General features: G+C 40.5%; 2 protein-coding genes and 1 long non-coding RNA gene across 6 annotated transcripts; 2 read left to right on the top strand and 1 right to left on the bottom strand.

The window, feature by feature from the left end:
• Nucleotides 1–10,336: 10,336 nt before the first annotated feature.
• On the top strand, nt 10,337–17,592 carry zpld1a (zona pellucida-like domain containing 1a). The gene is made up of 10 exons (XM_069675733.1): nt 10,337–10,442; nt 10,798–11,018; nt 12,345–12,526; nt 13,377–13,449; nt 13,921–14,018; nt 15,581–15,661; nt 15,764–15,935; nt 16,204–16,306; nt 17,113–17,142; nt 17,420–17,592. Exons 1-10 carry the CDS (start codon nt 10,337–10,339, stop codon nt 17,590–17,592), a joined length of 1,239 nt encoding a protein of 412 aa, XP_069531834.1.
• Nucleotides 17,593–30,625: 13,033 nt separating this feature from the next.
• Nucleotides 30,626–36,909, bottom strand: LOC138603670 (uncharacterized). Of its 4 annotated transcripts, none has more exons than XR_011309249.1 (4): nt 36,826–36,909; nt 34,069–34,212; nt 31,540–31,692; nt 30,626–31,465 (listed from the first exon to the last, which is right to left on the bottom strand). It is a non-coding gene; the product is annotated as an uncharacterized lncRNA (long non-coding RNA). The 4 variants fall into 4 exon arrangements; XR_011309248.1 differs by lacking the exon at nt 36,826–36,909 and adding an exon at nt 34,354–34,495; XR_011309251.1 differs by lacking the exon at nt 36,826–36,909 and adding an exon at nt 34,354–34,495 and having other exon boundaries at nt 31,540–31,695.
• Nucleotides 36,910–39,249: 2,340 nt separating this feature from the next.
• alcama (activated leukocyte cell adhesion molecule a) lies at nt 39,250–120,099 on the top strand. Its single transcript, XM_069677084.1, has 15 exons — nt 39,250–39,615; nt 87,011–87,117; nt 88,160–88,379; nt 96,042–96,106; nt 100,028–100,115; nt 101,366–101,536; nt 108,728–108,852; nt 109,671–109,803; nt 111,680–111,792; nt 113,842–113,965; nt 116,104–116,225; nt 117,232–117,361; nt 118,522–118,548; nt 119,237–119,351; nt 119,720–120,099. The coding sequence occupies exons 1-15, from the start codon at nt 39,558–39,560 to the stop codon at nt 119,802–119,804; spliced, it is 1,683 nt and encodes a 560-aa protein (XP_069533185.1). The 5' UTR covers nt 39,250–39,557; the 3' UTR covers nt 119,805–120,099.
• The last annotated feature ends 19,007 nt before the right edge of the window (nt 120,100–139,106 follow it).

Genomic DNA, 139,106 nt, shown 5'->3' on the forward strand with positions numbered 1-139,106 from the left:
TTGGTACACTGTGTCCCAATCCTCCCCTGAAACATCATCAGTACCAACAGACTGAGATAACCACCTGCGCATCAACATACCTTCATCAAAAAAGAAAGACTGCCCCTTTTTGCACTCACTAGCACTCTGAGAAGCTGCGCTAAGACATTTAGCTAGGGACAGGTCATTCTGCTGAGCAGAAATGAGAGCCTCTCTGGTTAATGGGAGAGGAACTGGGGCTGTGACAGACTCTATCTCGCAACACTGTGACTGGACAGGACCGACAGACTCCTTTTCCGCCTCCAAGGTGCAGTTTAATTGTGTACCTATCGAGGGGGTATTATCCTCTGTCACAACAGAGGCAAACAAGGTGTCAGACAAATCCACATCCTGTGCCGGCTTATGGGCCTGAGCTCTGGCCAACACGCTCACAGTGAAGATATTGGGATGGTTCTGGACTAAGTTGTCATGTTCAGAATCTGAAATTGGAACATTCACAACTTCAGGAACAGGGTAAACTTTGCCACCAGCTATATCATTTCCCATGATTAAGTCCACGCCATCAATGGGGAAACTAGAGCGGACACCCACAGAAAAGAAACCAGAAACTAAGGGAGACTGCACATGAATGCGGTGGAGAGGTGCAGGCACAAAACCCATTTCAATGCCTCTTACCACTGCACTCACATCACAGGCTGACTGTTCACTCAAAAGCATCACACTAGACAAGATAAGAGACTGCGAGCACGCCGTGTCTCGCAACACTGTGACTGGATGCTGATCTTCAGCTTTCCCTGTAAGAGAAACCAGACCATCAAAAATGAACGGTTTGAAACAGTCTTCTGGCTCTTTAAGAACAGGAAGTTGGACACTAGAAGAAATTTTAATTAACCCAACCCCCTTGGGCTGTTTTGAAGCTGACCCTTGTTGCTTACGTTTCCACGCCGCACAGTCAGCAATCAAATGGTCAGACTTATGGCAGAAGAAACAGGGCCGTCTACCCTTAGGACCTGATACAACAAAAGTACGCACTTGTGCATCAGCGTTCTCATAAGAGTCACGGGGAGAGAAGTCACGACTAACAAACACGTTTTTGTGTGTGAGTCTAAACTCGTCAGCGAGCGTAGCGGCCTGCTGCAGAGTGGAAACTTTCTGTTCATTCAAATAAACAGCAAGGCGGTCAGGCACACAGTTCTTGAACTCTTCTATTAACATTAACTCACGCAGTGAATTAGAATCAACAGTTTTACATGCTGCACACCATCTGTCAAAGAGAATACTCTTTTCTCTAGCAAAGTCAGTGTATGTCTGATTTGACAGTTTCTTAAGACCACGGAAACGCTGTCTATATGCCTCTGGCACTAGCTCATAAGCTCGCAGGATAGCACTCTTAACCTTATCATACATCAAACCATCCTCCACTGACAAGCATGCACAGGCCTCTTGAGCCTTACCTGTTAATTTACACTGTAATAGTATAGCCCACACATCTTCAGGCCAATGCAAAGCAGCAGCGATTCGCTCAAATGCACTGAAGTAGGATTCTACCTCGGACTCACGAAAAACAGGAACCAAAGAAATGTGTTTACTCACATCAAAAACAGCAGCAGAACCAGGCGGGGGCGCTGTACTGGCAACAGTACGCATGGAGTCGGCCTGCAACTCTAACTGCCGCAATTTAATAGCAGTTTCTGCTTCCAGCTTTTTAATTTCAAGCTCTTTTATACGAAGCTGAAACTCCTGATCCCGCTCCTCTTTCTCAAACTGAAGACGAGCTAACTTTACCTTGAACCGGGCATCGAGCTTAGAGCCAGGTGTGGACTCTGCTGAGAGTGGAACAAACTGCGGCAACGTTAGTGGCTTTACTTCAGCTCTACCGCTCTGTACAGCAGGAGTCAAACCAACAGGCTGTTCACTCCTGCACACTTCCTCCACTGGAGAATCAGCGCGACCCTCGGCTGAGTACACAGCTGCTAACCCCAGTGTTTCTTCAGATGCAGGTAAACTGACAACGCCTTTATTAATTAAACTATCCAAAAGGACAGCTTTCAACTCTGCTTTAGCAAGAGAGCTGGACACAGAGATATCATAATAATCTGCAATCTCACGCAGGTCACTCTTTTTACATTTATCAAACTGTATCAACGTTGGATTTGAAACAAAAACATTCACATCAAAAGCTGCCATTGTGGAAAAAGATGCAGCACAACAAAAGGTGACCTAGCAAGGCTAAGCAAGATAAACCAAAGCTACCACTAATGGGATCACCTCCACTGGTGACAACACATAAGATTAATGTCAGATGCCACACCAAGCAAACCTTACCACAAACAAACTTCCCCAGAACCTGCCTGATTTAACCTTACCTATCTATCTTCTGGAGCGTGCCGGGCTCGAGGCGACTCACAGGCAACACATCAGCGGCCGAAACCCTGAAACGCCAGTCCCCTTTGGAGATTTAAATCTCCGCCCAGGATTACTCCGAAAATAACAAAGGCAAAATAATAAATGAGTGCCTGTTGGAAAGGCTGATACAGCCCAGCTAGACACTCCCCTTACTTATCTGAGGAAGCTGTTGACACATAGTAAAGATTAGTTAGATTGGCATAAAGACATCAATACTTAAGCGTACCACAAAAAAAACCCTCGACTATATCACCATTTATTTTTTACTATCAAACGCTAATTTATATCCCGGACGAGCCCCCAAATTGTTACGACCCAAAAGATGTTTAAGGAGATGACGGCAGTAACAATAAATTGAAAAACCCAGGTAAAATAACGGATGAAGCGGATTAAGCAAAGTAGGCCAAAGGTTTATTCAGTAATGTAACAAAACAACTTAAAGCGAGTGACAAACTGAAAACTAGTTTCAACACAACACAAAGAGTAGGCTAACTAACAATAAAGAAGAAACTAAATCACTGCAGGCTTCACTGCCACTGCCGGCCTGCTAGGTTCACACGCTGAACTTTACCCCAGCCACACACTGGTCCACACAGGCTTGCTGAGAAGGGAGGAATGAGAGAGAGACCACAGCTCTCTTCTCTTTCATATAGCCTCCTACTCATCAGCAGATTAGCCACACCTGCCACACCTCTACTGCAGAGCAGGAACCTGCAGAGAGAGGGAGAAAACACACACACACGGCACGTAACAATGAGTAACATTTAAGGGTTTATAACAGGGGCATATGAGGAGTGTAAGGTATGGGGTTATCTTTATTTTGATTGTTTTGAGAATGATGTTTTCTGTCATGATGCAAATACATTGGGATCTCAGGTGTTTTCTTTTTTTTCTCGAGTGTTTAGGAACAGAGGACTTAGGCAGGGGAAGGTCCACAGGAAAGTGCGATGGGTCGACCAGCCTCACTTTGGACATTTTCTGATTTTTATTTCTGAGGTTGTCATGAGTTTCTAATTTAGTTCTGGTTTTGTCTTGTAATTCGGTGCTCAGTTATTATTTCTTGTTTTACCTTGTCACTTCGTCAATTTTCATGAGTTCTCATTGTTTAGTTTTGTATTTAGTTTATTCCGTGTTCTTGTCAGTATTAAGTCTTGTTTAGTTAAATATTTCACTTGTGTCTCTTTGGTTTGCTCATTTCGTGTTTTACTTTGTCACCTTGTCTCGCGTGTTGGTCCACTTCCTGCCTTTGTGTTTCCCGCTTGTTTGATTATGTGCCCTGATTGTTTTCCCTTGCCCCTTGATTGTCTCACCTGTTTCTGATTAGCCTAACCTCCTAAGCTTATTTAGTCTCTGTGCTCCCTTGTCTCTGTGTTGGTTCATTGTTTTTGACTGTTAAACCCAAGGCGTGTGTATTATTTTGGATTTTTGATTACCTGGCTCTTTGTGTTTTTGCCTGTTTTTGTTGGATCTTCAGTTGGACTTTTGTTTTATTAAATCATATAAGTCTGCAACTGGGTCCTTTAACCTTCTTGTTTCTACTGAAACCATGACAGAGGTTCCCACATGCATTTGCTTACATTTTGTTCTTGTACAAAGTTTTTAGAACCCTCGTTTTCAATTGGCTTGGAGTACTATATGTGATTGCCTGGGGCAGAGGGACCGTTGGAGAATTTTCCTGTCTGGATTGTTTGATGGATATTACAGGAAAGATGCCTAACAGGTTTTTCGCTCTCACACTCCATAAAAAAAAATAAAAAATTATACTGTATATATTATATTGCTAAAGTTATGCTATAGCAAGCACGGACAGGAGGAATGTTATAAACATTCTGAGTGTGTCATTTTTCACTTTTTCAACCTGATGTACAAGGGGTCCCCACCTAATGTAAACAATATGAGAGAAACATGCACTCACCTCGAAGATATACAAGTGCATGTTGAACGGTGATTTGGGGAGACACTAATTTGGCCGAGGGTGTTCTCCTAGGTACTCTAGAAGCCTGATCGATGCTGATACTTTGTAATAAACCTATTCTAATGCAAACAAGTCGGTTTCAACAGAGGATCTTTCATCACATGCACATCATCGATGTCTTAGAAACAACACTAGTTAGCATATTTGCTCAGTCAGATGACACTACTAACAACGCAACACACAGAAAACTACAACTTTTATCACTCAGGCAGTAAAATTACTAAATTCAGTTGTCGACCCTGTAGATTAAACATTTTCCTTTTCACTTCCAGGAACTATTAATGGTTTTCTAATTTTTGTTTTAGTGGTGGTGTTAATGATGGTTTGGAGTTTTGCATATTCCATTTTCACTTGATGTATTCTTAATTAACTCTTATGTGTTTTAATGTTTTTTGTAACCGAGTCTATGTGTTTGTGTTTTCTAAATGTTTTTTGTCTTACAATAAATTAAAGTTCAAGTTGAACTCCCTACAAGTACTGCTCACAGCCCTAAGGACAGAACAAGAGTTGACGATTTTTCCAAAATAATAAATGTTTTTTTGATTTGCTGGTTCTGTCATTGAGACTGAAGGGGAATGAGAGTTTAAGCTATAATCTGGATATATTATGTTCACTATGTGCAATAATAAGTTTCTATATCAGGCTATATTATGTTCATTACCATGTGCAACAATACTTATCTATATCAGGTTATATTATGTTTATGTGCAATAATACTTTTCTATATCTGGCTATATTATGTTCATTATGTGCAATACGACTTTTCTATATGTGGCTATATTATGTTCACTAAGTGCAATAATACTTTTCTATATCTTGCTATATTATGTTCATTACCATGTGCAATAATACTTTTCTACATCAGGATATATTATGTTTACTATGTGCAATAATACTTCTCTATATCTTGCTATATTGTGTTCATTACCATGTGCAATAATACTTGTCTATATCTGGCTATATCATGTTCATTTTGTGTAATATTACTTTTCTATATTTGGCTATATTGTGTTCACTGTGTGCAATAATACCTTTCTATATTTGGCTATACTATGTACACTATGTACAATAATACTTTTCTATATCTTGCTATATTATGTCCATTACCATGTGCAATAATACTTTTCTATATCTGAGCTGTAGTCCTACACACTCCTCTGAGCTTCCCTGTGAACAATTTCCCAGCCACAATGTTCATGTTATAGAGACTGTGTCTGCCCCCCAACCCAGGCCTTTTATTACAGTTAATTCAAACTTAAATAAAAAAGGAGTAAATCAAAAAAATTTAATAAAAATTAAAACAACAACCGAAGTTATGAAGAAGAATTAAATGTGGTCTGTTAAATATCAGATCCCTGTCATCTAAAGCTCTATTAGTGAACGATCTGATATCAGATTATCATATTGATTTACTCTCTTTAACTGAGACTTGGCTGTGTCAGGAAGAATATGTCAGCTTAAATGAATCCACTCCTCCCAGTCATCTTAATACTCATATTCCTCGAGACACTGGCCGAGGTGGTGGAGTGGCAGCTATTTTCAGTTCTAGTCTTCTAATCAACCCTAGACCAAAACTTAGTTTCAGCTCTTTTGAAAGCCTTGTTCTGAATCTTTCACACCCAGCTTGGAAAACTTTACAGCCTGTTTTATTTGATAAAGCTTATAGTTAGGGCTGGCTCAGGCTTGGACTAGCCCATAGTTATGCTGATATAGGTTTAGACTGCCGGGGGGATCTGACACACCAAGCTCCTCTCTCTCTCTCTCTCTGTCTCTCTCCCACTCTCTCTCTTTCTCCCTCTCTCTCTCTCTCTCTCTGTCATATTAATGCAGCTCATTAACTCTGTATCTTCTGGTCCCATTAACATAACTAACCATATATCTTCCCGGGAGTTCTCGTGCTCCCTTGTCTTGAAGGTTCCTGGGGATCGTTGCTGCAGACCACCTGCTGCTGTGGACCTGCTCGACTGCAACAACTACTAACATCAGCCTTCCCCATAGTATCATTATTGTTGCTGCTAATGCTAATAGTAGACCTGTTGACTTCAACTGTTACAATTACGATTACCTCAGCCTTTATCATTACTCTGCTTCTCTCGCTAATTTATTTATTTATTTATTTAGCTAATCTTCACCCTAGTCTACCACTATTATTGGCATTGTAACCATTGTAAATGTGTCTGTTGTTGTTCATGTTACAAGGACATATGTTGTTGTTGTAACAAGAACATATGTTGTTGTTTCTCTCTTTGCCTGTCTCTATCCTGCATCTCCTTCTATCCCATTTTCGGCCCATCCAGTCGAGGCAGATGGCTGTTCAACATGAGTCTGGTTCTGCTCGAGGTTTCTGCCTGTTAAAAGGAAGTTTTTCCTTGCCAATGTGCCGAATATTGCTAAGTGCTACTCATGGTGATTCATGTTGGACCTCTCTTTAAATAACATAACAAAGAGTCGGTCTAGACCTGCTCTTTTTGTAAAGTGTCTCGAGATAACCTTGGTTATGATTTGGCGCTATACAAATACAATTTGATTGATTGATTGATTGATATCTGTCAATATTATGTTCACTATGTGCAATGATATTTTAATATATCTGGCTATATTGTGTTCATTATGTGCAATAATACTTTTCTATATCTGGCTATATTATGTTCATTACCATGTGCAATAATACTTTTCTATATCTGGCAATATTATGGTCACTATGTGCAATAATACTTTTCTGGCCATATTTATATTTGTGTTCATGTTCATATTTATATAATGCATAATCATATGCAATACTTCTGCCTATTTATGAGTACCATGTGCAGTATCAGGAGCAATATAACCTTTTTCTCAATAAGTCATAATTCATCCAGAAAGTTAATCGATCGCAGATGACGATCTTTATGACAGGTAAAAAAAAGACACATGACAGAATGAATCGCCAGATATACATGCCCCCTCTGTGTCCGTCAGGGAAAAATCTCCCACTGCGAGGGAATGGGCAACTCTGGGTAATGTCAGGGTCAGACGGTCCTGAAATTGTCAGGAAAATGTCAGGAGTGCATGTGTGAAAAAGGCTTCCTCATTTTCTTAATAATTCATAATATTGTGCAATAGAAGTTCTTACTACGTAATATATGTCAATACTACTGTCAATTAAACTGCTACCATTGCTTCCTGCCTACTTCTGTAATTTTGTTTTTCTTTTAGGCACAGTCTTTTTTTGCATTAACCCATACACTTAATATTTTCACTGATATTTCAGTTGTTTTTTTGTTTTTCTCTTATTTGTACAGTATTTTTTGGTGCTATGTGGTACTAGAATTTCCTTCTTGATTAATAAAGTTCTATCTTATCTTATCTAACTTGAATAACAATCTGACAATTTTCTTGCACAACAAAGAATGCATAGTCTTTTTTGTTTGTGCAGTAGTGTTCATGATAACCAGATCTCAGTGGGGATTAGTTCTTAGCTCATAAAGGGTAGACCAACTCCTTAAATGTCTAATGTTATATCTAAGATCCTGGCTGCTACTGATTATTTACAGTTTGTGTTGGCGAGACAACAACGTTAGCCTGTCAGTGTCAGAGAAGGGGATACATCATATAGAAAGGACTACAGGCATACATACATAGACAGACTGAAAAATATTCTCCTTATCACTGTCTCTAAGTGTGCTGTGTTCCTGGTTTACAGAAATCATGGTTTGTTTTGTTGTTGTTAATAAAGTCTCTGTCTGTTGTTGCTGGAAAAATAACGACAGACAGAGGAAAATAGCTGCCAGTTGCTTTGTTCATACAAGGATATAATTGTGTCCTACATGATGGCATACTCAAGTTGTCAAGAAGTCCCTTGTAACCTCCATACATGTCGCGATTCTTTAGCTGACAGAATATATCACTGCTATGAATCCATAGATGTCCTATAACATGAGCATCCAATAACAAACTGCCACTGCAGAGCTATGCGTTCACATGCTATTCAAGAGCTCTTAAGATTAAACCATAAGTATGCCTGAGTGCTCTGTAATGACAATTCCAATCTGTCTGTTTGAGCAGAGTGATGAAAAGTTTCAAAATGGTGTCCTCAGCCTTCATGGCTGCTATGCTTTGTGGATAAAGATGCTCTTCAACTGATAAGACCAACTGGATCAGGAATATGATCAAATGAGCCGTGGATAATTGAAGTGCTGGGGCACTTTAGATGACTATCAGCCTGCAGGGAAGCAATTCACAATCTCCAGTTTCTGACCAAGATTCCCACAATTGCAATTTATCTGGATTAGCAAAGACCTAAGAAATAAGAAGTTGCCATTCCAACTTTCAGTGCTCATTTTCCCGGACAGCTCTTTAGGCGAGTATCAGGGCTGCAAAGAAACAGAAGTGAATGTCTTGAACTAGCTTGCCACTAGTTTTTGTTACCAGCTGCAGTAGGATGTCTGCTGAAGCTTGAAGAACCCACGAACACCAAAGATACTCTTAATGAGGTGAAACAAATAAGGTAAGAGCAGATTTTCAAATTGTTTCTTCAAATGGTCAGAAAAGAGAAACCAAACAAGCGCTCTTTTGTTTTCCATCCGACCAAAGGTGAAAATGTAGCTCAAAACTGCCACTGCTGTGTCCTTTCTCACATTTCCTTTTCACAGGATCCCTGTGTGTCCTCTCTCTGGTTCACTCTGCGGCGAAACCATCGCATGTACTGCGGTGCATATGGAAGCTCGGACATTAAGGTCCAGGTAATCCCTTGAAATTTCATGAACTTTGCTTTCTTTTATATTGCTCTCTCTATATGGTAGGAGCCCTGTGACGAGGAATCAAAGTTTGAGGGATCAGGTACGAGGCCCGGCAGCAGCAGCAGCATGCAGCCCCACCGAGCAGATTGCCTGCTGCTGTGCTGACTGAGGATTCCTGCACACAAAGCATGAAAAGTGTGGATTCCCGGTGCCAAAAGCCTGCGTGGTGGGCTCTGCACTCCCCAACCGGCCCAGGGAGAAAGGAACGGCTCAGTCAGCAAGCCAGGGCCACTGAAGCGATGAAAAGATAATTCTCCCCCCCACTGCCACTGGACCTCATGCAGCGTCAAACCATTTGTGAGCAGTGACACAGCCAGATTGGACCGAAAGGATATGAGTGGGAAACTTCAAAACCTGCTCATGTTTCTGTGAACGTGAAAGGATTTGTATAACACATTCAGATTTGATGGACTTTCCCATGTTCACTCTGGACAGCCCTTTTTTGTTGACATGTTCAAATAATGAATCTCTTATGTGTAGAATCCCTTTTCCCCCCCTGCTCCTGAGTCCTGTTTCTAGTTGCCGGGTAGGGATGCTGTGCGGACCATTCCCTCGCCTGTCCCAAGCTTATGGAGAACCGCTGACTTGCTGGCTTCCAGGAACCAGGGTGAGTAGTTCTACTTTTCATCTGCCCTTTATTTTCCGGCTGTCAGGAATGCCACCATCTGTTGTAAGAACTAAAGACGCTTACAACAAACTTGATGCAATTACTCCTTTAATTTAGTTGTTTCTTCAGGATTGAGACTCTCTATCTTGGTATGGCATCAGTTATGTGATAAGAGGTTGTCATAGGACAATGAGAAGTGTACGAGGAGATAATCCATTATACTTTGAGAAATTACCATACTTATCAGGAATGATTCAGCATCATTTCTTATAACTTTGATGCCAAAGCTACCATAGTCAAAGATAATTCAATTGTTTGCTTTGATTTTGCTTTGAAGGTTAATGAGATATGCTCCTCTAAAGTCACAACTGTGACAAGATAACGGAAATCTTTTGGGAAAATATCACTCTCTGATTTGAACATAAGAACAGCTGAGGGTATTGTTATTATCATTATTATTATTATTATTATAGGATAGATTTTGCTTTCTGCTTCCCCATCGTTAAAGGCCATATTCTCTTAAGTGACAGATGCAGAAACGCTGGCTTTCTTACATTAAGTGCAATTTCTTGTTCTGTTCCAGGTGCTGAAATGGAACATATACTTTTGATTCTTTTAATATTTAGTAGGGCCTTATCAGCTGGAGCTCAATTCAATGGCTACAACTGTGACGGCAACTTTCACAGCCGCTTTCCAGGTGAGCTCCAAACTGACTTGTACTTTTTGTTTGAGACTTACTGGACCTAATATACATGTGAATACCCGATTATAAGAAAAACTTCACCAAACCAACTATGTTTCCCAAAGAGGATTGTTTCATGTAATTTGAGTGGGGAAACATTTAACACAACAGTTTTGTATTATGATCCCAGAACTGTTCTTCATTCCTAAAACATAAAAACTATGATTTATTTAATGTATATAACAAAATACAATGTGAGTTTTTTATGTCTCTGTCCACACGTATGTGTGTGTGTGTGTGTGTGTGTGTGTGTGTGTGTGTGCGCGTGTGTTTGTGCATCCGTGTGTGCTTGTGTGTGTCTGTCTTTCAGCGGAGAGGGATATCAGTGTGTACTGTGGGGTCCAGACAATCACCCTCAAAATCAACTTCTGCCCTGTCCTCTTTTCCGGCTACACCGATACCGACCTGGCTCTCAATGGTCGCCATGGAGATGCTCACTGCCGCGGATTCATCAATAACAACACTTTTCCTACCGTAGTAATCTTTAGTATCAGCCTGGCCACACTGGAATCCTGTGGCAATTCCCTGGTGGTAAGCAGTACACATTTGTACCATTATTATTGCCATTGTAACCATAAGTATTATCTGTTGTTGTTGTTTTTGTTGTAACAAGAACATATAATGTTGTTGTAACAAGAACATATGATGTTGTTGTAACAAGAACATATGTTGTTGTTGTCGTTGTTGTTGTTGCTCTGTCTGCATGTCTCTATCCTGCATCTCAATCTATCTAATTTTTCCGCTCATCCAGTCGAGGCAGATGTTCAACATGAGTCTGGTTCTGCTCGAGGTTTCTGCCTGTTAAAGGAAGTTTTTCTGCCAATGTGCTGAATGTTGCCAGGTGCTACTCATACTGATTCATGTTTGGTCTCTCTCTAGATAACATAACAAAGAGAACTGTCTCTACCTGCTCTTTTTGTAAAGTGTCTCGAGATAACTTTGGTTATGATTTAGCGCTATACCAATAAAATTTGACTGATTGATTGATTGAAATATGCTGGGATCCTCGGGCAGAGGTCTTCTGTGTGTTCCAAATGCCAGACTGAAGACTAAAGGGGACAGAGTGTGCCTTGAGATAACTTTGTGATTTGGCACTATACAAATAAAATTTGAATTTCGTTTGATTGATAATGGAAAGTACATTCAAGTACATTTTTAACAGCACACGGTTGATGATGGAGGTGGGTTTGGTACTTTAATTGTTAAGCAGTTAAAGTTGTATTTAAGTTAATTGAGACATAGCAGATTTGTATCAATACGTATAGCTTTCATGAAAAATCCTTAAGGCAATTAGAAATATAGTTTACTGTTAAGAGTTAAGAATGTAAGGTTTATGAGAGTCTCCTGCTGGAAACTACGTCATAAATGAATCATTGTCTTAGAGGACTGTACCACAATCTTTTTTTAAACATTTTGTATCTTAATGAATTAGATGGTACACAATGAATACAAACTGAAGCTGAACACATTAAAAACAGCAAAAGATCTGACTTGTCTTTTATTTCAGTTTCAGTTCACAGTTTTCATGTTCAGATGTTGACGACTTGTGTTTATTGTGCATGCGATTGAAGTCCAGCCCTTGTTATCTCAGTTAAGAGACTGCTAAGGGATACCTGAGGCTCTGCCAGGATAATGGAGGAAAACAATTGTTTAAACAGTTTACAAGGAGTCTAAAGTGAATGTTTGCTGAGCGGGCATTGTCTGTTTGTGAGTTCCTAGAAGGTTAATTCTCAAAAAAAGAGGGATTAAGTTATATTGAGGTACATTAGCATGCTCAGTGATGTTGCCAACTTTCAGTGTGACAGCAGTAAAAAAAAAAAGCTGATAGGTAAGTGTTACCCAATGATGTTGCTGCAGGTCTCCACAGCTCAAGGACCCAACGCCTATGGGAACCTATCACTGGTGCAGATTGGAAATATTTCAGGGTACATCGACACCCCAGACCCCCCAGCCATCATCAGCTACCTGCCAGGTCTACTGTACAAGTTCAGCTGCAGTTACCCACTGGAATACCTGGTCAACAACACACAGCTGGCTTCGTGAGTCTCAAACACACCATGATTTTCTAGTTAACTTGGTCTGAGTGTGCGCTGCTTTAGAGGGCAAGCAAGCCATAAGTTGAAATAAGTCAGACTAACTATCTGTCAGTGCTAATACATTCCAACATCTTACCCTAGTTTAATATTGTAACAATAACTTCTTAGGCTCACGCACAAACACTTTCACAGAAAAAACAGATAACCAATTCTTTTTCACTCACAACTAAGTGTTGAAAGAATATAGAATATAGAATATAGAATATTAAATATATAGAATATAGTCTACACTGTGCAACACAATCACACTGTTATTTTGCCTCCAAGGATTGACAAAATATTTTTTAAAAGTATAATGCACAACAGCAGCACAAAATGCAGCTTAAAAAAAGTTAGATAAAATCGACAGAGGGTCAGCCAAATGTAAACATTCCCAGCTTTACAAAGGTTTCATGTTTCACACGTTATTGTGTCCACATCATGTACCTAAAACTTGGAAAACAATTCACTGGATATTAAGAGTAAAAATTCAGATCCTATGAATACAGCAAGGCTAAATTCATATGAACACATGATTAAATGCAAAAAGATACTTTGGTTTGGAATATAAAGATGAGGATTATAAAAGGTTGTTTTAGCTCTGCACAGTAGGATTCCGATATGATTCAAAGACACTGTGGATTCAACCATAGTAGCAAAGTGAGATTTAGAACTTCACGTATGATTAAAAGGAGCAGCACGTATGTTCTTCTCTATTGTTATTGGACATTTTAGCAAGTAAAGAAACATCTCTTCTTACATAATTGTCTGCTATTTGAATCATCTTTCAAAATGTTTTTTTTCCTTATGAAAGGTCAGCAGCTGCAATCTCAGTGAAAGACAGCAATGGCACTTTCATCAGCACGTTGAATCTACTGCTTTACAATGTAAGTCTAGTCTTAATATCATCTGTTCATTTCTCCACTTGCAAAGCTGGGACTGTTGAACTGTAGGTAAAGCTCTATGCAAAATCTATCAGGGAAGAACATCAGAAGCTCTGCAGCTAGTTAAGTTCATTTACACCTTACATCTGTCATAGCAATAGTTTCTGGAGTGATGACACACATTGAGACAGGGAAGATAACCAAGAATCAGAAACTCTTTTATGCTGCTCAAGTAGGCTGCAAATTACCTTTAATCCTGTAATTGAAGAAGATTATACTCAGTTTACCTTCAATTCATTTCAAACCCTGTGCTGTATTCCCCTGCCAATTGAACCTAACACTTAATGGGATTCTATTGAAACTAGAGCATAGATACACAGGGACTGCTGAACTGTTGAGACACTGAACAAATCTGTCACAACAAGAAAAGAAATGTTACAAATGTGCTGAAATACTGTTATGGTTTGTGTTCAGGACTCATCATACATTCAGCAGCTGTCCATCCCCATGGCAGGACTGACCCTTAAGACGAGGGTGTTTGCAGCGGTAAAAGCTTCTAACCTGGATAGGAGGTATTTAATCCAAGTAAATCACCAGCCGGGCAAGCTCACTTTACTGCAGGGTGTCTTTTGGACTTTCAACATCATTTGTTGGCTGCCAACTTGTTGGATTATTTTAATAGAAATAATGTGATGTGAAGTACAACTACAATTTAAAGAAAACCACACCCTACTGTTTGAAGCAGAGTTGGGATCTCTGGCAAATCTCTCCCAACTTCCAAAGTGTAAGGAGAGGGGAATTTCTAGAAGGGGCAAAACCCTAGTCTAGTAACACTAGTACTCTAGTAGTATGAGGCAACAACTTTATTACGCCTGATCATGGATATTGAAGTTGTGATGGCCACAAGCAAAACTCTGCTCTAAACTATATAAAACAAGTGTTGGAGGAGTTTTGGACTCATCTATGATTTGGTGATGACAGAAAAAGGACTTATAATAAAGACTTAAAGATATGCAACCTGACTAACACAAAAATGTGTTGAGCTTATGAATTGAGACAAAGTCATGACAATTACAGGATACACTTCATTGTATGTTTTTGCATTATTTGATAAAAAACCCAAACAGGTGACAGGGGGTATAAAAACCTCCTATAACTCTTTTTAGAGATTTCATGAGTTAGTTATCAACCCCCTACTCTATAATGTTGTTAATGTGTGAACCTTTTTGGAAATACATTCTGCTACGTTTCTAATTCCTAATGTTCTCTGAATGAAACAAATGTCTTTCAATGCAAGGATTCTTACGGTGTCCTAAGGCCACAGACATAATTTATTATTTCATTTTGGCTTCAGTCAGATAGACACACTGTCCGCCCTTTGGTTTTGAACAGGGGTCAGACTTGATTTTGGGAAGCCTTTGTAATATGGATATTTGATCTTTCCTGTGGGGCTGATGTTGGGTGAGGGAGGGGCCTTGCTTGTAGGAGGCTGTAAGCTGAAGGATTATACTCATTTGAGGGAGACTTTGGTTTATTTTGCCATCTTATCCTTACCTCCTTAGTCACCAGTAACATATTCACTGCGCTACGTTCCAGCCATGTCTCCAGGAAATGATGTTTATTACATTCGCAACAGCAAATCTGTTTTAAAGGTCTACGTCTCAGAATGTGTTTTTTTAATAACTATAGAAATGTTGTTTATTAACATACAGGAATTGCCAAGTGTCAAACTCTTGATACTGAATGTATCAGCAGAATGTTCCTTGAAAATGTATTTAATTTGTTTCCCTGCAGCAACTAAAGATTGAACTTTGTGTAGGTCAGGGAAAGATGATGTTGGTTAAAGTTCCCCATATATGAGTTAAAAGTTCAGTGTCCTCTGAAATATATTCTCCATTTGCAATTAAATTCGGCCAGAACCAATGAGTAGTATAAGTGTTATTTCTATGAGACATGATATAACGATTGTAATGATGTAATATTCTATCATCCATCTATCTATTGAGAACACAAAGATTATTTTGGTGGCTATCTTCTCATTACCTACCAGGAGAGGTGAGCAATGACTGCCCTTTAGACCTGCAAGAGTCCATTTATGTTGAAGCAGGACTCACTAATTCTTAATGTTAAATAGATGGAACATACTAATGGACTACTGTTATACGACGCCTTCTGGAAACCCAAACGATGACCTCCGCTATGATCTTTTCTTTAGGTAATTCAAATTGCAAAAGAGATCTATGATTTTGTTCAGAAGTGATGGTGCTCTTGCTCTCCTTTGTAACTGTATTTTGAAATTTTTCGCTCCCTGGGCCAGCTGTGAAAAAGACCCCCAGACCACCGTCTTTGAAAATGGGAAGAGCCAAATGGGCCGCTTTGCCTTTGAAGTATTCCGTTTTGTAAAGCACAAGAACCAGAAGATGTCCACCGTCTTCCTGCACTGTGTCACCAAGCTGTGTCGAGCAGATGACTGTCCAATGCTAATGCCTGTAAGACTTGTGGTATTGTTTTGAAGAATATATTTCACATCATCAAAAGACATGTACAGTTTCTGCTATTTTGATATTGAAACATTCATACATCATATTTGAAATTGCAGTATAACACACAAAAAAACAAAATAACAGTTTATAAGATGTAAAGGAATAATTATAAAACATGAAGTTTGTGCTTCTGTAATATCTTTTCATGAGAAAGTGGGATACATGAGGGGGGTTTCATTTTGCCACTATATCTATCCCTGCCATTTTTTTATAGATCTGTGGCAGCAGGAAAAAGAGAGATGTCTCAGAGAGAAAGGAAACAAACGATGCATCTGGAAATGCCGTCCTGACTGCCGGGCCTATCATCACTCGGAGTGGTACAGTTTGTCAACACCTTCTTTTCTGTTTCTCCTCAGAAACCCTCCTCTTCCTGACATCATCCAAACAGCACTGAGCCTTGTTATCTTACGTTAAGTCTGTTGACTTGTTAAAAGCAGCTGTGAGGAACTTTCAAAGGCCTGGTGTCAAAAAGAAGCGCATGTAACACCTTCCTTAATGCTTGTTTCTTTTGTAAAAACAACTGTAAAAATGACTCCTCCACTCTGCATGCCGTAATTTGTCAGAATCTGACCCAGTGACAGCCATGCCAGGCATTAAGAATAATCATATAGAAAAAGCCAATCTTCAATCAATCAATCAATCAACCATTTATATATGTATACAAACATATATAGCACCATATCATAACGAACTTTATCTCAGGACACTTTGAGAGAGAGAGGAGAAAGAGAAGGTCTAGACCGTACTCTTTGTTGTATTATTTGGAGAGAGACCCAACTTAAATTCACCATGAGCAGCACTTTGCATCAGTGACAGGGAAAAACTTCCTTTCAACAGGAAACCTCAAGCAAAACCAGAAACACTGATGAACATTGGTGAATCTTCTTACCTAATGTCCGGTTTGCTCATATAGAGGCATCTGTATTAAATCATAATTGCTTCATTACGAGTGAAAATCTACAGTGAAAACATAGGTGACGCAGATAGACAGATAGCACCTGAAGGTATCTTGTGGACTCATGTACAGTACAAGAAATGAACATGCAATTTTACCGTAAAGTATGCTTTCATACTAATTATAATGTGTGGCTGTTGACCTTTAACACGCACCTTTTTTTTTCAGATGAAACGCCAACCAACAACTCTCAGCTGGGTAAGGCTTCTTGTGCGGTCCATAGTGTTAAAGACACTTGTGCTTCAGTCTTTCAATATGTCTTTTGATATACAAAAAAGTATGAAAATACAATTTTGAAATGGTAAAGCATTAAAATTAAAGGTAAATGTTTAATATACAATTCTACACAAAAACACAAATTGTGAGTGAGTAATGGGTCATCCCCCCATAACATGAGTGTTTTTATTATGATAGATTTTGCTTTCAAGGTGTTTCAAAGCTTGTTGATTGTGTATTTGTGTTTGTGCCGGTCTAGCCCATCTGAAAGCTCCAGTGTCTCAGATGAATACAGTGACCAGCGCACTCATTTCAGGCGTGATCATCTTGGGTGTGATGAGTGTTTGCTTCTTCATCTTCTCCCTCACCCTCCTGAAAGGCAAGAGTGGTCCTGTTAGCGCATCAGGGGCACGCAACCCAGCCTTCAACTGAGCGCCTGAACCAACTGCAGACACTGCAATGCTAATAAAGGGACAGATGTGAAATGTTGTTTGCGAATATAATCATTTTACAGGAGAACAAAAGCTAAATGATGATTTAGAAACAGGTCTGTACAATGTGCATAAGTGTAGAAAAGAAGCAGCACGGTTGATATATTGTTCTCTACTTCATGTTTAATCCATGTGGCAGGCTAAGCTTTAACCTGCATGTGATCATTTGTAATGCAGCTTTAATCTTTATAGAATGGGCTCTGACAAATTTATTCAATACCTCAGCTATACAGCTTTCATTTGCAGGGTATAGGCTACATGGATTACAATACAATAAAACTGAGGCTGAAATATATGAGCACTTCGTTGAAAATGTAACAAAAATAAGGGAAACTCTGTTATGTAACATCAAAAGTTCAAACCTTTAAGTCATTAATGAATCTAACAGCATCAGGCTTGGATGTTGAGCCTAAAGTTTTCTTGACATAAAATCTAACTTTATGTTGATATAATAATTCACTAAAGAATTGATTAATTAATTGTTACATATTAGAGGGGTAGTCCTACAATTAATCACTTGATAGATTTGATCTACATGTATGTGTAGTTCACTCGCTCATGTTAAATCTTTTATGCAATGAGGCAGCAATAAACTTGTTTGTTAAGTTGTGTTTGTATATGTACCAAATATAAGTGTGTATAACTTTACTGAAATGATTTTTAACATACCAGGAGGATCTATCCCTGAAATGTGGAAATTGTGTACAGTTGTGCATATTGCAAATATTGCACGTTGACTTGTGATTTACACTCCCAGTGTCATGTTTCTGAACATACAGAATAAATTTTCTCATCAACTCAACTGGAGTATTTCATTCAACAATAGGTGAAGACCATCAGAGGTTCTTCAGTCAACAAAACAAACACTAATCAAGTAGATCATCCTTAAGGTCCTGTTTAAAACTGTCTCTGTACAGGCAACTATAATCCTGGTCACATTGCTCTTGGTGACGTAAGAGTACAACTTCCTAGTATTTGAGGGTACACCCGTGTCTGAAGTGTAACGGTCCATGCCTTAGCTTTCTCACACTTAGTCGGTATCCCACCCCGAGGTCCGGCCTTCAGTGATAGGGACACCAAGGTACTGTACTTGGCTGTGGCTCAATGGTCAAGTGAGTCATGCTCCAATCAGTAGGTTAGCATCATCAGCAAGATTTCACAGGAGTACAGCAGGGGGCTCAAAACTCAGCTTGGGGAAGCTCTGGTGTCAAGGCTGATTGGAGGAGGTGTGTCTCCCAACCGTCACCATCTGGGGTCTGCCTGTATGGAAGTCAACAATCTACATGCACAGTGAGTTATTTAATTTAGATTCTTGAGCTTTTATGATGAGCCTGGATTAAACTTTGATGTTAAACACTGATCTGTACTCAATGAACAGAAATCTCACAAAACTTTCTTTCTTGCCCAAGTAAGATAGGAGGTGTGGAGGATGCACTGCCCTTGTGTTAATGGAGTTCAGAAATAATCTTCTCAGGGTAAGTCTGATGGTAGTATCCAGAACCAATTAGCTCAGCATTAGTATAACCAGTCTGTGAGCAGTTTAAGTCTTTGCAAAGACTGTAAGAGGTAGACTGTAATAATTACTGATGTTAATTCCATTGGTATAAAGTGCAGGCTACATTTCATTGATAAGCCAATCCTTATTTACCCTGAAGGCCGCATCTTTACAATGATTTAACTCACTTGTTTCATTGGAAAACTCTACATTAACTCCACATTTATCTCTGTGTTTACTTTAATGTTGAAATGGAAACTCTGAGCTCCTTTCTCCTAATCTCTCTTCATCAGTCAGCATCCATACACAATAAATGCAAAGAAGTAACTTTTGATGTTCCCTGGAGTTTTTGTCCTGTTGTCCTGCATTTTCCTGTGGATCTTTGTTGCACACCGCCTAAAGCCATGGACCTACTTGACTCCCACTGCTAACATTTTAGTTTGCATACGTATCGGGTGTGGTGAATAGTTTTTGATTTTATGGGCCTGGGGCATAAGTTCAGCAAAATGGCTCCATAGCACCCCCTAGAAATTTTCCCCATAGAGGTTACTTTCACCTACATGTTTTGGTATGCATATTTACCATGTCAAGACCTACAAAAAAGCCTCTTGCACTCATATCTAAAACCCAACATGAAGTCAGGCATTTTGATTTGATTTGCAAAATAAGACCTTTTGGCGATTTACAGGGTCCATACTTTAGCAAAGTCCTCTTAGGGACTTCATCCGATCCTCTTCAAATTCGGTCAGCGTATTGCCAAGAAATGGAATATTAAAAGTTTTCAAAAACTTGAGTTTTTGCCAAGAGGCCTGGCCTTGGCTGGGGGTTGGATCTTTTTTGGCATTTTGCGAAAACACAGAATCGTTCTAACTCCTTCATTTTATAACAATAGGCAGTAGACAACTGAGCATTGCATTACCTGTCACAGCTGAAGATAAACTGACTTCTCTTTAGGAATCTAGTCACCTCTATAAAAGTTACCAATATAATGCTGTTTTTGTAGATTTTTATAGATGTTACCTCTGGATTGAAGTTTAAAAAATTGCAATAATAAAAAGAACATATAATATTATTTCCCTAAACGTTACACAATGTGACAGAAGTCGTCATGGAGGAACTGTGGAGCAGGACACTGTTGTTTTGGTTAATCTGCTGGAAAGGTCAACAGAGCCACACCCACCTATTATCTTTAACAAGAGAAATTAAGGGTCAAGTTGCTCAGTTTTTCTTCTCACATTTACCTTTAGGTAAACTAAAGCATTCCCGTGTCTGACATTTATTGGGATTAAGGTGGTGAAATGTTAGTACACTGTGACCTAATGTAAAACTTCTTTAAAGATTGATCCATGATGCAAATACTACTACATTTTTAAAAGAATGTTTCTAGCCAACTGTGTCCTTCTGTCTTCAGTCCTTCCTGCCATCTGCCATCAGCTGCCATCATTATTCCACCTAAACTTTACTATAAACCTCCTTACACCAAATTACACCTGTCAGAGTCTGAGTTACTTCTGTCCTAACTGACAGTAGCAGAATGATCCATCTAAAATAGTAGTTTTGGGTGTTTGCTGTTGAGCCTTGATTAGCATGTGGCTACCTGGATTGGCAGAGCAACTACCCAGAGTCCTTGTCTGTTAGAGTTGATTTGGGAGGAATTGCTGTCATTGCAAGCCATGCATGGCACTACCAGAGCTAAGGATTTGTTTGAGCAAGTAGTTTTGGCTATGAACAAATTTGAACTACCATTTGATAAGTGGCCTCCCCACGGACGAAGCACCAGCCATGTTGGCCAGCAAAAGGGATTAACTGCACTGGTCAAAAAAGAAATGAGTCGTCTCAGTCTTGATCCAAGTGATTTGGTTGTATGCCACTGTTTCATACATCAAGAGAGCCTGTGTGCACATTCCCTGAAACTCAACAATAGCCGCTAGTTCAAGGAGCTACTGAGGCCGCTTGAGTCGGATTCCATTTCATTTGTGTTAAAATGGTATCCCACAGGATCAGCACTGGGTCATAGTAAAGGATATTGCCATTATTGTTTATACATAGACGCTCCCCGTTAAAGCGCATCAGAGTATTGTGTCACATCTCTGGGGAAGTCTCATGTTAGCATTCTTAGGGAATCTTTATAGTAAATGAAAGGAGCATGGCCATTGTCCATGCTCCCTCATTAAGAACCTCACTGCGTAGGGTTACACCAATCCCCCTCAAGGTATAGTTTGTGGCACTCCCTGTGTAAAATAATTGTTCCTATAGACTGAAGTTAAGGTAGATATCCCAAACGACATTGACCTGGTTTCTGACCAATCCAAAGAAGGAGTCATAGCTATATAAGAATATCCCACAACTTTACACCTGATTTAAAGCATTAGACAAGCAGAAGGGGGAAATGGTGGCAGGGAAGTTGGGTGCCAAGTCAGGTAACAACAATAACATCTCAAAATGTTTGGTGTTTTTTGGTGAATTATTTTGTTTTGCTATTACAGATATGTCCATACCAAGGAAGCAAAAAAATGAACTTTCTTAGTTATCTCTTCTTGGCATCCATGGTGGCCAGAAGTAGTCAGGTAGCGTGCCAAGATGACTTTTGACGGCCAGGTACGGTTTCCTTCTTTTTGCTTTTCTGATGTGTTTGTTATTTGTTAACTTTTTATGCAGGTCCTCCAGAGGCTTTTTCTTCTAATCCATGGTTTATTTTTTACCCTAAAACCTCTAAAATAATGCAATTTTGCACATCAGCTTGGAACGAAGCATATCTCTCTGCTTTTGAGAGTAGCTGCTTAACCAAAAGTTCTACACAAAATATTAACCAACCAAACTCTATTGTTTGTAATGAATTGCAAAGCAGTGTGTGTATCTGCCTTTGGTTACATCCATCTGCCCTGATCACAGTCTGTTGATGGAAATAATCCCCTGGTGCACAGTAACAAAGAGGATGCAATCAGACATGTTTCACCCAGTTAACTCCTCCCTGTTTCTGATGTCGCTGCTTGTTCCATGTAGGTCAGCATCTTCCATAGCAGTGAAGGACAACAATGGGAGCTTCATCAGTACTTCGAGCATGGAACTCTTTAGAGTAAGTTGTGACACATTTGTTTGTTTGGGCTGTCGAGTCACTTAGATTTACACAGCTCATGTTTTGGTGTAGGTTCTATCTACATTTACTCAGTGTATTACAGTCTTCGGTAATTGCATGTCCACAAAATTATATAGTTATAGATATTAAGGTAACACTTAACATTAAGGGTACAATTTATATACTGAAGTAATGCTGAAGTAATGCTTAACTAATGCATGACTCATGATGATTTAATGCATGAATTAATGCAGGATGTATCATGAATTCCTGTTGCTCACCATTAAGAAATGAAGTCATTGTGACTTTATGTCATTAGTTTACAGTTAATAGATCATAAATTAAGGGATGTTAAATCACAGTTACTTCATGCATTGATTGATATGCGGCCATTAACAAATGAGTATTATGACGTCACTTTACTTGGGGGGGGCGGGGGGGCACAAGTCAAGGAAGTAATGGGGAACTCGTGTGAAGTGATGATTTACCCTTTTAGTGAGCAATGCAACAGCATCCACCACAGACAGAACTCGTAAGTTTGTTTTCTAACTCGCATCTAACATGCTATACAATTTCGGCATGTAAAGCTAGCTAACGTTAACACACTTTAAGCTTTTCTGGGTTAGCCTATGTATTGTGTCATTTGTGTCATATTTGCAGTAGAACAAGTTTGCGTTGGCATAAAGTCACAATGACTTCATTTCTTAATGGTGAGCAACAGGAATTCATGATACATCCTGCATTAATTCATGCATTAAATCATCATGACTCATGCATTAGTTAAGCATTACTTCAGCATTACTTTAGTATATAAATTGTACCCTTAATGTAAAGTGTTACCCATAAGAAAACAAGTGTTATTTTTGCACATATCTTAGTGTGAAATCTGTCACAATAAGTGAAAAGTCCGACATGTATTGTATTCTATCTGATATATGCTGTTAAGTTCAGATAAATCCAAGTCACTGCAGTTCAAATCGGCTCAGTTCAGGATACAAATACACAACATCACACATGATAAAACAAAGTTAGCCAACTAGGGCAATCAAGCTTATCAAATTAAATGTGTAAACAGCATTTAAAGCGAACCAACTATACATTTTTGTTGACAGGATGTCAACTACTCCACCCCTCTGATGATACCCCCATTGGGCTTAGAACTGAGGACCAACATCTATGTCCAGGTCCAAGCAGCCAACCTGACAGATCAGTAAGTGTCCACCCACTGACTCTGACCTCACCTTATTCTTGAAGTTTCTTATCTGGAAAGTAATTTATCACCACCTCTGATGTCTATTGTTTTTTCCCCCACTAGGTACCATGTCCTCCTGGACAGATGCTATGCTTCCATCTCTCCCTATCCCACCAACTCCACTTTCTTCAACCTGTCTGTTTCTTAAGTTGTCACATCTAATTCTGAAGCACACTCAAAGTCCTTGTTGGGCTAACGCTGTTTTTTCTTGATAACACAGGTGCTCTAAGGACCATATGACCACCATGCATGAGAATGGGGACAGTCACCATGCCCGCTTCTCCTTCTCTGCCTTCAGGTTCCTAGAACAGCAGAACCAGACAGTGTCCACCTACTACCTGCACTGTGTCACCAGACTCTGTGAGATCAGCACCTGCAATGACTTTAAGGTCAGTGAAGGATCATTAATGAAAAAAGACATGCAGTCCATTCCTCTCTTTATTGTGTGAATTTATGCCGTGTGAAACATTTCTGCTTCCTAAACCTACAGCAATGTAACAACAGGAAGAAAAAGTACATCCGCTCTACTGCTGTTTAAGAGGCCACCACCCTATCCTCAGCAGTTAACAAAAATTAGAATTGTGAGTATGGCTGTTTGGTAATAGTGATCCCAAGGCATCACCAAAATTAAAATTAAATAGCTTTTAAAGTGTTGTGCTGTAGTTAAAAGATTGTTGTAATTCACTTTTATTTTACAAGCAGATGTTATGATAATCAGTTGACTGCAGAATTAAGATTCAAGATGTTTATTGTCACTCGGTTATACAATTACAATTGTTTGCTTTACAAAGGGTAAATATTAAATATTAAAAAAATTATATATATATATATATATACCCCGCCTTTCGCCCAATGACAGCTGGGATAGGTTTCAGGCCCCCCGTGACCCTGAACAGGATAAGCGGATAATGGATGGATGGATGGATATAGATAATGAATGTATATATATATATATATATACATTTGATTAAGATTTTTGTTTTTGTTTACTAATTTACCATTTTGTTAATTGATAAAAATAAAGAATTCATATTTATATTTTTGAAAGCATTCTTAGTTTACAGCATTTTGTCACACCTGCCTAAAACTTTTGCACAGTACTATATATATATATATATACATATATGTATATATAGTACTGTTCTGCCATACTAACATCCTAAAAAGATCCGCAGAATGTTGCAGTAAGCATGTTCTTCCTTTGTTTTTATGTAACATTGAGTTAATGTTTTATAAGAGGTGTTCTGACATCCCAGGCCTCAATAACATTAATTTTCACAATGTTGCAGTTAAAATGTTTTGTCTTAGTTTAAGTTTCAACATTACAAGAACTTTATTTGAAATGCTAAACATCCTTAAACTGTTTTTTGAGTATTAGATTAAAACGTTTTCTTTCAAATGTAATTAGAACTTGTAGATAATGTTAGCCAATGTTATGGAAACGTTCCCTGCTAGCTGGGATGATATTGTAGTGTATTTGGAGGCCGGATTTTTTCCATCTGTGCTCAGCTTTTCTGCAGCCCCTTTTACAGCCGTTAATAATATCATTAATCCAAGGCTACTTTCTTTCAGATGATTTAGACCTGACTTTAACAGGTGCATTAATATTTATGGAGGACAAACATAAAGAATTAAACATTCAGTAAGGTCATTGGTGTGGGAGTATTCAGTCAGTAGAGTACAGTCTTTATACCACATGTACAACAAGGTGATTCATATATAAATATTATATATTTATAGTCAGATATTGTCAAATCTATTCATTTGACAGAGGATATTTTCACACCCAGGGTAAAAATGAGGTTTAAAGGTCCCATATTATACTCCTTTTCAGCAAGTTCACATAGGTCTCAGAGGTCCCAGAACAGTCAATTTGAAGTCTGTTGCCTAAAAACCCAGTTTGTTCCTGGACTTCAGCCAGCCTGTAACTCCCTCAACTGAGCTCTGCTGAGAATAATCAAGGATCTCAAAGATCCTTGAGAAAGCAGTCGCTAATCAATTATGTGACTTTCTTCATAACAACAGTTTATTTGAGGACTTTCAGTCAGGATTTAGAGTCCTCCATAGCACTGAGACAGCCCTTGTGCGAGTTTCAAATGATCTACTTACTGCTTCAGACAGAGGACTTCTCTCTGTACTCGTCCTGTTAGATCTTAGTGCCGCTTTCGACACGATAGACCATCACATCCTGTTACAGAGATTAGAACATTTAATTGGCATTACAGGATCTGCACTAAGTTGGTTTAAATCTTATCTATCAGATCGATCTCAGTTTGTTAATGTTCATGATGTGTCCTCTATGCAAACCAAAGTTAGTCATGGAGTTCCACAAGGTTCTGTGCTCGGACCGATTCTTTTTACCTTATATATGCTTCCTCTGGGTAATATCATGAGGAAACACTCCATTAATTTTCATTGTTATGCAGATGATACTCAATTATACTTATCTATGAAGCCAGACGAAACCAATCAGCTATCTAAACTAGAAGCATGCCTTAAGGACATAAAGATCTGGATGACTAGAAACTTTCTGCTACTTAATTCAGACAAAACTGAAGTTATTGTGCTCGGCCCAGAACACCTTAGAGACTCTTTCTCTAATGATATAGCTGCCCTAGATGGCATCAGCCTGGCATCCAGCACTACTGTTAGGAATCTGGGAGTTCTATTTGATCAGGATATGTCCTTCATCTCCCACATAAAACAAATATCAAGGACAGCCTTCTTTCATCTTCTCAACATAGCAAAAATCAGACACATCTTGTCTCAAAACGATGCAGAAAAACTAGTCCATGCATTCGTTACTTCCAGGTTGGATTATTGTAACTCGTTACTATCAGGCTGCCCTAATAAGTCACTAAAAACTCTGCAGCTGGTACAAAATGCTGCAGCACGTGTGCTGACAAGAATTAGGAAGAGAGATCACATCTCTCCTGTATTAGCCTCTCTGCACCGGCTTCCTGTAAAATCTAGAATAGAATTTAAAATCCTTCTTCTTACTTACAAAGCTCTTAATGGTCAGGCACCATCATATCTTAAAGAGCTCATAGTGCCATATTACCCCTCTAGAACATTGCGCTCCCAGGATGCAGGCCTGCTTGTGGTACCTAAAGTCTCTAAGAGTAGTGTTGGAGGTAGAGCCTTCAATTACCAGGCCCCCCTCCTCTGGAACAATCTACCAGTCAAGGTCCGGGAGGCAGACACCCTCTCTTCTTTTAAGAGTAGACTTAAAACTTTCCTCTTTGACAAAGCTTATAGCTAGGGCTGGCTCAGGCTTGGACTAGCCCATAGTTATGCTGCTATAGGTTTAGACTGCCGGGGGGATCTGACACACCAAGCTTCTCTCTCTCTCTCTCTCTTCCTCTCTCTCTCTCTGTCATATTAATGCAGCTCATTAACTCTGTATCTTCTGGTCCCATTAACATTACTAACCACATATCTTCCCGGGAGTTCTTGTGCTCCCTTGTCTTGAAGGTTCCTGGGGATCGTTGCTGCAGACCACCTGCTGCTGTGGACCTGCTCGACTGCAACAACTACTAACATCAGCCTTCCCCATAGTATCATTATTGTTGCTGCTAATGCTAATAGTAGACCTGTTGACTTCAACTGTTACAATTACGATTACCTCAGCCTTTATCATTACTCTGCTTCTCTCGCTAATTTATTTATTTATTTAGCCAATCTTCACCCTAGTCTACCACTATTATTGGCATTGTAACCATAAGTATGTGTCTGTTGTTGTTCATGTAACAAGGACATATGTTGTTGTGGTAACAAGAACATATGTTGTTGTTGCTCTCTTTGCCTGTCTCTATCCTGCATCTCCTTCTATCCCATTTTCGGCCCATCCAGTCGAGGCAGATGGCTGTTCAACATGAGTCTGGTTCTGCTCGAGGTTTCTGCCTGTTAAAAGGAAGTTTTTCCTTGCCAATGTGCCAAATTGCTAAGTGCTACTCATGGTGGATTCATGTTGGGCCTCTCTTTAAATAACTTAACAAAGAGTCGGTCTAGACCTGCTCTTTCTGTAAAGTGTCTCGAGATAACCCTGGTTATGATTTGGCGCTATACAAATAAAATTTGATTGAATTTGATTGATTGATTGATTGATTGATTGATTGAATAAGCTGTTTCTGTAGCTTTAAATGATAATGAGCTGTGCCTGTCCACGCCCCTCCCGTTCCGTTACCATGCGCTAATTTGGTTGCTATTGGCCGGCTCTGCCTTCAGTCAAAGAGGCAGGCACCTTCCTTCAACACCGACTCTGGTTGGCTATTGTAGGCTGAGAATCAGTAATGGAAGCTCCTATTGGTTCGAATGAGACCTCTATAGAAAGCTAAAAAGCTCGCCTCCACTTCAAGTTATTACAGTAAATACACGGGGAAATGCGGCATTTCTGACGGCTGATTAGTAACGACGAACGGCGATCCATGGATACGTATTGATGGAATAATGCTTTTGGATTTTTGGACTAAATACTTTACTGGATTATATCATCTGGACCTTTAGCAATGTACCAGGAGGGCATTTATGAAAATAATATGCATCAGTGAATACAGTGAGCCTTCATCGGTGAGTTACGTCAAGTTTGTAAATGTTTGTTTATGTACTGTTACCGTTGATTGCACCCGCTGTGGTGATTGGATCTTTTAATGGTTAATATCAATCGAATCTTGAGCTTGATCGTAGCTTTCCACTGATGTGACACATGGCTGGCAACATAAAGTTATCATCGTAGCTGCAGGGCAAATGTTGTAGCAATCGCGATGACGGCCCCGCCGGCGGGCCGTAGAGTGGTAACGGGTTTTAACATAGTATAAGGAAACTATGTTACCAACAGTAACTTACGTTAGCTGCTAAGCTGCGAAGGAGGTAAAAATAGACTCCTGTGCTCGTTTGTGCAGCCAACAACAGAGCAACTGCCGTGCTTTGCCCGTACCTTCGCCATGTTTATTTTACCGGAGCAGCGTTTGCGAGAGTAAAAAAAAAGCGCCCGCAAGGATTTCAGGGGGCAGACCAAACATTTATCTGGGGCGGGGTCACCAACCTGGAGGAGGTGTTATTGCCCTTCATGACGTCATGTAGGGAAAAGCTGCAAAAGGGCTGTTTCAGCACACATTTTCTGAAAAGTGGAGCAAGCAAGAGAGGAGAGGACAGACTTTTCTCATTTCGGGGGGGGGGTTTGTAGACAGGCTGGGGACGCATATTATTGTTAGAAAACCATTCCAAAGTGAATTTTGCATAATATGGGACCTTTAAGTTTGACCATGGTTCTGCACACATGCTGTTTGTGTGTGGACAGTCTATGCTTACCACAGACTCTTTAACTCATTACAGTTTGAATGTACAGAGCACAAGAGGCTTTGTCATTTTTGCTAATTGATTATCTCCTTTTACCTTTTTCTTTCAGCACTGGAATCTATGGAGGAAGGTATTGTATTTTTCAGTTTCATGTAATATATTTCTGATTAGGCTACTTTACAAAATATTACAACATTTTCATTTGAAGAGGAATATGACAGTTGCATTTTATTTCATCTCATCAAGTATTATCTCTTTGACACAGAAAATAATTTTAACCCAATGATTGCTCTAAGGCCTTTCCTTCAGATTATAAAGATAATTAGATTTGAGTCAAAGTAATAACCAGATTTGTACTCTGGTTGTGTTGTGAGCAGCTATGTCCAGCAGTGGCTCCAACCAGGGCACTAGGATTGGTCTGGGGATAACTGCAGGTGTCCTTACTCTGGCTGTTATTGTGCTTCTAGCTGCAGCAGCCTTCCTCTACAGAAGGCTCATGCCCTTTTAAAGGGGAGAACTAGGCACAGGGGAATATTGCTCTTAATGTGGTGTAGCATGAACATGTTTGATTTACTGGTAGTTGTACCAAAAATGTGCTGTATAGATTATTTGAAATTCGAAGTGAAGAACAAAAGTAATTGCACAAAGGGAGGCTTTCCTTGTTTGTGTAGAAATGCTGCATGGTTAAAAGCTCAGTTATTGCACTCATGTGCCTTGGTTTACAAACAGGGAATCACCATAATTAATTACAATGATCTAGAATGATATGAGATCTTTAATGAGCAGACACCAATGTACTAGAGAAAATAAAGTGGGGAGCAAGGTCAATGAGCAGCTTTTAACAGTCTTTTGAAGTTGGTTTTGAAGATGCTGATAGAGCTGCAGCTACTCACAGCATGTTCCACTGATTTGTGGCTTTTACAGAAAAAGCTGATTGCCCAAAAGCAGTGCGGCGAAATGGTATCGTACAATCATTTGTAGAGGATATTCTTGAGGATCTAATAGAATTTACTGAGCGAATATACACAAAATCGCATAGAGGGGGAGGGGCCAAACCATTTGAAATTGTATAAACCAGACACAAATTTGAAAATAATCTAAAATTCTCAAAGGCCAGTAGATTGTATTTCTCCAGTACCCAACAGTGATGAGAGTGCAATGGCTTTTTGTCCAGAGCTTTTAGAGTTTGTTTATATAAGGACTCAAGAGGTCTTATGGCTGTTTCACCAGCCTGCTCCCAACATGTAATGCAATAAGACATATGGGAGATGATCATCGCATGTATCTTGGCTGCATCCAAAGAGAGACAGTTTCTAATATGTCTAAAATTTGCCAAGTTTGTGACGTTTGAATATGTAAATACTGTATGGAGAAATATGTTATGACAGTTATGGTTACAAAGCTAACATTAAGTAAAATACAACAGCAAATGTAGATGTGCTGAAAACTGAGAAATGAAATCTAGATGTTATTCAAGATGAAATTGTTAAGCATCTCTATGCTACTGAAGACGTACCTGTATAGATGATGACTCAAAAACAGCTTTTTAAACAGAAAACGTTGATCAGCCCTCATGAAAGATATTAACCATGCTTAACTTAACAAACTGCTGTTCAAAAGAACATAAAAATAAAGTAAAAACAAAACAAAACAAATTACAGTGGCTCAAAAGACCAGTGAATAAAAATGTGCCTTTAGTGCCTTTATGGATGGATGCTTTCAGCTGGTGAATGTGACATGTAGAGTAAAAGCAGCTTTGAGTACAATGGTCCATTTACCATTTATTCAAAAATAGTTCAATGATTACTGTAATTATTGTAGGATAATACTAGTAAAAGTCACATGTACTACATTTTACATTTTACAAGACAAAAGTTTGGGTTTCATGTCAAAATGTGAACCAGAAGGAGGCACTTTGCTCATTTATTTTTTCTTAGCTTGTGTAAACCCCTGCTGGATGAACCTGAAACTCAGACTTTTAATTTAAGCACTTTGGCGGTGCTGAGGAGGTTGTTTAATTAAAGAAGAAAAGAATTGCTCACCTGCTTCATAGTTTTATACACTTGTCTAGCAGTGGGGCCTGAGCAGGTTCTAGTGGGTCCCGAATAAAATAACATAATAAAGCATGTACCAACATATAGAATGGCAAAATACTATAGTCCCAGAGAATATGCAGCAAAATATTCTAAATCAGCTGTAATGGTAATTTTCCCAACTTGGCAAGTAAGCAAAACTATACAATATAAGTTCAGGTAACTTAAAGATCTGAGCTATGTTAAGTAAGCAGTACTCACAAAAGAAAGTTATTGTTACAACTCAAAGCATTCACATTGCTCGGAAAATATCAGGAAACCAATTGCCTTAACATTTTCAAGTAAGCTGAACTCACAGTGTTAAGCTGTTGAAAGAAAGTGTTACAAGGCGATACGGTTTGAACCCAAATGCAGAAACACAGAACACTGAGATGAGAACTTGGTGCCAAAAGATTTATTTGAAAACAATACTTAATGTGTGAGCTGAGAGTTCCTTGGTGTGGGGGAAGCAGGGGCTGAGCCGTGAATCAGAGGTAGGAGCCGAGCAGGGCATGGAGTGAGCAGTGAGCCAGGCAGAGTGAGTCCGTAATCCAGAGGTAAAGATCCAGAGTGTATAGAAGACACATGAGTAGGGCTGGGGCAGGAGTCAGGTGAGGACGGCTGTAGGCAGAGCAAAAATTGAATGAGCAAGAAACGAAACACATGCGACAATAATAGAGCTAGATCAGACTGACTGTTGTTTAGCAGAGTCTACAATCTGGCAGCCTGGTGGAGGAGGAGCCCAGTATTTGAAGCCGTGTAGATGATGATGACAAGCAGCCACCCAACTCCTGCACACCAGATCCCACTCCTGTAATCAAGACAAAGAGACAGGGAGGGAGACAGACCTGCTAGGAGGCAGCAGTGGGCGTGACAGAAAGAGACAACAGTTTGAAGGGAGAACTGTGAGCATTTATTTGTTCTGTAACACAAGAAAAGCATGCAAACTTGGTACTCAAGTATAAGAAATACATACAAACTTGGTACTTAAAAAGCTTGACATGCTGCCAAATGAAGTTATTAAATCATAGTACAAGAATCTGAAGTCAGTCTTAATATGTAAACAACTGAAATGAAAATGCATTTTTTGGAATGCAGACTATTTCAAGAATAATGAACATACGCTATTGTTAGTGTGAAGATTGTTTTTTAACAACATTGCCCTTTTTTATGTACACAAGACAATAACTTTCTTTTCACTTTTTAATCAGGTTTCTGTATTGAAATCCCAGAATTGACTCAAACTGCTGCCAACCAAGCTATTAAATTACTACAGAAAAACATTTAGTTACCCAAAATATGTCTTAATCTTGACATGCGTAATCTTGACATAAAAATGTGCTTTGGTGAGCGTTCTGTATCTCAATTGGTGTAACAAACTCTAGAGAAACAAACTCAATAGTCAATTAGGCTACAGCACCAAAAATAGGTAAAGTTTCATTGGAGATAGAAGGGTAAAGGTCTCAGTGTGACCCAACGTGCCGAGTTCCATTCACATCGTGTAGACATTCACTGCATCAGAAGATTTTTGAGCGATTGCATTTTTGGTTAAAGGGATTGATGTCAAAGTGAGAGAAGCACTCTTAAAACTCAAAGGTGTTCCTAGGTTGTTGAGGGTACTCCAAATTCAGGGCTTAAATAAGTCCATAGCGTAGGCACCAGGCAAGCGGAAGATTTTCAAGCCCGTCCATCACTACTGTTCCTTCCAAAATTATTGCAATATATCTGAAGCCTCTTGGTGCAGTGAGCCAGGAGAAGCCAGGCTAGCTTCAAGAATCAGTGTCAGGATCCAAATGGGGGTGTGGGACATGTTCGGAGGTTCAGCGCAGTCCTAACAACAATAGCAGCATTACAACCACAATTACATGTCAAATGTCACCTTGCATTTCTATGGTAGAAAACACAAGACACTAACAGGGAGCCATATTCTGATATTATTAGATATTCAAGTAAAAGAAATACTGTACATGCATACATAATTAACAGATTGATTAATTGATTCATCATTTATTTATGAAATGGTTGCAAAAGAAATAGATTTTCAAAAAGGAAAATGACATTTGAGTGGAAAAATAAAGGCAAAATTGGCATAAACAGAGAAAAATTGATTATTGCAGTGGCATCACAACATAGGGTGAAATAGACATTTCAGGGGATTGATAGGTTGCCCTGTTCAGGACCCTTTCACAGTCCTTAACAGACCCCACAAAGTAATGTTACGTCACTTAGCCAAAGGCGTTTGCCTGTGTTTGTAGGATCTGCAACTGGATCCTTCGGAAAGACAGCAGACAACACTAAAAGGGTCCTGATTAGAGCCCGACTGATTTATCGGTCAACCAGTTTTATCAGCCGATATTCACACTTAGCAGATACGATGTTACGGTGCTACAGACAGACAGCAGAGCAGAGAGACAGCCATGTCACCGTGATGCTATGGTTTGATTGAGTCCCGACCTGCGGACTGTTGGCTGAGCTCCAGACCTCTGCCCCGCAATAGACAGTCCATAGATCGTCCAAAATGTCCCAAACAGAGCAGAATAATAAGAATAGAAACAAAGACGAAGGACAGATCCTCTGCAGATACAGACACCAGCTCACACTTCTCCTGGATTTTGATGTTGATTAATAGGGAATATTTAATATGGAAAATCCTGCTCATTAAGCCTGTTATTACTATTATTAACAGTATCAGTCTGTCAAATGAGCTGGTCTGTGTTTAGTGACTTTTATCTATAGCAGCACTGTATGAAATAGGGAAAAAGAAGAAAATCATTTTTGTTCCTACTTTTGTGTGTTTTTGTGTGAAACTCACTTCTATTTAATTTGATATTTTATTTTAGTGCTATTAAAGTTGCTACAGAAACACTATTTTATTAGAATTTTGTATGTCATGCAAATGTGACAATAACTTTTCAGATTTGGAATTTTAATATTTTAATTTCAGATACATAAAATATTTGAATATATCGGCCGATATATCGATAGCGGAATTTTTTTTACTCCCTAATATCGGAATCGGCATCAGCCCCAAAAATCCAATATCGGTCGGGCTCCAGTCCTGATCAGGGATAGGTGATCAGTACACCAAACAAGAAAGTACTGAGTGGAAGAGAAGTAACTAATACTAAAAGATATCAAAGTAACATAAGAAGCAGCATTACATAGATTGGGCATCCTGTGGTGTGGAATTAAATAATCAGGAGTCAGGACTAAAGGCTACTTACAAAGCATGTATTGAAGAAGTCAGTGTTCTCATCTCCAAGGATGACAGGAACGCCACGGAGGACTGCTGTTCACTTTCCAGTAGCATAATCTCCAAGGATGGAGGGAAGGCCACCATGGACTCACTTCCTCATAACATCTGTACTCTGAAAAATAATTTCAAACACACATGACTACTAAGAAGTGGTGATGGGCAATCAATTAACAGCTCTGCATACACAATGCGGTTGCACTATTTTGTCCCCCCCATAATAAAAAATGTATTACTTAGTGTCTGAGAAACTAACCCCTGGTGTTACTTGTTGCAGATACTCCTTAGGTTTCTGGCCGACACTTCCCCCCCTTGGACTTGAAAATCTCAAAGAAGCGAGTGTATTTGTTGAGTTCTCTGTAGAACTATATTTTCAGGTTTTTGCTTGATAAACGACAGAACTCTGCCAGAATCTACAGGAAAGTAGGAAAAATAAAGATTTAAGATATGGTCATGTTGGACCTACAGTTGTGGTCAAAAGTTTACATACACTTGCAAAGAACATGTATGTCATAGCAGTCTTGAGTTTCCAATCATTTCTACAACTCTTTTTTCTGTGATGGAATGATTGGAGCACATACTTCTTTGTCACAAAAAACATTCATGAAGTTTGGTTCTTTTAGGAATTTACTATGAGTCTTCTGAAAATGTGACCAAATCTGCTGGGTCAAAAATATACATACAGCAACATCGATTTTGAATTGTGTTGATGTAGAAAGTTGTGTCAATCAGATGTGCTTTGTGGCATGGCCTTTTTAACTTCTTGTGAGTGATTATGATTGACGACAGCTGGTGATTTCTCTGAGCCCATTTAAAATAGGGCTCGTTTGAGACACTCATCTGACTCAGCCACAAACGCCACAATGGGAAAGTCTAAGGAGCTCAGCACGGATCTGAAAAAGCGGATCATTGACTTGAACAAGTCAGGAAAGTCACTTGGAGCCATTTCAAAGCAGCTACAGGTCCCAAGATCAACTGTGCAAACAATTGTTTCTAAGTATAAAGTGCATGGCACAGTTGTGTCACTGCCACGATCTGGAAGAAAACCCAAGCTATCACCTGCTGCTGAGAAAAAATTGGTCAGGATGGTCAAGATGCAACCAAGAGCCACCAAAAAGCAGATCTGTAATGAATTAGAAGCTGCTGGAACACAGGTGTCAGTGTCCACAGTCAAGCGTGTTTTACATCACTATGGGCTGAGAGGCTGCCGTGCAAGAAGGAAGCCCTTGCTCCAGAAGCGGCACCTTAAGGCTCGACTGAAGTTTGCTGCTGATCACATGGACAAAGAAAAGGCCTTCTGGAAGAAAGTTCTGTGGTCAGATGAAACAAAAATTGAGCTATTTGGCCACAATGACCAGAAATATGTTTGGAGGAGAAAAGGTGAGGCCTTTAACCCCAAGAACACCATACCTACCGTCAAGCATGGTGGGGGTAGTATTATGCTCTGGGCCTGTTTTGCTGCCAGTGGAACTGGTGCTTTACATAAAGTAAATGGAATAATGAAGAAGGAGGATTACCTCCAAATACTTCAGGAAAACCTAAAATCATCAGCCAGAAGGTTGGGTCTTTGACGCAGTTGGGTGTTCCAACAGGACAATGACCCAAAACACACATCAAAAGTGGTGAAGGAATGGCTTAATCAGGCTAGAATTAAGGTTTAAGAATGGCCTTCCCAAAGTCCTGACTTAAACCCGATCGAGAACATGTGGACTGTGCTGAAGAAACAAGTCCGTGTCAGAAAGCCAACAAATTTAGTTGAACTGCACCGATTCTGTCAAGAGGAGTGGTCAAAGATTCAACCAGAAGCTTGCCAGAAGCTTGTGGATGGCTACCAAAAGTGCCTAATTGAGGTGAAAATGGCCAAGGGCCATTTTACCAAATACTAGCATTGCTGTATGTATATTTTTGACCCAGCGGATATAATCACATTTTCAGAATACCCATAATAAATTCCTAAAAGAACCAAACTTCATGAATGTGACAAAGAAGTATGTGCTCCAATCATTCCATCACAGAAAAATAAGAGTTGTAGAAATGATTGGAAACTCAAGACTGCCATGACATACATGTTCTTTACAAGTGTATGTAAACTTTTGACCACAACTGTACATTAAAGAATAACAAAACAGTACATACAAGGCAGAAAACTAGTATTGCACTGGCCTTCAGATTGAACATAGATTACTTCAATCGTATTTTTCAAACGATGACGTACGCAGCCCTAACCTAAAGGACTAGTTAGCTTTAGCTTTCATGGGCTGGCCTGAATAAAGTAGAAAATCTCTGAAATTTTCAGAAAGGTGCTGGTGTCGTCACCGCAGCTTTTTTTTTCAGGCAACCAATCAGATTGGCCGCCACTCGTCACCCTGATTACCAAACATGGAGGAGCAACTTGTTTTGGCCGTTTCTGTCTACCCAGAGCAGTACATATGACAAACAGACAGCATCACAATAGAGACCGAAAAGCCCGTTTGTGTTGCTGGTAACGCCCTACGCGTTGTAAGCTTGTTGTTTGCTGTGTAGTAAGTCAAACTTTTTGTTGTCATGAAAACAAAATCCCCGTGCAGCATTTTTTCTCTCACCGAAGCGCTTCATCCCAGCGCTTTTCTGCCAGTAAAAGGCGCTATATGGACACGGGGCCTAACGGATAAATAATATGGTAAAATACCGTCTAGTTTGCTAAGTAGAAAGCCAGTGAAAGTTGATATTTTGCCACGTTGCAACTTACCTTCACATAACTTGGCTGAGCAACGTCTATTTGACGCGGCTTCTCCCTCATCAAAATCAAAACATTTTTCTTCTTCGTTGGTTAAGCGCGTCTTCAGTGAGCAACTGCGCATGTGTAACAGCCGAGTGCCGCCGAGTTCTGTCGAGTTTTTCCGGGTTTTGTGGGTGGCTCCTCCCCACTCATACTTTTAAGTAAAGGTAACTAAAGCTTATGAGTTTAATTACTTTCCTCACAAGAAGTTATCTTTACTACTATAAGTAGAGTCAATAAAGTAAGATGAAATTAGTTACGGTCAGTATTGTTTTTAAGTGAGGTGATCAATTACATTTTACAGTGTATAGTGGGGGAATCTTACGCAGACCAAATAGAAGGGAATTTCCAGTCATTTACATTTGAGTTGATCATTTATTTTTGTTGCAAGCAGTTGTACAAGTAATGAACATCACAGCGGTTTGTTTCCAATACTGCTGTGCAGTGGTTGATCCTGGTCTGGTTGGTTTGGTGACAACTGTTTGTGCCCCCACCTACCTGTGCCTACCTCTTCCTGTCACATGTGCCCTTATATACACATCCCCGTGCATCTACTGCTGACCAAAGTGTCCAAAATAATGCTTCAATATATCTAAATAATGACATGCCAACAATAAACCAAAAATGCCTCCTACATCAGTAGTTAATAAAGCCTTTGGGTGGATTTGTGGGATTTTAATTTGCAGGTAGGTCTAATTTCTATCTGGGTCTGCAATTTGATGATGTTCAACTAAGTCAGCACCATCCTACATCCTCTGTGTTCAGCCTCGTAGTCTCTCATTTGTCCCATAGTTGCTGGGACATTGATCATGGTGCAACATTGCTATGAGCATTTAAGTTTCCTTAACGTCTGTCTGAGGATCAGGAGAGATGTACAAGTGCGACAAAGATTAGGATAAGAACAATGTGATACAGTATGGCCCCTGTGATTTCCAACACTTAGTCATTCCACACATTCCCACTAGATGTCCTGGGTGAGCTACCATGCTACCAACTTCTAGCTGACTTGGATCTTTTATACAAGAAAAAAAAAGCAAAGCCCAAGAACATTATATTTCTAAGATTGAGGCATGCACCAGCCTCTGTGCAGCACCTTACAGACATACATTCATAGATATACAGTCTCCTGCTTTTGGGATTTACATTTGAAACAACTGACAAATGTTTAGTCTTTTCATGTGATTTTTTGATGACAACAAAATGGAAGAATATTGGCAGTGATGTCCAAGATGAGGGCTGTGTTTTAGTGGCTGGTCAATCCTATAAAGCAGGGGTTCTCAAGCTTTTTGGGGCCAGGGACCCCTTACAGGGGAGAAGAATTTCCATAAAGTTGAGTTGGTTGAGTTGGTTCAATGAGTTCATTAAAATATTTAGGAACTGGTTTCAGTTTTTTTGAAAGAATCATATTATCATATCATGACCATATCAGCATAGAATAAATACATTAGTTTAGTCCTAAGTGAAATAACATTGTGCATAAGTTAACTTTATTACTTAATGTCTTTGTAAAGCTACACTCTGGCTGCCATTTATGCTATCTGTTATGTTTGCTGCCCCTAATACCAATGACTACATTACAGTAACAAGTCATCACTCACTGTGATAATAAATGGTGTGTAAAGCTGCTTTTACACTACATGTCACAGTCAGCCATTCACACACTGATGGCAAAGGCCTAAGTGCCAATCTCCAATCAGATCTATGCCCATTCATACCCGTTGGCATAAATCAAAACTAATCTACCAGAGCTGTTACCAGAGGGGATTGTAAAATATCACATAGAAAAAAGTACCGTTGGACAGTCAGCATTTTCCTATCGTGCAGGGTGGTACTTCCGAGAGCAGAAAAACAATCCGAGCGCGAGCAAAAAAAATCCGCGAGGGCGGATGTTTCAGAAGCGCACAGAAGTGGCCTGACTCAGAGGAGAATGTTTGAATGGTTAAGCGTAGGGAATTTGGGCAAGCACAGTATATTTAAACGTAAACATACATTTTGAGCAGAAGAAGAACAGATCTGAGCAGGGGCTATTAGAGTGCAAAAGCAGGTTTTGGAAGGAGAGTATTACAAAATCTAAACTCGAAATCTATAGGTCTAAATCATAAGTTATCTGTTTGAGGATTGGGAATTGATCCTTAAAAATTTGGCCTACCCGCAGCCTACATGATTTGACAAAAGATAATAATTTGTCAATCACCAGTTAAGCCAGTCAACTCTGTGATATTGACATTCTGATGAAATAATGCTGATCGTATATCTAAGATGAGGGCAAAACATGCTACTCTCTACTTTACGTGGCTTTTATTGTTCCGTAAATGCCCCAGACCTCGAGGCTTCCGTAACAGTAATAGCCTATCAGGCAGCTCTGAAAAAGAAAAAACACTTTTAACTGTATACTCTCCCCGTGTTTGCTGACCTTCACGTCGATATGGGAGTTTCCGTGTGTCCGACAGCCCTTTAAGGGAACATACCAGCAAGCGCTTCAGTCTCCGCCTCCTCCTGTCCTCGCGCTCAGCTTTCTGTTACACCTGCGCTGCCTCACATAGAGAGGGACATATTGGCGTGTTTCGGACTTTCCACACCTCTTCACCAGAAACCACCGACATTTCTGCGAGCCATATTTGTACAGCACAGACGAACTTCAGCTCCTCATTTCTAGAAGCTCGGCAAGGCTGTCCACAAACCCTGACAGCTACTTCATAAGGATGGATTTGGCTGCTTTCCTGTTGCTGGCTTTCTTGAGCGCCGGGACGCTGCTTCAAGGTAAGCCCTCTTAAAATGTAGTAGGAATCCCCAAAGAGTAGGGTGGATACTGTGACATGGTTCTTTCGTAGTAGTAGGCTTGCGAGAGCCACGTTGTGTTTTTAAAGTAGCCCATGAGGTAACTTACTCACCGGTAATGTAGCCTAAATACCTGCAGGGTGAGGCGACTTACACCTGAAGTTACTAAATCGGTTCCTCGTTATTAAGACTGTGTTACTCTGATGTCTTACTCACGTTGAAGTGGCAGAATTATTTCTGCGTGAGGCTGTGGTCGATGGTATAGTTGGGGCTTTCTCCGTACAAAGAAATGCAACAGTGAAAAATTTTAATATATAAAAGGAAAAGGTGATTAACAGAAAGGCCTGTAGCCTTTGTTAACTTGATCCTGATTTCACTGTACTGGGATGGGCTATAGCTGATAAATAGTAATAATAAACATTTATTAAAAAGTAATAGCCTAATAATCATAATAAGACGAATGACAGCAAACACAATGTTAGCACCTTTTATACAAAAAAAATGCAACTCAGTGCTTTACACTAAGAAAAAAGGGATATAAAAGATCAGATAAAAGATAAGATAATATAAAAGAAAGAAAGAAATAGTGAAGAGCGAGGTCAGCTCAAAGGTTTGTTGAACTTATTTATCTTAATAAACAGTTAGTGACTGAATACAGTCAGTTTTTCCCTCAAATAGCCTCTCAGGACACTACTTTAAATAAAGCCAACCCCCTCCCCTGCCCCCAGGGCTCTCTAAGCCATGTTTAGGAACCCTATATGTGTCTCTCTGAGACTTATGATTAACGGCCTTTCTTGATGAAACAAGGACTGGGCTCTAAACCAGCACGGGCAACCCTGACTTGGTCTTGTGTGACTTTCACAGGATAAGTCAGAATGAAGGTTTTTTTTCAGCTCTTATCTCTGAGTTATGTCTGTGTCACCGGACATCTTTCAGCGATCACAGAGCAGCTCTTTGTCAGAGCGACTGGAGGGCGGGCAGCCTGACTGACTTGTGGCTGAGTGTGTTTGTGGTGTGTGGGGGCGGGTGGGGGTTGATTGTTGGTTGACACCCAACACAGCTAGGGGCACATCTTCATCACTTGATGCTATCTGGTCTGTATCTCCAGTGGAGTCACTGATCCACTGATTGTTTTTGGTCACATTTGAATCATGATGAAATCCATATTTATTCTCCACATAAAGACAGATGGCCGCACCGTAGATTGCAGCAGAAGTCAGTTTGTAGCTGGATCTGTAGCATTCCTCACTTCAAAGGGGAAGGCTTTCAAAGGGACATTCAGACTTAGAAGTTTGAAGCCCCAGGAGGCCTTTCAGGGTGACTTTAGATTGATAAGTTGCCAGCACAGATGTGACGGGAAACAGCGAAGTCTGGGCTGCTGAAGGCACGTATACGTGGAATGTTACTAATAGCATCCCTGATAGATACTTACACTTAAAACTGGATTATTTATCGAAATTAAAAAAACATAAATAATAATAAACAAATGATAACCAACTAATAACCAATAGCCTAGCCAGAGTATTGTGTTCTATTCAACCCCCCCACCATTTCATGACATAAGCAAAAATACCACTAAAGAGTTTATCTGAGTTTCACCTGTTCCCACCTGCTACAAAATGCATTTAAACTAATGACCAGTGTGATAGGGAGGAGGCTCTAATGTTTTGCCTCTGTTAAATAGCAGATCTTCCATTTGAATGATACCACTCCCATGGCACAGGTTTCATAACTTCTTAAAGTCGAGGTGAAATGAAAAATGTCATTTTAATCCTTTTAGATCACATCCCCAGTAATATTGTGCATCTATTTGACAATATAGGCCAAAAAAATACAGAAAATCCATTTCTTCGTATTCTTTTATCAAAATCAGATCATTTTTTCTTCCGGTAAAACTAAATTTCACACGTGCTTATGTAGGTTAGCACCAAACAATTTCAACCAATCAATATGCAACATTTAGCCGCAGAGCACAAAGAACGCTCGGTCAGTTAGCTAGCTACTGCGCTGTGGAGAACGTCTGTCTACGCTCACTTCTCAACGATCAAATCAAATCCCTCTAATGATATGTCCCGCCTGCACGTCCTGTTTCACTCGGAAATATGTCACGATACGGAAGCTAGATACATTGTTTATTAGAAGTGCTGTTAGCGGCCAGATATTAATCAACCACCAGTTAATGACGCACTCTACAAATGTATCAGATTAACTCATTGCCAGATAAACAATTATTCCACTCAGCTGCACGGTATTTTCCGGTCATATTGCAATTGCCTTACTGAAAGTTCCCTTTTTTTGATTTACATCACACAGTATGAGACTAAGTCCCCTGATATAAAACCTGGCCATTTGATGTGATGCTTTGAGATTTACCTAATTCTTTTCTTAAAAAAATGCTGCTGATAAAGCCAAACAACACAATGGCTGTGGTATGCAGTTGCACTTTGTTTTAGCTTTGGGGGCTGGACGGTTTGTAAAGCTATCCCAATGTGTCCCAACATGTAGAACGGCTTGTCTTTTTCTGGAGGGAAAATACCAGGGCGAGGGTTGGTGTAACTGAGAAAGGGGAGGGAGGGGAGGGATAGGGGGTGGAAATGTGAAGACAGAAGAGGGGGCAGCTACCTGCAATTACATTTATCCAACTACTCCAGTAGCTGATTTCTGAAAGGTCACAGTCTGTTTGAAGCACCACGCAGGTCTTTCTGTCCGACAGAAGTTTGATCTATTATTCAGACACATCTCAAACGTATACTCCTGTAACTTACGATTGTCATGAGAAAGGGGTTAAAGGTTTACAAGGTTCCTCTATGACTTAAGTAAGTTCCACCTCCAATGAGCTGCTGGGAAAATCTCTAATCTGTGAGAGACAGTGATTCAGATAAATGCTGTTTACAGTACTGCTTCTTTCCCAGAGGGCCTGATTTCCTCACCTCACCAAAGAAATTAAGGTCATTAACCACTGCCAAAGTACCCCAGTGAGCATTGCTTTTGTACACACTGGCAGTGAAACACAAATATGTTTTTCAAAGTGGAGGTTTTCATGTGCAAAATGGATTTAAATATTCCTTACTGTCACAAGTTCATCATACGGGAATACTGAATCAGCTTCTTTTAAGTGATTTTCATTAATAATGAGCTTTTCTATGTTTTTATTAAGATTTATCTTTACCTAACAGCATCTTACATCTTGAATTAGCAGCAACACTATCTGGTATCTAGGACGTAGTGAACTGTTACAACCCCCCTACAACAGTAAGGCATTAGGTATCGGTAAGCTGCAACTGATGCTTGAACTTATGCAGTCCTCAATGGTATATTTGTAAAACACTGCCTCATTACAACAAAGAAATCCTGTAAAACTGCTGCCGGAGCAAAGGAGCACTCATGATAGAAGAAACCAGAACCAGGTCATACTGAAATTATGTTACTCTCTCATTGGGATAAGCTTCCCAGCCTTCTCACCTCTTTTGTCAAGGTGGGAAGTGTGTCTAATGTTGGGGCCTCACATTTGCTACCTTGCATGTTGTTTGCCATCTGTGGTTTTTGTCCAGGAACAAGCAGTAACAGAAATAAGTGAAGGGAAGTGAAACTAAACAAAATCATGGGTAAACCCACACTCACACACACAAACACACAAAACTCCTATGGTGAGTGTCAGGTTGTTTCCATTCAGTAATGATGTTATTGTGAAAGTCATTTCAGTCCAGGCAAGTCCAGGAAGCTTGACAGCATCGAATGAGGAGTTAAAAGCTGAATTTGCCCAAATTGTAATGGGGGAGTAGCAGCTTTGATTAAGGTTCAGGAAAATTTGAGTTCTATGAAGTCCATCTTGTCAAGAAGAAACTCAGCGGGGAAGGGTTAAGGCTCAGCTACACTGCGTTTTTCTGTCTCACTCTCAAAAAAGGGGCTGATACAATATTTTTGGCGCAACCTGCACGGAACGAAAATAAAGTGACACCTGTGGTGTGGTGCACCAGCTTAATATACCATGCTTATCAGGAGACTACGCTAAGCTCTGCATCTACCGCACTAACGAGTGAAGTAGGCAGTGTGGGGGCATTTTGGGTACACCACGAGGATCCCCTGTCTGCAAAACCTGCTCGAAAAAAGTAGCAGCTAAAGTGTCAGAACTTTAAACAAATAAACAATGATAACAGTCAGGATTTTCTCAGATGTAAGATTAGGTTAATTATTAAAAATAGATTATGAAAACATTGCCACTTCAATTCACTTGTTAATTATCATTAACGCATTATTTATGCTTTGCAGTAACAGTCAAACAAGTCAAAAAGCCAACTAGATATTTTTTTGTTTCCTCTAAAGGTAAAGAGAGTTTTCCTTTATCTCTATTCATTATTTAGACTCTATAATTGGATAACTCTGTTATTTCTGTTTCAGAAGTAAGCAATAAATAACATCACAATTTCTAAAGAATGTTGATGTGATTATATACATTAGTAATGTTGTGAAGTTAATTAATGTATAATAATCGTGATAATTGTGAAACCCTGATTATTCTTCAGACTATAATCGGACCATCAAAATCTCTAATGGTTGCATCCTTATTGACAGGTAAAACAGGAGTCAAACAGTGTGTTCTGAAATGTCTAAAATCTTTCCCCCTCCACTTGTAATAGTTGTGTTTTATCCCTGATAGAACTGTGACCATGACATTTTGTTTATTGAAGGAGGTGAGAATGAGATATATTTTACTCTGCCAAGCTCAGGAAGACCTGTAAAAAACGGGGTGATGAGGAAGTAGTAGCAGTATTGTGCAAGTTCACACTTAAGAAGAGCTAGCTCAAAATTCAGGTCACACAGATTCAAATAAACTAGTCAACGTTAATTTGTTCTTTCTTTTTTTCTCTCTTTTTCCGTGCCTCTTGAATTTGGCACCCCACACCTCCAAAGGTATAATATCAGTTTATCTGTTGCACAGAACCATTTTTTATATATACAGTATATTGCATGTAACACAGATTAGATATTTGAATCAAGATCGAGCTTCCTACAATGTTTTGGATATGATGATATTATTATATATTGTGGGGCCTTGACACCCAGCAGTGGGGTCTGGGGGGATTTTCGCCCAGGAATCGTTTCAATAAAAATGCTCTATTTTGATGCAGTGTTATGCACTCTTATTGGCACACAGAGTAATAATTGAAAACTTAAAAATGTGCACCTCAGCTGCTAGTATTTAACATTTATTGACTAGAGTTGAAAAAAGAGAAATTCGTTTGTTGCCATTAGTATATTAAAATGTTTTTTCATCGTTTATGACACAACACACATAGTGCTGTGTTTCTTTTCTGTCTGTCTGTCTGCATCACATAAAAGGCTGTGGGATTAGACGAGTGGTGCAAGCTAATTAATCAACAGAACGTAGGCTATAATATATGTACATCAAAACATTATTCAACAAGTATTGAGAATGTAATACAGAAGCTGTCTTCTTTCCCTCCCCTCTATTGAAAGATCGAGTTGTTACTTGTGTCGGGAGGCGCACAGTGATTGAGTGGTCGAACAAGCAAGCGAGAAAAAGCGGCAGAGTGATTGTTAATGCAAGCGGAGCAGAGAGAAATGAAGGAGTCGGTCTGGTTGTGGGCATATATTTAACATCGTATCCGGGGCTACATTCAAAACTTATGGCTGCCGTAAAAGACATGCTTGGCAACTCTCAAATTTAGCTTCATCTTTATTGTCCCAGAGGGGAAATGTGTTGTGCAGCCCATTAAAAACATAGAACACAAAGAGATGTAGGCACAAGGACAACATCTGTTAGACCTGACTTTGGGTTGTGAAAGACTCTGCCCAGTGTGGAGGAGCTTCATTTCTCCACCCAGAGGACAAGGGGATCTGCCGTGCTGCGCTGAGGGGGGCACTGAGAAGCTCTGTTAGACAAGCTTTAAATAAAATATAATAGAAATGTCTTTGCAATGTGCTACTCACTTTGGAGTTGTTCAATTCATCAACCAACAAGTCAGGAGAAGCTTTGGAAAGAATGTGAAGACACTGATGTGTTCAGTGGGCTACCCTCGAGGACAGACAGTCCTACCAATCTGATGAATTTTGACTGATATTCTGTTGTGACGCTGAACCTTGAACTCTGACACTGAGAACTAAAACATCCTATTCTTTTATGAGCCCACATACATCTCTGAAACCCTGAAATGAGACAACTGTAAGACTAAAAGTGTTTTCCTCTTTGCCCGATATACCACACTCTCCTGGAAAGGGCTTGCTGTTGTTTAACTGAATGGTGAAAATGTGGGATCATGTTAAGAGGCACTCAAACACAAAACAAGTCTGTTGGATATGCATTCATCCTTCAAGCATCAAATTACACTTGTGAATAGTCACCTTGGATGCAATTATGGAGATAGAATAGTCTCGCCACCTGCTATAGGCCATTTAATGAGCCATTTATCCAATGAACATAAAGAATATGCAAGATAAACCAAAAAAGTTCAGACAAGAATAAGGCTGAAGAACTAAAATTTGAAAACCAGGCTGAACAGTATAATCGTGATCTTACCCTCTGTACAACAAATCACTTTGAAAACACTTGCTAACAGCTGGACATAGATGTTAGATGTTCACGGTGTATTATTTTGTCTTTAGCAGGTATCCGGAAAACTAAACACACTATTTTTGGAGATGAGAGTTTGCCTGATATTTGAGCTGCAAGCATTTGAGTTGTTGTTTGACCTGCATTCCTGAGAGGTTCAGGTCAGACTCATTCTGTTCTGCTATAAATGAAACCATGCAAGCAACCATGTTAAATACTTAAATAGTGACCTCACTTATTAGCTGCTCCATTATTTTTTTTGCCATTAAATAAAGTTGAAATTAGGGTTGCAACTAACAACTATTTTGATGGTCAACTGGTCATCGATTTTTGAAACGATTAATTGACTAAGCGGATAATATATTGCACAATGGCTTGTATTTAGCTATCAGCTTTTAAATGTAGTTGGAGGTTCTTTAACACATGTGCTAAGTAACAATAAAGACAATGAACATGAGTTCTTCATTAAAAATATGTCTTTAATAAACTTTGCTGCTGATTTGGCTCCTACTGATCAGTGACTGTATATATAGATGGACGACACAGCTCTATCTGCTCTCATTGTACGGAATTGAAGCAAAATCAGCCCCCCGTGATAGGCGCTGACATCTTGCGATGGTGATGTCATTTGGGGCCAGAGACTGCGCAGTAGAGATCGGTGGATGATGCCGCTGTAGCCACTTCCGCTAACCAAAACACACACTTAACTTCCTGAAAAAAAAACAAGGATCTCGCTCACTGGCGTTTTTAACAGCAGAACAGCGTCTTTGTGTTTGTCTGAAGTTAATGTTCACAGGTATGGAAACTTCAATGACTGGAGTGATTGTTGGGGCGGCTGTGGCTCAGTGGTAGAGTCGGTCGTCTTTCAATCGGAAGGTCGGAGGTTCGATCCCCAGCTCCCTCAGACTACATGTCGAAATGTCCTTGGGCAAGACACTGAACCCCAAATTGCTCCCGGTGGCATAGCGGGGTATGAATGTGATATCTGATTGACAGTTGGGCACTTAGCACATAGCAGCCTCTGCCATCAGGGTGTGAGTGGGTGAATGTGATATGTAGTGTAAAAAGCAGCTTTGAGTGGTCGCAAAGACTAGAAAAGCGCTATATAAGTACAGTCCATTTACCATTGTTTTGTTATGTTTCCTCTCGCCGTTCGTCCTCCACTCTGCAAATCCGGAACAGATCGTCTGCAGGAGCCGTATTTGTCAACAGCATCAAATAACTAATAAAAAATAATCTTGTCAGAGTGTGTCAAACACTTGGACATAAATCAGCATGATAATAACTAGCTATAATGACAGAAACCATGCTTGAGAAAAATGTATTTGATGTGTATTTTGACTTTATAGTTTGACCCATGTATCATCTGTTAACATAGAGGAGGCGGGCTTTATGACCTGTAATGCAGCCAGTCAGCAGGGGGTGATAGAGAGGGTTTGGCTTCACTTTTAGGGGGCTGTCATGTCATCCATCTTTTTATACAGTCCATGCTACAGATACAGAAGAGTAATAAAGGAGGAGGAAAAAAAGATGAGAAGGAGATAAAATGTGTGTTTAAAGGGAAAGGTTTTAAGGTGAGGGACTGAAAATGTAACTGAGAGAAAAATCACACATGTAGCGTGGCTGTAACTTTGTGCTGTTGAGTTGAATGTCACAGTTAATGTTTAAAAGAGACATGCTTCAGGGTTCCTTCTATAGCACTACAGTGTTATGTTAACGTGAAATGCCAATACAGCTCCGTCTATAGTTTGAGAATGAAATGTTAGGATGAAATGTGTTTAGTTCCTATTTCACTCTAAAAGCCGCCTCAATAATAAAAAAAAAGTGATTGTGAAGAGAATCACAGGTTCCACTAGTGTTACCCGGTTGTTTAATTAATAAGCTAGCTCGGCTAATATCGATCATGTACAAACAAGTAAACGTAAGTTGTTTGGATGTACTATTGCTGTTTGATTTTGGTTTCCATCCATCTTAAAATGTAGGAGTAGGCCTATATCTGACTAGACTTGTTTAATCAGCTGATCTCAGTCCGACACGGTGGATAAAGTACATCCGATGTGCTCCTGCTGGATCAGAACAACAACCTGTAGCCACTCCGGTCCTTTTTGATAAGATAACCCACTCCTGATAAGAGCTGAAGGTCTCTTTAAGGATTTATTTGCTGTAACTATAGACTCTATGAAAAGCTGTGAACCCACTTCGTATTTTGGTCGCCAACCATTTCTCTGCTTTGAAGCTAAGGTTAGCCAAGGTAAAAGCCAAACGTTGTTCCACCTCGTAGTTTATCTATTTTACCACCTGTGATAACAAAAATGTCATTAACACTATACAAAGACAACTGAAGGTGTTTGTGAGACTCCGATCATTTAAAACAGCACTGCAGCATATTGTTAATAGATGTTGTTGCGGCTTAACCTGAAAACAGTTTAATGTGGAGGTATGACGTCATGCAATAACAATCAGCCAAACTAAACATTATCACCTTGATGATGAGTCTCAAAGTTTGCCAATGGTAGTTGTGATTTCTGGCCATAAATAGGGGTGGCAGTGACGGTCACAACTGTGCAGTCTGCTGGAAACAGAAGAAGACAACTTTGCAACCCACTTGTCGACTTATTTCTTAATTGTGCATACATTCTGTATTTATGTAGGATGTAGAAGTCAAATGAGAATTAATAGGATAGTTACACCCATATCTTGAGGAAATGTACATATTCATTGCTCTTTTAAATTAAACTTGCCTGCTCATCTAGCGATCAATAATTTGAATAGGAAACTGAAATTAAAGTTGGCCAAAGAGGGATCACATTGTTTAACATGGAGTCCTTGGTTGTGGGCCTGTATTTACATAGCAGTCCATGGCTCTCTCTACGCTTCACTGACACACAGCAGATTTTTGTCGACAATGTTGACTAACTGACATTCTTAAATTTCCCACGGGACATCTATCCCCTCGATCCCACAGGATCCGTCTCTGGCGCGTTCCGTCTGCACCGCGTTTCTGGTCCGTCAAGGGCGCGAGCCCTTGCCCACAGGAAGCGTGTCTGGTCCGCAGCGCAGTGGAGCGCTGGCCCAAGCAGCTGGATAATGTAGTTCTCCCGCGATCTTGTGATCTCGGGATGTCACAAGAGCAATGTTAGCAGAGCAACACACAAACTACAGTTCACTTTGCACATCCGAGGTTGATTATCTGCTCATTTGGAAATCATTCCGTGATTTTTGTGCTTCTACCATGGAGGAGTACACTACTTAATTAAAAGTGTTCTTTTTTCAAGATTTCAGTGTGTTGATCTTAAAATAAGTGAAAAAAAACAGGAGTCTGTACCGGTCTGAACATGGTGTTTTATTTTGAAATGACTGGATGCTGTATGCTGCTTTCGTGTGTGACTTCCTGTTTGGAACGATCTGCTCTGTTGAGCTTGACACGTGTTTGAAGGGGCCTCCATCAAAAATAGACCTGGCGCGTATCTTTAATGGAGCAGAGCGGAGACACGCTTCTGGGACGCGCTGGAGACGGACTGCAGTGCGTGCTGTGGAATCACTATCATTGACTTGAATGGGCACAATCGACTCCAGAGGTGGCGGCGCAGACGGAACGTGCCAGAGACGGATCCTGTGGGTATGAGGGGTAATTGTTGCACGCTTAGATAAAATAGGACGCATATTTAATCCGCCTGAATATTAGTCGTTTTTTAAGCCAGTGAAAATGTGTTTTAGAGAAGACATGGATGGCCACTAATAATTGGATTTCTCCCCCCACCATTTATTTCACAACATTACATTTATGCACAAGTAGATTGTCAGTTTGCAGACTAGTCCTAAGACTAAGAGGCATTTCTGTGGATGCCAGAGAGTTGTATTACGCAGTGTATATGTAGACATACCTGAAAGGCAGAGGGTACAGTGCTAGATTTTGGACTAATAATGAGGGGGGATGTGGAGCTTGTTTTACAACTTCTGCTGATAGAGACTGCTGGCTGGCAACCTGGGCCGGGAAAGTGGGTCATGTTGACATTGTTTTAATTGGAACATCCCACACTGCCTTCACAAAGAAAGCATTCATCTCATGTTTCCCCTGAAAGTTCCAAATGCTTGATGAAAGCACTACAGTTGGAGATCATCGTGCTTGTTAAACCACTTTCAGCTTAAGTGTCTGTCCTTTTAAGCTGGCTGCGTCTTCATACTAACGCTTTCCTGCAGCAGGCCTGTGGAGTTATGGAAGTCGGAATTATGGAAGGAGGGACTGAAAGCACTGACCTTGGGCTGCAAATGGAGGGAAGCCTGGATTTATCTTTCCTAAATTGTTTTCTTTTGTTGTCCTGTCAGAAAGATTATTAAGTCTGATCCTGAGCAAGCGACTGTGAGTGCTATCCACCTCTGGTCTATCTAGGTTAAGACCACCTTGAAAATTCCTTTGTTTTAAGTTGCTCTAGCGTGAGGACAAATTTGAGAGCTTCTAACTGTAACATCAGAATCGAGTGCAGTTGTGAGTAGCAGGCACAAACTGTACTTTCTTTGTTCTGAAATATTTTGAAATTTAACTACATATGTTTTTATAACAAAAGCCAGATAGAGCCTTCATATTTTAAAAGAACAAAATATCAAAAATGTAATTATTCTGTAAAATTCATAATGCATTTTTGGTCTATTACATAAAAATAGTGATGTTTATGCAACCCCCCTTTCTCTCCACTTAAATCTTGTGGTTGTACCTCACTGTTATCCCTTCAGCATGCTGTTTCTGTTTGTAATCCTAAACCTTATGCAGCCTGAAGCCCAGGCTTGAGGTCTAAAGCTGACAGTCACCTCTTTGCCTGTGAAGCTGTTGGTGGTACAACATGATGCTTAACATATATCATTAGTTGCTGCTCATGTTTCAGTAGCAGGATTGCTGCCCAGCCTCAGTGTCATGTTATCTAAATCTGCAGAACTTTCAAATGAACATAATTCAATTGAATTAAGACTGAATTCCAGCTTTGATGTTGCTATTACCATGCTGAAGAACATTAAAGGTATAATAAGTAGGATTGTTCCTTGAATTTTGTCAATAACACATTCAAACTGGGCCCTTCCTCCTGGGCACTTCCTCACCAGAAGCTCACTCTCACTCGCGAGAACACGCTCACCCCGCCAGTTACCGTTACGCTAGCATGCTCACCGCCAGTTAGCTTGTCCTACCCGGTTTGAGGCACCTACCTGTCCAACAGAAAGAAGGCCAAATCTGCATTGCTTTTTCGCCATGTTCGCCAGTCTGAATGGGGCCGAGTTGCTAATTTGAACCACTCCCACACTCACCTATGTGCTGTGATTGGCTCAAGGAACCACAACAGCGTCGCTCCTGAAAATGTCCCGTACAACAGAATAGATGGAGAGGGAAGGGTCTGCACACACACCCACCAACACACATGTATAGAGGCCCATAAGTGAGGATTTATATTATATTATATTATATTTGTAAAAAAAAAAAAAAAATCCTACTTATTAGACCTTTGTCTGTTTTTATTGAGCATTAAATATGTAAAGGTAAAACCTTGTCCCTCACTGTGATCTGTGATGACACATGAACGTTTAATAGATAGAGAATAAAGTAGAAGCAATGAAAACGATGCCTGTCACAGCTGCTTGGCAACTTATTTTAATAGAATGCACCCCTGAATGTTTTAAGTCAGACAATTACTCATTTGACAGACCTAATGTCCTAATGTCCCTGAAAAAGATCCATTTATGATGTGAGTGGATTACAGACATGTAACACTTTTAATTTTTCCGTTGTAACTATTATGGTCGATGGATGGCAAATAGAATCCGGTGTTGGCATCCTTTTGGTTTCGTGTTCTTCTGGCTGAACATAAAGCTGTAGCCTTAAAATTTGGAGAAGTTGATGGCAGTTTGGGTTTGTCAGTGTTTATAAGCAGCTATGAGAAACTTGTCAAACTCAATATGACAACGGTGAAACTGATGATATACCTTGTTTAGCCCTCAGAAAACTTTTACCACACTTTAATTGTACTGTCTTCTTCACCTTAATTCACGTTTTAATTTACACACTACTTTAATCTGACTTTACTTTGCTTCAGTCCCCCACACACAACACACAACACACCTGCACCTCTGCTCTCTGCATAGCTTCTGGCCCCGCCCCCTCTTTCTGTCTGTCTCTCTGTCTGCTGTGTTGACTGTCCTCAACAGCAGTCTTCTTAATTAAGTCACAAAAGTTAAATATTTTCTCTCACAATTCAGTTCTCACAGCACGTGAGCCGTGTGTGCAGGAGGGACTTTATTAACGACGTAGCGATCAAAACGAGCGATTGTTACCAAATGACATCTGCACCTTTAATAAGCTTTATAAACAGCGACAATCAATGCATTTAAAATAGGGACATACGGAGATACACAGCAGGAATGTTTACATTGCATTACAGAACTGCATATGATTGTGTGCGGACAGAGAGCGTCCTGATGTCCTGTGACTCCTGCTCTTCCTCAACAAGGACAGCGGGCGAACGACCGTTCATTTGGAGCATAGTCGTTTAATTGCACAGAAATCTGAAGCAGCGGTGGCCTCGCGGCAAAATGTATGTAGCGGAAACACTGCTGGTGGTAACTCAGTTCACAGTAAATACAAATAACTTGTGTCTTGTCCGGAGAACCATCTAGCAGGGCTTTGAGGCTGAATTTGCCATTTAAAAGATCCTTTTCTTTATCCATTTATGCTCACGGAGGTTTGTTTCTGCATGCTATCCACAACATTGTCGCTTCCTGATTTTTCAAAGTACGGGGCGGGCGGAGGGTTATAATAATAGAATGCGCGTGCGTTAATCGTGCGTTAAAATAATTAGTGGTGTGTTAACTTAGACAGCCCTAGTCTTTATACTTACTGTAATAATATAATTACTATAATAGGCCTTGCAGAAACAAGCACTTCAAACTGGAACAGGAGCACAAGGAGAAGATTTCTGGTCTTAAAGGGGCTATATGTAAGATGTCACATATATTCATCAATCAATAGTAGAGGAACTGATAAATTGAGACCTTCCCCAACTTCCTCCATTGCCTCTAACAGCCTCTAACAGCCTGTAGGCTGTAAGCTGTAAAGCAATCGGGCTGTTTTTTCCGCGAAACAAAAGGATGTGACGTATGTGCGCGTTCGCGAGTGCTTCTGCCGAGAGCTCATTCTACGCAACTACAGTCAACAGTGGGCAACACGAGACAACGCAAGCTGTGAAATGGAGATGGATGCTAACGAATGACAGCACCCACTACAACACTAACAAAAACTATACACAAGAATAAAAAACAGAAATACGTTTTATCTAGTGAAGCCTGTCTGATCAAACAGGAATGTGATTGACTTCAGGGAGGAAACTATAGTCAACATCGACAGGGCATGCGAATCATGGAGACCTTCGATTGCTTTTGGGGATCAAAAAGGACCCACAAGTTATTGCAGCATTCTCTCACCGGGTTCAGCGTTTTTTCTTTCACAGCACCGACTGGCCAATGTTCGCTAATGCCGTTTGGTTACGAAGCACAAGGCCAGAGTCATCCAGTGTGTTTATGTTAGAGCAAGTTGGCTAACTTTAGCATGCTCGCTAACGTTATGGCTACCAAAGTACTATCTGAGTGTGTATGTCAAATATCTAGCTTGACACATAACTTCGCCACACAGTATTGATTTTGTAAATTATGTAGCAGAACAAAGCAAATGTGTATAACTACCGATACTTTTCTATTAACCAATATCATTGCATTACCTGCATAGGCTAATGTTAGCCAGCCAGCTGTAAGCTGTTAGCTTGTCTGCTATCGCAGACGACTAGCAAAACACCGTCGAATAGATAACATCAGCTAACTCATGCAGAGGAGCTAATCTGGCTGGTAATTGAGTAATTTGCCGTTTGGTTACGAAGCACAAACCCGGATGCCCGTCCATGCGTGCGAGTGTCCGCGCGAGCGCGTACAAGAAGGTTGACTGCAGTTCCCTCATCGGCCGACTGTGTCGCTAGGAATGAGGATTTTCTGAAAGTTACATAAAGCACCTTTAAGGTCTTAATCTCGAACACACACACGCCGACACTAGGATGCTATTCGTTCATGGGTACAATTGATTTTCAATCAACACAGTATGCTGTTTCTAGGCCTTCTGAATATTTAGGCTGAGGAAATTTGAAATGGTTGCACCGTGCACCCAATAATCAAAATTGAGTTTGGCATTCTGTTTAGATGTGTCTTTGTCAGAGCCACACTGTTTGTTTACTTTATTTTTACTTTATTTATTTATAAAGCACCTTTTAAAAACAAGAGTTTACAAAGTGCTTTGACAGCCAGGCAAAGCAAATCACAAAAACAAGCAAATCACAAAGACAAGCAAATCACCAAACCCAGGTCCAAAAGGCAGCAGGAGAACCTATGAAAAGAAAGCCTATGAAGTAATTGAAGGATTGTTTTATTGAATGGTGAATCGAGCCACAACAAACCCTGGCATTTTGCTTGTCTTGCTGAGTTCAGTTTACTGCCATAGGCTTTTCTCAGTGAATCTCCTTGCTAGCTGTGGGTGTTGACGAGCTAGTCCCTGTTTTTCTTGCATATTCTGCATCATTCTGTCATATCACAGACAGCTCTATCTAATATGAGATAAACAGTGTCAATAACTGTGCAGCAGATGCATAGCTGTGGGTGGGCATAGATGGGCCTGGGCCCACCCACTTGGCACTCAGGCCCACCCAATCAGAAGGCTGAAAAAAAATTTTTTTTTACTGGAGACTACAGATTGCGGGCAGCCCCTCCTTCTTTCACTCAGTGTACAGCCCACGCATTTCACAGAGGCATGTTTCTGTTCAGGGGTCCACTTTCAGCTAGATAGCTGTTTTTAATGTAGGTTAAAATAAAAATCTTGGCGAAACAAAGCAGTTTGCTTAAGTTTGTCACAAAAAGACGTTGTGAGGAGCAGGAGGAGGACAAGAATTCAGATCATTCTCAACACAGACACACCTGCGGCAGTTTCCTCCTCAACAAGTGCAGCCAAGTAGTAACGACAGGGCTGCTCATTCAACCCTTTCCCCGTCAGCAGCAGCATGTGATTTAGCACTTGATTCTCCATCAACGACATCCACCCCTCCATGCCAAAGTTCAGGTACCTGCAGCCATGCACCAGTGTTGTAGTATGCAGTCTGCTTTTGCGTTCACTTGCCGTTTTGGTCAGCAAAAGTTCTGGCTCCACAAATCGTGCATTTTGCTTTCAAAGCTACCTATCCACATACGTGGATGATCTGTGATGTTAATTAAATGTACCGCTAAGTTACTTTCACACTGTAGATGTGTAGATATGTGTGCAGCATTGTGTGTGTTGTGGCGATGCGGGAATTAGTGGTCCCACCAGCAGAAACGATGTGTGTGTCCCCGGCACGGTGCGCATTTACGCACGACACACAGCTCTAGACACGCCGTTATAAAATGTGTTTTCCACACATTCAAAAGGTCCCACGCAGTCAGGCTAGGTTCATACAGTGAAATGGTTTGGAGCATGGCTGTCTGCATGTGCGTGGTTTGTGGCCGCCATGCCAGGTTCACCTGTTATTTTTACTGTTACTGAGCATGTTGGTGCCGGTGTACCTCGATGCATACAGAATCTGAATCAGAATGATTTTATTGTCATTGCATCGTTAAAACCATACAACCTGAAAAGTGCACAACACACTCACTCACACATTCACACAGTAATTACACAGTAGAAGCTATAAAAGTTATCTCTCCTCAAGATATTGCACATTACCACATAAAAAACATTCATTTTGAATATTGAAGTCCGTTCAAGGTGCGTATTGCTGTGGGGGAAAAGCTTAATTAATGATGCTGTTGCGTCTGTCAGCTGTGTTTGTGTGAATATGTGGCTACCGTGCCAGGCTACGCCATGAGCATACCAAATGTTTGTCTTTGTGCCTGTAACATTACCCATGTATATAAGGTATTATTAAATTTTGGTGCATTGAGGCAAGTATAGTTGTAATGGCCTATTTTGGTTAACAAATGCGATTCAGAACCTATTGAGTATGATTGGTCTTGGATGGGCTAGGCCCACCTGATTTTCGCTTTGCCCACCCACACTGTGATTTCTGCCTACGCTACTGCTGTGCAGTTATATTGTTTTTCTTGGATTTTGAAGTGACTCAACTAAAGAAAGTCTTACAAATGAAATGTCAAATATTGTTGAAAGTTTCATCCGTCAGTGTTTTTGAAATTGTGACATTAATTTCACCTTGCCCCCTTAGTCCCTGTCTCTTTATTGTTACCATCCTTTTCTCCTATCAAGCAGCCAATTATTAACCAGCCACAATGGCCATGTACACCAGCTACCATATTCAGAGGCATGCAGTAATTACACAACATGCCTGTCACCCTGACCCTACTGAATTTGGCTTTTTTGTAGGGTCAGCACTTGGGGACAACAAAAAACGCTGCAATTATTAACTGAAGGAGTCTGCCCCGTTCGGCAGCAGCAGAGTTACAGAAATCAGATGTTACTAATGAAGTGATGACAGTTAGGAAAGTTTACCCAGAACCATGTAAGGAACTAACTAGTAAAGATGGAAAATGGTAAATGGACTGTACTTATATAGATCTCAAAGCTATTTTTAGACTTCATGTCACATTCACCCATTCACCCACACATTCATACACTGATGGCAGAGGCTGCTAGGTAAGGTGCCCAAATGTCAATCAGTCTTCACATTCACACACCGTTGACTATGGCACCGGGAACAGTTTGGGTTTCAGTGTCTTGCCCAAGGACACTTCGACATGTAGACTGAAACGAATAATTTTACCAAGAAGCCACGAAACACCTGATACTAAATTCCACCACATAGGATGGCAAAAAATACAATGTTGTCTACTGTTGCTAGTATTTTCTTCTAACCTCACCTAATTTTACCAACCTGCTCTTGTCCACTGACATGAAATTAGGGTTCCTATCTGTCCTCTGCTAGAATCCATTTGAATTCAGCATAAGCATGATATGTAATATGTCCGGCGTAATCAGTTACACCTGTAGGCACGATCGTTTTAATTTTCTTTTTTAAATGATAATGAGACATAGCTTATTTAATAGAATGTTACTTCCGAAAACAATCACCATTGCAAACCAAAGAATCGCCATGGAAATAAAATGTAATATATAGAGGAAGACACCTTGTGTGTAAATGACAAAGCTAAAATACTGTTAGGGGGTTGTGACGGTATGAGCCACACATGGCTGAGCTATTGTGGTCTTTAAGTTGTCGTCTCAGCCCTAGTTTGCAATTGTACTGGTAGGACTAGTTTATTTCAGTAATATGTCGATCATTAAATATTATTTTTCTCTGACAACTCAGCCTAAATATACATTTAAGTAAATCCACCAGACAAGCTTGTGCTTCTCACAGAAATCATTAATATTTTAATTATTATTAGTGGTTGATGTACTAGTGGTTTTGTCTTGTCCCTCATGTTTTATAGCTCATAGCTTTCTCTATTTCCCCACTACCACTTCCCGTACTCTACTCTACTACCCCTCCAAAACATCCGACAACTTACTTCTCATTGTTCTTTGACTAAAGTTTTGGAAATATTTTGGAAATGTTTTGCTTTTATTTTGCGTTCTCGTGTTGTCCAGTGATGTTTAAACATAAAAAAAACAGTTCTCTCTGGGTAAATAAAAGTTGTCTTACCATATCAGTTTAGGAGGAAAAACTAGAGAAAGACAAAGCAAGACCAAAGCTCTGTACTCTGATGTTCTCTGCTGAGGCCAGGGGTATTAAGGTCTAATTTTGACTTTGGGACTGGATGGGAAACACTGGAAGCTCTGCCTTATTGAGGAAATACCAGAGTGATCTCCTATGGACCAGTCAGAGATCACACACTGCACCAAGCTGTCTCTTTGTGTAGTCTCAGAACTCAGGTATTTCATTCTGGACTACCATCCCTATGAAACAACACCCTTAACAGCAGTGGCAGCTCATGAGTCAGTCTCTCTCATATTTCTGCCGCTCACTTTTTAACCGCATTGCTGAAATCTTTTTCCAAGATTGTTCCCCACTGGCATGGTGCATGGTGGGATTAACGTTTGACATGATCATTTTGTGATGATCTCTAGCTCTCTTCAACTTCGAGAGTGATTCAGAGAACATAGAGTCCAACATTTTGCTGATAGTTCAACCAAAGGTGTAGTTTGGCTGCCTGCTGCAGTAACCCCCAAGTAAAAGATAAGGCTGTGAAGAAAAGGCATATTTTACCTCACTGATAAAGCAACCCAGCCAGCAACATGCCAGCCATTCCTGCATCTGCTGCTGACATACTTGGTCGCCAGTTCAGCGTTTTTTCTTCCTTGGACCACTTTTTGTAGGTATTGATCACTGCAGGCCGGGAACACCCCACAAGAGCTGCAGTTTTGGAGATGCTCTGACCCAGCCGTCTAGTCCAGTGGTTCTCAAAATGGGGTCCTAGGACCCCTGGGGGTCAGCGGAATAATTATAATAAATGTATAATGAATTATAAAATTGTGCTGTATCATTACAAACTGCATGTCTACAGATGAAGACCATTTGCACCAATGAAACAAGCTTGTGTCCATTACTCCCACCCACGTTAGCTTTGGACCAATAGAAACTGACTGTGACACATCACGTCAATCTGTCATGAATCACTTAACTCACTCAGGTCGAGCGAACCGTTCCTGCAGCTGCCTTGATGCTGTTCATTTTCTGAAAGCTTTTAAGATCAGTGACCTCAAAAGTATAAATGCTGTCAAGTTGAGTCCACAAGCAGTTTGAATAAAATGAGCCTCTGTTTTAAAGTATATCAGTGGTATCAACATGATTCAAATTGAAATGCTTTTCTGTTTATCACTATGAAACAGGTCTGAAGTATTAAGGTTAAAAAGTTTTACATCACAAATAGTTCCAGTGGCATCTAAGAGTGCAAATGTAGTCAGCATATGCTTAATTGGTGTTACGATTAAGAGGGGGTCCTTGAAAAATGTTCTCCCCAAGGGGTACCTGCCCAACAAAGTTAGAGAACCCCTGGTCTAGCCATCACAATCTGACCCATGTCGCTCATATCATTTTTCCTGCTTCCAACACACGGACTAGATGACAAATTGCTCACTTGCTGCTGACATACCCCACCCACTGACAGGGGCCTTTTTTAGAGTTAATCAATGTTATTCACTTCACCTGTCAGTGGTCATAATGCTATGGATTATCGGTGTGTGAAAAAAAAAAAAGCTAACCTGAGGCCATTAAAAGACTGGCTGACCTCCAGCCTCAGCTCCCACCAAGACTGCTTGGCTGCCTCTGCATCAGCTCACACACTCTCTCTTTGGCTCTCTTTTCTCTTTCTAGTGCCATGTGTACAGTATACCCTTTATTCTATATTCCTTTCTCCCTATTTTTATAGTGCAGCAATTCAGTTCAGCATCTGTTAAGTATTGTGTTCATACCCCATTGTCCTATCTTTGTCTGAAAAATAACTCTAACTTCTCGTTTGATGGATACAATAGCATCACTCGCTTTATCTATGGACTTTTGACTGTAAAGAAATGTTGGCTGTGTGAAGGTAGAAACACACCGCTGCTATACTAACTTTTCATTATTGATTCAAGTGAAGAAAGTGCTGAGATTAAAACTTTGGGTGTTTTGTTGAGTTATGGATGAACTGAAGTTGTCCCAACAGTGGCTTAGATAATGTTATCATGTGTTGTTCACAATTTTTAACCCTTTGACCCAGTGATTCTCAAACTGTGGGGCGCGCCACCGCTCCTGTTTGTTTTTTTTTTTTCGTTTGGAAAATGTAGCAGGCGGAACTATGTTTTGACGTAGGACAACCCGGACTCATTTTCGGGTGGCACAGTACACAAACACATTGCCCTCGCACATGTCAATGATTTCTGAGAGAAGCACATCACATGTAGACTTCCACACTCTAATTGTACTCTTTTCGTCACTGTATTAAGTTTTAATTCACAATCTACTTTAATCTGATCACTTTGCTTTGCTTCACTCCCCCAACACACCCGCACCTCTGCTCTCTGCACAACTGCTGGCCCCGCCCCCCTCTATCTGTCTGTCTCTCTGTCTGCTTTGTTGACTGCCTTCATCAGCAGTCTGTTTCACTAAGTTACAAAAGTTAGGGCTGGAAATTTTTCTTCTCCAAAGGGGGGCTTGACAGTAAAAGTTTGAGAACCACTGCTTTAACCAATGACATTGTTTCTTTTTTTATTTTGAACCATATCTTCTGCTGGAGATGAGCAAGAACAATGAGGATATTGACAGAATTGTCATTTCAAATATTATAATTAGGCAAGGGTTTCTTCAATCCACTGAGGAGGAAGATAACTGACATGCACATATCCCCAAAATACAGGCTAGATAACTTTTCATCCTTGTTTCCCTCTCTTCCTCGCTCTCAGTCTCAAAGCTTGAGCCATTAACATGTCACTTTGAAGAGAAATGCTTCTGTGCAAACAAGAACTCTCATTTTGCTTATTGAATTCAATTGCAAAATAAAAGAGCTAAGTCATGTTATACAGTCTAATTTGAATACATTTGAATACATGATTGCTCCAAATACAAACTAATTCACAACAAAAGTTCAAAAGTGAAGAAGAGATAGTAGACAATCATGTTGTGTATAAGCTGATCATATTGAGCAGAACAGTCTGTTCTTGTTTTGGGTTTTTTTTGGCCAAGTTGAAACTTGCAAAATTCTTGGAGTTGATGGAAGACTTTTGAGAAGTGCTCAAAGGCAAAATTCCAATTCACACACCACCTCCAGTTTTTAAGTTGACATGCACTCGAGATCTAGGAATATTAAAGTCTGTGCACAAATTGTCACATGAATAGAATGAGTCATGATGGTTCCATTCTTTGATCAAGTTACACTAGAGTCAAGTTGAAAAGCAGTAAACAGGTGTATGAAAGAGTAGGGGGAAATGTATATCAGACGTCTTTGTAGGCATGTTTAGACTAAAGCGATGTCTTTATTTTATCATCACAAAGTGTGCTTGATGGTGGTGCTTAATCAACCTCTGCCCAATTGTTCCAGCTACAGCTTTAATTTCCCCTTACTCTGCTGTTGGCAATGTATAAGTTGTAGCTGTCACCCTGAAGATACATCTGTTTGCAGAGCAGACAGCACAGCCGTGGATTTATTGTCAGTTTCATCCTGAACTCACAGACTGACAAACCTGGAAACATGCACTGCTTCATTCCTGCTGTGCAGCTGTTGTAATTCTAGTCACCACAGTGTCACACCTTGCATGTCAAGTGACTCAAGACATTTATTTCCTTTGCAGCTAAAAACCCTGTTGCTTGGACTATGTCCCCTTCAGACCTTGTTTTTAGAGATAGCTATTTGTATGCCTAAGAAATAATGTTCAAGTCAGAAGGTGGGTGAGAGAATAATGTTAATTAACAACATTCATCAAAAACATGTGCTGAGCTAACTTTTCAAACTGACCCAAAACATTCTTCTTCATCTACTCTTCATTTAAAGCTGCAGTAGGTAAAAGATCACAACCTCCAGATCCCTCCCCCTCTCACTCTGTGGCGCTCAGTCCTGCCTCCAAAGCCCTCCCCGCAGAGGAGACTTGTCATGCGTGCGCAGGCTAGTAACCACGGAAGAAGAACTAAAGAAGCCAGATATACAATGTGGTGGACACACCAGTAAAAACATGAAATGACAACAACCGCAGCCGTTGTATTACACCTCCAACGCTATCGAAGCAGAGACACATCAAACCAGCGGAAATCAGTGTTTTTGCGGTGAACGGTAATCTACAGCTAATTCTATTTAGCAAAACCACCAGCACTTAGTTTGCTAACAGAGACTGTGGAAAAAACAGAGCCAACTAAGCAGTAACTCACTGACGCTGAGAACATTTAGCCGTGAAAGCACAGGCACACAGAACTATCAGGAGAAAGTCTGAAACGGTAACACTGCCTGGGCACTTCACAAAGATATTTTCAGCCACACCGCCATGAAACAACGCTAACCAGCAGCCGCACTGGGAACAAGCTGACGTTAGCCCGACTGCAAAACCAACATAACACGTCACAGTGACCGCAGACATCTATGTGAAACAATTACTGCAGAAATTAAGCTGGGGTAATAACGAGCAGAACTGTCTAAGTTAGTCACGAAGTTAGATTGAACTCACACTTTGTGATTTTTCTCTTAAATGTCAATGCCCCCACAATTCAATGCATTTAACTCTCTTTTATAAAATAGTTTGTATGGTCTTTGATAGATAACATTTCCTTTTGCTTCCCACATAAGGCTGAGATAGGCCTGTCTCAGTGGGTCAGTGGGATTCCTCGGGTGGATTTGTTGTTTTTAGATAACAGAGCTCGTCAGAATAAAGCGCCTGTTTTGTTCTGTTCAGCGTCTGTATTGTTCATGTCAGCTAAGCTTGGAGTACCTGAGCATTTAGTTACTGATGGATGTTTTTTTTTTTGCCATTTGCTGGAGAGCCTCCCTTGACAAGCCGTTATCAACTGTGATAAAAATGGAAAGCTAACATGAGCTGACTCTGTCTGTGTTTCTGGCAATGGACCTTCAGCAAGGAGATAGTTGTGCAATTCACTACCTTAACTGACAAGTATACACCTCAGGCATAATGACAGGGAATTAGCTGAAAGTCAACATTTCTTCCTCACTCCTAACTGCTGTCTGTGTCTCTCAGACTGGCTCCTTGCTTAGAAAACAAATGCTGACACTGGCCATTGTTTGTTGCCAAATTATGTGGTTAGTGTGTAATAAAAGGGACAAAGGTTTTTTTTTTTTAAACACAAGAGGCTAATGTTTTTGTCCATTTCCGCTGATGAGCAAAATGTGTTTCTTCAGACATGCTGGTGCCTCTGCAGCGTGCTGAAGCAGCAGAGGGCATTATTCCATGAGGAACGAATTAGCTTTAATTCTCAAGGGTCCTTGCCTTTCCATCTACACCGCCTCCAACAGGACACATACAGGGTCAAACTGAGGCCAAGGAGCAGCTTATCAGGAAGCCTAAATGTAGAGTGTGTTTCTCACTATTGGAGAAAACCACCCTCTGAGAGAGACAGAGGTTCTCAACACAGCGTCAGACTGTTCCACATCACAAAAACTGACATTTAAGATCATTGAAAACTGTGAGAAATGTAAACCATGAGAATTTCAGCACGGAGACCTTTTTGTTTGAACAATGGCTAAAGCATTAGCTGATTGCTTTTTAAAAAGGGCACATGAAGGGCTTGATCTATCACTCAACACATAAAGAAAAGTTTTTTCTTGTACCTTAAAGGTTGAAAATAACAAACAATCAATCAATCAAATTCAATCAAATTTTATTTGTATAGCGCCAAATCATAACCAGAGTTATCTCGAGACACTTTACAAAAAGAGCAGGTCTAGGCCGACTATTTTTTATGTTATTTAAAGAGAGGTCCAACATGAATCACCATGAGTAGCACTTAGCAATATTCGGCACATTGGCAGAAAAACTTCCTTTTAACAGGCAGAAACCTCGAGCAGAACTAGACTCATGTTGAACAGCCATCTGCCTCGACTGGATGGGCCGAAAATGGGATAGAAGGAGATGCAGGATAGAGACAGGCAAAGAGAGCAACAACAACAACATATGTTCTTGTTACCACAACAACATATGTCCTTGTTACATGAACAACAACAGACACATACTTATGGTTACAATGCCAATAATAGTGGTAGACTAGGGTGAAGATTAGCAAAGTAAATAAATAAATACATTAGCGAGAGAAGCAGAGTAATGATAAAGGCTGAGGTAATCGTAATTGTAACAGTTGAAGTCAACAGGTCTACTATTAGCATTAGCAGCAACAATAATGATACTATGGGGAAGGCTGATGTTAGTAGTTGTTGCAGTCAAGCAGGTCCACAGCAGCAGGTGGTCTGCAGCAACGATCCTCAGGAACCTACAAGACAAGGGAGCACAAGAACTCCCGGGAAGATATATGGTTAGTAATGTTAATGGGACCAGAAGATACAGAGTTAATGAGCTGCATTAATATGACAGAGAGGGAGAGGGAGAGAGTGGGAGAGAGAGAGAGAGAGAGAGAGAGAGAGACAGAGAGGGAGAGAGAGAGAGAGACAGAGAAACATAGAGAGGGAGAGAGAGAGAGAGAGAGAGACAGAGAAACATAGAGAGGGAGAGAGAGACAGAGAAACACAGAGAAACACAGAGAGAGAGAGAGAGAGAGAGAGAGGAGCTTGGTGTGTCAGATCCCCCCGGTAGTCTTACACCTATAGCAGCATAACTATGGGCTAGTCCAAGCCTGAGCCAGCCCTAACTATAAGCTTTATCAAAGAGGAAAGTTTTAAGTCTACTCTTAAAAGAAGAGGGGGTGTCTGCCTCCCGGACGTTGCCTGGTAGATTGTTCCAGAGGAGGGGGGCCTGGTAATTGAAGGCTCTACCTCCAACACTACTCTTAGACACTTTAGGTACCACAAGCAGGCCTGCATCCTGGGAGTGCAATGTTCTAGAGGGGTAATATGGCACTATGAGCTCTTTAAGATATGATGGTGCCTGACCATTAAGAGCTTTGTAAGTAAGAAGAAGGATTTTAAATTCTATTCTAGATTTTACAGGAAGCCAGTGCAGAGAGGCTAATACAGGAGAGATGTGATCTCTCTTCCTAGTTCTTGTCAGCACACGTGCTGCAGCATTTTGTACCAGCTGCAGAGTTTTTAGTGACTTATTAGGGCAGCCTGATAGTAACGAGTTACAATGATCCAACCTGGAAGTAACGAATGCATGGACTAGTTTTTCTGCATCGTTTTGAGACAAGATGTGTCTGATTTTTGCTATGTTGCGAAGATGAAAGAAGGCTGTCCTTGATATTTGTTTTATGTGGGAGATGAAGGACATATCCTGATCAAATAGAACTCCCAGATTCCTAACAGTGCTGGATGCCAGGCTGATGCCATCTAGGGCAGCTATGTCATTAGAGAAAGAATCTCTAAGGTGTTTTGGGCCGTGCACAATAACTTCAGTTTTGTCTGAATTAAGTAGCAGAGATTTCTAGTCATCCAGATCTTTATGTCCTTAAGGCATGCTTCTAGTTTAGATAGCTGATTAGTTTCGTCTGGCTTCATAGATAAGTATAATTGAGTATCATCTGCATAACAATGAAAATTAATGTGTTTCCTCATGATATTACCAAGAGGAAGCATATATAAGGTAAAAAGAATCGGTCCGAGCACAGAACCTTGTGGAACTCCATGACTAACTTTGGTGTGCATAGAGGACACATCATGAACATTAACAAACTGAGATCGATCTGATAAATAAGATTTAAACCAACTTAATGCAGATCCTGTAATGCCAATTAAATGTTCTAGTCTCTGTAACAGGATGTGATGGTCTATCGTGTTGAAAGCGGCACTAAGGACGAGTACAGAGAGAAGTCCTCTGTCTGAAGCATTAAATAGATCATTTGATACTCGCACAAGTGCTGTCTCAGTGCTATGGTGGACTCTAAATCCTGACTGAAAGTCCTCAAATAAACTGTTGTTATGAAGAAAGTCACATAATTGATTAGCGACTGCTTTCTCAAGGATCTTTGAGATAAAAGGAAGGTTAGAAATAGGTCTATAGTTAGCTAAGGTGCCTGAATCTAGGGTAGGCTTTTTAAGAAGTGGCTTAATTACAGCTAGTTTAAAAGACTGGGGTACATAGCCAGTCGATAAAGACATATTGATCATATCTAGTAAAGAAGTGCTAATTGAGGGAAAGACTTCCTTAAGCAGCTTGGTTGGAATCGGGTCTAAAAGACAGGTTGATGGTTTAGACGAAGATATCAGAGAATTTAGCTCAGGAAGGTCAATTGGAGAAAAACAGTCAAGGTAAACATCAGGTTTTTGAGCAGTTTCCAAAGATACATCTGCACCAGTTAACGGCAGGAGGTTACAAATTTTGTCTCTAATCTTTAGGATTTTGTCATTAAAGAAGCTCATGAAATCGTCACTGCTGAGGCCTATAGGAATACTTGGCTCAGTGGAGCTGTGACTCTCTGTCAGCCTGGCTACAGTGCTGAAAAGGTACCTGGGATTGTTTTTATTTTCTTCTATGAGGGAGGAGTAGTAGACACCTCGAGCATGCCGTAGGGCCTTCCTGTATTTATTAAGACTGTTTTGCCAGAGTAAATGAGACTCTTCTGTTTTGGTGGATCGCCACATTCTTTCAAATTTACGCGACATTTGCTTCAAGTTACGAGTTTCTGAGTCATACCATGGAGCTAGCCTCTGTCGTTTAATAATCTTCTTTTTTAAGGGGGCAATCGAGTCTAGAGTACTTCTCAGCAAACCTGCAGTACTATCAACAAACTGATCAAGCTGAGAGGGACTAACATTAGCATAAGAGCTTTCTGTAGTAAACAGATGTGGTGAAGAATTAAAAGCAGCTGGAATTGTTTCCTTAAATTTAGCTACAGTCCTATCAGACAAACATCTTGTGAGTACATTTTTGTTAACTGGAGAGTAGTCGGTTAATAGGACATCGAATGTTACTAAATAGTGATCTGATAAAAGAGGATTTTGTGGGAAGACAATTAAGTATTTTGTGGGAAGACAATTAAGTAATGATGCAATAATTATTAGATCATGATTACAGACACAATTTGTATACCAAATGTCTATCTGAATCGTTTGTTGAACTCAGCTCAGCTTTTTGTGTCTTATTTGTACTTCAGTTGGAAGTGAAAAGTCTTCTTTTGAGATAGGCATCAGGCATGATGCATGTGTGTGACAACTCTGTCACATGCATTTGGATATTTACATTGACAAAATAATTTTGCTTTTAATGCTCAAATTCTTATGTCACTTGACACCTAATCTTAAAGTAGAGATTAAAGCTTCCTGTTTGATCCTGTGGTATTTTATAAATGTCTCCCTGTCTTAAACCTTCCATTTTGAACTTGGTAAGCATTTTTTTAATTACATTCACCTTTTTTTCTGGCCTCACTCAAACCCATGGGCATTCCTTAATCATTCCTCCATTCTCTCTGTCATGGCTGAAATATAAATAGTTGACCCTCTCAGACCTCTGAGTGGTCCGCATTCCTCCGCAGATGGATACGAGCAATAAGGAGAGATGACTGGCACAATCTGTTTTCTTCAGTTTTGGATCTTTGTGTGTATTTTTTACCCACGTGGCACGGCAATGACAAAAGCAGCTGTCAGAACACACACACACGGCTCAGAGGCAGGGGAAAGAGTTAGTTTGACCCTGGTGACCTGGACTCCTGACCTAAGGGAGGGAGGCACATAGAGATAGAGCGCTGTTTTTCTGTCAGCCACCTGTTCAGCATTTTATCTTACAGCAGAGTGTGTTTACTCATAATCTGTATAGCCATGTTGTGTCTTCTTTACCTCTCTACTGAGGCTGTTTTTCCTCTGTTGAGCATTGTTTATCTGGGATGGTGGGAACAGCATGAGAGAAAATTGTCTCACACTTTCCTGCTTAAGGAAAACAAATATTCTGTCAGATTGCTTAAGTGAATGTACCTTAGTCATGTGCAGAAAACAAGCTAAAATCAACTAGAGTTGTCACTATACAAGTATTTCAAACGTCGAAACAACTACTAGTAAAAAAAAAAAGATACTCGATACCTGTTCAATACCATGGCAACAAAAATAGAAGTCCTAGGAACAGAAAATTGTTTTTAATTTTCCACCTTCACAAAGTGCTGGTACAGCGAAAAGTCACAAACACACACCAGCTCATTGACATCCTGTTGATAATAATGAAAGGTTTAATGAGCAGGATATTCCATACTAAAGTATTCCCTCTTAATCCTCACTTATTATCCAGTAGCAGTGTGAGCTGGTGTCTGTGTCTGCCCTTCGTCTGTGTTTCTATTCTTCTTATTCTTCTGATGTGTTTTGGACGTTTCTGGACGTCCATTGCTGGGTAGTGGTCTGGAGCTCAGCCAACAGTCGGTAGGTCGGGACTACATGAAAACATGGCCGTCTCTCTGCTCTGCTCTCTGTCTGTCTGCAAGAGACTCTATTGTAACTTTTGCATCTTCATGAGACGTGAAAGGGACTTCACAAAACGTCTTCATGTGCCGTTCTGTGAATGAGAACAGTCCGCTGTGTCGTTGCTGTATAAGAGCTCTCTTATGTTGTCTGTATACAATGTGGCTTTCAACAAACTCGAAAAGGGATTTTGTCTTTTGACTTGTAAAAGAATACAAGCATATCTCAGGTGATCAATATCTTCAGTTAGATTAACAGTTAACAAATATAACTGGAGATTGCCTCCCTGAATGTGCAACCCACGAGTTATTTATTTGGGGAAGGCCAAGATGTATTTGGCAGCTGCAGGTGTTTCTGATGGATGAAAAGAAGCACTCGAGCCATTTGTGGCCTCCAGTCCTGTTGTTGTCCTGTTGCCTACAAGCCTGGTATGTTGGGCCAGGATGATTTGTAGCAGAGCAGTGGTGATTGTTGATGTTCCCCTTCTCTGCCTGTATTTAGCATAAAGTCAAGGCCATGGCTACATGTCTGTGGCACTCTGAAGAGCTCACATCAACAGATACTGACACACCTGCAGTGTTGAAGAATCTTTACCTGTAGCTGCAGGCAGTGAGCTGCTGTTTAACAACTTATTCCCAGTCAGTCAGTCAGATAACAGTTCATGTATCAGCCGTAGAAATTGTCTCTGTGTGTAAATGGGAAACTATTTATTCTAGAGGTCGACCGGTTGATCGTTTTGGCGGATTAATCGGCCCCGATAGGACTTTTTATAAACTATAATCATCGGCGGATCTGGGCTCCGATAGTGGCCGATGGCTGTGCAGCCTCAGGCGGGTCGTACATCGCGTGCATTCACCTTTTTAATGGAGTCTCCATACGTGACACACAGGTAAGCTTCAATTTGGCTAGCAGTGAGTGCAAGCTTAGCACAACTTATGGGATCATATCTGATCCATGAAACCATGAAATGCCACTCGTACGTGGAGACCGTGAGAGGGGTCTAAACCTTTGCTGTACCAGGGAACAGCTGACAAGTGGTACGTGATTCATATTATATCTGACTCGTTTCAGTTTATTTCTCCCCTCAAAAGTTATCTCTGGAATATAATGTAACAATATCAGCTCTCCACAATACAAGACAGACAGGCAGGGAGGAAAATAAATCATTTAACTGTTACTTAAATTACTTACCAACTTGGCTTTCTCTCGTCTAAGTAATCCATCCACGTAACGTCAACTGCCCATTCATGACATGAAATCACAATTTTTATGATCCTCCTCACTCCGGTAATGTGCACAAACACTATAGTTTGTAAGAGTGGTATTTAAAAATGTAACAGGATGCGCAGAATCTGGCCTGATGTACGCCACGGAAAAGCGCATCGCAATGTAAACAATTCCAACGATGTAATCCAGCAGATCACACTTCAGGATACTCCGTACTTATTATCAAAGTCAAAGTGGCAAAAAACGGGTTTATTAAAAACCTTCGTTTGCATAAGGCTGCTGTAGGAGTAAAGCACGTCACGGTGTCAACACAAACTGTTGTGAACAACAATGTGTGGGTTAAGTTAAGGAGCTGTCAACAGTTTGACCTGTACATTGGTTGTACTCACCCGGCCACCTGTCAGCCTGAGCTCTACTGTTAGCTCTCCAGCTATCAAGCTACCGGCGCTGGCAACATATCTGTGGATTTCCGAAGTTTTCTGCCTCGCCTGTTTGGATGCCACACCACCCGGACTGCCCACGACTGCCCTCCTGGGGCTGTCCACCTGCCCTGGCTTTGCTTCTGGCCGTTACGGTAATCCGTGGATGGTTGCCTCCACCGCGGTTCGCGCTTCCAGCGGCTAGCCGGCATTCCGGAGACGTCATTACAATACTCATCTCTGCAACTCCGGAACCTCTTCTGTAACTTCACTCCACACTGCATCGCGGATATAAAATCCCTGCGGCTTCTTCGCCGTCCCCGCTACATCCACAGAGCCCTCCCGACAAAAGCTTGTTTACTACCCTCAGTGCTATCGGACAGGCGCCCCAGCACTGCGCAGCTGCTACGTCATCACAACAAACCCCATGTGCGCACCCCCCCAACCTGAGGCAGTTGGTACGTGTCAACAGTGTCATTCCCTCTTCACTGTCTGCTCCAGCTTCCACCAACAATGCAGTATTCATGCTCCAGAATGCTCGCTCTCTCAACAATAAATCACTTCTCATTCATGACATTATAACTGACAGGAAAATTGATTTTCTTTGTCCCTTGGAGACTTGGCAAAATCAATCGGACTTCATTTCACTCAATCAAGCCACACCCCCAGGCTATGCATACATACAGCAGCCACGCTGTCATGGTCGCGGGGGTTGGCTGGATGTTATTCACGGGGCAGACTTCCTGATTAAACAGCTCCCGGTACCTAGTGTTGCCTCATTTGAGTGCCTTGCCATCTCACCATCCGGGCGCTCACCACTCCAGGTTGTCCTCATCTACCGCCCCCTTAAAGACTCCACTACCTTCATGTCCGAACTGTCTGAACTTTTAACATCCGTCTGCACCATGTCCTCCTCCACACTCCTGCTTGGGGACTTCAACATTCATGTGGACAATCCCAGCTGCCCCCTCGCCTCTGAATTCCTCTCACTACTGGACTGCTTCAACATCACACAGCATATTAAAGGTCCCACCCGCACCAAAGGCCACACACTGGACCTTGTGTGTTCCACTGGCACAACCCCATCCCATCTTCAGTGCCTTGACCTAGCTGTATCCGACTACCGCGCCGTCATCTTCACCCTCCCTGTCTCCCTGCCCAGGCTACGACATCCACGTACCATCACCTACAGGAACATCAAGACAGTCAGCATACCTGCCCTGAGCACCCTGCTTGACACCCACCTGGCTTCAGCTCCCCCAAGCACCCCGGTGGATGATCTGACTGCACACTACAACTCTGCACTGTGTCACTGCCTGGACTCTCTTGCCCCTGTCAAAACCCGGACTGTCTCCTACACCCGCCCTGCACCCTGGTTCACGTCTGCCCTCTGGACATTGAAGGCTACTGGCCACCAACTGAAGAGGCTCTACCATAGATCTGGCCTCACTGTCCACCTTGAGGCCTATAAGGACCATGTGACCTCCTACAAGGCTGCTCTCTCCCAGGCCAAATCACACTATTACTCCACCCTCATTGGCAACCAGAAAAATCACCCCAGGTCACTCTTTTCCACCATCAACCGGCTACTCCGCCCCCTTGATCCCCCCGCCCGTCTGATGCCACCAATCTCTGCTCCAGGTCTTCTTTCAGGAAAAAGTCGACACCATCCACCAGCAGCTCGCTGCACCCGCTCCCCTCCCCCCACCCTCGCTACAGCCTCTTACAGCCGCCCCTTCAGGCTGTCCCCCTCACTGCAGCCTCTCTTCCTTCTCCCCTGTGGATGCTCCTCAAGTTTCCAAGCTCATTGCCACCGCCAAAACCGCCACCTGCTCACTTGACCCCCTACCTACAACCCTGGTCAAACTGTGCCTCCCCACCCTCTGCCCCATTATGGTCAACATCATTCACTCCTCCCTTTCATCCGGTCGTTTCCCCTCCTGCTACAAAACCGCCTCCGTCACTCCCATCAACAAGAAGCCCGGCCTGGATCCCGACGACCTTAACAGCTACAGACTGATCTCCAACCTTCCCTTCCTCAGTAAAATCCTGGAAAGAGTAGTGGCTGCCCAACTCCATCAACACATGTTCGACCATGAACTCTACGAACCCATGCAATCCGGCTTCAGAACCCTTCATAGCACAGAGACCGCCCTTATCAAAATCACTAACGACCTCCCCCTCGCTGCTGACTCGACCTGACTGGACCTATCTGCTGCCTTCGATACAGTCTCCCACACTATCCTCCTCAACCGCCTCTCTCACCATCTCGGACTCACTGGATCATCCCTCTCCTGGTTTCAGTCCTACCTCACCAACCGGCAACAGTTCATCACCATCGGAAATTCCACCTCCTCCCCCGCCCCTGTCAATCACGGTGATGCACAAGGCTCTGTGCTTGGACCTATCCTCTTCACCATCTACATGCTCCCCCTGAGATAATCCTCCGCCACGGTCTTCATTTCCACTCCTACGCCGACGACACACAGCTCTACCTCTCCACCAAACCATCCACCCTGCTCCCCCCACAGTCACTCGTCAGCTGCCTCCATGAAATAAAAACCTGGATGTCATCAAACCTCCTCAAACTCAACAGCAATAAAACTGAGCTCATGGTCGTGGCACCCAAGGCCCTACTCCGGAAGGTTGGAGATCTATGTCTCAACATTGACGGCTGCTCCATCTGCCCATCCCCAACAGTCCGCAACCTGGGTGTCATTCTGGACTCTACCCTCTCCTACCAATTCCACATCAAATCTGTCACAAAATCCGCCTTCTTCCACCTCAAAAATATATCCCGCCTCCGTTCATCACTCTCCGACTCCACAGCTGAGACCCTCATTCACTCCTTCATCACCTCCCGTCTGGACTATTGTAATGGAGTCCCAACAAGACTGGAGGGTTCCCAACAAAACCCTGGACAGGCTCCAGTATGTACTTAATTCAGCTGCCAGGGTTTTTACCCGCACCAAACCCTGGCAGCACATCACCCCCACCCTCATCCACCTTCACTTGCTCCCTGTCAAGTCCCACATCACCTACAAAACACTCCTCACATACAAATCCATCCATGGTCCGGCACCCCAGTACCTCACTGACCTCCTCCATCCCTACACCCAGTCAAGGACCCTCCGTTCATCTACCTCCGGCCAGCTTTCCATTCCTCACACCAGGTTGCGGACCTTCGGGGATAGAGCGTTCAGTGTAGCAGCCCCCACCCTCTGGAACGCTCTCCCTCCCGACCTCCGCAATGCTCCCACACTGGACTCTTTCAAAAAACTCCTCAAAACCCATCTTATCAACACAGCCTACAGCCTTTAATTCCAGTCATTTAATGTACTGTGTCTAGTCTGTTTGTGAGTGTTTCTGTGTTCCTCTTTGTAAAGCGACCTTGGGTCCCATGAAAGGCGCTATAAAAATTAAAGTTATTATTATTAGTATTATTATTATTATTATTATTAAAAGAGCGAGAGACTGACGCAGAGACGATACATTCGCTTTTTATATAAGATTCTTATGGTAACTTCTTTGATGCTACTTGAGTTGTGTCTGCTGAATTAGTGTTTCTATTTTTTTCTCCCAAATATATGCCAGAAAGCTTCTGTGATGATAATAACCATTCATTTGTAACTTTAGTAAAACTTTTACTTTGTCAGAAAAGTTTTATTAAACCAGCAACTTTAAGAAAACAACTGCAGTATTGTTTCAATTTAAAAATGATTAATAAAGTGCAACTTAAATCATTGAATTGATTTACATGTTTCTTGTTTCTTACATTAGATGGCAGCTGGAGGAAACACAGTCCCTCTATGGGACTATTTTGCTGAGGAAAGGCACAATGTGGGCGCAACAATTTGACATAGATTTCATTTGCAGATTATATTTTCTTTACTACTTATTTTATTTATTTAGGTATTCATTACTCTTTGAGATTCATGTTCTGTTCCAGATTTATGTTTTTATTTTGTTATTTATTTGACATAGACTTTCAGTTCAACAGTTATGTGTAAGGATATGTAATAAAGATAAAGATTTTTTATTTAAATTAGTTTCTTTTCTTTTTTTCGTGGGGTAGGGAGATATCGGCCGATTAATCGCCTATCAGCTTTTTCCTCTTACAAACTAACATTATTATATTGGACTTTAAAAATCCACTATCGGTCGACCTCTAATTTATTCTTGTTGCTGTTAGATGGTCAAAGGAAGGATCAGGGAGGCTGGGACTCAGTCATAGTTGGGGGTGCATCAACTTCAACACTTCAGCAGACAACAAACACTGACCTACATGTTAAAGCAGTGTTAAAATAACACTGAACATCAAAACAACACAAAAATGAGAGAGAGAGCAGAAAGATGAATGGTGTCCCTGTGGGACTCAGCTTAACTGCTCTGGTCCTGTGGTCTCTATCGTCTATAACATAGGTCCCCAAATGGCAGACCGCGATCCGGATCCGGTCCCAGCTGCCGTTAAGAGACATGAGAAGCAGCAACAGGGGGAGAAAATAAGTGAGTCAGGGAAAAGTAGACACGGCGTGCTCTAAAATGAGAAAAGTAGAGAAAACCGAGCTATTAAGACTGGACAGAGTCGTATATGTTCCGTGACCGTAGCGATCATTAAACACAGACACTGTCTGACACCAACACTCTGTTTGTCTCTGTTAACAGAGACTCCAGGCTGCAGTTTAGTTCAAACACCTCACTGATAAACCTGAGAGTTACACAGAGCTACATCAGGCTTCATCCTCTTATGTCCGCACTTCTGTTCCTATGTACCGGTATGTGCCCTCTCTCTCTCCCCCTCGTCCTCGCTCTCTCCAGCAGTCCCTCCGTGTACAGTGCATTTCAATATTATTTTTTTCATAGTCATTGCCTGTTTTAAAACTCACCATGAGAAAAAGTCTAACTGCAACAGTTTTTTCGGCAAAACATAAAATAAAATTTGGCAAACATAAGATAAAATATAAAGTTGATCGTCCTATTATGGTCAAATGTTGATAATTCTGTCAGGATGCGGAGAGAGAGAGCAGCTTCAGTGAAGATGTAAAGCTGTCTCTCTCTCTCATTTGTTTTCTGCATGGACGACATTATACTACCATGTGAATATGGCTCTTTAAATCTTGCCAGAATGTGAAGTACCAGACATTTATTATTTGTTTTATTATTTATTTTTTTATTAATTTGTTTTTATTTACAAATAAAGACACTTGCATCACAAACTGGCGGCATAAAAGAAACCGAAATACAGGAAATAAAGGTTTTGACCCCCCAACATACTATATTTCCCTACCAATAGTGTATTGTATTCATTGTTATTATTGTTATTAATATAATTATGTAATTATGAGAGTTCCCTCCAGTTCTGTGTAAAAGTTATAATAAGCATTGTTGTAAAAACTATTTAGCCTAATTGTATTTTCTTTATTTGATTTGACAGATGCTCAAACTGTATAAATGTATGGTACTGAATCATAACACAGGTCAGACATTAAGATGTACTGGACCTTTACTTGAGAAAAAAATCTCTAACTGGACCTCTTTCAAGTTTCATTGAGTACCCCTGGTCTATAACAATGATATGTAAGGGGTGAGACAAGACCCTTCCACTTGGCATCCTCATCCCACACTGTCGGGGTTCCATTCTGCAATAACAACCTTCTCACAATACATTGTCTCACTTATTACACGGCTTTTAGTTACGAAAAATAATTTGACACAAATTATTGATTTAGAAATGATTTTATTCATTTAAAAATAATTATATTTCTTCAGTGAGAGTTGCATCCATAGCAACGGTTAGACCTGGCTAAGACAGCATACCAGTTACAGTTCCAATAAAGATAAAACAATAACACACAGGAAATACAATCATCAAATACACAAGGAAAAGACTAAGACCAGCTCAAATAAAGCAGTTACATTTTTCAGAAACACAGATTTTTAGCATTGCTTTAAATTGTTCCAAGGGGACTAGATAGTAAAGTAAGACACGGTGAATGGGACTGCAGAGTACCTGATTGAAGTTTTCTGCCTCGTCACTGTCAGAAACATTTTCTTTTCTACGTCACCGTCGTATTCCGTACTGTGTTCTGTTTAATGTTTATTTCATGTGCCATCTTCAGTTTTGTAGATCTCTCAGTCGTAGCCTTCAGTTTTTACATCTTTTAACCCTTATTGCTTTCTCTCCACTGTTTATCTCTCTTTACTTTTTTTCCCCTCAATAAATACATCAACATCATATTTTCCGGACTTCTTTTGGCAGATTGATATGATTACAGCTAGCCCTCCAGATTATGTAATTACAGCTGAATCTGAAGTATTTAACACAGCCGTGTAAGAGCTAAAGGTCAGATATTTATGTTTCCATCGTGGAACATTTGGATTTGATGGCTCTTGTTTAATCATTACTGCACTACACACTCTTCTCATGCTTCACTGGTAAGTTTTTCATTTCAATATTTATGCTGTTTAACATCTACAAAATTCTATGGATGAAGGGTCCAGTATGGTAAGATTGATTTAAGCAGTTTTTAAACTGGAAGAAATGTGGCGACTGGAAAGTCGGCACTTCTTTTGTTTAAAGAAAAGTACAAGGTGATTAATGTGTCATTTGACCCCTTGATGGGTGACTGCTGATGTGGTCAGCATAACAAAGCCTAAATAACTTTGCCTTAGCATAATCAGCCTGAAACATAAGGTTTTGTTTTCGCACAAAATGATTTTACAATGAACACTAATATATAATATATAAGTTACAGGGTGCCCCTGGACCTTCAGTAATAACTGACTATTATTCAAAGGTGCTGTTTGCAAAGCTTTATGTGTGCAGGAGAGACATAGAGCAGAATGGAATTCACAAAGCATCTGCCTAAATACAACCATGCTGGAGGTCAAAGGTAGTAATTTAAACTGCCAGAGGAATTCACTTGGAGTCACGTTGTGCTGACCTCCACCTCACAAGTCACTGGCATTGACCTGTTTCAAATTCAGCTGGCAAGGGGAAGCCATGAGTGCAAACTGTTGGCAGATTTTTTTGCATGTCATAAAGCCTGAGTTGGTATGGGACAGATCTGAATAATGCAAAGGTATATATTTTTCATTTCTACTCAATGTTCAGCTTACATTTTTTAGGCTTTGTTATACTTAGTATGTCCCTGTCAACACCATATAATTTGTGATGTCATGGTAAGCAAAGCTTTTTAAAAGCGTAAGCTTTGTAGGATTTTTGTAAGAATTTTTTTTACATGTGCAACATGCCTAAACCAGCAACTGGTTTCCATGTGTATTGCCTGGGCTGGAATGCTGTGATGTCAGTGTCTGAAATAGAGAAAAAGATGTGAGATAAGTAAGGGCACAGGGAAGATAGAGGAGTATGGATGAACTTGTTTGGCCTCTCAACAAACCTAACTGCACTAAACCTACAGGCAGCTTGGACAATGTAGCATCTACCAAACCCTGCTCATTTTTATACATGTTTTTATGCGTCCACAGCTATTTTTGATCTTGACTTCACACTTCAAAAGAAAACAAAAATAACTCTTTGTTTCATAACTTGTAATTCTTCACATGCAAATCTAACTTTTGCCTTTATTATTTCGGACAGCTGAAGAGAGACAGGAAATGCGGGGAGTAGAGAGTGGGGGAAGACATGCACCAAATGGATCGGCAGACCGGGAGTTGAGCCTGCGATCAGTGCGTCGAGGACTGTAGCCTCTAGACATGGGGTGCCTGCTCTACCAACTGAGCTAAACCAGCGCCCCGCATATCTAACTTTTAACCTCATTTAAGGAGAAAATGTTCAGGATGGTTTTATTAGTTTCCATTCAGAAACATCTGAGGCTCCCTCATTGGTCACAGGGATTGAAAACTACCGTTATTAACAGTTACTTATAGTTATTCCTCTGGTTTTTCAGTAACAGCCTTACTTTCAAACCGCACGTGCGACTTTTTTTCCTGAAATAGAATCCTGTGATATGATAAAAGTGGCTGACTTCTCCTGCTGCATCTCTGTTTGCTCAGCCAGAATTATACTTTTACAAGTCACTTATTAGGATGTTGAAATGAACCACTCACCACCGCCAAGTGTGTGGGCACATACAAGGAATCTGACTCCGGATTTTCTTTGCTCTTGATGTACAGACACACAAATTGACAAACTTAACTTAAAAACAAGGACAGGTTAGACAAGGTAACACTGACACTTAGACACTAAAAAACTAAAAACTACTATATACAGGCCTATGGATACAAATTTATATTACAAAGTATTAATATGTATATAAATATATATACATTATTTAAAAATCACTTATAGACAGGAGACACTAGACAGTAGTGCAATGGTGCAACAATGAGTGCAGAGAAAGAGTGAATAATCATGTCCCGACAGACATCAAGACCTTCTTTGTATCCACCTCTGTCGGAGGACACTGAGGTCAATGTTTTCAGCATCATATCAGAAGCTGTGAAGAAAGGGCCCAACAAAGCCCTTGAAATGCTCATCTGTGGTCCTCATGCTTTGCTTATTGTTGTTGGAAAATCAATTAAAGGAACTGAATATGATTTGCTTTTCAGTTTAGTTGTATTATTAAATGATCACATACAACAAATACGTTAATTGATTATTAAATCCTTGTAAATTGAATTGATTGCAGTAAGACAAACATTTCCATCGGCCAGCCAATCAAAATAGACCTTTTGTGTATGATGTTTGGTCTTATAACAAATGACGGTAGAAATTCTGATTCTATGTAGGAGGTATGTATTGACACTTAAACATATTCCCTTTTGCTTTACCTCAGATGGATACAGATGGTGCTGCATTCAGATATTGACATATGCATTGATGTACATATGGCCTCTTTATTGCCGTTTTTGCTGGAGACAAATGATCTTTTAAGTGCCAGCAACCCAATCCTTCACTAATATTGACCCTAACAGCTTGGCAGCAGACTTCCAGAGGTGTAGTCTTACATTGGGATAAGGTACACTGCAGATGGCATAGGACTCCCCTCTTTAAGTGCTGACATTGCGTCCATCATTTCCCTCTGAGAGTTTTATCGAGTCCCTCGAGTTGTAACCCAGCGTCCTTCAGAAGGAAACCTTTGACCATCTTGAGTGGAAAAAAAGACAATCCAGAATGTTATCTAAAGCTGTTAAATTTTAGATAAATTGCAATTTACTTGCCACAGATATCTGCCCCATCTCTAGATATTTTGCCAATACAGTTCGGACAGACCAAGTTTTGCAGCTGAGTTCAATTTAGTTTTGTAATGCATCTGATTGAGGAGTACTGTGAACATCTCCACTCTCTGCTGCCAGGGATCAACCCCCACACGGATCTAGGAGAGGAGAGAGCAGCTCTTGAAGAAGTGTTCCCCTCTTTTGTGCCGCTATTTAACCCCTGATCATACCTGTATTGTTGCTAATTATTTACATACAGTACTTAAAGTTTTTTTAAGGACATACATGATCATTGGAGCATCTTGGTGTGACACCATCATCAGTTAGCAACAAGTTACTAAAGACCCTTTTGACGACATTTTCACTTAAACTCTGTGTGGGAGTGTGCAAATTGCTAATTATTCTGCAATGAGAGGGCCTTATTTTCCCTGCTCCATTGATAAGGTTTAGTGGCTGGGAAAGCTGCACAATCCTTTTGTGAGTTTTGCCCATAGACTGTATAAATAATGGACGTAGTCTCAGTGACGTCACCCATTGGTTTCTGAAGAAGCGTTTTGAAGCCTGAATTGCCATATTGGAAATGCCAGAGCCGGCTAATCCGAGGCGGGCAAAGAGGCGGAGCATGACCGAGCTGAAGCTTATGGCAGAAGACTATGAATCAGCCAGCTATGACTTAGAAGCTAGGCTATGTGCTTGTCAGTGTAGTTAGCGGCTATTAGCCACAGACTGTATAAATAATGAATGAGCTAGTTTCCCTCAGAGGAGATTCTGTTTGTGATGGTGACTGACTGCAGGTGTTTAGTTCTCAGAGCAAAGAAGTAGTGGACTCGCTGCTCGCTCACCCGGTGAGGTAGCGGCGAGACGACACGTAACGGGAAACTTAAATTAAACGATCTTCTCATCACTACGGTCCGCTATAATCTCTCCGGGAAAAAGCCAACAACTCCTGACTTCTATTTACTGGCCGACAATTAAATAAATGTTTGATAAACACTGAACAGGCTAGCAAGCAGCTATAGCGAGTGCAGTATACCTGCTTATTAGTGCTAAAAATATATCAATACAATAACACTAGCATTTAACTCACCGAAAAGCTGGAGCTCAGACTTCTAGCACAGTCATGAAGTTCCATAAATCCCACAGAGAGAGTATTTGTCCAAACTTTGAATGAAAAAATCCCCAAAAGGCTCCAACAGCACAAACAGGTGAAGTTAAGTTCAGTGACTGTGTGTCTGTGTTGATGTCTAGCAGACCGCTAGCAGGATCCACCTGTCAATCAAGTGAGCCGGACCCTATAATTTAAGGCATAATATAATTAAAATGGGTGTGGTATAAAAAAGATTCACCCCCCGTACAGTTATCGTCAACAATAAAATTAGCTTTTTATAACAAAACAGTTTCTTGTACCAGGCTGTAAACATGTTTATTTCTGCTGTAAAAATTGTGATGTTATTTCTTGTTTTCTGGAGCCTCAAGTGGCCACTCGAGGAACTGCAGTTTTTTACACTTCCGCATTGGCTTCATTTTTCAAAACCGGAGGTTGCCGCTTGGTTTTGCCCCGGTGTCTTTCAGGATATTTGATTCATTGTATTTATCCAAAGTAGTTCAAAGTTAAATGCTAAAAAGATGATTTTCATAGAAAGCCTGAGAAGCTCAAATTAAAATGTTTACTGCCAGATCTAAACGCCTCAATAGCTGACACAGTGCTAATGTGCTGGAGCCTTAGTCTGATCCATGGATCATGCTGGAGCTAATTATCATCTGCTTACTTACACTTTCTGCCCTTGGCACACTGGCTTGTTTACAATTACATCTCCAGAAATAAATGCAGACTCAGACCAGTCAAGCTGAACTGTTCTCTCCTTTTTCAAAATTTGTTCTCCTCCAATATATGTCTTCACAGACACATAATTTATGTGTTTTACACTGCTATGTGAAACACAACAGAGATTCAAGTATATGTAGACCTTTTATCGCCTTCCTTGAAGCTCCAGTATTTTAAGTGTAGCCTTGCTATACAAATCTTTAATAATACATTAGTTCGCTTATGTTTGGAGGGGCCTAATGTGTAATAGTCATCCGATTATAGGTGTATTGGGTATAAATCGGCCCAGGCTCCTGAATAATTTCAACTCAACATGCATCCTTGGACCAAACCTGCACACAGTATGTTCTGGTACCTAGTGGTGATTAACTCTTTTTGTCCTGCAACATATTGTGTTGTGGCTCATCCTTGTATAAACTCGGCATATCTGTTTTTTCAATGCAGCCAATGATTCTGCCTTGGTGGATCAAGGATTTCAAAATTGTCAAATTGGCCCTTACAGATTAAAAGCATAGAACCTTAAGACTATATGGTTAAGATAGTGTTTTAATGCAATTAGTCAACCTGTTGATATTGTCACATATTGGAAGCATAGAAATTGGCTCAGAAAACAGTAAAGAGAGATTGAGGACTTGGCTCTTAGGTTTGTGAAATTGGTATTACCATGGAAATTGGTTCGAGTTGTGGAGAAGCAAGCTGTACCTTATAACAAGTTAATATTAGTGTCATGGATAGCTGAACTTGTTTCTGTTATGGAGCCCATGTGATATGTCCTGAAAACTGATTTTTTTATGTCACACATGAGATTCAGGACATCTCATGTAATGTTACAGGTGACCCAGGTAACAGTCACCAGGAAAAAACATTTCAAGCTACCTAAGTTTCTGAGATTGATATCATTGTGATAGAGATGCTGATGGATCAGTTAGCGGTGAGCAGGGTGTCTAATATAATTTTTTGAGATATCTCTTCCGCTGTGTATGTGTTTGCCTGTTTGAGAACTTCACCCAAGCTCAGTTGCCTTCAGGATTTAACTTAGAATTACCATGACCTGGATGACTGAGAACCTTTACAGATGTGGACCCATCTTATTGACCGATCAGCTATGACATAAGGACAACTGACAGGGGAAGTGAATAACATTGATTATCTCATAATAAAAGCACCTGTCACTGGATGGGATATGTTAGGCAGAAAGTGAGCATTTTGTCCTCAAAGTTGATATGTTAGAAGCAGGAAAAATGGGCAAGTGTATGGATGTTTGGGGCTTTGACAAGGGCCAGATTGTGATGGCTAGACAACTGGGTCAGAGCATCTCCCAAACTGCAGTTCTTTTGGGGTGTTCCCAGTCTGCAGTGGTCAGTACCTACCAAAAGTGCTCCAAGGAAGAAAAACCTGTGAACCAGCGACAGGGTAATGTGTGGCCAAAGATCATTGATGGGTGTGGGGAGTGAAGGCTGACCTGTATGGTCCGATCCATCAGAAGAGCTAATGTAGCTGAAATGGGTGAAAAAGTGAATGCTGGTTCTGATAGAAAGGTGTCAGAACACAAAGAGCATCACAGTATGTTGCGTACTGTAACACCGTAACATCGTTACTTTAACATCTTTATGAGACGTGAAAGGGACTTCTCAAAACGTCTTCATTTGCTGTTCTGTGAATGAGAGCAGTCCGCGCACGTGTGTGTCTGACTGCTGTAAGGAGCTGCAGGTGAGCTGAGGGCGGACGCAAACACCTGGCAGCAGCTCGACGATGGCTAATCAAAACAAAACTCTGTATCTTCCTGAGGGGTTGTACGGAGGTATAGACGTGTAAGCTTTTTGTTTAGCAGACAATAAAGCTAAAAGCTCCTGTGTCTTCTTTATTATCAAACTTAAAACTAACTGAGCCAGACTGTACACACGGGATCTCATCTGCGCAGTTTAGATGCACAGAGGGTAGAAACAGCGGTGCTCTGAAAGCAAGCTTTGGCTGATTACTTTGATTTTAACATGAGTTTGTTGTTCACAATGTTTCGTTCTGTATGGGAAAGATAGTGCTTCCTAATGCTTCCCTTCGCTGTGTGTGCTGCTCTGCTCAGCTGTAATGCGCACTCTGGCAGCGATAGGGACGTCCTCATTTCCCATCATGCCTGCCGCCTAGTGCTGACTGAGTATTTTAAGTTGTTAAGTTTGCTATTTATGTTCCAAAATGCAAACAATAATTTTGTTATGTGTCTGTTTAGAACATATGTTCTGCATATGTTGGTAATTGTCATTGTTGTGCTGGTTTATAGTTTAACCATGAGTGAGGACTCTGTTACATTTCTTGACTTCAACTGTATATTAGCAGATAGAATGCGAGTCTAATTCTCATGTTGTCAAAGGTAAAAATGTGCCCTCTGCGCCCTCTGTTTGTCAGAAGGTTATCCCACAAATACGCCTATACCAATATATCTGCGAAGTGCGAATATTGGCCGATAAAATCGGTTGGGCCCTAATTATAATCGAGAGATCATTCAGTCCAGGGCTGTGCAAGGCTCAACCCCGGCGCACAGGCTTGTTTTGTCTACATGTGTGGAGAGGACTGTCGAATCTGGACTTTGCAATAGAGTTTTAAAAGAGCAGCCCCCTCCTCTCCCTGCTTCTCTCCAAAATCAGACACAAAACAAGAGCAAACTGCTCGGATCTGCGAAACTTTTTGCTCGTTTTGTGTAATGGCATCATTCTATTCAGTGTGTTCAGTAAAAACTGCAATTCAGATATTGTTCTAATAAATTATAAGGTACATTTTAAATTGAATTGTTTTAATTCCACTTTTAAATTTTCAGTAAATTATGTAAAACACCCGCTGGTGCAACCTGGTGCTTCAGATTCCTACAACGTATCCTGAAGTTGCAATTAAACGACTCCGCGAAGATGAAACAGAAAATGAACAGTCGTTCAGCCGCTCTCTTCATTGAGGAAGAGCACTGAAACAGTGACAGGAGTCACAGGACATCAATCACACGTGAAGTCTTGGCAACCAAATAAACAACAGCGGGACCAGTTTACTCCTCACAGTGTTCTAATGGCAAAAGAGGATACGACATCAGACGCTCTCTATCCAGACACAATCATATGCAGTTCTGTTACGCAATCTAAACAATCATATTGTACATCTCTGTATGTCAGAATTGTAAATGCATTGATTGTCGCTGTTTATAAAGCTTATAAAAAGGTGCAGGTGTCATTTGGTAACAATCGATTGATCGTTTTGATCGTTACGTCATTAATAACATCCCTTGTGCACCTGCGGCTCACGTGCTGTGAGAACTGAATTGCAAGAGAAAATATACAACTTTTATGACTTAATTAAACAGACTGGTGATGAAGACAGTCAGCAAACAGACAGAAAGAGAGGGGTGGGGCCAGCAGCTGTGCAGAGAGCAGAGGTGCAGGTGTGTTGGGGGACTGAAGCAAAGCAAAGTGATCAGATTAAAGTAGTTTGTGAATTAAAACTTAATAAGGTCTTCACCTTATTAAGTTTTAATTCACCAACTACTAAGAGAGTACAATTAAAGTGTGGAAGTAAGAAATTACCATCTAGAAAGAGGGTAATCCAGACTGAGTAAGTCTACATGTGATGTGCTTCTCACAGAAATCACTGATATATGAGATTAATTGCGATTAATTAATTACAAAGCCTGTAATTAATGAGAGGATTTTTTTTAATCATTTATTTTTTGTAGACTTTCGAACTATGATGGCTGTTCTCTGCTCGTGAATAAATAGAAATACAAGTCAAAACTGACACTATTTATCATATCTTATGGAGGGAAGAATTTGCTCACCTTCAGATAAAAGCTGACAGATTTCGTAAATGGTGTAAATTGTGTTGGTGGTTGGATGCTCCCAAACGACCTTATAGCTGTGCATGGTTGTTCTTAGCACTGGATCTGCTTATAAAATCTTAGATATTTCTTTATCATCATATATATATAATGACTTTAAGCATTTTTATTGAAGCATTGTTTGTGTTATTTGCTTTTTACTGTCTGCACCATGGACTTAGAAACTGGTTCTTAAATTCTAACTTTAGTTAAACTCTGACTGAAGGTAAACTGACAATCTCGAAGATTTCAGTTTCGTTTTCTTGGTCCCCCCTAATGGCGACATACACTATTTGCAGGTGGACACTTCCCAATTTAACCAGACGTCCACGGTTGGCTCTGGTTGGCTCCAGTTGTAACTCTTGACTTTCCTGGCTGACGGTCGCTTTCCTTTTTAGACTGTTTGCCTTCATTTGAGCGTCGAATTTGTTTTCTTTTCTTTGGATTTATTTTTGAAGTTGTATCTGTAGTCATCGATCTTTTATTTGTTTGTTCAGCCATAGTGGATTACTGTTTACTTGCAACACTTGCAGAGACCGGAAAAGCAGCAGCTTAGCTCTGCCTACCCTCTCTGGCAACACATCACTAATTGGGTGCCGCTTGTGATTTTTTATGCCAATTTTGTCACAGACACCCAGTCCTTAATAATACTATAATAATAATAGGGGCGGCTGTGGCTCAGTGGTAGAGTCGGTCGTCTTTCAATCGGAAGGTCGGAGGTTCGATCCCCAGCTCCCTCAGGCTACATGTCGAAGTGTCCTTGGGCAAGACACTGAACCCCAAATTGCTTCTGTGGCATAGCCAACGGGTATGAATGTGATATCTGATTGACAGTTGGGCACTTTACGTATTAGCCTCTGCCATCAGTGTATAAATGTGTGAATGGGTGAATGTGATATGTAGTGTAAAAGAGTGGTCGCAAAGACTAGCAAAGCGCTATATAAGTACAGTCCATGTAATACTATATCTTGTAAAGGCTTTCATCAGTGGACCATAGGCTCAATTACCTCATCGCGATAGATAGTGACTTAACATTTATTTACATGAACATCTTGGAGATCATTGCTTAAAAGATTGTGTATCAGAAAAGTTAGCTCTGAGCTGGGGGAAGTCTAAAGAGGAAACCATGAGGTCTGATTAGAGCGCATGCAGCCCTCTCAGTAAGCAGCTGCACTTCTGCATTTTGAGGCCTCATCACTCTGGAATGACCAGAATCTGTGATGGTGATGGTCAAGGAGCACTGTGCTTGACCCTCTTTGCTGAGGCCCTCACCTTTTGCTGTCAAATCTAACTGGAGGCATTATTAAAATGTGAAGTCCCAATATTACAGTTACACTGCGCACAATCTGGGCACAAGGTTGGCTTAAGTCCCTGGATTATTCATAGGTTTGTTTTCGGCATGACATGAATCAAACCCAACCAAAGTGTCAGCTCTCATTGCCTTTGAAGCCAGGTGGCACAGCGTAGCTTCATTAATCATTAAAATCTCCAGACACGTCATCAGGATCAGACAGGATCCTAAGTTCTGTGTGCTGACCATCAAAGAAAGGAAGGCTGTAAATGTTTTTTTTACTTATTGTTGCTGCTGGATCACATGGCTGTATTCTCCACTGTGTGCGTAATGGATACTGGACAGTGTGTTAATGTATGTGGGCACTATTGTTGGTGCCACATGTAGTTATGTTTGAGGATTATAATTAATTTACCTCTTAGTTGCGACTGTGTGAGTGTGTGTCTGTTTCTGTGTGTATTAGAGAGAGCACCGACAGAATGAGCGCGAGATGGAGAGCTTGGTGTTGGCTGGTGACGCTTTTCACAAACTAGTGCTCTACACAAGCTGTTTGAGGTAGATGTGCACAAGCAGGAAAGGGGAGAACATATCACGCACTTCATCACCCAGATTTGGCTAATGAGGCTGCAGACCAGCAGCACTCAGGACAAATCTCCCACTGATGTTGTACACCTGTAACTACATCAAGCAGTCAGGATGGTTGCTCTAACAGGAGGTGTTTATAATAGCATTAATGATGGCTGTATTCCATTTAGCTGCTTCAATTTCATGGTCCTGGTTGTGTGCATGCTGACTGACTCTCATGGCTTTCTCAGACACCTGAATAGAACAGAACCATTGTTAAAGTTATTACCTTACCTTAACACCTGTGCTTTTCCTCCTGTTGGATGTTGAAATGTCTGCTGTGAAAAAAGCCCATTCTGTGGGTCTTGTGTTGGTTCATTATGTTTTCAATAACAAAAACTGTATGTTGCTTTTTTTGTTGTAGTGTGGGGTACAGAAAGTGTGACTGCCTTGTATGGGGAGACCATTGTAATACCATGCAACAGTGGAGCTCCGGCACCAAACGATCTGATGTTCATCAAGTGGAAATATGTGAGTAGATACAGATTTTCAATAATGTCTATGGAGTGATTCAGGTTTACTGAATGCAAAAATGGAACCATACAATGTGGGGGAAATTAACTAAAAGGAATGCACTGCTTTTGCAGCCTATAAACCTGTGCAAATGACATTAAAAGACTAATTCTACCTAATTCTCAAAGCACATGAAGAGGGTTTGGCCCGTTTCATTGCAAACGAGCCTTGTGGCAAAAAGCATCTTATTCACAAACACCAGCCCTAACAGCACTGCGCAGTTAGAGTGAAAATATTACCGCTGCCGTTTACAGTGATAATGATGACAATTCCGCCTTTTGTGTGATCAAAAAAACTAAAATGTCTGCAAATACAGTCCAATAATAATATTTTGACAAAAGGCGGCTGTGGCTCAGTGGTAGAGTCGGTCATCTTTCAATCGGAAGGTCGGAGGTTCGATCCCCAGCTCCCTCAGGCTACATGTCGAAGTGTCCTTGGGCAAGACACTGAACCCCAAATTGCTCCCGGTGGCATAGCCAACAGGTATGAATGTGTTATCTGATTGACAGTTGGGCACTTTACGTAGCAGCCTCTGCCATCAGTGTGTGAATGGGTGAATGTGATATGTAGTGAAAGCAGCTTTGAGTGGTCGCAGAGACTAGAAAAGCGCTATATAAGTACAGTCCATTTACCATTTACCATAAGATCAATGGGCCACTGGGCTGTCCGAGGCTCGTGACGGGGATTATTATATGGATGAGCTGCTGTTACGGGCTCACTCAAGGAATGAAGCTGTGGACGCATTATATTAATATATTATATTAATATCGAGCATACCTCGTCTTATTTGCATTTTCTACGTGTGTTACAGTTTGGATTAAGTCACATTTCATTCACTCGGCATGTTCTGTTCTAGCCAGGATTGTGATTTGTTTAGTCCTTCTCTGTCTCTGCGTAAGTATACTGTAATTATGATTAAGGAATGCGGAACAACGGACAACAATTTCAAAAGTTGCCAATCCTTTCTGTCATTTTTGTCACACATCTTGTTGTGTTTTAGGAAAAAGATGACGGCACTCCCGGCGATTTGTTGATCAAACAGGTTCGCAGCGAGCAGGCCACAGTTCAGGCCACTGACAGTTATGCCCAGCGGGTCAGCACGGATGACAATTACAGCCTGCTCATCAGTCAGGCTACACTCAAAGACCAGAAGACCTTCACCTGCATGGTGGTGTCAGACACCAACCTCATGGAGTACCCCACTACTGTTGTTGTTTACAGTAAGTCCAATGTTGAAACAAACCAGAAAACTATGTTTTACAAACTTTTTTTTTTTTTTTACTTTCATTTTTATTTTGTTTTATATGGACGAAAAAACTGAAACTTAAATATTATAGACAGGTACAGTACACAACAAAGTCATTCAGACAAACAGAAAAAACTTAAGAGTCTTTATGGTTATAGCAATCCCATTTTTCCCACAGTTTCTCTCCTTTCTCCTTCTGAAGGCAAAGAGCAAAAGTCATTTTATCCATACAGAGTTAATGATGTTTTTAAGTAGTTTAATGGTGGGAGGGTTTTTCTGCAGCCAGCCTTTTGTTATTGCTTTCTTATTTGCAGCCATGAAAATCTTCAGAGGATATGTGTCTCTCTTTCTGAGGCCTAGGTACAAAAAGATGAAAGAAGATTCAAATGATATTTCTAAAATCTCTGAGATGAGGTGTTCCACACCTCTCCAGAAAGACTGAATGAATGGACAAGACCAGAAAACATGTACAAAGTCAGCCGACGCTGCTCCACATTCCCTCCAGCAAAAACATTTTGGATTTCTGATGAGGGGTAATAAAAAAACGAGTAATATTCTTCCAACAGAAATCTCTCCAGAAAAAAGAATTTGTAGACGAGGATTGAGTTTGCCATATTTGAAGCCACATTTCTTCAGATATAACAATGTTCGCCTCTTTTTCCTAGCGCTGTCTTATATAAGATGTTGTATTCTTATTCATAAGTATAAATTCTTTGTACAGTTTACCAATTTTGCCTCTGACATCTTTTGAATTATAGGCATCAATGAATAATTGTGTTACTTTTGATGGTTCTGCACCCAGCTTTTATGTCTGGCATAAATCCCCAAGACTCTTCAACTCTCCTTTTTTAACAATTAGACAGTAAGCAGTGATTCCAAGCTTGGTCCATTGTTTAAACCTGTGGTCCATTACTTATGGGAGGAAGAGTGGATGAAACGCAGGCCAACTCAAAAGTCCAATCTCTCTGTGGAGCTGAAATCTCTTTACCACTTCTGACCATATTTTCAAAGAAAAACTAACACATCGATTCTGTAGTTGGTGTCCTTCAATAAAGCTGCCTGGACAGCCCAAGATTGACTGAATAGGCGAGTCCATTACCGATAGCTCCATGTCTTTCCATCTAGCCTCGTAGGCTGGGTTACACCAATACACAAGCGGCCTCAACTGAGCCCACAGATAATAATCCTTAAGACAAGGTAGAGCCATGCCCCCCCTCTTCCCAGGCTGCTGTAATGTTGAATATCTCACTCTTGGTCGTTTATTGTTCCAGATGAATCTTGAGAATTGTCTATCCCACACCCTGAATTGTTTAACTGGGAGCTCTATTGGAAGAGCTGTGAATAAGTATAACAATCTTGGGAGAACATTCATTTTAATAGTCCGAATTCTGCAGCCAAGGTCAAGAGGAAGCAAACCCCACCTGCCCAAATCATCATAGATTTTCTTGTTAATATGTTTATAGTTGATATTTAACATCTGTGAAAGGTCTTTTGTTAAGAAGACACCTAGGTATTTAATTTGCTGTTGCGACCAATTAAATTGATACCTGCCCATCAGTTGTCTTGAAGGGACAAAATGAAAAGTCAAAAGTTGGGTTTTTTGGACGTTTAGTCTGTAGCCAGAGTATTTCCCATACATCTCCAGAATGTTCATTAATTATGTTATGCTGGATTCAGGGTTTTGAAGTGTTAACATCACGTCATCTGCGTACAGAAACATTTTGTTTTCGACATCTCCTATGGTTATGCCCTGCAGAGCAGTCACCTCTCTAATTGCCTGGGCAAGTGGCTCGATAAAAAAATTAAAGAGCAATGGGCTCAGCGGACAGCCCTGTCTACATCCTCGCTGTAGTTTTATTCGATTTGAGAGACACCCATTAATTTTTTATCCTTGCTGTTGGATAAGAGTAGAGCGTTCTTAAGCATTGTATAAATAAATCACAAAAACCAAATCTTTTCATAACTTGAAATAAGAAGTCCCATCCCACCGAATCAAAAGCCTTCTCCGCATCAAGGCTGAGAAGGACTGCACTTGACGTTCCACTAGAAAAATGTGATCAATAACATGAAGGGCTCTCCTTATGTTGTCATGCGTCTGCCTGTTACTTATGAAACCTGTCTGGTCCTCATCTGTCAAGGAAGGCATTATTGGGCTCAATCTTTTAGCTAAAATGGCTGCAAACAGTTTATAGTCTATGTTTAAAACACTAATTGGTCTATATGCTTTACAGTCCATTTTATCTTTTCCCTCCTTTGGTATGACTGATATAAATGCTGTGCTCCATGATGGTGGGAGAGGACCACAGTTCAGAGTGTAATTGAAGGAGGCCTTTAGCCTTTAGACTTGAAATTCCACTATCAATCTCCGCTGTTGTGATTTCACTGACCAGTGTATCATTTTGATTCTTACCTATTGAGGGCAAATGAGGCAAAAAAAATTGAATTGTAAGATCATCTGCCTTATCTGATTGTGTATATTGAAATTGATAGTATTTTTCAAATGCCTTATGGATTCCCTACAGTTTAGCAGTTGTCTTGTTTGTTATGGGATCCCTAATTTTGTAAATAGTATTTTCGGCTTGCTGCTTCCTAAGTCTCCATGCAAGTAACTTGGATGCTTTAGGTCCCACTTCATAATAACGCTGTTTCAAAAATCTTAGCTTTTTTTTCGATTTCCTCACTAAAGATTTTGTCGATCTCCTGTTTAATTGGTCTCATTTGCTTCAGTGTAGAAGGGTCCTTGTTAATACTATGAAGTTGCTCCAGATTTTTTAATTGCACCTGTTAGTCTGTTAATTTCTTGTCTCTCATCCTCTTCAGCCTCGCACATTTAGCTATGATTTTCCCCCTAAGATATGCTTTGGCAGCATCCCATAAAATTACAGGATTAACTGTTCCATTATCATTGTGTTCCAAATAAGTTTTCAGTTCAACTGCCATTTCTGTTTTAAATGTGCTACTGTTCAATAACCCGGTATTCAGTCTCCACAGAGTGTTTTTAGGTCTTTTATCTAGATTAAACTTCATAGTCAATCCAGAATGATCTGAAAGGTCCCTCTGTCCTAATATACAATCCTTCACTTTATGGCAATCTCTGCTAAACATGAAGAAGTAATGGATTCTCGAGTAAATATTATGTCTTGCCGAGTAGAAAGTGAATTCAGTATCTTATTTATGTAGATACCTCCATATATCTATAAGTCCAAGTTCTTGCAATATCCTATTAATCTGTTTTTCTAGGCGACTCCTTCTTCTCATCCGGTTAGTCGTGTCTAGTTTAGGGTTAAGCAACATATTAAAGTCCCCTGCACATATGCAGGTACCATATGTTTCTGCAGCAATGAGGCTAAACACCTCCCTGAAAAAAGTGATACTGCTACCAAATCAACCCTCTTTATCTGTATGTTCTGAAATAAGTTCAAAACAGATAGAATTTGAAATAAGAATTGCCACCCCTCTTTTTCTTTCCTGTTTTATGTGAGGAGAAAAAATAATTTCTAAAGCCCATTTTCTTTAACTTATTATGTTCTCCATTAGACAGATGTGTTTCTTGTAAAAAAGCGATATAAATTTTTTCTCATTTTAACTTTGCGATCACCTTACTCCTCTTACTGGGATTGTTTATACCATTCACATTCAAATACTGTATGTTATAGTACTGCATGTCCACTAGCTGTTGAAAATATGTACCTCTGTACCTGAAAAAAGATACCTCACATAACGAACAAAAATAGGCAGAACATTCACTGAACGTGTGATGAAAACCATGTTAACACAGAAAAAGTCTTCCAGTTATGAGTCTCTTGTCACCTCTTATGTGGAGGGAGTGAATGCCACTAGGTGGGGTCCCTCAGCAATAATAAACAAAAACATTAGGAAAAAAAAGGGGGCGAAAAGCAAAGAAGCTGGTGGCTTACTGTACCAATCAACTGCATCGATTCATTGTAATTACCTATGTTTTAAGGGAAGTCACAGGTTGCATTTTAGTCATTATAACTCTGGCTCTTAATGTTCATAGCTTATCGTAGCTGTAAATTATAGTACTGTTCATCAAGGAGCCGTTAACCCTGAGTCTTACTTGTGAGGAAGGTGAATGAACACCTCTATTGGGGGAGGAAAGGGAGCATTACTCATCTGTTGTGTTGTCCTCTCTGTTCGGCCTCTGGAACTCCTTCAGCTTCTCACGTATGCTCGCTTGGTAGTCGTGCACGTTTTCTGCCCGTCGGGTCCCCGCCATATTCCAAGGCAAAAGAATGTTGATCTTTTCCACGGTGATGATTTTGGATCTCTTTGAAGGTAGCAGACCCACTGTGAATCCACGTCTCTTTAAATCCTCCGGAGTTTGGAAGCGGATCCCTTTTCCTTTAAGCACTCGTTTAATCAGATTGTATTCTTTCCTCTTCTGCTGTACGTTCTCGGCATAATCGTGATCGAAAAAAACCCTTTTACCCTGGATGTGGATGGCCTTCCTCCACACAGCGTGGAGGACCCTTTCCTTGACTTTAAACTGTAGAAACCGGACCACCGTTGAGTGCGGTGACGCGCCCGCAGGCGGCTGTGGGCCCAGTGCCCTGTGTGCTCTCTCAATTTCCAGACTCTTCTCCTCTGTCAGGCCTGTAATGTCCCCCAGTTCCGACAGTATCATTTTTTCCACAAACTGCAGCATAGAAGAGCCCTCCGCGTTTTCAGGGATGCCATAAATCCTGATGTTAATACGTCGAGAACGTCCTTCTAAGTCTGTTATTTTGTCCTGGAGTACCTTTTGGTTATTTACCAGCTGGATGAGAGTGTCTTTTACGCCAATGTCCCATTTCTCCCTCCCTGCCATGTTCTTCTCCAATTCTCATAGACCTTTAGCCACCTCGTCAATCTTACCAGTAGCGACCCTGACTTGTTGGTTGATTTCAGTGGTTAGCTCGTCTAGCTGTACCTTCATCTCCTCCTTAAAACTTATTCCAATAAGCGACAGTTCTTTTTTCATTTCTGATTTTAGAACCCTCATACCTTTAGTCATTGCCTTGCTCACAATCTCTTTGAGGGAGTTGAGTGTAGCAGGTGAGGTTTCCTTTTCCATCCTGTCGCCATTTTCTCCCGTTCGCGTTTCGCTAGCTATGCTTTCTTTTCGAGTTTCTGGGTCAACTTGGCTCCGAGACATAACTCTCCCTTTTTTACCTTTGTCCCCACTCATTGTTCTTTGAGTTTAAATTACTCCGAAAGTGTTATGAACTTGAATCACGGGGTATTATGGCTATCGATGCAAGAGCTTTGTCACACTCTGACCTACAGTGAGGGAAGTAGGTCGAAAGGCTGACTGAAAAAGGTGTAATTTAACCTCAAAATGTTGAAAAAGGGTAGCAAGACAAAGTCTTGAAAAATTGATGCAAAAATGAAGTGTTTTATTGCTCTTCAAAGACAGTCCAGGGACATCTGAGCAAATGAAGCAAAATGCAGCAGAAAAATATTTACATACACTGGCCAGAACCTCCATACAGCACCACAGTCCTTCTCTGACTGCTGAGGCATTGTAGGTTCCCTCCATTTAAAGGCCCCTTGTAACCATACATGTTATTTTCAATATCAGAAACCATTACAAAGTCTATTTACATTTATTTACCACAAATTAAAGGAGTCATCAAAGCTTTCACATAATATCCAAGCTAAGAATTAATTTACAACTCCATTAAACACTCCCATCAGTTGGTATGGTGCAGTAAGATGGACTGAGCATGCTCCCCACTTTTACTCAGGCACTATAAAATACAGCCTGAAACTATGTTCAGGTCCTTTGTCACTGCCCAGCACCAGGAAGCACTGTGGTAAGAAAAGAAAAACATAATTAGATACAAACTCCTGATATACCAACTTTGAACAATAAAGATTTAACTCAAAACCACAACAATGTGTTTAAATGTGTTTCTGTGAAACTTTATGGGGGAAATGGCACAGGAAACTTACTGAGATGTTAAATGTAGTTCAGTGTGTGCACCCACTAAACTATCAGTAGCATGCTACCTGGCTAACATGTGGCATGTGAAATGAGTGATGGTGTGGTGTGCTGGTGTGGTGTGTTGCCAGTGGCAGGGGAAACTGCCACAAGCTTCTTTTTATGCTGCCATACTGGTTGCCAGGCAACCGGAAGTCCTCTTTTACAAACTTTATTGTTGTTTTAGTCTTAATTTTTTTTGTTGAGGGGATCATCTCTCAGGCTTATAAATTGGTGCTCGTGTTTCACCACCAATATATACACATTCCACATTTCATTATTACATTTACATTTTTAAATGTAATTTTGTACATTCTGCAGTATTTTTCTTCCAGCATAAACTAAAGTTCCTCTCAACATGAACATTGCTATGTTAATCTTCAGAAACAATATCCTATGTTGGTTGAATCTCTTCCCAGCAGCAGGGCGAAACAGCAGTCATCAAGCCACTGTTAAAAAAGAATAACCTAGACATGTCACTGATGAAGAACTATAGGCCTATATCCAATCTACCATTTTTAGATAATCGAAAAGGCTGTTTTTCAACAGTCGAACCACTTTTTGACAGTGAACAACTGCTTTGTCTTCCAGTCAGGCTTCCGAACACACCACAGCACTGAGACGGCTCTTGTCAAGGTGATTAATGACATCTGCTTAAACACAGACAGTGGCAGAGTTTCAGTCTTAGTACTACTTGATCTTAGTGCTGCATTCAACACAGTTGACCATAAGTTATTACTGTGTCCTGCAGTGATTCAAGAAAAACTGTTCTGAATTCGCATTTTTAAGCATAAAATAGGACATAAAGAGACAACCTCCACAGTATTAGGTTGTATTTAACTGGGGGAAAGTTGAAGTGATGTCATACAGCTTGAATATAAACAATGCAATGGGTTTGCAGCAAAGCATTAAGATGAACTGTGCTCTCTTCTTTGGATTTTTGTCAGGAAAAAAGTTTAGTTTAGTTTAGTTTGTTTTCAGCATGCCCATAAGTAGGGGTGCGCAGTATAGCCTACCGGTTTCACACCGTCACCAGTGTCACGTTCTGCCACGACATGGCAGGACTTTGGTTTTCGTTGAGTTTTCCATCACTTATCTACAGGAATCCGTCTAATATCACATAGTGCATCTCTTTCGCAGGGCACACAGAGACCTGACACTCTGCATGCAGAGTGCGTGTGTCACTTGCCTGCAAACATACGCGCAACGCTGCAGCCGTCATATATAATGTGGGCGGGATGATTGAGTAAGTTGCGTAGTTACGCGAGTCTGCTTTTCAGTGAATGTGTCCCCGTTATTACCGGAACATCAATCCCGGTGTTGTGGTCGCATGAAAGACCGTTCACGGAGCAGAGGTGCCGTAGAGTGTTTACTTATATCGGCTTCACCTGCTGCACACACGGCATAAGGTTGTTCCTTTGGCGACTGCAAGTGGGATGCGTGAGTTTTGTTTCCAAAAGTTACGGTCACCGGACTGGTCGCGCTGATTAAACATTCATTTGAACACTGTTAGAAACTGTTGATGATAAGTTACCCAGTTGCAGCCCACAGGTCTATTTGCAAATTTCGCAATAAAATTATGTTTCAACATTATCAACAAAATGAAGAAAACTTGGTATGCTTAAACCTTTATCTCTCCTTGTGTATTTGAAGAGAAACCCTCTTCAGTGCAGATTATGGACAAGCCTGAAGTTCTGCAGAAGGATGAACCAGTAACGGTAAGATTTAATACAGCTTTAACATCTAAGTGTTTTGTACTGCCAATTCTTTCATGAGCCACAGTCCCTGTAGTGTTATGTACTAAATGTATTTAATAACCAATTAAGGGAACTGCTTTTTGTCTACTTGATTGAATGTGTGAACGTCTGTCAACCATGTCTATTGTTGTAACATATCGAGTTTGGATTTCATAACGAAGAAGAAAAATAGGAAAAAGTCTCAAGCACAGTGATAGCACCACAATTCTAACACTCACCTGGTGATGGTGAAACACATTGGCTATGAGGATGCTTGCATAGCTAGCCACAGCTGAGCAACAATTTGATGTGGTCCAAATATTATAAATAAAATATAAATAGAATATAAATAGAATATAATTATGGATTCTATAGCCTGTTTTATTGCTAAAGATTTGAAACCTCACTGTCTCGTTAGAGTGATGGCTTTTGTGACATGATAAATATGGAGGCAGGGCAGAGGCTGCCCTCAAGAGAATGGGCAGAGCTGGTGGGCGGAGCTTCTCTGGTGGACAGGCTGGGGGTCGGTCAGATAGGCAGAGCCTCTTCAGGGGCCAAAGACCTAGTCCAACCAGGCCACGGACTGAAACACAGGGCCACTGAATGGGGACCAGAAAAGACTGGTGGAAGTTCTGTGGCGCTGGGCAGCGTTGCAATTAGTTGTTGCAATGAAGGCTTTGAGTACAAATTAATTCACTGTAACTTCATTACTTCAATCTTTATGGTTCTCAAATTTTCAAAAACTTGGATGTGGATGTAAAGATGTGTTATGTCAAAATGTTGATTTATTAAAACTATGTTCTCTGAAATCTCAGTTTAGCACTTTGGGCCCTATCATCCACCCAGCGCAGTCGGCATTTTCACAGCCAGCGCCCACATTGTGTAAATAACCTGTGTTTTTTTCTGCGTGTTAGAGGGCACAGTGGAAAGAAATAAGTTGAATATGCCGGTCGGGGTCCGGTCTATGTAAGAATAATGACTGAAATCCACCGTGTGAAAAGCAGCACGCTTGCCTGCTAAAGGGAATGACAGCTGACACTGATTGGTTTGATTCATGTTATACCGAAAACATATAATCCAGGGACATAAGCCAACCTCTGTGTGCCTTGCGCCACAGTTTGCGCCCATTGTAGGCCGTGTAACTAGCAACAGTCGGTCAGACACGCCCTAAATCACTTAACGCCATGCGCTTTAGACTGTGTGCCTTCCGCCATTTAAATAGGGCCCTTGGACTTCTCAGCAGGATTTGTGACATCACAACTTGGTCGGAAGCCAGGTGATTTACAGTACACTCTTTACACAAGTTATATGTGGTTACATAAAGCCTCTTGTGCACATACACTGAGAATGGACAGTGTATGTGTTAGTTAATCGGTGCCGGAGCCGCCATATTGACGATCGTCTCAAAGCTCTTATCGCTGCTCGGAGGAGAGAGGAGCGAGGAGAGAGGAGGGAGTTCCGAGGAGCGATAAGCAAGGATACACGAGAGCAGCCTCCACAGAAGTCTTTTACTGGCCGACACGCCCCCTTATTACAGATCAGTTAGTGATTGGACGCTGCAGCAGATCGGACTTCTGTGAAACTTCACAACATCACCGGAGTTTCATATCGCAGAGAGGAAGAAGCAGACCTTAAAATAGACTTTACAGGGCACCTTGAAGCCGACTTTAAACAACGTCGGTATAATGAGTTGGTATCTGACAAGCTGTGATCGTTTAGAACGAAATATTGATCATAACTTGTCGTAAAATATATAAAATGCAGTGAATAACTGCAGATTTGATTTGTTTTCTGGGTCAACATCTGAGTAGAAATAAGTTGTCTAAAACTCAAAAGTGGCAAAAACAGATTCATTTCTATTAAATTTAATCTAAAAAAATACCTCTTGTCATGATCAGTTATTTCCTGCTAACTTTTATTACGGATGAATGAATGAATTCAGAGGGAGCAGGAGAGTCTCTCTGTCAGCAGGTAACACTTTTTATGTGTGAGCGTGATCATCAGTGAGGTCGGGTTTGATCAGCGTGATGTAATTTCTATTTATCCTAAAACTTTTAGCCTAATAAATCATTTTCATAGATCATGAACAGACAGTATTTGGGCTTGTTAAATAATTAATTCAGATCAGATGATCAGTGATCAAAAATGTAAATAATGAACAAATAATATAAAGACATAGTGCTGTAGGAAATGTCCGTATGGCTCTGCAGCAGGAACACAGACTGCAGCCTGTTCTTCATGTGCAGGTGTTACACAGGTAACAGGTTACAGAGAGGAAACACTGTTACTGTGTGTTTTATTAGAATGAATACAGTGCACATGTGTGCAGACACAAACAGCTGTTAAAGCAGACTGATCCAGCGGTGATCAGCTGACGCGATCATCACAATGGACGTCGCAGCACGTGATGCTTCATTGGAAAGGACGTCTCATGTCTCTTAAAAAACATTCCCTCGTTTCCTCTCTCCTCTCTTGGTTTCCTCGCGTCTCTCCATGCATCTCTGGTGGGAGGGACTAAGACGCAAGTGAACGACGCAAGTGAAGGGAACATGGATGCAATTTAAGAGACTTGGGAAGCAGCCACTGCCAAAGAACAATTAGGACAAGGCCCACAAGACCAACATTCTTTACTTCTTAGCTAAAAGATCTCTCCCATTAAGGAGCCTTTGCATGTTACCATTATAAAGCCCTTGTCTGAGTCCCCTAACCTCACTCGTCCCGAGGTTGGGTGACCTTTTACCTTCTTACATCACAGAGCCCTAAACAGATAGTATACTATGCCAGACTACCTGACCACTGTGACTGATTAGAACCAGGTAGAAACATTGACTGAGCATTGACATGCAGACTATATAGTGAATGGCAGGCCATCACTGGGATGACGAAGCTGTAGAGACAGAATTTCTTACTTTCGAACTGAAAGTCAAAACTACATCATTAAAGAGAATATTTTCTTTCCAAACTTTTGAAGTCTGACAGAAAGGGAGAAATTAGTCCTCACACTGAGGCAGAAAAAAGAGTAGGACATTGATATATCACACACATTTATAAATATACTTGTTATAATCATAATCTGTTTACCGCCAGACCTCCTTTTTTAATGTCATTGTATTTACTTTAACTACTCCATTTCCTTAATCAGTGTTTTTTTTTCATTCCCTTAGACTGAAAAAAAGGTTTATTGTGCTTTGACAACAAATGTCAAGTCAGAGACATCTCATGTCAAGAAGTTAAACATTTGTATCTTGCCAATTCATTGATTCTGGATCTTTTTAAAGAGAGCAAAATCTGAAAAATGTATTAGGAGGTAACTGTTTTTGTGAAAAAACAAACAGATGGTTGCTTTTACTTCTGTACAACTATTGTATTACCTGAGTAAAGTCTCAAAATATGTGTGTAGTCAGTCACGTTCACTTAAGGGCACAAAACAGAGATGAAGCCAAGTGCTTTGGGAAAAGAATGTTCTCATCACAAACTCCTTATCTGGTTAACACAGAGCAAATCTCTGACCTTCAGCACTGAGATGTAGCAATGAGGGAGGGAGACAACATGCTTATGAACACAGAAATCAGTTTATTCCTGAATGAGACAGTTGTTTGTCATTTATGGCCTACATCCATCATTCTCTTTTAAATTTTGGAAAGCAGATACAACTCTACAAAACTCTAGGACAGAGAAACACATGATTTATTGATATTTGTTTTAGAGTGAATCTGCTAAAATCAGGTATTTTGTGTTGTATGGTGATTTTTTTATGTTTCCTACACAGTGGAATGGCATAAACAACCAGTTTCATATTACCATAAATAATTACCTGCACCACTGCCATACTTACAGTGATAACCGATGAAACCAAATTAAATTAAATATATTTGTCTGTTATGTTTCTGTTGTTTTTTTCAGGTGGGAACATGTGTTGTATCAGAGGCAAACCCTGCTGCTGAAATCACATGGATAAAGAATGAAAAGCCCTTGGTAGCTGATGGGAAAGGTAATTCATCATATTTGCTGACACACACAAACTATCCAACATTCACAGCACTCAGGATGCTGTCGAACAGAGATCCTCCAAGGGCCCAGCAAGTTTTAAAGTTGTGTTGGTGGAGCCAGATGAATTCAATGATAGGAGCGAAGCGATATTAAAATCTCATATGTTTTTATATTTAGCTTAAACAAGACAATACAGATACATAATTCATTATCTTTACTGCTAAAGAAAGGATGGATTCACATGATACTGCATCTTGACGTTCAGTTACATTGGACAAACTCTTTCGTCAGACAGTAGATGCAAACAGTTTGTAAAACAGTTTGAAGTTAGTTTAATAAAGTTAAACTTTAAAACAAAGACAATCACACAATTGTTCTAAATAGAGAACTAAGGGCCCATTCACACCTAAGGTCCGCTAGTTTGATCAAATCAAAGACCCGATTGTTACAATGTTGAATTTTCCTCGAATTTGGTTTGTGTTCACACGGCAGCTTTTATCAGCGGACCAAAAGTTTTGATGTGCGAGGAAACTGCTCTCTGATTGGTCAGAATTTCAAAGCAAGAGAGCACACTGACCGAGAGGGACTGAGACCCGTCTTTTCTAGAGGACCAACCGGACGGTTGTTTGGTCCACACCAGAGTTTCGTTCCAGCATTCACACCACCTAAACGCACTGCACCGAGGGGACAAACGCTCCAAGGTTCAGTTCAATCTGGCTATACAAGACTGCGGTCAAGCCAGCTTCCACTTCAAAAAGCACAGTCAAGCCACTGGTGTGAACCCGCCCTTAGAATGCAAGACTTTTGTGACCGGCTGTTACGTTCTTTAGCTCCGTTGTCCGTAGCCATAGTATGGGACCACTACTTGGCTCGTTAATTCTTGGTAACTAGCAGTCCGGTTTAATTCGGCCAGTAAAACAGTTGGAGAGACGGAGTATATTTGCCGAAACTGGTCACTTTATTGCCGTACATACAGGAGACTGGAGACCACGCGTACTCTCATGGGAACACGACAACACAGCCTCCATTACCCATCTTAAACTTTAAGAGTATAAGTTAAAGGTACAGGCTCAGGCCGGTAACACAGCATTGAGGGATCCATATTCAATTAATAGAGTTAGCCCATCTCGTTACGCATCTAATACACTGTTTAACCTGCAGCTGATGCTTCACATGCAGTGCTAACTATATTGTGTACTTTTGTCCATGTGTGTGTTTCTGTCATCTGCCTGTCCATCCCTTCCTTTGAAGCTGTTGTGATAACCCCCAGCATGAAGCTTGATCCAGCCACAGGCCTGTCCACCTCCTCCTCCACCCTCCAGTATGCAGCCACCAAGGAGGACATTGGTGCGGTCTTTGCCTGCAAGTTTATACATAAGCTGACCGTTGAGGAAACTAAACTGGAACCCTTCCCCATTCACTGTGAGTGCAATACAGCCTCTCCAGCAGGCTTAAGAAATGTATATCTCCCTATGTTTTGCTGCCCATATACTGTAGGTTGTCAAGAGAGGTATTAGGTAGAGTTTCACCTTTAACAATTAGTTCTGATGGTTTAATGACTGATAACTCATGCTGCTCTTTTTCAGCGCTATACAGTCGGATTGCTTTTGTTTTTATGTAATAAAGGACTGCACCAAGTGGTTTTAGATGGTAAATGCAGTGCACTTATATAGCAGCTTTCTAGTCTTCTGACCACTAAAGGCATTTTATACTACATCTCAGCATTTACCCTTTGACACACACATTCATACAACAATCAAGTACCATGCAAGGTCACAATCATTCATACACAGTCACACTCAGTAGGCCATGCCCTTGGGAGCAATTTGGTTCAGTATCTTACCCAAGGATACCTCAACATGAAGACAGGAGGAGCAGGGCATTGAACCACCAAATTTCCAATTGACTGGCAACCCGTATTGTCTCTGAGCTACAGAATGGAATGATAGCTGCACCCAAATGTATTACTCCTTGTTCTGAGCTGCCTCTAAACGTACAGCTTCTTCTAAGTCTTCTGTCTCTGAGGCAGCCGCTAAAGCCAGGGCCTCAGCTGAAGCTGCACGCACCATGATGGCCTATACTAAAAAACAGTTGGAATTTAAAAAGGAGAGAGCTAGGCTAGATCTAGAAAAAGACTTAGAAGCCTTGGAGATTGAAAAGGAAGCAGCTACAGCGCAGGCGAAAGCAGAGGTGTTAGAAGCAGCTGCAGCTATGGAATACAATGACTCACAAAGTGTAAGAAGCAGCGTTCCATCCCAAGTGGTTCAACAGAGAATAAAAGACAGCAAACACAGCTTCCAGTTAATGCTTCCACACTGCAGAACGAAATCTTACAGTGTGAGAACAATCCTATGCCTCAGACATCACCTATGGTCACAGAGACAAGGCCAGCGAACGTCCTCACACCCACAGTGAAGGAAAGCACCAGGGCAACGGATAACATAATGTCGGGCCCTCCAGATAGCCCTTAGACAGTATGATCAGAGTCCTCCTCCTCATGCCAACTACCTACCTATGATCGACTTTGCTAAGTTCCTGGTACGCAGAGAGTTGGTGACTACTGGTCTCTCAAAGTTTGATGACACACCAGAAAACTTTTAAGCATGGCAGTCCTCATTCCTCAATGTAATACAGGGCTTGGGGCTCACATATAGCGAAGAGTTGGATCTATTGGTAAAGTGGCTCGTTAAAAGTGTCATCTGACCATGTCAAAAAGAATCCGTGCTGTTCATGTCACCGACCCCCAAGCTGCTCTCAATCTGTCCTGGGACAGACTTCGAGAATGCTATGCTACACCAGAAATAGTAGAAGATGCTCTATTTAAAAGACTGGGTAGCTTCCCTTGTATGTCTGCTAAAGACAACACGAAACTGAGGGAACTCAGTGATCTTCTCATGGAGCTGTTTGCAGCTAAAATTGAAGGATATCTCCCTGGCCTCGCCTACCTTGATACTCCTCGTGGGAATAAAGCCTATAGTGGAGAAATTGCCTTCAGGCTTACAGGATAAATGGCTTCTTACCGGTTCCCGGTACAAAGAAGTACACAGAGTAACCTTTCCCCTGTTTTCGTTTTTCGTCGACTTTGTCCACGAACAGGCTAAGGCCAGGAATGATCCAAGCATTTTCTTGTCAAGCAGCAGCCAGTCTTGCAGCAAAGGCCAGAGGACACCATCAAAATACAGTGGTTTCAAGACTGCTGTATCTGTGAGTAAGACAAATGTTTCTGCAACTGCTTACACAGGTCCCTAAAGTACAGCAGAGACTGAGAGCAAGTACAGTGATCTTGATCGATATTGCCCTGTTCACAAGAAAACTCATCCTCTGGTTAAATGTGGAGCCTTCAGAATGAAAACATTGCAAGAACGGAAAAACATCCTGAAAGAACACAAACGGTGCTTTAAGTGCTGCTCTCCAAATCACATGGCTAAAGATTGTCAAGTGTCGATAAAATGTACTGAGTGCTTAAGTGAAAGACACTGCTCGGCAATGCATTCTGACACTTCCCAGCCTCCTTCTTCATTGCCCATACCAGAACCAGATACAGAACCACAAGGTAGCACTCCTCTTGAGGTGATGTCACGATGCACCAAGGTCTGTGGTAAAGGCAACCTTGCCCTGTCCTGTTCAAAAGTGTGTTTGGTGCAGGTCTTCCCTAAGGGCCAACCAGGACGCTCCATCAAGATGTACGCCATATTGGACGATCAGAGCAACCGCTCGCTGGCCCGCTCGGAATTCTTCCACCTGTTTGGGGTTGAAGGCAGCCTGTCGCCATATGTGATGAAGACATGTGCAGGCACAACGGAGATGACTGGAAGGAAAGCAGTGGGTCTTCAAATTGAAGCGGTGAATGGAGGTGTGCGCATGGATCTCCCAACTGTCATAGAGTGCAATGACATTATGACAAATAAATCTGAAATACCAACACCAGAGATTGCCCTCTCACATGCTCACCTTGAACAAATTGCTCCTTACATTCCTAAACTGGATTCTGAAGCTTTAGCTTAGTCTTGTTTAGTCATGTTTATTTTGAATATGTCAATAAAAACAAACAATTCTGCAATTTAAAATCATAGAGAAAGACATACAAAGTGAATAACAGATTAAAATAGCAAAAAAGAAGCAAAAAACAAAAAACAAAAACAAAACAAGCTCAGATGATGATCCTGCTGGGGAGGGACGTGATACGAGTGCATAAGGTGAGACAGCAAGTCAATGGGCCCCATGATGCACCCTTTGCTCAGCGTCTGGACTTAGTCTGGGTAATTGTGGGTGATGGGTGCATCGACAACGCTCACAAGCCGAATCTAAGTGTCTTCAGAACCCATATCCTACAAAATGGACGACCATCTCTTCTCACACCTTGCCATAACAGCAGAAAAACCAAGCTACGGCGGGTGTGGTCAACTCACACACTCATCAAAGCCTATGCCAGCTGAAGACCAGCTCGGGCTGACAGTGTTTGAACATACAAGAAATGACAACAAGTGTGCTATGTCTTTTGAGGATAGGATCTTTCTAAATATTATGGAGAAAGAAGTCCATCAGGATGAAAACAACAATTGAGTAGCTCCTTCGCCATTCAGGTCGCCTCGTCCCCCTTGGGGCAGCGCCAGTGACAATAAGAGGCAGGTTGTTGTTGGGAGAGCTGTCCAATGGGGTTCAGGAATGGGATGCCCCTCTTCCTGATGACAAAATGGGAAAATGGGAAGCATGGAAAGCATCACTCCAGGAGCTGAGCAGACTCCAAGTACCCTGCTGCTATGCACCAATGTCGCTTTCAAGATCTGTGTACACAGAGCTGTGTCTCTTTTCTGATGCCTCCAACTGGGCCGTAGGGGAAGTAGCCTACCTACGAACTGTCAATGATGAGGGTCATTGTGAAGTTGGCCTTGTGCTTGGAAAAGCAAAACTCTCACCACAGCCAGAGCCCACAATCCCCCGTCTGGAACTGTGCAAAGCGGTTCTGGAAGTTGAAATAGCAGAGATCATCTTAGATGAACTGGACCACAAACCAGATGCAGTGAAATTCTTTTGTGACAGCAAGGTGGTTCTTGGGTACATATGTAATGAATCAAAACGTTTCCTTGTGTATGTACATAATCGGGTGCACCGTATACGCCAGACGACTTCCCCCAAGCAGTGGCACTATGTCCCGTCAGAACAAAACCCAGCCGATTTGGCCACCAGGTCTGTACCTGCGTCGCAGCTCATGGATACTATATGGTTCAAGGGTCCTGACTTCCTTTACAAGCCTCAAGAGCCTGAAGTGCATGAGCGCTTTGAACTGATAGATCCTGAATGGATGTGGAAGTTAAACCACAAGTGACTGCTCTTGCTACCCACATGGAAGCCAGCGGACTTACCTCTCAACGTTTCCACCGCTTTTCCACATGGAGCTCTTTACTGAGAGCCATTTCCTTCTTGGTTCACCAGGTACACTCCCACAGGTCAGGCTCCACGGATGCATCACAACACACATGTAAAGGATGGCATCGATGCAGCAGGCCCCGTACTCCTGAAGAACTAGCAGCTGCCAAGAGGATCATCCTTGAGTCCGTCCAAAGAGATGCATATCCAGACGAGTATGTTGCTCTTCAGAAAAATGGAGAAGACTCCAGTTCGAGTTCCATCTTGAACCTTGACCCCTATATCAGTGATGGTCCGCTGAGGGTCAGAGGACGCCTCAGACATGCTTCCCTTGAATCAGAAGTAAAAATCCCAATCATCCTCTCAAAGCAAATCCATGTAACCAGACTGCTTGTGAAACACTATCACACAGAAGTGAAACACCAGGGGCGGCAGTTCACAGAAGGGGCCTTTTGGTCAGCTGGACTGTGGATTGTTACTGGCAAGAGGCTAGTTAGTTCCATCCTCCATCAGTGCATAATCTGGCGGAGCTCAGAGGGAAGCTAGAAATACAGAAGATGGCTGACCTCCCTCAAGAACGGCTCAATACATCTCCACCCTTCACTTATGTGGGGCTGGACGTATTTGGACCGTGGACAGTGGTCACTAGACGGACTCGCGGAGGTGAACAGCAAACGGTGGGCCATTCTGTTCACATGTATGAGTACTAGGGGAGTACACATCGAAGTTATAGAATCTATGGATACTGCCAGCTGCATCAATGCACTGCAAAGGTTCTTTGCAGTTAGAGGCCCAGCACAGCAGCTCCGTTCGGACAGGGGAACCAACTTTGTTGCCGCCAGTTTGGGTCTAGGTATGGGACGTCCTGATTAAAAGCAAACCCGAATGCTTGCAGTATCTCCATAGCAACGGCTGCACATGGGAGTTCCCCCACACGCGTCCCACATGGGCGGAGCATGGGAGCGTATGATTGGAGTAACCCGCAGAATCTTGGACTCCATGCCATTGCTGAATAAAAATACTCATTTGACGCATGAGGTGCTTTGTACTTTGATGGCAGAGGTATCGGCAATAATCAATGCAGGGCTGCTGGTACCTATCTCATCGGATCCCTCCTCACCAATCCTGCTTTCCCCTGCCATGCTCTTGACCCAAAAGCCAGGGCTGTCTGCTCCACCAGGAAACTTCACTTGTAAAGTTCTTCTCAAATGTCAGTGGAGACAAGTGCAAGCGCTTGCGAACGAATTCTGGGGCCGCTGGAAAAATGAGTATATCAGCACTCTTCATGCGAGACGCAAGTGGCAAAGGACTCAACGCAACCTGCAACTCGGAGACATTGTGCTGTTGAAACAGAGTCAAGCTTCAAGGAACGAGTGGCCTATGGCTCTGGTAACGTCAACCTTTCCAAGTGGTGATGGTAAGGCTCGCAAAGTGGAAGTGAAGACATCATCTGAGGGTACTTCAAAGACTTACCTGCGGCCCATCTCTGACGTCATCGTTCTCCTGGAAAAGGATTAATCAAAAAAGGAGAAAACCCAAGGGAAGACTCAAGACGACACAGATGTTACATATTAGTGGCATTGATCTATGCCAGACGGGGAATGTTCTGCTCTCTGATTTAAGTAAGTAAAAATACCTTAGATTTATATTGCTTGTTGAGTGACTTTTATTTTGAAATAATACAGGACGTTGTAAGCCCTGTTGCAAATGTGAAAGTGAAACTTAAGTTCAGACTTGTGCTCCATGAAAGCTTCTCCTGTGTCTTTTGCCTTTCTCACATCTACGAAAGCAATGGCTGTAAGTTTTTTGGTTGTTTTATATCTTGATTTATATGAATGAGCGACTTAGGTTACTATCTATGCATAGTGTTAGTTTTTTGATGTGCAGATTTGAATTAGCAGTAATTATTTCTGGGTTTGTCATGATGCTAATTTACAATTATGTGACACTACAATACTTGTTAGCATATGCTTAGTGCAATTCTGTTGATGGCTATCACTAGAACTTTTTGCTAGCTGTGTTGAAATCACACTGTAAAATTTTTATGCTAGCTAAGAAACATTTTAAGTTTTGCTGTTTTTTGGCTGTCTGTTTAATTACGTTAACATACCAGCCGTATATAACATGTAACGGGAACAGAACACTCCTCCTATTTTAATAATTAACAATAACAATAACTTAATTGATCCCCAAAGGGAAATTCACTTGTCTGGCATCTCATCTACCATTTACTGAAGAAAATTATGTTTAATTATGTGTCATAATAATTAAGTCAAACGAGTTTAAAAGTTATACTCAAAAGCTACCACACCGATTTTTCATAACTTAAAAAAAAAAAAAGTCTTCTCTGCATCTTCATCCATAAATAACCTGCTCTTTTATTAGAAAACCATAGATGTGGGGGACTCTATGCTTTATGGTGGGTAATGACAACATCAATTATGTTATAATGAAATCATGATAACAAGATGTGCTTCAAGACATGTAGGTATAGCAGTTTGTATATAATATACTATAATTATTAATTAGACTTTTCACTTACACTCTATTATATCATTTACCGAGACTCAACAGTTCCCACCATGACAAGGTTTATAAAAGGCAGAAACCTGGAACTTAACCAGGCCCTGTGTGGATGTATAATGATGTAATGATATAGAGGGATATATACTGATGTGATGTTCAACAGCTTGTAAACATGAAGTTAAACGAATAAATTGGAAAAAAAATAAAAACACAGAGATGTAAACTTAATAACATTTAGTTAATTAGTAAAATGTGAGGATTTGGTAAGGAAGTGAGAAAATGAGGACGTGATGGGAAGCAGTTTACAAGGCTCTGGCTCTCACATAATGGGCAGCTTTGAATAATGTCCTTTCTGAGCTCTCTGCTGCATTTAGCTTAAGGATCGTTCAGAATTTGAGAGTTAGGGGATATCCAACAGGGAATTCCATCCAATGCACTCTTTGTGGAACTGATCACCTTCCCAAACTTTGAAAGAGTGAACAAGTTGGTGGTGGAAGCTACAACTTATTTTTACGAGTTCATTCATGTGTAAGTGTTCGACATGCCAAACGGATCAGAGACTGATCGGTTCACCTCTTGAAATACAATGGAAGATTTGATTTTTGTGTATATCTGTACTGTTTGATGGTTATATAGATCATTATTATATAGAAAGGTAGGTCGTACTTGCTCTATTGTATTTGTTTCTTTTTTCCTTTAATTGCCCTCTGAACTTTGCAGATCCATCTGAGAAGGTTAGCCTCCAAATAATGTCCAAGGGGCCCATAGTAGAAGGAGATAACGTGACGTTGAAGTGTCATGCTGACGGCAACCCTCCACCCAATTCCTTCCTCTTCTACATTAAGGTCAGTCAGAGACCTCAAACAGAGCCACTCATGACCAGTTAACACACCATACATTTCAAATACATGTTTATGCCCCCAGCTTGGCATCGGCAGTGATCTGAGGCCTTATGTTTTCAGGTTGTCTATTCCCATTCTTGTTAACAAGATATCTCAGGAATGCTTTAAAGCTTCAAAGTTGCCAAATATATCTAATTTAACAAAAGGATTAACTGATCAGATTCTGATGTTCAAAGGTCAAAGTACCAGTCACACTCTATAGCAACACCTGGAGTGAATGTTTTTTCATATTTGGCACTAAGCCACTAAGTTTAAAAAAATACCTTGCGAGTATTTGATGGTCAAAGGTCAAAGGCAAAGTCAAGAATGTATTTAGCCATAACTGAAGAATTCAAAGGAAATGATAATAAGACTACTGTCAGACAAATGCTGAAAGTATCCTTTTATAAAAGAAGTTCCATTTACAATATCAACGAATAGACAAATGTAAAAGGCAAGAAACAAAAGCAATAATTTGACACACCATTATAACCCAATAAGACCAGGCCAGTTGCAAATGCAAATTATTCTGGAACAGTTGATATCCAATTGATATCCAATTTCCAATTTCAGTTAAGATCCAAATTCCAAGGGGCATTATCACAGAGTGTATACCAAAATGTTTCTGGATGCTACAACCAATCAGAGTCATAAAATGTGTGATAGTGGTGGGCTGCTGTGTTGGTTGCTAGTTCAAACTTCCAGTTTTACTTAATGTATACAAAGACATTTTGCAAGATATTATTGGCATGACTCTCTTACCCCTTTTCTCTTTTTAACAGGGCCAGAAAAAGCTGGTGGAAAATTCCGACACCTACACTTTGACTGCTATCAGCAGAGAGACTGCGGGAGAATACAAATGCTCCTTGGCTCACAATGAGAAAATTGAGGCGGTCCAAAGTATTATTGTTAGCTGTAAGTACTCATGACATTTTCAGAGCCTTAAGCAAGCCGGGAAAACAAAAAGCTCCGGCACTCACAGGATCAAGTAAAACTGACTTTAAATGTGGGTCACGGATGAATGCATTTCGGCTCTTATGCCGCCTTCAGCATCATCCTTAGCATGCCGGACCAAAACCAGCAGGGAAATCCCCTTTAACAGACCTCCCACTGCCGTCCCTTGCTCAACCTTAACCATGAGCAAAAAAAAAGCAGCTTCATGAGAACTCCATCACACTTTGTTTACCTTGATTGAAAATTCCTAATTGAATTTAAACTTTGAGAGTCAGGCAGGGAGGAAGAGCATAGAGGGCCAGGAAAAGAGAGGATAACTATTTTGAGATTTCTGACATGGAGTGAATAAAGTGACAAAAGGTTTGGGTGGGTAAGGAGCTAACTGATAAGCTGTTCTTCCCTCCTACCATCTACCAGTATTCCCTAAAGTAATTACTCCCTCGTTCCCAGTTTCTGAGCTGTCACTTGAAATGTGCCTTGTCATGACTTTAACAAGTTTGACACAGTTTCCCTCCTCTAGGTGCTGTATTGCAGCTTCAGTGCATTTCATAAGTCTTAAACAGAAGTGTTTTCATTTCAGCTGCCAAGTGTTAAATTGAGTTTGTGACTGGGAAAAGAAAGGTAGTTTAGACAAATAAGAAATAAGTGCACTGCTGCTGTTAGAAAAGCCAAATCTGACTATTATCTACAGTCCTTTACCAGTTCTTCCTACAACCCCACTAAGTTCTGGAAAATAGTCAAATCTATCTCCAAGAAACGTAACAATACTCTACCTAGCTATGTTTTAAATGGCCTACATCAGATAACTGATACTCCTACATTTGCTTCATCTGGTCATCTATTTGAAAGCCTTGGTATAATCGATAAAGGTTTCTCGGAAGAACAAAGGCCATCGTCCCCTGTGCCAAGTGCTGGAGTAAACCAGTCCTTTAGCCTAACTCCTGTTTCCACTAGGACAGTAACTGATGCCTTACACTCAGATTTTCAATCTCAGCATTACTTCTGGCATCATTCGTACAGTCTGGAAGACTGCCTTGCAATTCTGATTAAAATGATTATTGTTCAATTTCGAAACTATCATGTCCGGCTAAAATACTTGAGTCTCTTGTCAATGAACAGTTGAAATCCTTTTTATTCACTCATTCCATACTAACTCAATTTAAGTCTTGGTTCAGGCCTGAGCATAACACTATTTCTGCAACCTCACTAGTCATTAATGACATTGTCTCAGCATTAGATAATAAAAAACACTGTTCAGCGATTTTTGTTGATTTGTCTAAGGCCTTTGACACATTTGACCACTCTCTGCTTCTACACCAACTTAATAAATTAGGTTATGATAACAATAGTTGCAAGTGGTTTCAAAATTATCTCCCTGACTGGTTGCAGTGCGTTGAGATAGGTAATGTCCTTTAAAGGGTGTACCTCAAGGTTCAGTTCTTGGACCAGTGTTATTTAATATTTATATAAATTACATTACCACCTCATTATACAATTTCATTCTATCTTTATGCTGATGACACTGTCCTTTATGCCTTTGCCAATTCCATTCATGATGGCACTTCATTCTTCAGCTATCGTTTAACCTGCATAATTTGAAACTCGTCCTATATACACACATATATACACATCTATACAGTGTATACTGTATATAAACTGAACAATGATGGTTCAATACTAATTCCCTTAAATCACGACAAGAATTATTTTAATAATGTGTTTCAGTGAGTAGCTCATATTTGCCTTTTGAAATTGAATAATTGAATGTATTGAAAATAGTCTTGAGTACCATTATCATGGTGTGCCAAACCATCCTCTTTGTGTCTTGTTTTCTCAGACCTGGATCTGAGTCTTAGTCCCACTGGTAACATTGTGAAGGCAGTAGGGGAGACCTTGTCTGTGAAGATGGAGAAGACTGCTTCAGATGATGCTAAAGTGTCATGGACAAAGGTAATAGTGTTGGGGTTGAGTCAATGATCAGAGAGAAGTGACATTAAACTATCGAAAGAAATTGAAGACTCTTAACTCCCTGTTACATTCTCTTTCGCCAGAAATAAAACCTGATTGCAAAAACTTACTTTGAGCAATAATATGGTGGTTTGACCCTGATGATTTCTTTATCATCGCTCACCTTCAGAGCCCAGAAGGTAGTGTCAAACCATTTATTCTAATCAGTGCATCTAACAGGGAGCCAAACCTAAAAACACATAAAGAAAACACACATGCACGTACATAGCAGGGTTAATTTTATTAGTATTGTTGAAGGAACACTATTGCTCAAAGGCTTATCCACAGCCAAAGATTAAAATACTTTTAAGATGTTGTTGAAATATCATATCAGTTTTGTTTATTAAAAAATAAGAAAAACAAAGATAATGTGCTTTTTAGTGTAGTGTCATTTAGCAGCACAAGTAGGATATACTGTATATTGTGATATTAAAACAAATTAGGAAATACTGAAGAATAGTTAACGGTGCCCTTATCACACTCGGTTATGAAAATAACATTGCTGTGACCCTGAACAGGAATATCGAACTGACATCCTGCATTTGAAATTACTGTTGCATTTCAATTTAAGTTAAAGTAACACAAAACAATTGTAAATTGAAAAATTGAATTCAGTTTTCTTAAATTGTGTTTTTTGTTCTACAGATCAATGTACAATTACAATTTTGAAGTCCATTTTTCAATTATCCTTTTGCGTGAATATTGAAAAATAGAAAATCGCAAAGGTTTTATTTCTTTTGGTGTGACAGGCTGCCTGAGGGGGCGGGGCTATACAGAAAAGTTTTAATGGGGGCAGGGCAACTCATAAGAGTTGGATGAAGAAACTGAATAAATAGCATTCACCATCAGTCCTGGCTTACTTTTCTTTGACTGGACTCTACATGCAATGTGTCCATGCTTCAGAAACACTTGCAGATGCAGCCACTGCACAGAAAACAGATCCGTGTGGGTTCATGAGACCCTCAGAAAGAAGAAAGATCACATCGAGTACCACCAGCTGGCCCAAGAGCTTCGTCTGGATGATGACCACAGAAGGCCCGCTTCTCCATTCATTCAATTGGACAGTGAGAAAAAACGGCAATTATGTCGGGTGCTTTTCTGCTTGAGTTGAAGTTTTTTCAATGTGAGGCGCACAGAGCAGAAAAAATGCGAGGCGCTCAGCAACGCAAAAGCAGCTCGCAAAGAACTTCCCTCTCATTGAAAACAGCCCCAACTGCTAAAATGTGCTCGGTCTGATCGGAACCTTAGATTGTCAGTGTAAAGTTGATTAGCTGAGAACTCCCCTTCCTGGCCCTTGTAAATGTATACTGTGAGTCAGGAGAAATTGGTGCTACACATGTCTAAATGTTTCTGCTGCACCAGCCGCTTTGTGATGTAACCAGGGCTGGTGTGTCGGTTTAACAACTGACCATGTTAAGTGGCAACTTTTAGAGTCGGCTGATAACAGACAATTTATCTGAAAAAAACATTTTTCTTAGACAATTCTGTGTGAAACGGACAGTTACATGTGTTGGAAACTTTAAATACAAAAATCATCTTTATGCACTCAAATTATGGTCACAAGTTGATTTGGTTGATCTAAACAGAAGGACATACATACATACATACATACAAAAAAAAGAGACTCTATCAGCACCAGCCGTTACTGCATAAAAAGGCTAACGTTAGCTACACATGCGTGGCAATGACTGGATGTAATCCTTGAAAGAAGGCGTAATGATAGGCGAGACAAATGGCCTCCAGCCAATCAGACAAGTTAAGTCGGGTGTTTAGTCCCGCCCCCCAAATACCACCTTTCCGACCTTTCGAAAAAATTCCACAAATAAAAAATTTGAAAAACAACTGCAAAATCTTAATTATACATTGATCTGACAAACAACAAACACAATTTTAGAAAATTTAATTGAATTTTCCAATTTTTTATTTTTTATATGGAAAATTGAACTGATGAGTGTTACACGGACCCAGACTAATGCTGTGACTTGTTTTCAGAATGGAAAGGCAGTGAAGGAGCCGGAGTTCAGCAAGTTGACCTATGCTGATGCAGGAGTCTACATATGTGAGGTTTCCATGGGCAGCCTCTCACGTCGTCAAAGCTTTGAACTGGTGGTAGAAGGTGAGTAAGTATCTGTGTGTTGTAGTCAACGCATGATTACACATTAGCTGAACACTGAAAATGTTCCAAACTTAATTAAGACTGTAACAAAATAATGTCTTTGCATCATAGACAGTGTTAGGCAGTAACGGCGCTACAAATAGCAGCGTTAGTAGTTAACTACATTTAGCTACGAAGAGTAGCTTGGTGTAGTGTCACTTTTTCAAATCAATCAATTAGCTTTTTATAGCTTCTCTCTTTTATTTATTAAGTAGTGCAGTAGCATCCATGCAACTTACTTTCCCCCTACCCCAAAGTTGCAATGCACGGAGCTCTCTGCTGTGGTCTGAAGTTTAACTGTTAAGGATTAGTACATGACTTTACCACATGCACAGACGTGTACGTGTAGCGAACAACGGTACTTCCGTAAGACGGTGACATCACTGTTTAATCCTTTAGCAGATGCCTGTGACGTCTCTGCTGGGGACAGCTCACCTACAAACGTCACAAACTTTAAAAACCATATAAATTATTTAGACAAAGGTTAACCTGAATGGCAAAGTTTTTTTTCCAAAAAAAATGGTGGCTGTGTGACAAAGTGAGCCAAATGCTGTGGGATAAATTGAGCTGGTTGTTCAACTTACACTATCATAAGGCAATACAGTTAAGTTTCTTTCTTTGGTAAAAAAATATTTCCCTATATGTAGCTATAGCTTTTAGTTAAGATCAGTCCCTTAAATGCCCTTATAGCATAGACTGTATAAATAATGGACGTAGTCTCTGTGACATAACCCATTGGTTTCTGAAGAAGCGTTTTGGAGCCCGAATTACGCCAGCGCTGGGGGTCGCCATATTGGAAATGCCAGAGCCGGCTAATCCAGAGACGGGCAAAGAGGCAGAGCGCGACCGAGTACCGACTACAGCCTATGGCTGAGCTCTATGGGCAGGCCGCATGAATCAGCCAGCTACGACTATGAAGCTAGGCTATATGCTCCTCAGCATAGCTAGCAGTTACAAGCCATAGACTATATAAATAATGAATGAACTAGTTTGACTTTGCCAGGAGGAGATTCTGTTTGTAACGGTGACTGACTGCATGTGTTTAGTTATCAGACTAAAGAAGTAGCGGAATCGCTGCTCGCTCACCCGGTGAGAGAGTGGCGGGCCGACACGTAACGGGAAACGTAAAATAACCGATCTTCTCATCACTACGGTCCGCTGTAATCTCTCCGGGGAAAAGCCAGCAACTCCTGACTCCTATTTACTGGCCGACGATTAAATAAATGTTTGATAAACACTGAACAGGCTCACAAGCAGCTAAAGCGAGCACAGTACACCTGCTACTTAGTGCTAAAAATACAATAACATTAGCATTTAACTTACCGAAAAGCTGGAGCTCAGACTTCTTGCACGGCCATAAAGTTCTATAAATCCCACAGAAAGACAGATTATTTGTCCAAACTTTGAATGAAAAAATCCCCAAAAGGCTCCAACAACACAAACAGGTGAAGTTAAGTTCAGTGACTGTGTGTCTGTGACGTCTAGCAGACAGCCAGCAGGATCCACGTGTCACTCAAGTGAACCGGCCCTATGATTTAAGGCTTAATATAATTAAAACGGGTGTGTAATAAAAAAAAATCACCCCCCGTACAGTTATCTTGAACAATAAAATTAGGTATTTATAATTAAACAGTTTTTTGTACCAGGCTGTAAACATAACATAAAAATTGGCATTTTCCCACCTGCTGTAATGTTATTTCTTGTTTTCTGGAGCCAGCCTTAAGTGGCCACTCGAGTAACTGCAGTCTTTTGCACTTCTGCATTGACTTCATTTTTCACTATCGGAGGTTGCGACTTGCATTATAGTAGCATCGTAAATGAGAATAGCTTAAAAGTAGCAAGCTACCTTTGCCGTGTTCAGTGTAGTGAAGCTTAAATTAATGTGGAGTAACTGGTAGCTTAGCTCACAGTCCAACACAGATATGCGTTTGCTGCTCTATTTCTATCTCTAATTCCATTTGTTCACACACTTGGCCAATAATAGTTCTGTGTTAACTGTTCTGCACCAAAACCACCAAAACAAATTCCTTGTATGTGTAAACCTACTTGGCAATAAACCTGATTCTGATAAAGAATGAATAATTTGTAATTCCCATCAGGAAAGCCTGTGATCACCAGCCTGACCAAACACCGTGCCGGTGATGCCAAATACAAAGTTTTGACCTGTGAGGCCGAGGGAGTACCGGAACCCAGTTTCCAGTGGAGTGTCAATGGCACAAATGTAAGAGCCAAACATGAGTGTTTAAGTGCTTATTTGTATATGTAGTATCTTATGTTACTCTTATGTTATGTTACTCTTGTATCTTATGTTACTCTTATGTTACTACGTTGAACGTTAGCAGCTAATACTCTAACAAAGAGCAGTGATATTGATATTGTTATTAATGTAGTGGGTCCCCCGAACCAAGGGCTTGTGATTTGAGTGGGTGCCTGGGAAATCGAATGGGTCCCTAATAAAATCTTTGGTATGGTATGATCTGGTTATAATTGACATATTCAAAATTTTCAATATTCAAAAATTAAAGAAGAAAATTCCAAATCGGAAAAGTTACTGTGAGGTTTGCATGACATACAAAATTCAAGTAAAAAAGTGTTTCTGTTGCAACAAAATAAATTATTACGCCGTCTGTCTGTCTCTCTTCTCTGCTCTCTGTCTGTCTATCTGCTCTGCGTCTGTCTCTCTGCTCTGCACTCTGCTCTCTGTGAATGAGAACAGATGCGCAGAAGGTTGAAACAGCAACGCTTTGACAGCAAGGTTTCTGATACTACTATAATACTGATATTTCAACACAAGTTTGTTGTTCACAATGTATTGGTCTGTAGGGGAAAGATAAGGTGCATCCCTGGGACTCATGGATAGTGAGTTTACTGCATCCTTTCAGATTTGAAGACGCAGAACACGTACCTAGCAACATCACTGAAAGAGGCAACGTTTTTTTCTGTTGGATTCAGGTTTGCTGGCATGGAGCAGGATGTTCTGTGTTCACTTTTGCAAATTGAGTTCAGCTTCACTGTGTGACGATGACTGCTGCAGTATTTTCTTCACATTATCTTTCTTACCACCCTTTCACCCATTCCTCACCTGTCAGACAAAGTACAAAACATCCCTAAGAATGGAAAAGTCTATAGTGTGTATGCATGAGGTTGCTCCATGTGCTTAGCAGGTTTTAGCCCAACATTGCTTCTTTAAGTCCATTATTCCTGTGTGTTTTTTGTTGTACGTCCAGGAGGAAAGCTCCTACATCAGCGGCAAGGCCACCCATAAAATCACTGTGATCCCAGGGGTGAACCTGACTGTCACCTGCAGTGTCACCAACAAGCTGGGAGAAGATTTCATGACCATCAATGTTTCCTCAGGTAAGAAATGCCTGTCAGCATCTTGGTCGTTCGGCTTTGTTTTAAATGTATCTCTTTAATTATGGGAAATTAGGTGCAATGATGCTGATGCATGGTGGAGAACAAACACATCTTTGCTATGACATTGCATTTTGTGTTTTGAGTTAATATATTAGGCCTACTAGGCTAGTAAGGCATAGTTAGCTTTAAATCGACTGACCATTTTCGCAGTAAAAACAATTAATAGTGATTGGCAGTATTCTCACATTGTGGTTGAACATGGGGAAAAAGTATTGATTTCTTTGCTCATCACACTGCTATTCTATGCAGCGTTACACCAATGAAGAAAGTATCCCATTGCTTGTTATTCTTTTCTTTTTTTTTTTTATTCTGTAGGATAAATTGCCATAAAAAACATACTTCTCTGTCATAAGAGACTATACTATAATTGCTTTTTTGTACTTTTTGTAATTATAAAGGGAAGTAAAGATCAAGGGAAATCGGAGAGACAGCCTGCAAACAGGCAGGAAGCATTAAGGATTACGTTTTTATCTGAATGGATGCTCACTGATTAGAACCTTTCCTTGCCATGTCTACGTGTTGATGTTTTTTGGTGGTAAACTGTAAACAAACTGTTGTAGAATGTATACCCTTAGTCGACTGAGGGCCCGATCAGACAGAACGCGTTTTAGCAGCTGGGGGCGGCTTTTTTGTCATAGTTTTCAATGAGAGGGGCGCTTTTTGCGTGCTGCTTTTGCGTTGCAGAGGGCCTATTTTGCCTTTTTTTTATCTTATTCTATTTAAGTCTTTTACTTATTTTTATCCTAGTTCTATGTTAATTGTTCTGCACCAAAACCACCAAAACAAATTCCTTGTATGTGTAAACCTACTTGGCAATAAACCTGATTCTGATTCTCGCGTTTTTTTTCACTCTGTGCGCCTCATGTTTTTAAGGAAACGCTCTGAGCGCCTCGAGTTGAAAAAACGCAGAAAAGACGGGGTGTTTTTTCTCATTGTCCAATCGGATGAAAGGAGAGGCACAGTTGCTTTAAGAATGCATTGTTGTATTCTTTCAAATGTTGTGAGGCATACTCAGCAAACCTTTTGATTGCATGATTTTGAGGCTGCATACACTTTTAATCACTTTTTGTTTGGTTCTAATTTTTTATGTTTGATTTCAGTTTTTCAGGAAAGAAAAGAGGAGAAAGGTAAGATTGTATTTTCTTTGCATATATAAGATTTTCCTCAAAAATATGAAACTGGTCATTGGAAATTGAACTTAGTGTAATCATGGAGGATCCTCCTAGGTGAAGTGATGAATATTGGTCTGTTTATATTAATGATGCTTTCTCGTCTGGAGAAGGCCATCATTTTAATTACATGTAGACATAGATTATAGATTATAGATTATGGGCTGCTATTTTGTATTTTTTTTTTTTTAAGATTTTTTGCCTTTAATTGATAGGACAGCTGAAGATAGACAGGAAATGTTAGGAGGAGAGAGTGGGGGACGACATGCACCAAATGATCGGCGGACCAGAAGTTGAACCTGCGATCAGTGCAACGAGGACTGTAGCCTCTGTATATGGGGCGCCTGCTCTACCAACTGAGCTAAACCAGCACCCCTGCTATTTTGTATTTAAAGCATAGGTTTTGTTAGTAATTAAACACCTCTTGTTTTATCCAGCATATTTCAAAGATGATAATTCAGTAACTCAATGTAGCTGATGTAAACACATGTGGGTAACAGGTAGGGGTGTAAAGATTCACTGATGCAAATCGATAACTGATTTTAATGTCAAACATGTGACTGCATCAGTACACATGGTTATGATTTTTGTGCCTGTGTTTGCTCTGTAAAAAAGCTAATTTGTGAGTGCTGTTGTCTGTTTTCAGAGTCTCAGGAGGAGTCAGGGGACCAAGCAAAGCTCATAGTGGGCATCGTTGCCGGACTTCTCATAGCTGCTGCTGTGGTGGGACTCATCTACTGGCTCTACATGAAGAATTCAAGGTACAGAAAACTTGTGTGCATATCTGTATTTTGCATTTCATTTGTTTTACAGTACATATGAGTCTCTGCGTGAGACGCGGTGCTTCAGCTACCTGACACCAGGTCCTCACTGGTCCGAAAGGAATTTTTATGTGAACCCGAACTTGCACGGGGGTACGGTTGGTTCTCAGGTCCTAGAGTCTTTGTAGACCCATGAAGACGTCATCCTGACAAATCTTTCTAAAAAGAAGAAAAAAATCAGAATTTATACTTTATAAGTGAGTTTGGAGTATTAATTATTCAGTTACTCAATGAGTGTCAGTTCAGGGTGAGAAGGTTTCTCTGTAGCAGAAGTGCATCACGCTTTGTCTTTTCTGTATTAACTGCAGACAAGGAAGCTGGAAGACTGGTGAGAAGGAGTTGGGAACACCTGAGGAGAGCAAGAAATTAGATGAGAACAATCACCCTGTTTAAAGCCATTCAAGCTGTGCTACATGGGATGAAAGAGGTAAGAATAGGCACCTTTATGTACATGTAGTATGTACAGTGAGTCACATCAAATCACTGTTTGTTTCATGTGCAAATTTACAATAGTTTAATTTGGACATCTTAGTACCTTCCTGGAGTCTTATTTTCGTAGGTTTGGCTATCAATCCGAACAACAGAGCTTTTTTTATAAGCTTGAGACAAGCCACATAATTTCACTCCAGAGGCCAGATGCATAACACTGTAGATTCATGACCAAAGCAAAGACAGAAATCTACATGAATGTCCCAACACCTGTTTCTGCTTCATAGTCTCAATCACTTAAAAGTGGTGCACATTTTAGAGTGGCCTTTTATTGTGGCCAGCCTAAGGCACACCTGTGCAATAATCATGCTGTCTAATCAGCATCTTGATATGCCACACCTGTGAGGTGGATGGATTATCTCTGCAAAGGAGAAGTGCTCACTAACACAGATTTAGACACATTTGTGAACAATATTTGAGAGAAATAGGCCTTTTGTGTACATAGAAAAAGTCTTAGATCTTTGAGTTCAGCTCATGAAAAATGTGAATAAAAACAAAAGTGTTGCGTTTATATTTTTGTTCAGTGTAGTTCAATTAGTACATTTAACAGACAATGACAGTTTCGTTTAAGTCCAAAACTAAGCTTCTTATAGTGCCCTTTTCTTTAAATTATCATGCATACCTTTGAACCATCAGCTGCAATCATCAAAGGTTCACAGGTTTTTAGTCCTTTGTTTTAATAGTCATGGTTATATGAATCATGAAGCAGATCTTGCTTGCTAAAATCAGTCCTCCTGGCCTTTAAAAGATTGCTTTGTAATGAGTTTCAATGTAAATGATGAGGGACAAAATCCACTGTCTTTTTATCTACTCAGACTGCCAATAACTTCATAATAACTCAAGACTGTTTTTGGCACAAAGGCACTGTGAATTCTGCATGACTTCAGTGAAGGCTTATAATGAAGGGATCCCTAATGTCCATTTTGAGCTGGAGAAATAATTACAGCAAGCAAAAGCTGATGAAATGAAACAACAACAACAGGGAATTAAGTGATGATGAGGGAAGAATCTAAATTCACTCAAAAGTAATTGACAACCAATCCTTGAATAATACTTGAATGTGTCTGTTACTAAATTGGCATATATATATATATATATACATATATACATCTGTTTAGACTGCATACAAATCACACAATCTTGAAATTGGCTAGTTACATTGTTTCCGGTTTTTGTCACATTCTTCTCCACAATTGTTTTCCCCGTCTGTACTTTACACTTCAGACATATAGTGTGTGTTAGGTGAACCAATTTTAGCCAATAGCAGGATGCCAGGCATAGTAATGTAAGTCTTTCAATCAACCACTTTAACATTTTAGCCTGCAAATGCGCTAAATAAGATATTGAACATGGTAAACATTATGCCTGTTAAATATCAGTATTTTAGCTTTGACACTGGAAGTAAGTTAGCATGCTATCAGCTACCAAATACAAGCTTGTGTGTTAGAGATGGTCTCTCCCGTTGGTTTTGTACACCAATTTGGATCTGGCCCCTGCAGTTTTTGACTGTGACAGAGTTATCCTGGTAGTGATGTCATCATCTTCCCAGATCTCAAGTGTTACTTTAGTAAGCACAAGGATGTCATATTTTACTGAAGGACAAATCTAAGGAAATATGATCTACAATATAAGAATATGGAATGACACTGTAAGTTGAATGTTGATTTATGTTTGTCTATATAATAAAATTTTGCATGACGGAAATATTTGCTAACAATTGTATTTCTCTGATGTAATTGTGAATAGAAGCAACATACCTGTTGGCTGCTGACGCACTTCATCAGGCTCCACATAAGAAGAACCAAGCCCTGCCCACAGCCTGCTGTCCCACCTCACTGTTTGAAGTCTGCACTGAGGTTGCCTCGTGTAATTCTGTTGGTTTGTTTGATTTTTTTGTTCCCGGTGAATACGTCCTGTTTGAATTCTTTGAGAATTCTTTAAGGCTTTATGGTAGAGGTTTTTCGCAACTAAATTTTTCCTTTAAAATGTTTTGGGTTTGTTTGTTGTTCAAATAATGTCAATTAGTTGTACAATCTTAGGGCCTGTAAAACAAACCATGTTCATATATCTGCCCTGGCTGAGCCTGAGAAAAGTTTTTACTTCCACTGCTGTCCTCATACTTTCCTTTTCCCAAGATAACGTCAACATATCTTATCCTCCTGGCATATGTTCTCAGGTTTAAAAACACTGGCAAATGGACTTTCTTAATATCCACTTAATGGAAACCATCAACAGTCCCAGTACTAGTTCTAATGTTCTAAATGTTCTAAAGGGCATGTGTGTATGTTAATTTGACATCTGCACATGGACCATTATGACACAAAACCTTTTTTAGGTATTCTTGTGAATTACTTTTTGTTAGTATCAAGTGAGACTTTTTTATTTCTTTATTTTGCAAAGAAATGTTTTATTAAAGGCAAGAAGTTATTGGGAAAGTGGAACAACTTAGAAATGCAAAAGCATTATGTTCTACCATAAGGCTTCCTAAGTTCATGCTATGATTTAGTTAACACACTACATGTCGTCTTCTTGTCTTCATTTCTCTGCTCCAACTGTTCCTGTACCAACCTTTCCAGATTTTTTTCTGTTAAATGTTTTAAAACATTAACTGATGCCAGGTCGGAATATATGTTTTTTTTTGTTTCTTTTTGTTTTTTTATGTATTTATTTGAGTGCAACCTACCTGGATGGCGATACTGCAACTTGAAAGACAATCCTTTTTTTAGCGTGTGTGAAAGGCATAAAGTGTTTTAAAAGGTTTTGAATGATTGAAAAGTTACATTACAGAAATATAGGCTTTATAGTATCTGTTTTCATGACTGTTTGTGAAGGATGACCCTGATTGAAGACAGTTGTTTATACTTGCATACTAGGTGTGTAAAGATGATGGCTCTCTGGATTGACATCTTTTTGCAGCGATTCATCTGGTGCCTTGTCCAATGCCATTATCCCAATGCCCAAACAAAGAGTAAACATTGATAAGACAGGTCAAAGTTTACAATGGATAAAATGGCTTAGTTTATAACATGAAACTTTGCTGAACATATTTTTGACTTAGGACAGAAGAAGCATCAACATTTCACCTCATTCATATAAATGAACGCTAGTTGATAATGACTAATGCCAATAGTCAAATGTAAATGTGAGTATTTAAAACCTTCCTGTGTCATTAGGTCACATGGAACGTGTTGTGTAGATTTTGTTATTTTCTTTTGAATGCTTTTTTTTCTTAGTGTAGAAAAGAAATTCATTCATTCTCTCTTATTTTTGAAAATGTGTAAGTTACAATTACACGGTTCTAATCATACTGTTGGATGGTAGCAAAACTTATGACATGAATGTTGTTTTCTCATGCCATTTGTTCCTTTCAAGGAATCAGGTAAGCATGAAACCAAAGAGGGTAAGGAGAAAAGGCCATAGTGGGGTTCTAAAAACAGACTTTTTTAACTGTTGCTGTCAATAAAGTTTCAATTTTGAAAAAAAAAAAAGTTTTGCATGTGTTTTTTGGGTTTTTTTGTTAAATGGTCCCAATATACAGATCTACATTTAAATGAACAGACACACATGTATTTTTCAGTGTTTCTTTCCTTTATACTGTTGAAACTAAGGAGGCAGTGAGTCGAATTTGTTTTGTGCTGATAAGCATGTTATTCACATGACAGCATGGTTCCAGTAAACAGCATGTCATCTTTGTATCTCTAGAGAAACATAATTCCTGGTTCAGTCATCACGTTGAGATGAAATGTCCTGCCGAAGATTGTATCTTTATATACCAATGTCGAACAGTTTGCTGTAGTGAGACGTACGAACTGGAGAAGAATAAAACATTTATGAAACAAAGTATTTTCAAAGACCTGTTTAACTTGCAATAAACCTCCTTTGAGGCTTTGTAGTACAGGTCTAACTGATGTGAACTTTTTGCTTGAAGGGAATATTGTAATAGGTTTTTTAGAGGTCATCGTTTTAACTAAACTCAAAGTAAGACAACACATAACACAGGTGACACACTGCCCACTTGTGTGAATGCTGCATCACTGAACTGCTGCAGCTTGAATGGATGAGGTGTCCACACGGACGGCGTTTCTGCTGCAGCCAGCCTTGTCTCTACTTTTAGTTAGCCCCTGATAGTGGCCATCAATAATTGTAATTACTTTAAAAATACATTTGAAACTATAAAGTTAATTTTTTTTATGTCTAACATTTTACTGATATTGACATTGAAACAGTAACGAGGGGTGTAAATTGCTGTTATGATGTTAATGTCACTATTTTCTGATCATTTTCACACTTGAGTTCTGAATCTGTGACTCATGTCACACACAAATAAAAGTGGGGACATTACCTTATTTCTCTCTGCAACACACAACTTAATGAGCTGAAAACAAACTTCTTGTCCTCCCTAGCAACAGTAAACTTGCTGCCAGATAGAAATCAGTGAGATAGTAATAGGAATTGTTTCTCTTTTAGTAAGCGGGCTCTCTTGGCATAGCTCAGCAATAGAAGCGGCTCCCAAGCGGCTCTTCATTCTATACATCTTCTGGTTTGAGAAATTCAACCAAATTTAACAGTGATATGACTGAGTGCTGTGTGCTGTGCACAAATATCGCTCACTATTTAATACAATTATACCATATCTTATAATAAAAGATGTACCATAATGTAACTTTATGTTTGGTATGAAACCCATGATATAGTGTTACAACATCAAACACAATTACACATGTAATGCAGATTTTATTTATATTGAACTATGTTTTATGTGTGACCAGTTTAACATATAAACATCTAACCATGCTTGGCTCTTAGTGTTATTATCATGGCAAGACATGTCTGGATCGTATGTAACCCTGTCCTGAGAGATACCAGGGGTAGGAGGATGTCTTGAGACTTGTTTCGAAGGAAATGAGCATTAACTCTGTTTTTTAGCTTTCTGCTCATTGACAGATTTACTGATATCATGATGCCTCTTTAATTTTGACTTGTTGCATCATATTTTTTTAAGAAATGTATGCATTTGGCAAATATAGGATGCATTTTTTGGTAAAGATATTCCCTGAAGGATTGAAGTTGGCTCACTGAGGGGAAATAAATTACTACCTCTTGTGCTCTGTTCAAAGTCAACACATTGTCCAAGGTGTTTGCGTTAGCTAAAAGTGTGTTGTGGAACAAATTCTACATCAGATGCCTTGAACAAATAAAATAGGCCAGAGTGTTATTACAGTGAGATCTGATCCATTTGAGCAGTTGTAGAATTTAAATTGGTGTGGAGAGAGCACCTGAGATAAAAGCCAACATTGTTATTGTGTTCTTTGATCCTTTTTGTTCCTTTATTTATTTTTTATTTATTTGTTTTGTCAGGTTTGTTCCTTTCTCTTCAATGATAGTTATTGTCTTGCTTGGGCAATGTTTGCTGTCATTTATTGGGTTGTGAACCCAAACAAAAACCTTGGTTCATTTTTCTAACCTACAAAGCTCTTAATGGTCAGGCACCATCTTATCTAAAAGAACCCTCTTACCCCTCTAGAACATTGCACTTGCAGAATAGAGGCCTGCTTATGGTACCTAGAGTCTCTAAAAGTAGTATGGGAGGACTTCTGGTGATGCAAGTGACCGAGTAACCGCGCTCTGCTGGAGCTCCAGCTGATCATACTATTTCGTAACTGTACGTCATTATTTTAACAACCTAGTTGAGGTATTACAGAGTACTCCGGGTAATGTCTTTGGAGCACTTTTGGGGTAATTCTACCAACAAAATGCCTCCAAAACCAACCAAAAAGAATCCTACTGCCAAGATGGTGATAACTATGTGTAGTAGGAACACTTAAACAGTTTGTATTACTCCCCTGTTGGCTTGGAATGCACCCTGGTAAAAGTAGGTGAACTCCTCCCCTTAATTGGCCTGAGCTTATTTAATAACAATAACAATAACTTTATTGATTCCCAAAGGGAAAATCATAACATTTCTTAATTAAATTATTAATTTTTAAAGCACCTGTGGCATCATGGCTGCCTTTTTCCTTTGTCTCTGCCTGGTGGTTGCCATATGGTCCCCTCTCTGACTCTGAGGTAGGTAATGCGGTCTAAAGATTGTTTCAAATGTTTGTTTGACATTGGTCAAAGTGATTTTGCAGTTACTTAATTGAACCAACTGGTTTGTTTGCCATTTGTTTTCTTTTGTTTAATACATATTATCTTCCTCTTTTAGTGAAGTGGGTGGCTGGCTTGTGGTGGAACCTAGGCACTCGAGGTGGTTCCCTGCACTGGTTGTAGTGGTCAGAGCATGGGGACACAATATTTTCACCTGTTTGCTGTGGTTGTGGATTGCAGTGAGTTCACTAGTGGTGGGTAAGTTGCAGTCCTGGAACACACTCTTAAGTGTTAGATTGCATCTCCATTGCTGGTGTTTCATGTGAAACATGTCAGCAAACCTCACCTAGGGGAGTAGCTCATGCCCAGCTTCAGCCGTTGCCACTTATTGACACACCATTTGACAGGATAGGCATGGACATAGTGGGGCCCCTTGAGAGAAGTTCCTCAGGCCATCGGTACATCTTGGTAATTTGTGATTATACCACCCATTACCCAGAAGCCTCTTCCCTACAATCCATTAAGGCCAGACAAGTTGCCAACTGTCTTTTGCACCTATTTTCAAGGGTAGGCATTCTTAGGGAGGTCCTCACAGACTGTGGTACTAATTTTCTGTCTAAACTGCTGTAGCAGGTTTATCCTTTGCTAGGGGTAAAGGGCATCAAGACCACCCCCAGACAGACAGGCTGGTGGAGAGGTTCAATCAGACTCTAAAGAACATGCTGCAGAAGTTTGTGTCTCACACAGGTTCTGATTGGGACCAGTGGCTGCCATACTTGCTGTTTGTGTACCGTGAGGTACCACAGGCGTCAACAGGATTCTTACCCTTCGAGCGTCTTTATGGACGCCAGGTGAGGGGGCTGTTGGAACTCCTGAGAGAGCATCCGATTCCAGATCAGGTGTATGTAGTTGCCTATGTGATTAAGATGAGAGAGAGACTGCCCTTGCTCAGGAGCACATGAGGACTGCACAAGCCAACCGGAAGACCTGGTACGACAGAAAGGCCAGGGAAAGGACCTTTCATCTGGGTCAGCAGGTGTTGCCTTTGGTATGATTAAGGTGTCAATATAATATATTTCCTGGGGTGAAATTCCCCAAGTGGTGTCTGGTCAATGAGATTCTTGTTGTTGATAAAACACCAGCCCACCCTGCCACATTCGCGATACACCTAAATTAGATCCAGCCATCGTCAGAACTATGGATTCGCCAGCTTCGCCGATGTCAGAAAGCCATGGAGGCTGCCTGACGCAAAAAGAGGCTCTCTGTAAAGGATCCAAAATATTTTTCTTTCAGGACTTTGCAGCAGAGACAGTTGATAGACATATATTGACTCTTTGGAACGGCCGTAGAAGTCCCTGGTGTGGTGAGGATCATTGCTAGAGAATTGGCCTATGGTTGTTTAAAGTTCCCTATGAAGTGGTACTTGGTGCTTTTACAACTATGGAGGATGACGTCCAGTGGCATAAGCGAACTGAATCTCAATTGTTCACCATAAGAAACTTCTACAGAAACTATATGCACATGACTGAGAGTATGGGAAATGTGGGCTGATGTGGGCAGAAAGTTCATGCAGGTTGCATCAAGTTCTGCTACTCTCCAAAACGGTCACAACCACTTACCTTTATCTCTTTGTGATTGGGACATTATCATGCCAAATGGCAGAAAAAACAGCATTACACCTAAAAAGAAAATTCCAAAAGAATCAGGTTTATGCAATTGATTACAAGGCTTCATGAGTGACCTCAACATGAAAGGATATGCTGAGAAGGTTTGCTTGTGCATCATCCTATAAAGGCACATTACACAATAATATACTCAAGCAGGGCCCTAATTTGGCAAACTCACTTATTGGTGTACTGCTCAGGTTCCATCAAGACCCTGTTGCGACAATGGCAGATATTGAGAGCATGTTTTACCAAGTACGTGTTAATGCAGAGAACATCAACTTGCTCAGAATCCTGTGTTGGCCAAATGGAGACATCAGCAAGAATCTGGAGGAATACCGAATGAGGGTGTACCTCTTCGGCGCCGTATTCTCTCCAACCTATGCAAACTTTGTGTTGCGAAAAACTGCAGAACACAACAGTAACAAATTTGATGGAGAAGTGACATGTTGAGTCTTTCAGCTGTAGGAAATGATTGGACGTCCAATTTTTGATCTCATTTAGACAGGATAATGTATGAAACATCAGTAGAGCCAGGTTTTAATGGGGCATAGAGTTGAGTGCCATCTGCGTAACACTGAAAGTCTGTGCCGTGACTATGCAGGATTTGCCCCAGGGGTAGCATGTACACAGTGATACTTCTACTAGGAAAGAGGCTCACTCACTGGCAGTTCTTGGATCAAATCAAGACAAGGCAAAGTCACTGAAAGACAAAATGCCTTCAGCTCATGCACTAAGCCTTTTGGTATAAGACATTGCAAATACTGAAAAGGTCATCATTTGCCAAATTGCCTCTATGGAGAAGGGAAAACAGTGCAACAGAGGGAGCTCCTTCTACAAACTGGACCCTATCATTGACTGTGACAGTCTGAGAGTGGGTGGGTGGGGGGGGGGGGAGCTATGACAACACCCAATGATCCCACCGAAACATTCTCAAGTTTCAAAGTTAATACTGAGCCACATTTACCAACAGGCTGGTCCCTGTGGAAGAGGTCACATGCTCTCCAAACTGCCTCTGTATTGGCTGCCCGGTGCTAACTCTTTAGCAAGGAAGATTATTAAGAGCTGGGTTTTTTGCAGACGACTACACTCCAAAGCTGGAGAGCAGAAAATGGCTGATCTTACAATAGATCGAGTAACACCAGATCTTCCACCTTTCACCCATGTGGGTATAGATTATTTTGGACCCACTGAGGTGAGATGGCTGTGCTCTGGTCAAGAGGTGGGGTGTAATCTTTACTTCCCTTGTAAGCCAGGATAAAACCTGGAAGTTGCCAGTTTCTTGGATTCAAATGCATGTATTAATATTATTTGTCGGTTTATCTGTTTTCTGTCATTCAACCATCCCTCAGGAGCTCACCATGGAGGAGTGTGGGAGAGGTTTATCAGATTGGTCAAAAGATTCTCTACTCCGTATTAAATGAAGAAATATTGGATGATGAAGCTCAACACAGTCATCTGTGAGGTTGAAGCAATCATGAATGATAGGACAAAAACAACTGACAAGTGACCCAAACAACCTGGAGCCCTTAACCCTAATAATTTGCTTCAACTAAAAACAAATCCAGTCATGCCCCCAGGACTGTTCCAGAAAGAGGACCTATATTCATGGAGGAGGTGGAGGTAGGTGCAATACCTTGCAGACCTATTTTGGAAGTTATGGACCAGGGAATATATTCCATTATGCAAGAACGGCACAAGTGTATTAAAATCAAAAGGAATTTCACTCTAGGAGATCTCATTATTTTTTTTCAACAAAATCTTTATTGGATTTTTTTGCATAACAACCATAGAGCTGAATGAAAGGACAATGTACAACAATAACAAAACTGTTGCAGAGAGGGATTAAATAGCAGGGAGAGGTAGAAAAGAAAATTAAAGCAAATAAAAATAAAGCTAGAAACAGCACTGAATGTTGAATAAGCATGTTTAACGATCACATGACATTGTTAAATATAAAAGGATTACTGTACTGTGGACTCTGTGTCCACATATGTTAGAAAACCACCCCAGATCTTTTAAAACTCTCCAGGTTTACCCTTCAAATTATACATAATCTTTTTCTGGTATGCATAATGCTAATTCATTCGTCCATCTAGTAAATGTAGGTGGTGATACATCTATCCAATGCATAGCTATACATTTGTTGGTTGTGATGGGGGCAATTCTAATAAATTTGAGTTGGTTTTTATTGACTTTCATCCTAGATGTGTCACCCAGGAGAATTACTCTTGGCTCTGCGGGGATGGTTAGTCCTGTAATATCATTAAGCGTATAGACACCCAATATGAATTAAGACAAGGGCAAGTCCAAAACATATGTACCAATGTTCCTATTCCCGATTTGCATCTTGGGCAAAACTGGGAGTATTGAGACTTTATTTTATGCAATCTGTCAGGGGTATAGTATGTTCTATGAATAAGATTGTATTGTGTAATTTTATGTCTAGAGTTAAAAGAAAGACACTGACTACTAGTACACAATGATTCCCAATCCCCTTCTTCAAAATTACACTCCAGGTCTTCTTCCCATTTACATTTCACTCTAAGCTCTTCCCAACCTATAATCTGAGAAATTCCTAAGTAAGAGTAGGATATAAACCCCCTCACTCCCTTTTTACTACGCACTTGTTTATCTAGAGGCTGCTCTTTTAATGGTTGAAGATGGCCACCCTGTTCGGATGTAACAAAGTGCCTAACCTGGAGGTATTTGAAAAAATGGGTGTGGGATAGTCCATACTGAGATGAGAGCTCTTCAAAAGTCTGAAGGGTTCCATCTTTGAACAAATTCCCAAAAGGTGTAATACCTTTTGTAAACCAAAGGGTGGTAATACCATCTCTAAGGGCTTTAGGTAAAGAGGGATTGGGGTGGAAAGGGGATTTGTCATAAATAGGTAATTAATAATTAATAATTTGCTGCCATGTCTTATAAGTATGGACAATAACTGGGTTTGTTGTTGTAACCAAAAGAGAGCTAAGCAAGCTGATATATGGAACTGATTCCAGTTTCAACTCTGTTAAATGGTTCTGTTCAATTTGTTTCCACTTAGAGCAATATGGGTCTGGCAAACAGTGCAAGCCCATTCACCTAATTTGTGCTGCCCAATAGAAACACTCAAAATTGGGGACTTTCAGTCCACCCTTTTGGGGTTTTGCAATATTGTCATCTTTATCCTGGGTGGTTTGTTTCTCCATATAAACTGTGTGATGCAAAGGTTGAGTTGTTTAAAAAATTGCTTCGGGACCGGAATTGGTAACATCTGGAAAAGATACAAGTATTTTGGCAATACATTCATTTTTATGCAATTAATACGCCCGATTAAAGACAAAGGTAAATCATTCCATCTCTTACAGTCCTCTTTTGTCTTTTTTAGTAATGGTGTATAGTTAAGGGAGAATGAATTATGCTCTTCATTTGGAATTTTAAGTCCAAGATAGGTAATGTGATTAGGGCTCCATTGAAACATAGTATCAGGAGGGTCAGCTTCAGCTTTGGCGTTCAGGGGCATGACAACACTTTTATTTATACTGATCTTATAGCCAGATATTTTACCATATTCTGTCAGTGTGTCCATAAGAGCTGGGATAGATTCATCTGGACTCGAGAGGTATACCAATATATCATCCACATATAGAGACAAAGTATGAGTACAGTCACCCATTTGTATACCACGAATGGCTGGGTTAGATCTTATAGCTGTAGCTAGCGGTTCAATCGCGATAGCAAATAATAGAGGCGAAAGGAAACAGCCTTGTCTAGTGCTGCATGATAGAATAAATCTGGCCGAAATGTCTTTCTTAGTTAATATTTGTGCTGTAGAGTGTTCGTAAAGCAGTTTGACCAAGTTGGTGAATTTGGGACCTATGTTCATTCTTCCCATCGTCTCAAACAAGTACTGCCACTCTACACGGTTGAACGCCTTTTCTGCAACGAATGATACTGCAACGCATGGGTTTTGGTCAGACTTGGAGCTGTAAATTATGTTAAAGAATAATTGTACATTGTCAATTGATGATCTATTCTGAATGAATCCTGTTTGGTCCATGTTGACAACGTCAGGAAGTACTTTTTCAAGTCGTAGAGCAAGGACTTTCGAAAAATTGTTATATTCACTGGGCAAGATTGAGATAGGCCTGTACGAGCTGCAGAGTTTAGGATCCTTCCCTGGTTTCGGTAATACAATAATCAGTGCCTGCTCCAACGACTCTGGGAGTCTACCTGTTTCTATGGCATAATTAAACATTGAGAGCATGGGCTCTATCAGTTTGGGAATAAATGCTTTGAAAAATTCCATGGGAAATCCGTCATGACCGGGAGATTTTCCTGAGGCAAGTGAGGTCAAAGCTTTCATCACTTCCTCTTTCTTAATACTGCCCTCTAATATCTCTTTCTTATCATCAGATAGAGTAGGAAGAACGAGCTTATCCAAAAAATGCTGTATACTCACAGTGTTACATCCTTGAGATGTATAGTAATAACTCAAGAAAGCCTCATTAATCTCTCTAGGATTACTAGTAAGTGTGTCATCCTTTTGAATTGTGTATATTGCCATGTTTGTCTCCTCTTTCTTTATCTGCCAAGCTAAAAGCTTCCTTGCCTTGTCTCCCTGTTCATAATATCTATGTTTCATTCTTTTTATAGCATGTTAAGCATGTTATATTCCAACTGTTTTGATTTCAGTTGTTGGAGAATGATATTGTCACATGACTGTACGTGTTGTCTTTCTAGTTTCTTAATCTTATTTTCAAGATCTTGGATTTTGGTTATATACTTTTTGCATTTACTTGAGGTCGTGAAGTAAATGTGAGGTAAATCTCCATCTGTTACACCTGGTAATTGGTGTGGATGCAGGTATACTTACTAACAAAGCAGCGTGGTCTGATAAGGTCCTTGCCAAGTACTCACAAGAAGTGACTTGGTGTATCTTAGAGGAGGGCATCAAAAATAAATCTATACGGGTATAACTATTGTGGACAGGAGAATAAAATGAGTATTCTCTAGTATCTTGATTTAGTGTACGCCAAATGTCTACGAGCCCCATTCCTACCATCTCTTCTTTTAAATATATAGCACTCTGTGTTAGAGAGCTGGTTTTCTGAGAAGACCGATCAAGGATTGGATCCAAAACAAGATTGAAGTCTCCTCCCATGTAGACCTCTGTGTGTAGGTCAGATAAGGAAAAGAACAGTTTCTCAAAAAAATTAGGATTATCTGTGTTAGGCCCATAAACATTAACCAGTGTTATGGGTTCCAAGTGTAATAACCCTTGTACGATCACAAATCTTCCGAAAGGGTCCTTGATGACTGAATTCACCTGAATTGGGACATTTCTATGAAGTAGTATGGCCACTCCTCTAGCCTGAGATGTATATGATGAGACAAATATGTGACTATAACCCCTTGTTTCAATTTAACATGTTCATTGTCTGTCAAATGTGTTTCCTGCAATAAGGCTAAATCGATGTTGTGCTGTTTCAGATAACTTAAAATACGTTTCCTTTTCACACAATTGTTTACCCCTCTTACATTCCAAACCAGACATCTATAGCTCATTGGGGTGGCTTATATGTACTTTGTATAGCTTGCAACAAATAATAAAATACACTTAAGCATAAACAGAATATTTCCCTCTTTTCTCTGTATAATTACAAGGTACACATTCTCGGATATTAGCCGCAAAAGAAAATAAACCTCTGTCGAACTCTGGACCCTGACCTCTTTTTCCCGAACTAAAGAGGTAAACCCTAAAACTAACTGACGTCCGCCATGTTGAGGTAGCATAATAGAACATACAGAAATTGCTCAGCTTTCTGTTATACTTGTAAACATAACCCATTACACCTACTTACTAATTTCTATACTAGGATAAATATGAAAAAACACGGAGTTTGACTGCCATATCTTATTATCAGTGACCTCTTTACCTTTAACCAAAGTTCTGTGAGTCTCACTCAACCCAAACAATCAGTGGTGAAAAACAAGAACATAAAAGAAGAAATGAAATAAAATACACTGGACCCTGACATCAAACTTTATACTCATAAGAGTGCATTATAGTTTAAACATTCCCACCTACTCACTAATGAGACCCTGAGATTGAACAGATTGACCAGATAAGTGTTATTAGACAGGGTTTGTTCAGTAGTGCGTTTGGTCCAGTAAGTTATTTTCAAATGTCCTCACCTCAGCTGTTCAGTTCAGTATTCAGAAATCTTTATTTATCCAATACGGGCAATTCAGTTTACAGCTCCCAGTTCAATAAGTCAGAAAAAAAAAAGAAAAAGCACAACACATACAACAATCATTCATTGTACATACAACTCTAACACTCAACTCTCAGGTGTCAGTGAATCAGTTCAACTCATGGTTTCCCCAGCAGCGATGTCTTGTACATGTGCAAATATGCGAAATAAATATTCCAACACGGAAGAATGGGTTAATAGGATAAAGATAAAATAAGTAAATAAATAAGTAAATAAATAAGAACCACAAAGCACAAATCTACTCATTAAAATTGGCATTCATCAGCCTAATAACTGAAGGGATAAAAGAATTAGAGTAACGATTTGTCTTCCTCAGGGGGGCATAGTAGTGCCGCTTCTTGTGCAAGGTTGGAGATAGATCAAGGAATATCATTATTTTGGAGTTACCGTGCATGAGATCCCCTTTCTTCCACGCGGCACTCAGTATTTGGTAAAATGGTAAATGGACTGTACTTAAATAGTGCTTTTCTAGTCTTTGCGACCACTCAAAGATACTTTTACACTACATATCACATTCACCCATTCACACACATTCATACACTGATGGCAGAGTCTGCTACCTAAAGTGCCCAACTGTCAATCAGTTGTCACATTCATACCCGTTGGCTATGCCACCGGGAGCAATTTGGGGTTCATTGTCTTGCCCAAGGACACTTCGACATGTAGCCTGAGGGAGCTGGGGATCGAACCTCCGACCTTCTGGTTGAAAGACGACCGACTCTGCCACTGAGCCACAGCCGCCCCCGGATGGTATCCTTGTAGCGGAGTAGTTTAATGACAAAGGTTCGTGGTGATCCCCTCTCCTGTGGTCTCCTCCGGATCGTGCGGTGCACTCTCTCTATCTCCGGCGTGTCGGAGAGACCCAATATCGCAAGGGCATCGTTACCTTCAATTCCCTCCTGGAACCCTGCGATCCTCAAATTCTTCCTTCTATGACAATTCTCCTGGTCGTCTCCAGGCTGGTGACTGACTGCTCGAGCTCGGTGCATTTTTGCTCCAGTTGGGTTATCCTCTCTGTGTTAGCTTGCAGCCCTCCCTCCAGCTTCTCAATAGATGCGTCCACTTGGTTAAGACGGGCAGCAAATGTGTTCAGAATCATGTTCGTAATTTTTTCCATCTCTCTCAGAAACCAGGGTGGAGGCTGCGTGTCCATGAAGCTGTCGATGTTAGCTTGCGACGACTTAGCGCCAGCCATGTTAGTGCCAGCCGTAGCAGCCTCCCTCAGTCCGTTGTTTTTCTTTTCGTCAGATTTTTTAGGTGGCATTTGGCACTTTGGTCTATGATCTCCTAGTCAAAGACAGGCTACGTGTAATCATTGCTTTCATTATTGATTAGAATACGCTCACGGGCCCCGTGTGTGAGCGTATTGCGTCAGGTGAGCATATTGCATCATTTCCTGTTTTCTCGCTGCTACTGTGTTGTTCTGTGCTGTTTGTAGCGGTTGCTAGAGCTCGAGCTAAATCGATTAATCTGCTGTAATTATCATCACTGCGGTTAGTCAGCTGCTGTGTACTTAAAAAGACACTAGTTTTCATCAAGCACTCTCGTTGTTGCATTAGCGTCATATCTGCTAATCCCTTAACTTTATACTCGCTTAGCCGTTAGCTTAGCAGCTAGCTTAATCAATTGAAATGGCTTCTCCTTCTCCCTCCTGCTCTCCTGATCTGCCCTGTTTGGTGTGTCAGATGTTTAGCTCTACCTCGACCTCCTTTACGGATAAGGGTACTTGTATGAAATGTAGTATTTTTGGAGCTTTGGAGGCGAAGATCACGGAATTAGAGACGTGGCTCCGCACCTTGGAAAACCAAGCATCGCTAGCTGCTGTAGTCAGCAGCAAGCCCCCAGGGCCAGTAGCCGGTGCGGGCCGACCTAGCGTAGCTTCTCCCCCGGCAACTCCCGAGCAGCCGGGATGCAGTGGCTGGGTTACTCTCAGAGGGAAGCATAGCCGCAAGATGAAGCACACGGTTCACCACCAACCACTTCACGTTTCGAACAAGTTTTCCCCACTCAGCGACACACCCGCTGAGAAACCAACTCTGGTTATTGGCAGCTCCATAGTCAGAAACGTGAAGTTAGCGAAGCCAGCGGCCATAATGAAATGTATTCCTGGGGCCAGAGCGGGCGACATCGAGTCAAATTTAAAACTGCTGACAAAGGATAATCGTAAATTTGATAAGATTGTAATTCATGTCGGTGTTAATAACTCCCGGTTACGCCAATCGGAAGTCACTAAAATTAATGTTGAGTCGGTGTGTGCATTTGCAAAGACGATGTCGGACTCCATAGTTTTCTTGGGACCCCTGCCCAATCTGACGACTGATGAGATGTATAGCCGCATGTCATCATTCAACCGCTGGCTGTCGAGGTGGTGCCCAGCAAACGATGTGGGCTTCATAGATAACTGGCAGACATTCTGGGGAAAGCCTGGTCTGATCGGAAGAGACGGCATTCATCCCACTTTGGATGGTGCAGCTCTTCTGTCTCGTAATATGGCTAAGTTTGTTAGTCGTAAAACCTGACAAACCAGAGTTGAGACCAGGAGGCAGAGCTGTAGTCCTACACACTCCTCTGAGCTTCCCTGTGAGCAGTTTCCCAGCCACAATGTTCATGTTATAGAGACTGTGTCTGCCCCCCAACCCAGGCCTTTTATTACAGTTAATTCAAACTTAAATAAAAAAGGAGTAAATCAAAAAAATTTAATAAAATTAAAACAACAACCAAAGTTATGCCAAAAAATATGACAATTAAATGTGGTCTGTTAAATATCAGATCCCTGTCATCTAAAGCTCTATTAGTGAACGATCTGATATCAGATTATCATATTGATTTACTCTCTTTAACTGAGACTTGGCTGTGTCAGGAAGAATATGTCAGCTTAAATGAATCCACTCCTCCCAGTCATCTTAATACTCATATTCCTCGAGACACTGGTCGAGGTGGTGGAGTGGCAGCTATCTTCAGTTCTAGTCTTCTAATCAACCCTAGACAAAAAACTTAGTTTCTCCTCTTTTGAAAGCCTTGTTCTGAGTTTTTCACACCCAGCTTGTAAATTTATTTGTGATAGTATACCGCCCTCCTGGCGCATACTCTGATTTTCTAACTGAATTCTCAGAGTTTTTATCAGATTTAGTCCTGAGTTCAGATAAAAAAATTATTGTAGGGGACTTCAATATTCATGTAGATGTTGATAATGATAGTCTTAGCATGGCATTTATGTCCCTTTTGGACTCTATTACCACATCTGTTTACTACAGAAAGCTCTTATGCTAATGTTAGTCCCTCTCAGCTTGATCAGTTTGTTGATAGTACTGCAGGTTTGCTGTGAAGTACTCTAGACTCTATTGCCCCCTTAAAAAAGAAGATTATTAAACGACAGAGGCTAGCTCCATGGTATGACTCAGAAACTCGTAACTTGAAGCAAATGTCGCGTAAATTTAAAAGAATGTGGCAATCCACCAAAACAGAAGAGTCTCGTTTACTCTGGCAAAATAGTCTTAATAAATACAGGAAGGCCCTACGGCATGCTCGAGGTGTCTACTACTCCTCCCTCATAGAAGAAAATAAAAACAATCCCAGGTACCTTTTCAGCACTGTAGCCAGGCTGACAGAGAGTCACAGCTCCACTGAGCCAAGTATTCCTATAGGCCTCAGCAGTGATGATTTCATGAGCTTCTTTAATGACAAAATCCTAAAGATTAGAGACAAAATTTGTGACTTCCTGCCGTTAACTGGTGCAGATGTATCTTCAAAACCTGATGTTTACCTTGACTGTTTTTCTCCAATTGACCTTCCTGAGCTAAATATTCTGATATCTTCGTCTAAACCATCAACCTGTCTTTTAGACCCGATTCCAACCAAGCTGCTTAAGGAAGTCTTTCCCTCAATTAGCACTTCTTTACTAGATATGATCAATATGTCTTTATCGACGGGCTATGTACCCCAGTCTTTTAAACTAGCTGTAATTAAGCCACTTCTTAAAAAGCCTACCCTAGATTCAGGCACCTTAGCTAACTATAGACCTATATCTAACCTTCCTTTTATCTCAAAGATCCTTGAGAAAGCAGTCGCTAATCAATTATGTGACTTTCTTCATAACAACAGTTTATTTGAGGACTTTCAGTCAGGATTTAGAGTCCACCATAGCACTGAGACAGCACTTCCAATCCAATCCAATCCAATCCACTTTATATATATAGCACATTTTAAAAACAACAAGGTTACCAAAGTGCTGCACAACAGATAAAAACAGTAAATAAGTCAAATTCAAATGTTGAAATAAATATATAAAAAGTAAAAAATAAAAAAAGAACACAGTACAATAAAAGCATATGAAAGCACTAAAACATATATAAAACACAAAACAACAACCAATGATTTAGAAAAAATAAAAGACAAACAGAGACCACACAACTCTCATGCTGGATTAAAAGCCAAGGAATAAAAATGTGTTTTAAGATGAGATTTAAAAATATCTAGAGTGGGGGCCATTTTGACTTGGGTGGGTAGCTCATTCCACACTTGTGCGCGTTTCAAATGATCTACTTACTGCTTCAGACAGAGGACTTCTCTCTGTACTCGTCCTGTTAGATCTTAGTGCCGCTTTCGACACGATAGACCATCACATCCTGTTACAGAGACTAGAACATTTAATTGGCATCACAGGATCTGCATTAAGTTGGTTTAAATCTTATTTATCAGATCGATCTCAGTTTGTTATTGTTCATGATGTGTCCTCTATGCACACCAAAGTTAGTCATGGAGTTCCACAAGGTTCTGTGCTCGGACCGATTCTTTTTACCTTATATATGCTTCCTCTTGGTAATATCATGAGGAAACACTCCATTAATTTTCATTGTTATGCAGATGATACTCAATTATACTTATCTATGAAGCCAGATGAAACCAATCAGCTATCTAAACTAGAAGCATGCCTTAAGGACATAAAGATCTGGATGACTAGAAACTTTGTGCTACTTAATTCAGACAAAACTGAAGTTATTGTGCTCGGCCCAAAACACCTTAGAGATTCTTTCTCTAATGATATAGCTGCCCTAGATGGCATCCGCCTGGCATCCAGCACTGTTAGGAATCTGGGAGTTCTATTTGATCAGGATATGTCCTTCATCTCCCACATAAAACAAATATCAAGGACAGCCTTCTTTCATCTACAAAGCTCTTAATGGTCAGGCACC

Source organism: Semicossyphus pulcher, unplaced genomic scaffold, assembly GCF_022749685.1.
Source record: "Semicossyphus pulcher isolate SPU_LCO1_2020_fin unplaced genomic scaffold, fSemPul1.0.p SCAF_10, whole genome shotgun sequence".
Taxonomy (NCBI): domain Eukaryota; kingdom Metazoa; phylum Chordata; class Actinopteri; order Labriformes; family Labridae; genus Semicossyphus; species Semicossyphus pulcher.

Excerpts from the sequence above, each read along its gene's own strand:
- zpld1a (XM_069675733.1), top strand. The coding sequence starts at position 10,337 with ATGGAACATATACTTTTGATTCTTTTAATATTTAGTAGGGCCTTATCA. Across the intron at positions 15,662-15,763 it reads CGCTATGATCTTTTCTTTAG|CTGTGAAAAAGACCCCCAGA; the intron begins GTAATTCAAATT and ends TCCCTGGGCCAG. Across the intron at positions 15,936-16,203 it reads ACTGTCCAATGCTAATGCCT|ATCTGTGGCAGCAGGAAAAA; the intron begins GTAAGACTTGTG and ends ATTTTTTTATAG.
- alcama (XM_069677084.1), top strand. The coding sequence starts at position 39,558 with ATGGATTTGGCTGCTTTCCTGTTGCTGGCTTTCTTGAGCGCCGGGACG. Across the intron at positions 88,380-96,041 it reads CACTACTGTTGTTGTTTACA|AGAAACCCTCTTCAGTGCAG; the intron begins GTAAGTCCAATG and ends GTGTATTTGAAG. Across the intron at positions 100,116-101,365 it reads CTTGGTAGCTGATGGGAAAG|CTGTTGTGATAACCCCCAGC; the intron begins GTAATTCATCAT and ends CTTCCTTTGAAG.